The following is a 112,089-nucleotide window of genomic DNA, read 5'->3' as shown; positions in this document are numbered from 1 at the left end:
TTATTTTACAAGGCATTTGGTGTGCACACACATATAAGGTCCATATATTATCCTGGCGAATGGCCTTTGTTGTTTGTTTTTTTTTTTTTTTTTGCGATAAAGGTTTATTCGCTCTTTTGTTTGATTTTTATTCCAACAAAACATACGACACGTTTTTTGTGCTGCTCCTTCCATCCTCCTGTCTGGCAAAACGCGATGAATACTTTTAGTTCTCCTTTGGGATGGTTATCGCTGCAAAACCCGCGTCCTTGTATTCTTCTTCTTCATCATAGCCATCACAGCCCTGCATCATCCCAGCATCACCAGGTGCAGTGGAGCAAAACCTTTGCGTGTGCGTGAGAGAGAGTGAAGGGAGGGAGGGGCGTTGTCGCTGGGGGCAAATGAAAAGAGGAGAGAGAGAGAGAGGGAAACGGTGGGGCAAGGTGGCGGGATTTGTGCTACTGGAGCTTTTGCTTTGTCAGACATGCGCAAGAGCAGAAGCGTCGCCGCTGCGCTGCGTTTCCGCCTTGTCTGAGCGGCGCACGGAGGCGAAAGGGGAGGGGAAGCCGAGACGAAAAGCAGCCCAGACGCAGTGGGGCAGCAGCGACGAGTCCGAACGAAACACGCCGATATCTCCGCCTCGTTTTTTTTTAAACACGCCAAAGGAGAGACCGGTGCGATGCGCGGCACAAGCCTTCAAGCATGGAGACAGCGCTATGAGAGACGCACTAAAATGTGAGATTTACACAGGGAATTAGAAGAGAGCGTGTGCATGAGAGAGAGAAAGTGGCAACCCCCCCTTTATCCAGTGCGGGTGATCTCAATTCTGTGCGCTGCGGTCTGAAAATGAAGAAGTTCAACATCAGGAAGGTGCTGGACGGCTTGAAAGAGGTGTCCTCCTCCGCCCCGTCCGTCCAAGTGGGGCCACAGGAGAACCATCTGATCCAGGAAACCCTCCAGTCCGACCATTTCCAGCTCTGTAAGGTGGGCGAGACTGATGATTTTATTCTGAACTATAAGCTCCTCTTGTCGCTCCCCCCTCCTCACTATTTTGCACTGCACTTATCCGATCTCAGGACACAGCCTGTCAGCCGCTCGCAACAGATTGACAGAGGGACATTTTACCGTGACGTCCACCCCACATTGTAGCCTACACCTGCTGGTTGAAGTTTTTTTTTTTAACCAATCATTTGGTTTAATCTCGTTTTAAGAGAGGATATATAAGCGCTGTCCAAACCAATGCATATGCACCTTCAATGCGCATAACCTTCTTCTATGGCGAGTGCGCTCTGTTGCCGGGACAATAAGCATCCCAAGTTCATTTGATGATGCTACTTCTGTCGTATATTTTTTACCCTATTCTCACAGTAATCCTAGTCATTTTGTGTGTTATCTAGATGGTGCTATCCTCCGTGAAAACGGCATCGTTTTGTGTATGCGTTTGGCATGAACTGTCATAGCGAGGGGTTGGGCCAATCTCATTCCCTCTTGCATAATCAGCTTGGTTTGGATTAGCTTTGTGGTTGATGTTTGAGTCAGTGTGCGTATTTCCCCTTTACATTATCTTTTCCATGCAATGTCCCTCCAGCCTCCAGCCCAGGGGGGGAAGGGTTGGGGAGTTTCTCTTTCTCTCCCTTTCCCACACACACATAGACACACGACATACTTTACCCCAGATCATTGATCCATTGGGGATTGATGGCGGCTGAAGTGGATGTTTGAGAAAAAAAAAAAAAAAAGGTTATCGCTCTACTCCATGAATTGGCTCAAACAATGAATGGGGGTAATAATCCCCTCATGCAATTTACATGTAGTGCATTTGTAATCTGACCTCTTTATAATCTTAAAGCCAAATTTCCTTAAGTGTATCCTGATAGATCAGTGTTGCCCTATTATAAACGCCTTGCATTGATTTGACTTCATCTTACTGAATTGAGACAGAAGTGTTCATGCGTTCATGCCAATTAATGCATGGGTACGTAATTGCAAAAGTCCCTTTTTTTATTGCCGTTTTATCATTACTGCAATTTACAAGTGTCACACTACAGAATGGTGAAGCTTGAGACAGGGTTGTGTTCCCATTCAACGTAGAACAAACATATTTTGTGATTTTTCAGGGTAAATTGTAACATTTTGCCAGGATTGCTATGTCACAAATAATGCTTTGAAAATTCAGAGATACAATTATGACACATAGACCAAAGCCTTCAGGTCAGAGACACTATGAATGGACTTTGTGGTGATTTAGAAAACACAGCATCAAGCAGTTCTGCTTGCAAAATGAAAAAACATTTGCATGAAATTAGTCGCCTTGTAATGATTTTATATGTTAATTGTTTTCCCCATTTAAGACCCTTAAATTGTGCATTTACATGTTTTTCTGTCAGGGGATAGTTAAGTCATAATCCGAAGGCGATATGTAACATATTGGTGAATGTAACTGAATTGAGAATTCTTTCTTTTTATGGGTTTTTGGTGTGGATGAACAGTGTTTTGATAATGGACTCATCCCATGAAACAATTGCTCATATCTTATTTTTCATGTGGAATTATCTGTGCTCCAACACTGGCTGATAATCACGTTGAGACTGTTATTGTCTTTAAGTTGTGAAAAGTAATATATGAAAAGTTAATTTAAAGAATGCACTGCAGGACACTGTGGTCTAGTGACTGCAAAGGCCAGCAAGGGGATTTCAGATTTGATTTCCTCAACAGTTTAAATATGTCCATCAACTGGCAGACATCAAACTTAAGTGAACAAGACTTGAGCCTCCCTCTGGTACCTACAGTGTTTATCTGGATGTAACTTGCTGTAGTGCTTCTTTGTGAGGAAGGCAGGTGTCTCTGCTGCACTGAGTGCTTCTTATGTAACATGCTTTAAGCTGTCTGCCACTGAGCAAACAAATCTAATAGCACACAGCCAGCTCACTGATGCCACAAAGCAAGACTCACAAACACAAACATAGGTAGATTCTAGTAGAAAATGGTATTTATGAACTTCATGTAGCAGGGAGTAAGATAATAAGGCTGAGACCTTATGAAAAAGATACAAAAAGAGAAACAGCTCAAAATAGAGATGTTACAATAAGAGGTTCTTAATTAGTGAAGCTAAATATCAGCGGATCAAAGAGAACAGGGGAATATTTGTTCTGCTTGTTTTGGCCTTTTGGGAGTTTTGCTTCGTAATACCTCTCATATCCATCTGTGCCATTTTGTTTGTCAAAATGAGGTGTCTTGAATCCTTTTTTTTACACAAAATGCTCTAACTCTGAAATGAAAATACATATCTTCTCCTCTCACTGTGTATCCACCAGACCGTTCGTCATGGCTTCCCATACCAGCCATCATCCATGGCTTTTGATCCTGTGCAGAAGATATTGGCCATCGGCACCCAGAGTGGAGCTCTCAGACTGTATCCTTTCCAGTTGTCATTTAGCTGCTAATGTTTGCTGTGGCTTTCAGCGGCTTCTTTGGGTTCCTGCATCAGCGGAAGGCAGTGGCCAGTAAGTGAACAGCTACTGATTCCCATTGCTGTACAAGTTCAGTGTTTTTGACTTTCATCCTTCATCAAGAGTTGCCAGTACCTGCAAGGTCTGTGTGTTCAAAAAAGTAAATAAAGAGGCCACAATATGAATCTGCCTTAAAGTTTCAACCACTTCTTTTTTTTTTTTACACTGTGTAAAAATATGAGGTAATTATAAATCCTAATCAGTATATATCATCAAAACCTATTGCTTTCCAGCTGTTATATTTATCTACTTCAATTTGTCTGTAGAAGTGACTCAGGGAATTAGGTAGCATTGGCTTCCTTGCAGGATATGGAGGTTTGCACAAACGGAGACAACAGCTTGTGATGAAATGGCACTGCAGGGAGTCGTATAGCTTTAGAGAACGCCCGCGAGCTTTCCTGTGTCGGTCTGCCTTTACAGGTTCTCCATGTGTTCCCTTGCCTGTCCGACAACGTTTGCCAGCTCATTAGTGTGATGAAGAGCTGTCCGCTTCACTGTCCCGTGTACCCACCTGCTGGCTGCTATGACTCAGTCTTGTTCACCTGCTCTGGAAAGGTGAAGATATAGAGTCGCCCACACAGGGATTGGAGGCTGTGCGAAGAAACTGTGGAACTTTGCTTATCAGACTGAAGGCAGCGGGAAGCACGATTCCTTATGTAATTATGCGTTACTGTTTTAAGAAATGAGTGCATAAGCTTCATGACTTGTAGATTTGTTAGAAACCTTTGAATTTCTTTCTTTAGCTTCTTTCAGTGTTAATAGTCGATTTACCTGCCCCTAGGAGATTTATGTCAGTGGTGATGCAGGGAACTGCATGAGCTCAGTGAAGCTTATGTCTTGCTGGCTAGTGCACCTCCCATCTAAGCTCCAAAGCTGTATACGTGGCAATGGTTAAGTCTGTGAGCAATCAGCTCATAGATCAAAACACCCTTACGTATGTTTAATCACTTTGTGTCATGGTTCCTGCTAGCTGAACTTTTGAAAGTGAACATAGGATTTTGAGATTGAATGATCTGGGTCAGACGTAGTGTTATCAGAGATGGGGATGGTGACTTCTCCTGTCTGTTGTTTGGTGTCTTATCTTTTTGTCTGATAGCAACAATACCAACACTGTTGAATGGGCCATAATGGAGGTGTAATTTTTTTTTTTTTTCAGGATACTTTGTTACAGCTTGCTGGTTTGGATGGTTTGAAATGCTCTCTTGAAAGTATATATGAAGGTTCTACTGGATACTTTTGCAAAGATGTAAATTATTTCTATATTCTGTGAATGCTTGTGCATCTTGGTTTGCCTGGTTAGACTGTGGATATTTTGCTTCACTTCTCATTGAATAGTAAAGCAAATGACAGATGAAGGGCTTTGACATGGCATCATGGCAAAGAACTCACAATGACAGCATGAACATGAAGTGTGTATGGATACATGCAAGAGTCCGTGTGTGTAAATATTTGTATTTGTGTATGCAAATTCTTTAAGGAGATGACTGACTCCTTCAAACCATGAAGCATGTGACTTCTGTGAGATCCCCTAAATCTGTATCATGTTGGATCCTGCCCACTTACTCTGATCGTACCTCCTCTGTCCGGCTGGGAAGATGACAATGTCCCTATGGTATTGTCTGGAGGCAACAAACAGGAAACAGAGAAAGAGATTGGTGAATATACAAACAGAGAAGAGACTGACAGAGAGCTGAGGACACTGGAGAAAGAGAAATAGATAGAAGAAAGAGAGAGGGAAGTTATACCCTAATTGTGGAACTAATGGCTAGGGATAGTTGTTATTGATGTGTCTGTGCGAATGCTTTGAGACATATGTGCCCAAGTAAACACATGTATACACATACAAACAAAACAACTGCAGGAACTAAAAGTTTGTCTGTGGAAAAAAATGCTTTCATCCATCCATCTATCTTCTGCTTATCGTGCACTGGATGCGGGAGCCTATCCCAGCTGTCATCGGGCGAGAGGCGGGGTACATCCTGGACTGGTCTCCGGTCGATTGCAGGGCCACATATTTAGACAAACAATCATTCACCCGCTCATTATTTCGGGGCAATTTTCCCAATTTTTTTTCCCAATTAACCTGCATGTTTTTGGACTGTGGGAGGAAACCGGAGATTCCGGAGGAATCCCACGCTGACATGGGGAGAACATACAAACCCAACACAGGAAGGCCCCCTGGTTGGAATCATACCAGGGTCCTTCATGCTGTGAGGCGGAATTGCTAACCACTGTGCCGCCAAAAATGCTTTCTGTTAAGTTTAATTATAAGATATCATTGTTTACATTGACTGGCATTACATATACGATAAAATGCTTAGAATTTGTCCGCTCTTTTGCAACACAAGTGAGTCTGTAAACATACTAGCAGGATTTCTGACACCCCAATTGATTTTGTAGTGAAGTCTTGTCAAATATTCACCCCACAGAAGTCATAAAAACCCAAACTAAAGACATAGTCCCATATTCAGGTTGCAGATATCTGGGTGGAAACAAGGACGCTTGTGAAATTAAAAAAAAAATGCTTCTTTGATGGACATTTTGAAAGGGGAAATAGAAGATGGTTGGAAGATCTAACATTTAATACACTACTTTCAAATTGTTAATTCAAAAAACACAAAACTCTTAGCTAAAAGCATTATTCATTGGTCATTTAAAATACTTGTAACTAATTGTTATATTTAGTTTGAATATCACGAACAAAAAAATGTATATGCAAAACCTTTGAATGAATGGTTTTTGTACATTTTTATACAGGTTAGCAAAATAACACAGCACCCAAAGGAATTTATAATTAAAAAATAACATTTCTGAAATGAAAAGAATAATTCTTTTTTTTCAAATGAGTAACATTAGTCATTATTTTGCAAATCACAGAAAATGACCTGAATGAAAACTACAAATATTTGAGGTCGCAATAAAAATGTTGAATGAAACCTTCAACAATCCACTCACATGTCGGATTTTTCCGTGAACTTTTTTTTTGAGCTGAAGGGTTTTATGGTCTTCCCCTGTCCGCATCCTGTTATTCTGCTTTCAGTCTACACCAAGACTTTTTCTTACCTCTTAGAGACTCTGCTCTTTTTCTTGCATCTGTATTCTGTCATGATAGATCATGAAAGCTTTCTATTTTTGGACTGGATTATATTTAGTTTTGGTATAGTGGTTTTGTAAAACATTAGTGCTATTTTGTGATATGTTGATATCATGTGGGTGGAATTACAAAATCTTTTTTTTTTTTTCCAGGTAACATTATCATTTAGTGAAGGGATAAGAGACATTGAACTACAAATTTAAAACACTTTGTTTACTTTGCATTAGCTAATTGTTGTTGGCATTTGTTTGTAAATCTTCTGTGTGTTTTCCGGGGGTCGCCAGATGAATGTGTGTCTTAGTGTTGACTTAACTCTCTGGAGACATGCCTCTTTACTGCTGGTGGCTAGAAAAGATGGCAGCACTATAACTCATAGACTCCCTGCGAGCCACCAAGATGCAGATCGATAGATCAAATTGACACTCTGTGCTTCACCAGATTATCTCATTGGCAGGCGTAGGACATCATGGGACTCACACATACAAATTGGGGCAGATACACACTTGCACGCAGATTTGTTATTTCAGGAGGTATATGACAAAGGTGACAGACACGCAAGAATAATGTGAGCCTGCTTTGATATATGTGAGTGAGCACACACATGCAAATACTGTCTGTTTACTGACATATACAGAGGGGAATAAAGTTAGCATATACAGGCAAACACCAGTGTGCATGTTTGCAGAGACTTTGTTCACTCACTCACAAACGCAATGTAATTATTGTGGTTGTTGATTGCCGCAGAGCTTTTCTTTGTAGCATAGACTGACTTTTACCTTTCTTGGACATTGATCGTGTGATTCTCGGGGTAACTCTGGTACACTAAATGGCACAAATTCTGGGATTTGATTGAAACTATTACAACCTATATTAACCAATAGCTCAGCATCAAATTATTTAAAATACATTTTAAACTCAACTCTTGTTTCTGAACCTATTACCGGTATTTGTTTGTCTGTTCCTCATTTGATTTGTGCAATCTCTATCATTTCTGCCTTCTTTCCATTGGTATTGTTTTTAACGATGCCACTACATTTGTGACCAGGCATGAATATAGCTAATACTGGAAGGGAAGTTCAGTTTTGTAGCTTGCCATCAGTGACCCATACTGTGTATGGGTGAACTCCCTTATCCTGTATACTGTTTGGTGATAACTGAAATCATCAGGTGAAGAAACACATCCCTGTTTTCACAAGTGTCATCAAACAATATAGATTTGTTGGATATAGAGTAGGAGAGAGGAGGAATGCTGAAGCCAAGGCAGATGGGCAGTGAGCTGGCCACCCACTGCTGGCCCACCAACTGGAGGTTATTGTGGTTGAGGGCCGAAACACCCAGTGAAGGCTGTACACCACCTGATGACATCTGCTCTTGGCCAAAGGCTACAGCTACCTGCTAATGTAGCTGATGAAGGTGCCCACAGGTGTATTTACCAAAACAGATCATCAGTACCATGTCTGTGATATGCATTCTTTTTTTTTTTTTAAGAATGCATCGGGAGTCGTCGTGAGAAATGCAATTTCGGTCCTCTCCATGTGTACACATATGAAGTATTGACACCAAAGTTGACCTTGACTTTAACTTTATTCTATTTTCAGTGAATTAAAAGCAACAATGACTGTTGCCAATCCTAATAAAAGCCATCATACCATGGTAGGGTTAGAGCACTGATTTCACTCATTGTCATTTCAAGACTGCAGACAACTAAATTTGCAGTAAAGGTGGTGCTGTAAGCAAACCAGGCTTTCATTTTAGCAATGAAAAAAAGTTGTGTTGTCTCAAAAAAGGCCTAACAATACATATACATAAACCATAAATGAATAGATAAATAAATAAATAAAAGTAAATCGAATCAGTTCGTGACAATAAAGTTGGAAGACCTTAAGTGGATAGGGAATGCATTTTTAAAAATTAATAAAGAAATAAACTCAATACATATGTTTAGATTCAATACAGTGATGCTGTACTTTTTTCTTGTTTAATAAAAGGCTATCCATGTTCACATTTTTTTTGAGATAATATGGAAAACTATTACTGAGTCAGCCCCGCATCCATCAATTGTTTAGCTCGCTGTTGCGTGTGGGGTAGGAGAGGGGAGAGCAATCACAAAATCAGGAGGGTTTAGTAAGTGATCCAGGCTGACCCCCTTTTACATGTTGGAATAAGGATTGCAGAGAAGACAGATAACAGAACAGTTTGAAATTAATTTACCCGATCGCATCTCAGGATGGACCAAAGTGAATGTGTACTTGAATTTGTCTGCTTACGTCTAGCAGATGATATTTTAAAATGTTTAAAAGAGCTGTAGAGATATTGCAGTCAGATCAGTCAGATGCATATCTTTTTATGTTTAGCGGAACTAAAAGCCTACATCTCTGGATTCAAGCAGAGTCGTAAAGTTCTTTCAATCATACCCTTGTGCGAGAGGTTTCATTTTTTTTATGTGCTCAAAAAACTGTTCTGTCTTCTGTTCTTTTTTGGTACTGCAACAATGTAATTGCGTCATATCTCTGTCCAATATCCTGACAGTATGTCCTACTTAAGTCCTTTAGCTTTGACATGCATACTCTCAGTTTAGGAAGATTAAAGTTTTTCTGCCATGTTGCTTCTCTTCAATATTTTAATGCACCTTTAAGTCCAGCTTTTAAGCATCTTGCTTCCTCTTTCTAATCTCTAGTAGTCTCGTCTGGCCCGAAATGACAGATGCATGTTTTTGTTATGACTTTTGACTCTGAAGGGAAACTGTGCTGTTCTTGTTCACCTAATGGGGCTATTTTTAGTCTCACACACAAAGATGGACACGTACAGTGAGTGTGGTAACTAAAGAAGAAAGGAGACTATAAATTATTTCTGTTCTTTAGAAAGTATTTTTAGACTTAAAGGTAGAGAATGATCGGGCACAGGTTTGTACACATACACTCTACAGAGGGTGTACTTACACTACTGCTTGAATTTGTACTGTCAGTAGATAGATGAAGCTACATTGTTTTGACCAGGCAAATTGCATACTGTTTGCTGCTGAGGGACTGCTTGTCATAATGTTTTGATAACTTAATTAGGATTCCCTCATCCCTCTGAGGATGAAATAACTAGAACCACTTTCAAACCTATCATGATGCTGATCTTTATACCATCCTTAAATCATACCAGGGTATTCAAAAGTAAAAAAAGAGAAGAAAAAAAACAAACAAAAAAAACTGTGGAATGATAGGGTTGTGTTAGAAATCATTGTAGCAGTTATACAACTACAACTCCCTTCTTGCCGATGCCCCAACGGTGACCTCAGGCCACTGGAGCTTATTCAGAAAGTGGCAGCCCACCCGGTGTTCAACCGTCCCAAAATCTCCCACACAAGTCCCCTTCTTATGTTCCTTCACTGGCTCCCAGTCGCCGCCGCATCAAGTTCTAGTCCCTGGTGCTTGCCTACCGAGCAGTGAATGGAACAGCTCCGTCTTATCTCCAGGTTATGGTCAAGCCACATGTCCCTAACTGTCCCCTCCGATCTGCCACCTCTGGGCTACTGTTCACCCCATCACTTAGAGCCACTGGCTGCCGTTCAAACTGGTCTCAGCTCCTCAATGGTGGAACGAACTCCCGAATAAGGTCGGAACAGCCATCTACCCATCTTTTGCCATGAGCTGAAACATACCTCTTTACCAAGCACTACCCGACAACTCGCATTTAGCCCCCCCCCCAAAAAATCCCAAAAACAAACAAAAAAACAAAAACAAAAAACAGATGAACGATGACTTGAATGAATGTATGTACATGGTTCTGAGATGGCTATTTGGTTGAGTGGTCACTTCTGACTTCTGACCACTGGTACTTCAGATCTTCGGTGACTGAATTGCATTTCTTGTAAGTCGCTTTGGATAAAAGCGTCTGCCAAATGACTGTAATGTAAAAAAATGTGATACTTCAGTATTGAGTGCAAATATGAGTTCACATTGCACTTAAGTATAAAAAAAAATGAAAATAAAACACCTTTCGACAAAATTCATAAAATGGGCTTATATGTTGACTTGCAGCAGATTTTTTCTTTCTGGTGCCAGTCTGGAGTAAGAGATAGCCCAGATGCTGAATCATTCTCTGCTATGTGCAGGTAGCTTGTCTGGATGGCTAGTTTGGTTAATATGGAATTTTCAGTGCCAGGAAATCTGCGGCACTTTCAGATGGTTGGACTTTGTTTTCTATGTGTCTTATATGGAGCAGGGGTCTGCGATTACACTCAGGTTAAATGTGGATCACTACACTGGTTAACTGTTAATGATAGAGGTAAAACCCAGTACTTACTTAGTTTTTGTTTGTATTTGGTTTTTGTCTGTCATTGTACAGCCCCCTATTCGCCTTGCACTTCAATCAGTTGCGTGTTTTATTAGCACAGATTATGAAATTGTGCAGAAATGTAGTAAGTTATAGCTCCCAAGCTCTACAGGAAAATGAGCATGGCAGTTTCAATCTTGCTTTGAAAGTTGATTCATTTTTTTTCCCCCATTTTTTAAATAGATTGGCAAATGTAATCAATGGAAGCCCAGGTAATCAAATGCCACATCCATCAGAATTCATCAAATACACTTTCCATTCCAACATAAATATGCGGCTCATGATTTTCACATTATAAAATTATATTAAGAAAAACTGACACAATTTTCTAATCATGTAGCAGTAACTACATTACTGACAAAGATACTGTGTGGTACAGCAACATTGATTCGGAGCTTGGAAATTTGCTATCTAAATGTAGTTGAAGCTTTGTGATTTAGCTAAAAAATATTTGGTAACATTTGTTTACTTTGATTTTTGCATTACTGACCAGGCTTACAATATTGCCGTGAGGGTCGATCCCATTAAGAACTCGTGCAATTACATCAGCATCACATGTCCACTGTTCCCCTTTTTTTTTTTTTTTTTCGGAGACCTGCATGATAAAGAAAATAAGTCAAATTCTTTGGTGTAAGTAACAAAAGGATTATCTTATGTGTAAACTGGAGTTTTCAAAAAATGGGAGGGGGGTTGTAGAACTGATGTTAAGATTATTTGTGATTTGAACTGCAACTTATCTTGGAAATCAAATTTGTGGAAACATTTTCTGTACTCTTATGTCTTGCAGATGTGAAATAGGCTGTTAGTGGCTTATGATTTATGACAACTGCTTTCTCAGCATCGATGTCCACTTATGTGGACGAAATACCCTCTGCATTGATTTGTTCTTATAATAGTTTAGTTCAATATGCTCTATGCTGTAACAGGACTCTCATGTCGAAAGGATCTGAGCACTGTCTAGTCCCCTCACCGCAAAAGTCCTTTATCATCAAGGGTCAAGTTTCCTAATAGACATGTCTGTATACTCTGGACTTGTGTTGCAAAGCATTTATTAGAACTGTTGGCCGATTATTGATTTCAAATTGTGGTTGATTTGTAAGTATGAGGGTTCCATTATCAACCGATTGTCTTCATATCCCTTAAGATTAAATGTTAGTGTTCCATGTCAAAACACACTAACAGTGATTTATTCTTCAGAACTATATGTAAACTTCTATCTATAGATAAGGCTATATGGCCTAGACATCGTTAATTGTTTCTGTACTTTCAAATTGCCCTAAGCGTGTGCACACCGGTTTGGTCTTTGTAATAACATTAATATACCTATACCTAAGCCGTACTGTAAATTTAGTGTCAACGTAAAATGTCATCATCACCCTGCATCTCACCATACATCTGCAGAGATTAGGCTGCATGAGATCCATTTCATTACATTTTTGTGGTTGAATGAGAATGTGATGTCTTTCAATTACCTTCAGTTTTTGCTGTGTGTGTTCAGGGTTTGTTGAGAGGGGACATCTGTTCCATAAATACATGTTCATCCGCAGGTTTGAAAATGGATGCTATCTTCTCTCCTGCTGAGGGAGGATAGATCAAGAGGAAAACATTACATGATGACAAATCAAAGCATTTTTATATGCCGTGATCTAATTTATTCTCTATACTAGAATCCCATTTATGCAACTTATGGGCTTGAAACAAACACATTTGGATTCTTGTTTTTGCAAAACACTTATGTCTCATGCTGAAACGAAGTGGTTTTGTTTGACATTGCTGTTAAGGTGTGAAGGTGCAGCAGAGTTGAATCCAACTCATGTTGTCAGGTCAGCATGGTCTCTGTGGTGCGTGCAAAGGAACTGGCATACAAAATGCTGTGAAGCACAAAGATTTTTTTTCCCCCCACTTTACTTCCTGTCCTTCATGGTCGACCTTTCAGGTCTTCATTAGGCCACACTGTTAGAATAACTGAAATATTCCTTGCTCTTTCTATATATACTGTATATATATTCGCTTGCTACCAGTTTCTTTCACAGAATGGTGCTTTTTCATATTTTCTCATCCTTGTCACTTTTCCTTATATTGTTGCTTTTTGATTGTATGCCTTTTAAAGGGGATTTCATACAGTTTTTGTAGACTTCCAGTTCATAGTCAGAGGCACATTATTTCTTTGCAGCTGCTCATTTTCTTATACATGGTCATAGTACACAGTGCTCTCCATATTTTACTGCTTTAGAATATAGATGTTTTTTTCTAACCAAAAATCGAATTCGGAAGGTAATTGCATTGGGTTGCGAATGATGTATTTGAGTGTATGTATGTATCACATAGGACATAGTATGCATTTACAAAATGAAAATGCAATTGGGATTCTAGTAAAACATGCAGTTTGTTTGCCTGATTCAATATTTGGCCCACTATCAAGTTAATAAACTTTAATATCGAAGAAGTTACAGTATATTCAATAAATGTGATCTTTAGCCCTGAAAATAAAACCACAAAGACAGAGCTTAAACTGTGTTATATTTGGCAGTTCATCATTTTGATGTGTAATATCTGTTTGCCTTTTACCAGTGGAAAAAAGTAGAGTTCTTACTTAGTCAAGTAGAAGTCAACTTATTTTATCAGCCTTACCTCTGTATAGTCAACTGCCCAACTATGCAAGTGTAACCATGTAAATTTAATTTATTACTTCTTATTTATGAATATGATGTCTCCAGGCTGTTTCACCCAATGAGAGCAACAAGATTAGCTGCCTGTGGACAAAACAGTTGACGTGGTATTGATCGTAGAGAATTTGAATGCCACATGTATGCATGTGGATTGGCTCCCCTTTCAAATTCTATAATTCCAGTCTTGATTTGTCTTAAAGACCAGCCATTAGTTTTTATATAATAAAGAATGGGGTAAGTGTCAATGGTTCCCTTCATTGTCATTAACTTGTACATGCTAATACAATATCTATGCTTTTTCTTTTTTTTTTTTACATAATCTTCATCAATTTGTTATTGTATAACTAGTTAGTGAAAGGATTAATTACCCTGTGCCTTTGCACCATTACTTAGGAACTGAACCAGTCTCTGTGCTCATTATAATATTGTTGTTTTTTTTTCCTCCAGTCTCATTATTTTTTATGCTCCTCAATTGTTTTTAAAGTCTCTTCCGTACAGTGAAGTCAAGTTGTTTAGGATATTATTTTAAGTTGTATTATTTATCAGATTACAGATAATTTAGGAGAGAGCGTGACAAATGTCTAGTTTTCCAACTGTGGGCGCCCAATGGCTACCAGCCTTGTAGGGGTGGCTATGACCTTCACAAAGCCGCAAGACTGTCAGTCTGACTGATATTCAGTGGATACTTTCAGACACAGGGTTAAGAAGATAGAGCATTCCCAAATCTATGAGGTCTTTAGATATATCCTTTGACAGTATTTGTATGTCCTGGAGTAAGTATGTGCCACATTGATCAGTGATCTTTGCACTATTATTTCACGTTTTTGACAAACAAGTAGGCCATTGTTTACAGGTGAACAGTAAACGTTGTTCAACAATTGTTAGTCATGATGTTGTATTACACAACTTGAGTCTGACTGCTTTCATTTCATGCTGTTTTACCTTCTTTGCTAAAGGGTAATTTTGTATATTCTACTTACTCATCTACACATCAGGTTGGAGAAAATTAGTTTCACCGTCAGCTGTTGTTACAAACCTAGACAGCCCACATGGCCATGTGGGTAATGGTGCTTTCAGGCGTATTAAAGAGTTATGAAATATTTTACTTGTTACTGTGCTCTAGTTAAACACCCCAAGCAAAGATTAGGGCTGCCATACTTAGTAAACATACTACTTACTGCTGTATCATGATGATGAGCATTTTTCTTTTTCATTTCCATATTCCAGCTAAAAACTTAAAAAAATTAATTTTTCAGCAGAAAATGTGTTGACTTTAGAGTGTGCAAACAAAAAATAGAATTATAATTGAGACCATTTTATATTGTGAAGCATCCATCTTGATGCCCCTATGCTACTATATGTTGACATGGGGAATTAGCATTGAAGTGACTGACTACATTCAGTGAGAGCCAGTGTTTTTGGGACATTGTTGGCAATCATGTCACATAAAGTTAATGGCTGTAACTTTGTCTAATTGAATTGAAAAATACCAGGGACCAATCTTTTATATTGTGGGACTTTGTCTGGTATATTTGCAAGCAAAAAGAGGCATGGGCCAAATTTTAAATGGTTCTATTGAATTGATATGTGGATTTTTAATGGGGGAATAGACTTCCAGGTATAGCAGTATTGGATAATTCAGGGTACCATACTTAAGTCAGGGTTATGCATTTTTTGAGATCATGTTGATAGTTCAACTAGGCGCAATATCAATTTAGGGTTCTATTTTCATACATAAGATGCATGGCATTATAAGGCACATGATAAAACATATGGTATATAAAGCGAAACAAATCAGTCAGTTTAGTTAAACTTTATTCATCCCGCTTTGTTCCCTCAGAAACTCTGTTTGGTCTTCTTTTCTTAGCGCAGTTTATCTGCTTGCTTCCTCCACTTCTGTACCATTGATTCATTAATGTTGAATTCTTTCGCAGCTGCTCTATTCCCATGATCTACTGTGTGACTGATAGCCTTGAGTTTGCATTCCGCTTCATAAGCATGTCTCTTAGCAGTTGCCATTTTTTGGGATCCTAATACACACAAATGTACAGTAATATCATATTACGTAATGTAATATTATATCAGTACGTACTGGTATTATAAAAAAGTGACAGAGTTAAGTGTGCTATGCACTGTATTCTGATTGGTTTATCGTTGCCAGTGACAGTGGACACCTGAAGTTAGTGTGAGGGTGGAACAATGTTGTATTACAGCACTACATAATTAATTTTAATACAACGTCCCTGTGTCAGGTGGGAATGGTCCGATAATCAATCAAGCGGAGTGGCTTCTTCACTTACCAAAGTCGCACTAAAACATTTTGACAGATTTCTGAGTGCGGTGTGCCACATAACATTGGTTCAAGGTCAGTAAGCTCAACAAGAATTCATACATAAGGCGCACCAGAATATGAAAATGTAAGGATTTTAAGTGCACCTTAAAGTGCTTAAAATGTTGTACATGCTTTCCCTTTTCAATTTTTAACAGACAAACAGGATTTTTTGTAGGGTCGCAACAAAAAATATTATGTAAAGATCACATACATTTCTAAACCAATTCAAGTTAATATTTCTTACTATTATTACTAGTTGGTTCTTTGAACAGACAATTGGTACAATGAATTGTGCCATTATGCGAACTGGCTATTACATTCCTTGACAAAAAAAACGGAAATCAAATATTTACATGGAATCATGTATATTATAAAGTAATATAAGAGAATTTTGGATCAACCTAAAGTGCAATTGAACCTATTCTATGAATAGGCAAGAAGTCATGTTTTCAAATGAAAAAAATAAAAAAAATAGTCCCACCTCTGCTACTGAGGACAAGGAAGTGATTTTCGATGCAAAGTTGTCAAGGAACTTTTTTTTTCATGAAAAAAAATATTCAGGTTTTACTTTATGTCATCGCTGTTTTTCTGTTCGTGCTTTGTATTGAAGCCACATATTATGACTTTTTGTGTAAATATTATCCTCCCATTTGTGACTCTGACAGCCCTTCTGACAGCCAATGGTGTTTCTGGATTTCACCTGCAACTGCTTAAGAAAGCTGTAACTATCCACTTACTGAATTAAGTCTCACTGCTGCCCAAAGAGAAAGCATTTTGTACTGAATGTTGCCTGAGAATTGCCAATACCTTAGACACACTATTCAACTGAGGCAGTCTGCTTAAGACTTGGTACTGGCTTCCCCTGTCAATAAAGGCTATGCAAATCTTGCTGTGTGCCTTCCTCTCCCCTAATGGTGGCTGCAAAGATATTTAGCCCCCATGTTGTTTCACTGTAGCCTGCCCTTTAGTATGCTGTCATGCTGAGCGCCTGAAGGGAGATGCACATGTGCTGTATGATGTGATGAGTGAGGTTTTAAATGTCCTGCCACATGTTTGTCATGCCCACAGCCCGACTCTTTTAGCCTGTTGATATGTGTGATATATGTTAAAATGCTGAGAGTCTGTTTATTTGCTGTTTGTGGAGCACAACTGACTTTATGGCTGTTGGTGCTTTTCTGTCGGACTGACTCATAATTTGGATAATGTTGCAATGGAGCAAAGGGGTGGGCATTCAAGGTGGGCAAGTGGAGGACGGGGAAATGTTGAAAGTGACATCACAGGGCTTGAGGAGACATCGACAAAGGAGGGGTCTGTGACAAGTCATGGGCATCTTCGTTCAAAGAGAAAGTGTTTGATGGGAAATGTTTGATGTTTGAGCTGGCAGGCTCAGCAGTATGGAGGAATGTGTCTGTGTTTTAGAAATCTATACATATATTTTAAAACCTCCGAAATATCATCAAATTGCAAAGACAAACACTTAAGAATGTGCAGATATGGCCTTGGTTTGTCATTAAATGCGGCACAGCCACAATCCCTGACGCTTTCACAGCATGGGACGCAACAAGATTATTGGAGGGGTACAATCACTGCATACTTAGAAAGTTGCATCTAAGTTTAGAAAAGTGAAGGGGAGGAAGAGAAATTAGCTGGAAAAAAAGTGTGCTGTGGGTGTTTCTGCATATGGAGTAGAGCCAGGACTTGCAGTCATTCAGCTCTGTGACTCATAGGCCTGGTTTTGTGTAGGTGCAGTTTATAAAGATTGCTAAGGCAACAATTAACTCCAGACCTAATTGTAATAGAACCACCGAACTATGATCATGAGATGTCGCTTACCTGGAGTCAAACACTTACCCCTATAATGTATATCCTTTCTTTAAGAATTTTGCTATTTTGTTTAATAACAGAGACCGCCTTGTTGGAACTAATTTGTTTGATAAGCCAGAAGCCCCTGCCGTCTCTCAGACACCCGCAGAAGTAATTTATGATGAACAGGCTAAGCAAGGCGTGTCAGGGAATGTGCCACAAGGCCCCCATTAAGCCTTGATTGGGGTCTATTGGACTCTCAACTGCATGGTAGTGTGCATGCTTCATATTAGATGCAGGTATTGGAGTTGATGGCACAATGAGAGAACAACTAGGAGTATGTTAGCCTCCCCAAGAACACCTTCACACCTGAAAATGTTAGCACCCAGAGAGATAGCACTCTAGAAACGCTTTCACCAAAATGTATATCACGCACCATAAATTAGTAATTCACCATATCCAACTGGGAGGCCTGACTGTATGGTCAGTAAGAGTAGTGGTATTACACTACATTTGATAGCAGTCTTTGTTATCAGTTCCAGGTGTACCGATCAGCAGCTGGCCCTGGTGCTCATTTTTAGAAACTGTTGCTGCAGTATCATGAATTTTTAATGGCTAAAGCCATTGCAACAAACTGTGTTCTCTCTCTCTCTTTCCCTTTTCCATGTGTGTCTGTGTTTTTTTTCTTATAAGTATGGTTGACTTATATGTATATGGGTTGAAAATAATTAAGCAAATGTGGCAAAGAGTGAGTGCCAGTATTTGGAAGAAAATTGGTCAGTTATGTGTGTTCTTGTATGTTTGCAAAAATGTTCCGGTCACCACAATGTGTGGACATGCATGAGTGTCTTTCCATTTCCACTTTGTTTGCTAAAAGTGATAAGACACTGATTACATGTGGCAACTCTGGCCGGAGACACACTCCCCTGAATCATTGTAGATAGATCAGTTGGGCTCATATTATTTGGGAATGTTTCCGTGGCCCAATAGTATTTCAGTCAAATTAAATTGATGGTTTGCCACAGAAAGTGACTTGCCCAAAATAGATGTTGAAAATAAACCACACTTTGTATTCACATGTCTGCCCAGGATTTAAAAGATTTATAATTTTCACTTTGTATGCTTTTGTGTTAGACTTGTGTTTTCCGACGTGGCTCTTTCATCAAACTTAGACCAAATTCAAATACTTTCTTAAACAGTTTTGGACTACTTTGTCCAAATTGTCACAATGGAAATGTCTACAGTGTCACAGGAGTTGGTTATTTTTAGGGCTGCTAAATTCTGGAAATACAGAAAAGAGGTGTAGCCACTAAATATTAGTCCACTTAAATACTCTTACTTTTTAGTCATGTGTTTCCAGTTTGAGATACCAGCAGTACATGAAAGTTTATCTTGCATATGTACATCCAAAAGAGATCAGGCAAGGTGCAGATAGAGATACAATGGTAGAGATTGTACAAACGAGAGAGTTGAAGGGATGACTGAGAGGATAAGCAATGGAGAAACCAAGAGTCTTCATTTTTGCTTCTATTCTGCTCTTTTCTTTGGCTTCTGTAGCTCAGAGGTACTTTGCTTGAAATAAAGTGATGAAACAGAATTCATAATGCCCCATGCTCCTGTTCACTGCATGGTACTTTTGGACAAACATACATTAATGCACACACACAAAAGTATAGGCAGGGACAATCCTCTTGACTTATGTAACATTCTTTGTTTCGCCATGCAGTGATTCCAAACCCTTTTCCTGAAGGCTTGAATATTGGCGTCTGAAGTGATTATGTTGGTCTGTCTCTCTTCCACATTCTCTTAACTAATCCCTGCTGCAGCAGAAATAAATCAGCACAAAAACACACATTACAGTCTTTTTTTATATTGCACAGATGGACATATGAGTCATCAGGATGCTGGCGATTAATTAGGTGTGTTTGTCTGCATGGATTTTTATTTATTTATTTATTTTATAATTCTTTATTTTTGGCAGAATATAATTTCCTGATGACAGAAATTACTTAATCCAATCTAATGTATAATTATTCCATCCACCTCCAATCTGTGCTTCTGTCATCAGTAATATCCAGAATTACATTTTAATGGTCTGTAATGCTTGTTCATCGACTGGCATTGTTACTCCCTTGAGGCAATTTTTACCTGGAAGCAATGGATGATACAATAATTTTGGTCGACCATAACTTTGTAAATGTAATATATTTTTCAAAGGTTCAAAGGATGACTAGTGCTGTAGCCTATTGATGGAAAAATCTGAAAGGTTATTACCTGCTTTTTTTATGACATGCTTAATTTGCCTTTTTGACTGAAATCTACCGAGACTCCCTGGAAATATTTAGAGTGCAGCTGTTAATCAGTATAAGGGACTGAAACGTTGATGAAGGACATCTTTCCCACTGATTTGTCTAGCTGTTGCTGTCAAAGTGCAGGCATGTGTGTAGAGAGAGAAAAAGACAGAAAAATGCAGATTTGACGGTACATCTTTGCATATGTTTGTTGGGATATCTGCCCCACACTTTTACATTAATCTATGAGCAAAGGACAGAACACTTATTAATACTTCATTTGCGGCATGAGAGTTCTGGCAAGATGCCTGTACCAATGTGTTTTTGGCAAAGTGACAACCGTATAGTGTACCAGTGGTGTCTAATTAATGCTATACTAGACTGAACAGAATCCATGCCAGCAGGGAGTGCTGTAAACAGAACTTGGTCCATCAGTCTGAATACAGCTACTGCTTTAGATCTGTTATTTTGTCCAGTAGGTGTCAATTTTGTTTGTTTCAGAGTTTGACTCTTAGCCCAATTCTAAGTTCAGACATTGACACGCACCACTGTGGGTACATGCCCAATCTTTGTAATTATTTATCTGTTGTAGAGTTTAAGTATAATTAATAGATAGAGGTTGAGTCGGGGCTGAAGTTTCAGTTTCAATGGTCAAATAAGCTTACCCCTTTGAAGAACAAATGAAATGCCACTGAGGATAATTATTAAGGCCTGGATGTACCAGAAGATATTAATACTTTAAGTTCATGCATGTGATTTGGTCTGTAACTTATAATAAATGTTATGTTTGTGTCAACTGCGCTAATTTTGATAGTATTGCTATTTTTGGAGTACCCTCATTAGATGGGGCTATCAGCTGAAGGCCTTTTTTAAACAATGTTTGGTTTTAATTCCAAAAAAGACAGTTGACCAGCGAAACATTTGAACTATTTTACCAATAAAAGACCATAAAAAAGGGAGCATGGAACCATTTTTTGATTTTTAAGAAATATTTAGCTCATGGGACAAAATTACTCCTATAATGATGGTGAATTCCAAATATGCTGTACATTCACATTGTGTATTGTGTATTGAAATAAGTTAATTTAATTATTTCCTTTAGAATATTTGACAAATTCATATGCAATATTTAGGAATGTGTGGCTACTCTTTGAACTGGCTCATCCATGTCATCTTATCATGCCTCCTACAGCTCTACAAAATGGAGCCACAACCTAATTTAGTGTCAACTCCAGAAAAATAAAAGAATTGATGCCTTCGGTATTATTTATTTATTTATTTTTATTTATTTATTTTTTTTATACATGCTTCTTTGGATGGTTAGGACTCTAAGATCAGTTATATGAATTTGTTACAAATGAAAAAACAACATTGAAAGAAGTCAAAATGAGTCTATGGGGAGAGGAGGAGACCAAGTACTTGTTTATAATTTGTTACAATGAAAAATAGTCAGATTAGGTACTTTTAATGACCCTGCTTCTATTGACACAGACAACAATATTATAGAAGCAATGAAGTAATTTTTTTTTTCCTCACATTCAGAGAAAGGGGCCCATTACAACAATATAGGGTCTTATTGATGCCCAACTAAAAACAAAGTGTACGGTCCCACCAAGGTGATAACAGTGCAGTGCATGGATAGGCTGTTCAAATGTCTTTAGTGTGATTGCAATGCGAAGTCAAAAGAATCAGATTTTATATTTTTTGATGGTTCAACTGGCTAAATAATTCTGAGTAAGAATGATGACAAGTGACAGTTAAAACTAACTATACAAATCAAATTCAACCAGCCCAATTCTTTCAAAGATTTTTCAGAAGTGAGTTAATTACCTTTACATTCACCAATTTTATGCAGCCTCTATGCATGACATTCATGAACTCACAGCAGTGGTACCTCACTGGTACCTGTTCTACCTGAAACTGGTGCCTTGAGCTGCATTTGTTGGCTCGATATGAAACATAATAGAGGGCAACAGTGGCTAATCTGTTGTTGTCCTACCTTTGAAAAGATCTGTTTGATACTCGTGCCAGAGGGGACATGTGTGTGCATTGTGGAGCCAAGAAGGGTGGGAGGGACCAGGAGAATACAAACATTCTCACACGCACACGTTCACTGTATTTGATAAAAGCTACCTCATATGAATGATTTCATTGTCTTTAGAGCTTTTGAAGGAGAAAGTCACATACTCCAACAATATGAATATGTTAGAGGTCAGCTGTTGTCAATGATGTCACATTCCAATGAAACCGTCGTCTCCCGTCTTTATTTACATGCGCCAAAATTAACCCAAATAAATAGTTAATGGGGAACCATTTTAATTTTCTGAAGTTTAAAGTCCAATGTGGAGTTGTACTCACAACTTTATTACACTATGCATGCTGACACTTTAATTCTTGCTTTGAATCTATTCACAAACCAGTTTTCAACCACTTGCAACTTGAAGATATTGTTACTTCCTGTTCTGTTTAGTGCCACAGCCTGTTAGGATATGATTTAATATAGACTTGTGTAATCCTTTAACAACCTTTGCATTGCTATCACAACTGACTTTAGTTAATCTGCTGCCTTTCACTGTTATATAAAGGAGTATTCGACTGTTTAACAGCATGGTTTTTGCTGACACACACCTGCTGTGATGCAGGGGTGTCCCATGTCCAGTCAAAGATTTTCTAAATTTTATATGGAAAATTGACTATGTGTATTGACCATCCTCTGTCTTTAGTTTATCCAGCTACACCCTTTCTCTTTCCCTTGTCTCATCCATTTAGTTCTATCTTTTTGTATACATCTAATTTCCTTTCCTACACTATGCATACATTTGCAGAAGGGTATAGCCACAAGCCATTCTGCTGAGTCAGCATATGTTCCCCTATAGTTCATTCCTTTACTCCCTCCCATTTTCTGTCTATTCTACTCTGACTCTTTCTGTACTCCCAGCCTGCCTTCTTTATTACGCTTTAAATTCCTCTATCCAGTAAATTATAAAACCTCTTTTCTCACTTTTGTTCTTTCACTTGCCTTACCCCAAACCCAACCCCTCATTTCACCACCTTTTGAAATGTCTTTGCAGTATCTGTACGGTCACAGAGTTATCCAAGATTTGATGGCATCATAGTTTATTAACACCCTACTACTGGGCAGTACTGGCAATGTTCCAGGAATCAGCAAATCCACTCTATCCCTGTAGCACGGGGTGTGGGGGATGGGGCAGGGATTACACAATTTTTACTGTACATTATCTCTAAGGCCATCTTTATGCCACTGGCTTCAGCCTACATTAAAACATGGAAAATATACTACAATAGGGAAGAGAGCTGGGATTTCACTATAGACGATCACATTACCCTGCAGGTTTTAGCACTGTGTTTCACTGTAATCTTTAGTGGTCAATAAGAATGTAAAATTATTGTTATAATGTCTTGCATGAATGCAAATTGTAAAATAAAATCAGTATTTCGCAGTGACTCTTAGGGACAGATTTTTAAAAGGTTGTTCTAAGAAACATCAGTGACATAGTAATGAGGTCTTGATCAGTTTTTACTGGATGTCTAATAAAACCTATATTTTGGTTAGTGTTATCATGCTTTATGATAAACATTTCATTGTAAGATATTAACAAAGACTTTTTCTATTTTTATAGTCCATTTAAGAGTGCTTCTTAAAACAAATAAATAAAATGAAATAAATAAAAAATAAAAACAGACACACATATCTAGTGTTTTATATTAGAAGGCATAGCAATCACTTTATGAGGCTCACAATTTTTTTTTTTATAACATTGCTTAGCCTTTGCCTCATGTAATTGTTGCTTTACCAAGACATTGTTAGGCATGATTATAATCTGTTAACAATTCATAGTTAAATGTTGGTCACTCACTGCTATAATCAAAAACATAAAGATTACTCTCCAGGAAATTGGACCATAATGGGTGATGAATGTATGAGTGCTTACAGTGTGCATTGCAGTGCTTTCTGAGGTGAGAGTGTGGGAGCTGAGGCAACTACAAATGCTCAGTGGCCCCTTCACAGTTTAATTGTTTGTCTGTAGGATAAATCAAATGGCTCAAGGGAGAGTATTTATACAATGTCTGTGTTACTCAAATGAATCATCCCATTGTGTCTAGCAGTTGTCTGTGCCTGTGGAGAGGTTTTAGTTTTGCAAATCTGCTCCTGTTTCATTACAGTTGCAAAGCAATGCTATATATATATGTATATATATATATATGTGTGTGTGTGTGTGTGTGTGTGTGTGTGTGTCATTTTGTATTTATTTATGTATATATATATATATATATATATATATAAATTTATATTTATGTGTGTGTGTGTGTGTGTGTGACATTGTGTATCTATTTATCTATATATATTTATTTATATTTATGTGTGTGTGTGTGTATGTGTGTGCATACACACACACACATACATATATATATATATGGATGTATGTATGTATATATAATATACTAATAGGAGTACAGTTTACTATTTCATGGCTGTTGACACCTAAAAACCCTTCCCAAGGTGAAAGAAATGAATACAAAATAGCTCCAATCAGTCAAATGGGTCATTTTACAACTGCAACGGGTATTGTCTAATGCTCAGAGGTTGAATGCCAGTTTCTTGAGAGCATTTGGGCTTGCAGGGTAAAACACTATCTTGGTAGGATACCATATTCATTGTTCCTGTTGTTGCTAAGAGACAGCTGCAACCATTTTTAAAGCTCAAGTTACAATTTTTTCATGTGACACACAGATGTGCTATGAAGGAAAACAAACAAATAAACAATAAAAAGGTAAACTAAGCCTAAACCTTGCCATCAGGGACCATGGGTAGAGCCATATTTTGAATCAAGCAAACCCTATTTCAGCATTATAAATAGACATCCCATGTTGGCACAGATCATGCTTCTATCCAATTGCTAAAAAACACAAAATTGGAAAAAAAAAAGTTAACGTGGCCAATCATTTATCAGTCGTTATATGAAAGGCATTTGGAGCTTACAAAATGGATCTGAAAAAATGCTTATTAAAAATGCAATGAAAAGCTTATCAATTGACTGACTTAAGAAAGGAAGTAAGTGCCTAGTTATAGTGGAGTGCTGGCCCCGATGCATGGCTGCATCTCAGCCTGACGGGATGAATTTGCGGCTCTCTCAGCAACCTTTAAATTTGATGTAAACAGCTGCAAGCAACCTGAGAGAGGGAAAGGGATTGGTGACATGGGAATATTGAGGAAGGTTGAGGTCCAGGTGGGGCTGGTATATTATGTATGATTTGTAGGACGTCACCTGCAGATAAGAGCTGAGTAATATGTGGAAAAGAAGCTGAGCTGAGTGTTTTGATGAAAGGGTCTTTACTAGATGTTGCTCCCCTCAGCTTTTCTCAGCTGTAATGCCTTTGTTTATTGCTGTCAGGCAATTCTTATTCTATTCCTTTTTTAGATTTTTTTTCCTGCGTTTGGTTCTCTTCTGCTCCTTGTTTCCTGCCTCCCAGCATTCATCACCTCATTCCTGTCCCAAGTCTAGTGCAGCATAGGCTATTACCCTTGGCCCCGCCTACCTTCCTGGCAGGGTGATATATGAGTGGTTCGCTTTGACGTCACTTCAGGCCCCACTCAATGCTCCGAGGCTTGCTCTTTCTGGTGTTCTCTTTCAGCATCTTTCCCTGATTCCTTCTCTATTCTTCCATGAACTCCATTTCTCTCTTCTCTTTCTCTGTCTCCTTGTCTGTAATATTGCTGCTGTTTCACTATATTTTAACTTTCGTTTTTCATGTCCTGCCTCAAGTTAAATCACAATGTTGTCTCTGTTTTTTGTCTGCATCCTGGCTTGTGCATTTTTCCTCTGAAGCTTTCCTTTATTATGTAAAGCTGCATCCTTTTAGTGATTTTTTTTTTTTTTTTTTTTCTGCTGGTCCTACACACAGTCATACAAGGCGTGGCATGTTTGAGGTAAGTGCACAAGCAGAAAACCAACTTTTCTCTCGTGCGCAGACATCAGTTCTATTCAATTACAAATATCAAGATTAACTCTATTCTTGGGCTACATGATTTCATAAATCCCTCAGTCTGTTTCCTCCAGCACCTAGCCAATTCTCTTGATGACAACTGCGCTTTGCCAGACGCACAGTGACTCACCTTTATTTGTCAGGAAAAGTTGCCTGTGGCTTGACAAAAATAAATACTAGAGAAGGCATATGAAAGTGAATTATTAGTCCACTTTGGTTTGGTCTTGGGAAAATTTCATTGGACAAGACTTGAAGATGACCTACTTTCTCCTTTCGCTCGGTGTCCTCCGCTCTCTTTCTTTCTGCTTATTTTGCTTCTACTGCTGTCCACTTTTAGCATCAGTATGGAGTATTAGTTAGGGTGTAGAACAAAATTGAAACCTTGCTTTGTTAAAATGAAATCTGAAGAATGCTTGTCATACTGTGACACACCTCCTATTAAACTTGTAAAAATAATGGAAAACTGAATCTTGCATCCATTAGGGCAAGACGTTTTATTTCTCTTGTTTTAGGATTCAAGAACAGAGGAACAGAGGTATTTTTTCTGAGGAAATGATCATTTAGGTCTTTTCTTTAGTGGGGTTATGGAGAAATTGTGGTGTGGAAAGGAAGGATTGCAGAGATGAAGACACGTTCCAACTTTATTCCTTAAACACCAACACATAACTGACTGAACTTTTATGGACTACAATCCCCCTTGGCCAAAACCACAACCCCAGCCCCTAGTCCAGTGGGGTGAGAGGCCACACCCCCTAGTGTTGCCCCCCCCCAACACCCAGAAGAAACTTCTGAAAACATACTAGTCTCTCATGGGGGGCTTGACTAGCCTGCCATAACGACTGCCTTGTCCCTTGGTCGAAGCAGCAAGAGGCACCCGTAGCTGGACCTGTAGAGACACTTTGAAAAAACATTGACGGGAATTCTGGAAAGGGAGCACAACTTCAACTTGTGCTGGTGTCAGCCGATCCAGCGTGACTAACTCCCTATGCCCGCCCATATTCAGTACAAAACTTGTAGCGCCCATTTCAAGAACCCGGGAAAGCCCGTTGTATGGGGGTTGATGAGGCCAATGGTGAGTGTCCTGTCTCACAAACACAAAGCTGACCTGAGCTTTGCAAACACAAAAGACTGTGGACAACAGTGGTGGATGGGGCCTGGAACCTGAGAGCTGCTGAACATGAGAGGATCTACGACCGGATGGGGCAGTGGAGCAGATCCCTCTGGAAAAAATTCCCCTGGGACTCGCAGCGGCTGTCCAAGAAACAGCTCGACGACCAATGCGCCTTAACTTGCCTGTGAATCTTAGTGCGCTGGTATGCTACACATATAGCTGCCCACCCTTTGATGTCCTTATAGATGCCAGGCCAGACAAACTTTGAACACACCAACTTCACCAATGTAAGAGAGAGTGAACCGAGTCCAACACACAACAACGCCATGCCACTGGAACCACTGGGCGGCGGCAGTCGGGGGAGATGTCACAGAGAGGACAAGGCTACCTTCCTGCAGAACCACATCCTCCAGTTTAAGGCCAGTGCACATTGATCGCAGGCCGATGACATCTGGGTGGACTGGTCGGTAGCCATAGCCGAGAAGTCGCAGGCCGATGACAGGCCGATGACATCTGGGTGGACTGGTCGGTAGCCATAGCCGAGAAGTCCACCCTGATGTGTAGAGGGCACATGAGTACCAGTGACAAGCAATCAGCAGCAGGTTTGGACTTTCCAGCCACATCCTGAATGTCCTTTGTGAACTCTGAAATGGCTGCAAGGTGGGACTGCTGGTGGGCGGACCACGGCTCAGTTACTTTGGACACGGCAAAGGTCAGTGGCTTGTGATCTTCATAAGCTGTAAAGGAGTGGCCTACCAGCAGTAACCGGCAATGATATGTCACCAGACGCCAACAACTCCCGGTCTCCTGTGTTGCTCAACAACTCCTGTGTTGCTCACCTTCTTGAGTCACAAAGCCCCGTAAAGTGGCTGATGGAGGTGGGCAGTGGGAGGAAGGAGACGGTTGTAGAAGTTCACCATGTCCTGCAATGTCTTGACCGAGGCTGGGCGAGGAAAGTCCACTACTATTTTCACTTTCAAAGGCAATGGGACTTGCCTCGAGGCAAAATGTGATGATCCAAGAAGTCAATTAGCAGCACTCAGAACTGACACTTAACTGGGTTGACTATAAGGCCGTGTTCATCCAACTGACAGAAAACCTGTGTCAGGTGCTCCAGGTGCTCATCAGCCAACGGGCTGGCCATCAGTATGTTTTCAAAGTAGACCAACACAAAAGCAAGGTCACTCAGCACTGAGTCCATGAGCTTCTGGAAGGTTTGAGTGGCTCCATTCAAGCCGAAAGACATGCGCAGGAACTCAAAAAGCCCAAATGGAGTGATCAGCATGGTCTCTGGCATGTCCTCCGCACGTACAGGCACCTGGTGATAACCGCACACCAGGTCCTCCACATTGGAGAAGATGGTGGAGCCTGACAGCCATACAGAGAAGTCCTCAATGTAGGGGATGGGGTAGCCATCGCTCACAATGACATTGTTCAACCAGTGAAAGACGCTTTATAGACGCCATGACCCCTTGGCCTTGGGCACCATGTGGAGCGGGGAGGTCAACAGGCTGTTTGACCGCCTCACAATCCCCAGATGCTCCATGGTGGCAAACTCCCCTTTAGCTGTGGTTCGCCAAAGAGGAGTTCAAGGCACTGAGCCCACGCGAAACCAGGACGTCCCAGCGTGGGGATGAAATGTTCCACACTGTGTTTAGTAGAAACGGAAGAAAATGTGGGTGTTGTTAGCACCGGAAAATTTGCCAGCAAACGTTGGTACACATCCCTCGCTGCTAAAATATTAGCATGCGTTTGTAGTCCAACTCCCCCTGTCTCACATGAACAGGTGGCAAAAGTCGTCAATTAAACGTTTGTTCGCGACATCCACAAGTAGGCTGATGATGAGTTTCATGGACTGCAATCCCCCTCAATTTAAACCACGCCCCAGCCCCCAGTCCCGTGGCGTGAGAGGCCACGCCCCTTAGTGTCTGCTACAAAATCGTCAATCAATTTGATTGGACAAATGCGTACTACTTGTTTTGTTTTTCATTCCATAGAAACGTCATACAAAACTGCTGGTGAAAAAGAGTATGTAATAATTATGTGTGCATTAAAGGATCAATTCAAAGTATACAAATGCAATTAAATATGGCAATATAAAGGGATTCATTCCACTTTACCTGGCTTGGTGTAAGGATTTTTACAAGCTTGACTCTGTTCACAGTAGATACTGTGAAATGCCAATTTGCTTTTTCTCTGTAATATTCTGAAATATTTTTAAACCCTGATGGACTGTGTCAAAAGCTATTGATGCGGAAAAACAGCCCACATATATTTTCAAAAGACTGTCTTTCCCTCACTGCTGGCATGAAATCAAGGACAAACTGCCTACAGAAAAAAATATTTTATGGAAAATGCATTTTGACAGTTGTAAACAACTATTCAGGACTGGTGTATAAAGACACAATTGGAAATTCAATAACAGCCAGGTATGAAGACAATCAGACACTACATTCAAATTGAATGCAGAGAAAAGATTTAGTTGCTTTTGATGGTGAGAAGAAAATAGCTTATAATAAAATCTACACAATTACGTTCCCTGTTTTTCAACCATCTGTACCATAGCTCAGTGTTGAGAAATTTAAGGACACACTATTCTCTTGTCTCTTCCTGTCTTTTTATTGTGTGTTTGTATGTGTTCACTATATGTTGTTATTTGTTTTTTTTTGGCTTAGGGATTTAGAGCAAAGCAAAAGCAAAGTATCATGATCAAGGTCTCCCAATTGACCATTCTGATGTTCGTAAAGAAACATCTACGTTAATTTCAAGACTATTTTAGGCTGATAATGTGAATCTAGTTTTCACTGTCCTTGAAACCCACTTTCTGTCTACCAGCAGCTAAGCAAAGTGCTCCAATCTGTTCCTCTGCTCGCACATAATTTGCCTGCCATTTGGTTTTGGCCAGGTAACGTATAGTGGGAATTTTGCTGAGAGTGGCTTCCAAGTGTATCTGAAAATGAAACCAATGGGAGTTGTGAGATTGAACAAGAAACCCAAGGTTGCAGGCTATGAAATCAAAGCAATTTTGTAAAAAAAAAAACACTTTCTTATTTTGCTGAGGTGTGGGTAACTACAGAGTAGAGCAATAATTATATTTAGCTTCAATATATGCGATGCCCCCTGCATGCTTAAATAAGTGAACTATCAGCTCACCTGGTGAGGAAAGAACAGGACCAAATAAGTAAACTGAGAAATGAAACCATAAAAATCTTGATGTATTTGTGGCTTTTAGCTGTGGTGAAATAAACTGTTGGTGTGTGGGATTTATTGGAATACTTAAAATACATCAGAGTGATTGTACTGGATGCATCACTAGTTAATGCCTCACATGATTTCCCACAGATGGGATGATATTTCTACAATTTTTAGGTGCAAACTATTGCTGAGTATTGCAGATATTGTCATTTCAAACATGTAGTCATGGATCTTCGGCTTGACGGTGCCCCTCCCTCTCCCTGCCATTCTCTATATTTCTCTATGCTGCATGAAAAATACTCATAATATTTGAGATCAATCTGTATTGATATGTGAATGCTTGACAAACTGTTGCTGATTGCATGGATAAGACACCACTGGTATACAGTAATGATGAACTACAGTCATCCCCAGGGCTTTGGTCCTTATGTTGATTGAATGAATTTTAATAATGCTTCTTTGCAATTTCCTTCTTTCCTTCATTCTCTACCCAAACATATCTTCCAGCCTGTTTTTCTCTTTATCTTTATCACTATGGCTGATCTCTATTTGCATTCTGAACTCCTCTCTATTCAACAACATCATTGTTTTCCTCCCCACTCTGTTTTAATCAATTATCTCTTGCCATTAGCTACTCTCATCTACTGGTTCTTAAAATTTCTTTCTGCAAGTGATGTATTCGGTAGCCTGTTCTACTTTTTTCCCTAGCAGGTAACAAGGTGAATGGGCTGCTCACTTGTAGTGATATTTTGGTAATGAGCAGTCATTTAAATTTCACTTGAGAAATGTCTTGTTCACTACAGGTTTCCTCAACAAAGTTGAATCACTTTCTGAGAGGTGACTTTTGCCAGTTCTTCTCATGTTTCTCTCATCCTTTAAACCGAGAATGTAGTGTTCATCACAGTTTCCTCATTTTTTGTGGAAATTTTGTATGTATTGTGTCTGTTTAATAAAGAAGAACAAAAGAAAGATAAAGAAAGAACACAAACTGTTTACATTTACAGTTTTCTTTTGGTTCCTAACATATACACACTAACCCTAGCATACACGTATATTTCAGTAAGAATAAATTTAAAGTCATGTAGACTTGGGAGAGAATAGAGTTGTTATTATGTTGTGCCAGCATTGACCATCAAATGCAACATCACAGAATAATAGTTCAGAATCTGTTAAAGTCTTGTACCATGAAAAGCCTAAGACAAGAAAAAAAAAAAAAACCAACAACCTCAAGACCATGATCTTGGCTACAGTTTCTGAACCTGCAACAAAGCATTGGTGGTTTGCTGCTAAACTCATTTTTTTGGAACATTCCTTGACAAAAAATATTTCAGGTTTGGTCGCCCAGGTGTGGAATGTTACTGCCAGCATGAGAGTGGAGCAGCGGTCATTCAGCTACAGTTTCTCATCAATGAGGTAGGTAGCAAGAAACATGAGAACCACTAACATTATCATATTGTGCAAATACTCCTTTGACATGTTTTACTATCTAGTAGGACAAGTAACTATGTGTAATGAACAAACATAATTTATAATCAAGCAGCAAGTATTCCATGTTTGACAGTCACAGGTTTGTCGGGCTAAATGTAATTTAAAATGACACAGGCACCGTTAAATATGTTTCACCCTTTGCAATGCACTGCAAGTAGTAGAGCAGGTATTAAAATATTGACATTGATGGTTTGAAAACAAGTGATCTTTCAAAATAGGGTCATTAAAAAGAAAACAAGCTGTTTGATTGTACCTATAGAGAAGAGTCTTCAAGATTCACAGGACTCTCATAGTGTATACGCATTCAGCAATTGCTTAAGAGACTCAACCAGCAGTTGGAGAAAGACGGGTGAAAAGATGGTATTGGCAGCTTTTCCATCAGAGCATAAGGCACTTCCTTAAGCTGTTGATCACTTGCAGATTTTGGTCTTTTAGGTAAAATACACTCTCATGAATGCATCGGTGAAGGCTCTCAGTCATCTAGGTCATAAGTCTTGTTACCAAATCTTGTCTTAGCACCTGGATTTGTAAATTTTTTTGAAGACACTCATCTGAGAGACTTCCTCAGTTTTCAAAAGATCTAAAACTCTGAATTAGAACTGGAGAGGCCTCGAAGATGAGAGATGAGAGGTAAAACCTCTTCAAAAACCTGAACAAGATTTGACAGCAACCACCCCAGGAATGTTACTGGATGAAGGTCTAACACTTGAAAAATAAAGCTAATTAGTGCTCCATTCATTGAACTTGACGTATTGAACTCAGTTGTCTGATTTTTGTGAGAAGACATTGCATTGGAAGTATTTTGCATAGCTTCTATTGCTTTACATCTATTGTCTTTTGAAATCATAACAAATGTCAGATGTGAGTCAACCCTCAATTCACCCAACCCTTATTAAGCAGTTGCTCATCTAAAACGACGACTTCTGTCCATATGTCATGTTAAATCACTCAAGGCTGCAAACCCACAGGCCACAGCAATGATAAAGCCTCTTATCAGTTATCGTTTGACAAGCCACAACTGTTAAAAAAACCTCAAAAGCCAGTCTGGTTTATTGATGTACTGTTGCATGAGGTTCATTTTGAGTCTCTTCACACTAGTGATGGAAATGTTTGGTTCAGTTTGATTTTTCTCAGGTGTGTGTGTGTGCGTGTGTGTGCACTGTATATGTGCCGGCATCTTTGTTGTTCTGTGACTGAGGAGATCAAACAAACTTGTAGGGATGTGGAAATTATTTTTAGCACTGAAGTTCTGACACATACTTATGTCATCTTATGAAGCTACATGATCTTGGAAAAGCTGCCTGATTTAAAATTGTCTTTGCTCTCAGGAAAGGGAACAATGTATGTCACAGTTACATTAATTTAGTGCACATTTTCTTCTGTTAATCTTTTTTTTTTTTACTTTCCCCTACTTCATTGACAGGGAGCACTTGTGAGTGCATTGGCTGATGACAGTATTCACCTGTGGAACCTTAGGCAGAAGAGACCAGCCATCCTTCACTCCCTCAAATTCAGCAGAGAGAGGTATGATCTGTACAGTGGAAATTATGAGACAGACCTTCTGCTCAGTGAATGGCACTGCCATTCTATTTGCCTTTTCTCAGTTTCTACTCTATTTTCTCAATTGGGTCCTCTCACTTGCTATGGTGCAATATGAACTGTAGCTTTCCAAGCGGGGGGGCAGTGTCACAGTTTGCTGCCTGTGTGAGCTGTTATTTTTCACTCACTCTTGCGCTGTATGCAAACAGTGGACTTGTCATTTTGCACCAGCAATGTTGTGCACAGGGCACAGTAGATGACAGTGAGTCTCATGATCCCTCTCTCACTGTTAGACCCTCACTAAACACACATTATTTGGGTCATTTACTCTGCCTTAGGGGCTCTGCCATCGCTGGTGCACAGGTGTGAGCCAACCCAAACACCTAAAGGTACACAACGGAGGGTTGAGGCATACACACAAACAGACACACATACATAAACATACCCACAACACACTGAGTTCATTGAGCGCTGAAGGGATGGATCTACCAATGTTGGGGAGGGCAAAGCAAACAGTGGTTTGGCCAAAAAAAGATGTTTCATACTGTTTGTCAATTTTTGTCAGATATACTAAACCTGTGGTTAATTAAGTACTCAGCACATACGACGTTTTTTTTTCAGTATTGGCATGCTTGAGCTCAGGACTCGGGTTTAGAGTCTGACTCAACACAACTTTGACATTAAGTAGCTTTGGAACTCCAGGTCCAGGAAGAGAGCCCTTGTCATTCAGATGTGCATTCGAATTTGTTAGTATAGTTTGCTTTTTTGTATTTGTTATTTTATTATTAATAGGCAACAGTTCTCGATACCTATATTAAAACATCTTCACATGTTTTGAAACAAACTGTTAACCGAAGGAAGCTCACATCACTAGTATTAGATTACTAGAAGATGAAAATGTGGCCCATCCATATTTCATTAATTAATCTCCTCTGTCCAATATAATCTCAGATGCAGTAATTATCAATAATCCCTAAGACGACAAAGATCTGTTGCTCTGAAAAGTGATGAATGGGTTAAATGTCAGTGCCAATGATCTGACACAGCGTTGATATGATGGACAGGTGGCCAGCAGCAGCTTTTAGGGCGGGTTGTGTTCTAGAGGAAGCGCTTGACCGCCTCTGACATTTAGTGAGCACCGCCATCCAACAGTGCAACCACCCCAGGACTCTGTGGAAGAGAGGGGAGGAGATACTGCATCACAAGAGATGTCATGTTGAAAGAGAAGCTGCAAAGTCACTTGAGACATTTGACGTTGGAGGAAAGAAGCAAGTTAAACTGAAGTAAGTGGAGCAAATGGAAAGACTTGTGAAAAGAAGTACTTAGGAATTTGAGCAGTGGAGAAAAAAAGGTGGAGGGGGGGTTGGAGTGCAAGGTAAGAAGAACGGATGCAACATGCTTGAAAAGTTCAGGAACACAGTGACTTGACTCGTTTCATATCTTCTGACCATTTAATATTTAAGAGTATGGAAGCTGTTTTTCAACTCTTATCTGCACATAATATCTGTTTCATTTTCTTAACATAGAGAAAGTTGCACTAACACCAGCTTTACCAGTGAGATGTTCAAATTAAATTACTTGAGCCTTAGACATCTTCTTTATTGTGCCTTACAACAATTCCACACAGGGCCTTTGGCTTCTCAAGAATAATAATCCCACTGCATAGTGGCTATGCCGTATACTTTTTTAATGAAGTTTACACACACACACACACACACACACTCAGACATTGAGTACATCTGCTCTGAATATGGACAATGAGGGATGGCGTGGCACAAGGGTTTAGAGCATTCGTCTGAGGAACCGAACATTCATCGTTTGATTCCCGTGATCCTCCTAGCCTGTAAGACACTGAAGTCCTTACTGCTCCTCTGGTGCTGCTAAGTGGTTGCCACTGCTCATGGTTCTTCCATGATGGGTTAAATGCAGTGATGACACTTCACTGATGTTGCGCTGGATGTATAACTGAATGTGACAAATAAAGGGATTTCTGTCTACTGTCTTATTCTGATGTTACACTTGGTCCGTAAATGTGAACATCTACTTTGTAACATGATCACTACTGTGATATCAGAATAATATAATATTGTTTGACTATTAAGACAAGTGTCCTGTATAACTTCTAGTCCCATAAAAGCAGCTCTAAAAGTTGAGCTTTTTTTGAACTCTTATTTTATTCCTGTCTCTTTTAGTGCATTTAGTGGGGTGCACACATTATCCTCTCGGAACTCCCTGGTTTTAAAGGCTAAACGTGGTGATTCTTATTTTTATAAATGGTGGATATTGAACCAAGATTTTTTAAATGTAATGGGGAGTTAAGCTCTCTTGCACAAATAACTTTTAAGTATTAATTAGCAGCTATTGTACGTGACTTTTAATGCAAACAAACAACTACTGTAAATATCCTTTTTCTCCTTATGCTTTTTCCACTGTCTTTCAATCTGACAATTCTCAGAGGTTAACGTATAGAGCACAAGCAAACAATCCTTTTCGCTTACTTATAAATGTTTGTCATGTGGAACTGACACCAGATTTGCCAAAAAAATTACAACTCAAGTAATCACTTCCAGCCATTCGTTGTCTACCGCTTATCCTACACATCAGGTCGCAGAGAATAATGGAACCTATCCCAGCCGTAATTCAACAAGAGGTGGGATACACACTGGACCAGACAGTCACAACCATTCACCCTCTTATAAGGGCAATTTATTCCAATTAACCTTCTGCATGCTTTTGGTCTGTGGGAGGAAACCCACGCAGGCAGCATGCAGACACAAACGTACAAAGGCTCCCTGTGGGAATCAAACCATGGTCCTTCATGATATAAGGCAGAAGTGCGAACCACTGTGCCACCTGCTTAAATTAAAGAAAACAAACAAAAACAACAAATAACAAAAACATGAAAATGTGTACCATTAAACATAATGTTGAAAAAAATGTAGCAGATATGATGAAGTTCATGCATTTTGCAGGCCAGTCCTCAATAAATTGGCTTTTAGTTGTTTTCAAAGGTACGCTCTACAGAAAGACCTTGGGCACTCAGTATTTATGAAAAGTGAGCATTTTAATCCTTAGGAAGGCCGATAAGAAAGAGGAATATATAGATTTAAATAGGTTGATATGAAAAAAGTTTGCAAGTTTAGTGTGACATGTAGCGCTACATATCCCCCAGCTTCAAAAATCTTCCCTCAGACAGTGCTGACTGACTAACTCTGACAGATACCTCTTCTGGAGGCAAACAAATCTCATGATTTAAAAAATATACAGCTACTCAGAAAGTTGGAGCATTTTTTCCCTAAATTGGTGTAACTGCATTTAATGTTGCAGTACTATTGGTACATTCCCCCTAAATTGTAAGCAAAACATTTCATCCTTTCTTCCCTTGTGCCTATTTTTTGTGATCAAAATTTGACTAGATGTGTGAAAGCATTGCCGACCACCCCCCTCCCCCCCAGCATTGGCATCCATTCATATGAGATCACTGGCATCCAAATGGGAGGAGAGAAGGGAGGAGATGAGTTGAGACACAGTGGGCCTCAGCCAGGGACCAGTGAGTCAGTCTGTGGGTTGGAGTGTGGGGATGGAGAGAGCACAAAAGAAATCCTGCAGAGTCATTCTGGCGTAGGATGCTCCCTTCACCTCCTGGCCCTACAGGAATGTGCTGCAGATGCAGATTCAATCATCAATGCAGGGGGATATGATTGGAGATAATAGGGGTCAGGGTCACAATTCATGTGTCGACACACTTCAAAGAACGTCTTAGAAAAACAACTCCTGAAGCTCTTGTTGTGATTTGGTTTTGTGGTTAAATCTGTTGCTTGAAGCTTAACAAACAAGGTTTATTTTTTTCTGTCTTTTAAAAGAAACTGGCATATTTGGACATCCGTTTATGGCATTTCTTATGCAAGTGACCGTTTAATTTAAAAATTTATTTCTCCTTGTATGAGATTGCTGTTGGACTTTTTTTTTTTTTTTGAGGAGGTAGAAGCAGCACATATTTATATTCAGGATTCCAAGTATGTATTGTCATGTACACAGTATGAAAACAGCATTCGCTTTATAAGGAAATTCTTTCTTTGCTGTTCTTAAAGCCAAACACTGTGATCTAGGTATAAAATGAATACATGATAATATGCAGTAGAAGCTATTTTAAAAGGCAGTATGTGAAAGATAAAATAAAAATATACTATGCAGAAATGTAAACCATGCAGATAGAACAGTAAACCAATCTAACTATTGTGCAATGATCAGCATGAATCTGTAAATTAAACCCATGCAAATGGAAAAGGTGTAAATTGAAAGTGTACAAATTAAAAATGTAAACAGTCAAGTACAGCTGATTTTTCAGATGTAGTCCATGATTGTAAATGCCTGTCAGCTTTAGTAGTATGATGGCAGTGCAAAAGGAACTGTTCTTTAGTCTTTTGTTTCATTTTTCTGTACTTCCAGCCTGTGGATAGAAGTGTGAGTAGTCGGTACTGTAGGTGCATGCGGTACTTGAGGATGGAAGAAGCTCTCTCAGGGACTCTACTGTGTTAAATGCTCTGTGGAGAGTGCATTAGAGTCCTGGTGATCTTCTCTTTAGTCTTCGCCACTCGCAGTCCATAGCAATAGAGCTTCTGTACAACACAGTGATGCAGCTGGTCAAGATTCTCTCAACAATGCAGCTGTAGAAGTTGCGGAGTATCTGAAGTGAGAACCAAACTTCCTTAGCCTCCTCAGAAGGTACAGCCACTGTTGAGCCTTCTGAGCCAACTGTTTGGTGTTACGTTACCAGGTCATCCTGATGTGGACGCCCAGGTATTTAAAGTTATTCACCCACTTTACTTCAAGGTCAAAGTGATGAACAGTGGCTAATGAGGTCCTTTCTATTTCCCCATGTGCACAATCATTCCCTTCATCTTGTCAAAATTGAGGGTGAGGCTGTTCTCACACGATGACACTAGACCGTTTCGCTCCCGCTGGTGATGCATCCTGTCACTATGGTGTGGTCCACAAACAGAACCAGTCACAGAGGGTGGGGTGCAGTCTAAGTGTGGGTATTTTGTGTCTGAGTTTGTGGGGGGGTGATCATGATTAAGGTGGCACTGTAGTCTACAAAGAGCATCCTGATCCTCTTCCAGCTGGGAAAGAGGATAATGAAGGGCAGTAGCTATAGTTCCTGAGACCTGTTGGGTTGGTAGGCAAACTGCAGGGGGTCCTGAGTGTCAGCTATGCTGCTCTGAATTTGGGCCAGCACTTCTCTCAATATGCTGTCATTGGTTGTTCTATTGTTATTCTCTATAAACCCGAGGGAAATATTGAAATCTTGGCCAGCCGAATACTGACAACCTGGTTCTGTGCTGTATCTGTTGGTTGTTTCAGGACAAGTAACAAACGGGAGCAGTATCCTGTCTTTCTAGATAGCCACCATAAGTATATTTTTACGTTGATTATTTTGAATGTTCTCACAATGTTTGTCGGACACGTGTGTGTGTGTGTGTGTGTGTGTGTGTGTGTGTGTGTGTGTGTGTGTGTGTATGTGTGTGTTTGTGTGTGTGTGTGACATTGTACTGTGAGGCAAAAAGACAGGCATATTGTACATATGCAGTGTACAGTGGAGTGTTGCATAGGCAAATGGTAGCAGGCAGATTACAATGGAAGAGTTATATTGGAGGTATAATAAATGGGAGTGTCTCAGAACAATGTACTTAACCTACAAAACTTACATTAAGAAAAAGTGCACAACAGAAGATCTAACCAAGACTTGAAGGAACAGAAATAATGAAACAACTTTGGACATATGGAGTAGCACCAGGCAGATGAAAGAATGAACAGGGAGTATTAAAAGGCTAACTGACAGACAAGACACAGGTTTTCGAATTTCAAATGGCCTAACCAAACGGAATTTTAAGAAAAAATGAGGGGAAGTGATGTAAAAAATATCCAGCCACAGTTTGTCATTATGAGCACCTGTATGTTTTTTTTTTTTTTTTTGAAGAATAAATACTTTTAATGTATCCTTCATTACCTAATCGCTGCATACATGTCTGCTACCCAACTTCAGCTTTTTCCTCTCACAGCAGTTTACCAAAGAACCTTTCCGGACTAAGCCAACTTCCGTCTTAGATTTAGACAAACTTAGCCTGGTTAAGCCAGTTATTTCTATTAAAAGTTCAGTTAGAAGTTGAGAACTATGCAGCTGAGCAGCTGCGATGCATTTGAGAGCCAGTTCTGAGAAAGCCCCTCTCTTTCACTGTGTCAGATAACCAGGCAACATTGTATAATCAGTTTTTATTATTCACAAGTTTAGATGTTGGACACTAAATCAAAAAACACGAAATGACCAATGTCCCCCAAATCAGCCCTTAAAAGGCAGTACGTACACATTTATGAGTAACTTCCTTTACAGTGACATTGAAACTACTTACATAGCAAAGGCAAATTGAATACATTTTTCTACCTTCGTTCAGACTTGTTGTCTGTGATATTTATAACTTTCTATTATTGCACCATTGAATTTATGCAATTTAAATCTTCTACATGTGTGAAACATATGGCAGTATTGACAATAAAGGTGACTTTGACTTTGACACACAGGTCAGTGTTATTGTTAAGGGCAGTTGACCGGGAGTCACATTTCTCTCCATGTGTGGTGATAATACTGTTTAATAGCAACATGAGAAAGTCACGCTGTACAGACTGATACCTTATAAAGACTCTACTTAATTACTTTTCAGTGAGCCATGTACTGTACTATAGTTCTGGCGCTAGTCAACAGTGTCTGGGTAGTGTTTGGTAAGCAACTATCTTCTCTGAGGAAATCAGTTTGGCAATGAGGCTTGTAAGCTGGAAAGTGCCGTCCTCTGTAAGTCGTGAGCACTTGATGTTGTTCACCATGAATTCACCTTGAGAAACATCCCTGCACAACAAAGTATAAACAGAATGACATGCATACTTGTAAAAACAATCTCATGCAAGTTTGCGGTAGAAAAAAAAGACTATCAAACATATATTTACACTAAATCAATGTTAAATGTCATTCATTGATAGCAACTAAAGAGAATATAGAGCACCAACATAAATAGGGACACAAACAGACATTTATGCATAATTTACAAATAATCACCTTGAACACAGCCACACACTCCAACCCTCAAATGTCTTGATGAGGCACATCTGTCAGCACAGATGGAACAGGACATTAAATCCAGTAGTCCGTTTGCCTATGGATCTAAGAACACTAAAACATGTCATGAAAAGACAAGTTCTTCGTCCATCTTGCTCTGTAAAGCCCATCTGTATTAATATGTATGTGTCAACTGTTTAAGCAGGTTAGTATATATATTTCCACTGCTGACTCCAATAATGCATGTACCCTGAAATGAAAAACATTTTGTGGATTATCTTTATTTCATTTAAATAAAACTATTTTGCACTTTATAATTTTAACAAAATTGCATGTGGAACCTGTAGCGAAACAACTTCTTTTAGTTATCTTAAGGGAACTATGTACTCAGCTTGACAAAGATTCAAGATTTGAATAAAAGGAGAATCACAAAAAAAGCTACCATGACACATTGATACATTGGGGGATATATCTGAACCTCATTTTTAGTGTTCCTCTGGGCTATATTTACCATGGAAGATGTCTATGAAGCTTCAATATGTCACTGCTGTTTGAGCTTGGCAAAGCAAAACATTTATAGTTGATCATGTGCCTGGAATCACTCATAATACCCCAGGGTAATAGCTGTTAAGTGTACCCTAGCCCCAGTACACTGACAATTATTTATTTTTTTGATTTGATATTTTTAGGTATTTTGCAAGGAAAGGCAAACAATCTAGGTTTTTTTTTGTCTTTTGTTTTGGAAGATTTTCTTAGCCACTTTGAACAACAATTGCTTTTAAGTTGATTTCTGTGTGAGCGTGCGTGCGTGTGCGTGTGCGTGTGTGTGCGTGCGTGTGTGTGAGTGTGTGTGTGTCATATTATACTGCTCACATGCCCATAGCGTCACAGAGGCTGAAAGGGTACCTCAGCTCACATTAGGTGAGAGGTCAGGCTCACCCTGAACTGGTTGCCAGCAAACCACAGAATGGCCAATTAAGGTCTTTCATAAACAGTATGATTTGGTCTGTGGGCAGAAACAGGAGAGAATACGGACTGAATGATGATAGAATATCCATATCTGTATCAAGCGATGTGATCTTAAAATATTCATTCATGATGTATTTGTATGTCTCACATATTTGTCATCACTGCATACTTGACTAAAGTCAGTACTGATCTCCTCTTTAAAATTCTTTTAAAGTACCACATATTTAAAAGTATTTTGCTTCATTCTTGTTGTTTGTTTTCACTGGATCTTCAACCAAAGCCCTATGTCATAACTGGTCTATGGGAAAGCAGTCAATCTAAACGATGGATGTCAGATTAAGCCAATTATTGGTCCGAGTATTGTATATGTGTGTTGCTCTTAGCAATAGCATGTGTTGGAGTGGTTACACAACTCTGTGCACCAGTGTTATAAATGAGCTGCTACTTTCATTTCTGTGAAACAGGGAGAAAGCAACTGAGCTTGGGAAAATGAGAATTATACTTTAATCCAGAAGACAGGAAGGAGAGTACTTGGTGTATCATCTGGAAGGAAAGTAGATAAGGAGACTTGGTGATGGAATGAGGAAGAGCAGGATAATATACAGAGAAAGCGGTTAGTAAAGAAGAAATGGGACACTGAGGGGACTGAAGAGAACAGAGAGGAGTACAGGGAGATACAGCATAAGGTAAAGAGAGGTAGCAAATGCAAAACAAAGGGCATATGATGACTTGTATGCTCGGTTGGACACTAAAGAGAGAGAGAATGTACTGTAGACAGGTTGGCGAAATGGAGAGATAGAGATGGAAAGGAAGTACAGCAGGTCCGGGTGAGGATCGAGATTGAAATGTATTTACTGATGCTTGAAGAGTGAGGGGAAGATGGAAAGAGTGCTTTGAAGAGCTGATGAATGAAGAAAATGAATGAGAGGCAAGGGTTTAAGAGGTGACTATTGTAGACCACAAAGTAGCAGATATTAGTAAAAGTGAAGTGAGGAAGGCATTAAAGAGGATGAAGAGAAGAGAGGGGGGTTAGTCCTACTGATATACTTGTGGAGGTATGGAGAGGCATTTTTAGAGAGTGAGAAGATGCCTGAGGAGTGGAGAAGAAGTGTGATGGTGCCCAAGAATAAGGGGAGAACGAAACGAAAGAGAGATAAATTTGATGAGCTATACAATGAAGTTATGGGAAGTATGAGGAAGTCTGGAGTAGCAGAGAAGTATGTTAGACTGGTGCAGGACAAGTATACTAGCTGTGAGACAGTGTTGAGGAGTGCTGTAAGGTCAACAGAGAAGTTCAAGGCGGAGGTGGGACTCCATCAGGGATCAGCTCTGAGCCCCCTCCTGTTTGCAGTGGTGATGGACATGCTGACAGATGAGGTTAGACGGGAATCTCCATGGACCATGAAGTTTGCAGATAACATTGTGATCTGTAGTGAGAAAAGAGAACAGGTTGAGGAAAATCTAGAGAGGTAGAGGTATGCTCTGGGAAGTAGAGGAATGAAGGGTAGTTGCAGCAAGACAGAGTATGTGTGTGAATTAGAGGAACCCAGGAGTGTTAGGGGTACTATGCGATAGAAGACTATCAGCCAGAATGAAAGGAAAGGTGTACAAGACAGTGGTGAGACCAACGACTATATGGTCTAGAAACAGTAGCAATGACAAAAAGACAGGGGGCAGTGCTAGAGGTCGCAGAGATGAAGATGCTAAGGTTCTTTGGGAGTGACGAGGATGGATAGGATCAGAAATGAGTCTCTCAGAGTAACAGCACATGTTAGGTGTTTTTGAGAGAAGGTCAGAGAAGCCAGACTGAGGTGGTTCAGTCATTTACAGAGGAGAGATAGTGAATATATTGGTAAATGGAGCTGACATGCAGGAGGTCTAGAGGGAGACCAAAGAGAAGATTTATGGACATAGGAAGAGAGAATATGAAGGTAGATGGTGTGAGAGAGGAGCATACAGAGAATAGGGTTCAATGGAGACGGTTGATTCACTCTGGCGACTCCTGAAGGGAAAAGCCGAAGGGAGAAGACCAGGAAGAAGAATATTCTTTAGACTATAGGTTGAAGATGGATAAAGAACAAAATGATGAAAAAAAAGACAAGATAAATGTATAGCTGTAGTTAAGGAGGATAGGTTTATAACCTCTCATTAAACTTAGGTCCGGTGGATGGATTGAAGTAGAAGTTGGGGTGATGGTGAAAACAGAAGAATTACAAGTGTTTCTTTGCTCCATTGTCCTCGATGTCCAGAGTGCTGGTTGGATGAAGAAGAGTTCAGCAATCTCTGATGAATGTTTTTATGAGCCTCTGTCTATGAGCTCAAGTCTCTTTTCTGTCCCTAGTAACCCTTTCATCACATTTTTTGCTCTTTTTCTTACTTACTTACTTATTTCTCTATTTTCTTTCACAGAATAACTTTCTGTCACCTGCCCTTCCAGAGTAAATGGTTGTACATTGGCACAGAAAGAGGGAACATCCACATTGTCAACGTGGAGTCCTTTATGCTCTCAGGCTACGTCATCATGTGGAACAAAGCCATCGAACTGTAAGTGTTACATCCCACATGTCACCCACATGCACTAACCTGAAAAGACACGACTATTGCCCACATATTCTTAAAATACTGCACATTTTTCCATTCTTCTGTGAATGTTTTGCACCATACAGAGGGGGTTCGTATCCAAAGTGAATCTGTCAATCAATATTTGCAGGAATTAAATTCCTACTGTCAGCACTGCATCATAGGATCCCGGGTTATTGACGCACCTTGCAGCACTTGCGTGTGGAAAAAGTGTGTGTGTTATCAGCATTTTGCCTTTCAAAAGGTTATTGTGGTTTAACTGTAATGAGATATGAAGGAGTGATTAGTCAGTCTATCATTTCCAGGCACAGTATTGGAGTCCAGGTACTGAGTCCTCTTTCTCATTGCTGCTTCAGTGGCTGTCCCAGGTTGACAGGCTCCATTTTCATACCCTGCTGTAGGGACTTAAATTATTCACTTGAGCGTTTGGCTCCACACGTTTTCTGCATGCATCTTCTCTGCATGTGTGTGTTGGGAGATGAGGGAAGCTGTGTCGGAAGAGGGGTGGAACAGGTGTCTGCCAAGATCAGTGTATGGTGCACGTAGACGTCTCGTCGACAGGGCTGCAGGGGAGAGTAGGCGAGAGTGAATGGTGGGAGAGAGGGAAAGGAGAGGAGGGGGAAATGTATGACAGAGGAGACAAGAACTGAATGGATGAGACAGAGCTTTTGCCTGGGGGACAGAACATATAGAGGAAGAATAACAGAAGAGTGGATGGTGTAATGACCAAGGGATAAATGACAGTAACAGAGGGCATGTACAAGATGAAGAATGTATGCAAATAACTAAGAAGAGAGAGAGCGATTGAAAAAGGTTTCCGCTTGGAAAAGAAAAGGGTCAAACACAGAAGGAAACAAGTGAGAAAGGCAAGACTAGATGTGAATGATAAGATTGAGACGTAGATGTGCTTCTTGACTCAAGGTCAGTCAATAACTTTTTGTTTTCATTAGTTTAACTCTTTCTTTACAGTCCACTCTCCCCCTGCTCTACTCCATAGCTGTAAGTGGGGTCATAAATGTCAAAAGCGAATCAGTCATTCTGAGCAATTGGAAAAATTGGAAACCGCTACTTAAAAATAGCCAATAAGATAAATGTAGTGGATAATCAGATGATAGGGTGCATGGTAGCACTATATATTGCAATTCAAATATATAGAAATATCCAACACCAGCCTGAAACATGTTGCAAAACCCAATAAAATCCCAAGGGAAACAAGAGGCCACAGTGTGTTTCATGTTGTCTGACATACCCTTTCACATATAGGAAATTCGTATAGGAGATTCAAGTTGTAGATAATGAAAGAATTTTGCAACTTTTTGTCGCTGCTCACTAGTACAGTGTTTGGTGTCAAGAAAAGCCCCTTCAAATAGAAAGCAGTATCATTATGATTATTATTATTATTATTATGATGATGACAAAATACATGGAAATTAACAAGACTGCTTTGTTTTCACATTGTATCTGTCTGTACTGCATCTGTATGTATCATTTTCTGTTTTAATGTGAAATACCTTAAAAGAGGTCTTTAGAAAATGCAAAATAATATGCCCTTCTGTTGTCCATGAATCATGTTACTTTTTTTACATCTTCAAAGTAATCAAAGCAATGTTAACACATTCCTTTTCCAGCTTTTCTGCAGGAAAAGCGTATCAATAAGGAAATGCATATAAATCGTTAGATATGTTCTTCACATTATAGATAATATTCAAAAATAATAATTCTGCAATTACTACCACTACTACTACTAATAACAATAATCAAAATAATTCTAATAATTGATGATGATGATAAAAAAGTGGTATACATTTTTGCATGAGTACAGAATTGAGTCAAGTCGTTATGACTTCATGACTTTTTTTAGACATTTAGCAACTCTGTTAGAACTTTAAAGATAAGTAAGCAGTTGCAGAACTTTTGACATGCTGTTTCTGCCCAAACTGTAGCTCTGTATGATTGGTTTGGGGAAATTAGGTTTCCATATCTCTCGTTTCTGGCTTCAATCACTCACATAGACATTCTGTGGGATACTTTGTCTCAGAGATAGCAGGGGCTCCTGGAATCAATTCACTGATTCATTGACGTTGCTCTCAGTTTGCATATCTGTTTGAGCATATGAATATGTGTCTGTCATTTTTCTTTGATGGAAATCAGAAAGGTGTGTGAGTAATTCTCTTGTTCATTCTCTGTGCATCTCACTGCTAGCTGCAGGTGTTTGTGGTATTGCGGTCTGGATAAAAAGCTTCCTCACCTATTGATGCCTTTTGATGAAGTCATTAGATGAAGGAAGTGGTTTATCTAGATCAACTGCAGGCAGAGTCCTAATGATTAATTTGGTGGCAGATCACTAATTTAAACAAGTTGCAATGGTATGTCGGGGTTTTGGTTATTTGCTTTTATTTATTCATTAAGGTCCCCTCATAGTTTTTAGGATCATGGCAAGAATGTGATTTTTTTTTTTTTTTGTTGTTGTTGAGTGTAAGCATCCATAAATATTGTGCATTTATAAATGTAATCATTCTGACATTTACTGTCGGTAACGATATCGTTAGTGTCTTGCAAACATGTATTCATGATTCGCGATGAACACTGGTATTAGGCTAATGTTTACTGTTTTTTTTTTTTTTTGTTTTCTGCATTTTCATCCATCTTTGATTTAGAAAAGCCTGGCCTGACACCTACTTATACACAAACAAGCTGTCTATTTGTTGTATTGAAACATAACCTTCTAAATATTTACAGTACAATTTGCTGACTCGTTTTTCAGCTAAATTAATCATAGGTTATGTCACATCTTTCAATGTCACAGGTGAAGTTGTTTGACGTGTCTAGATAATATAGTCCAGGGGTGTCAAATATACGGCCCGCGGGCCGGAACCGGCCCACAAGGGGATTCGACCAGGTCCGCAGGATAATTTGAAAGTGAAAAAATGCATAAAAGACAATGATTTTTTTTTTTAATTAAGTGCAATCCGAGAATTTTCCGCTAGGAGGCGCACTATTTTGGTCAGAGTAGACGACAGTCTGCATCACTGAGACTGACCAATCAGCAGACGTCATCAATGCACCACCTGCTGCTTGTTATGACGTTGTTTCTACCCTGTTCTCTACCTCCCCGCTACGCCCTCATTAGCCAAAATGTCGTTATCAAAATAGAGAAAAGTAGTTAAAGAGTGTAGAATTTTCAAAGAAAAATTGACTACGTCAACCTTTGTGCTTAGCGTGTTTGCAACAAGTTTCGGTATTTTAGGAATGTAATATACGGCGCCGCTACGAGACTCATCAGAGCGAAAAATATGACAGCTTGCAAAGACAACTGAGAAGAGACAAGATCAACGAATTGCTGGCGGGTCTGAGGAAACAGCGGTCCACTTTCACCGATAGCCGAGAAATCAGTGAAGCAGCGGTAAAAGCCAGCTAGCTAATTGCTAGCGAATATGTGCAATTTAAAGTTAAGTCACCAGCTTCTCTACAAACTTGTATGATGGAATTCTATTGTTCATGCAACTCCATACATTTTCAGTATGTATTGTATGAGTATGCATGTTTCATGGATGAAGTTTACACATTTACAGGTCAGGTGAATACTCCAATCCTTACACATTTAATAGCACCCTTTTTAGTTTGGAGGGTGTAGGCAGGGATTCAATTTAGATTTTATATGCACATGTGTAAATGGTTTAAAAATCCCTTTCTTTATAAGTCTCATTTAATCTTAAAATACATTACTATATTTTTCAATACCAATTACTTGTTAAAGTTTTGTGCCTGTGTACGATCAGTGGGATCTCATGATCACATGATTGCAATTCATACATGTGAATGAAATAAGTAAATTGCACTTTTGTCTAAGGAAATATGAGGTGTTTCATGAAATGTTTTGTAAAGGGATTGGTCATTAAATTCCAAGATTTTCTAATGTCCTTGTACTTCGTTACACCAAAACAGAGGAAAGATATGATATTTTGGTTATTTATTGTTGAATATGCTATTATTTTAATGGTCCGGCCCACTTGACATCTACCTAGGCCGTATGTGGCTCACGATGAGAAATGAGTTTGACACCCCTGATATAGTCGTTATGTCATAATCTGTATCATTAGGCTCTCAGAGGTGTTTCATGCTTTTAGCTTATTTTCATTGTTTCCCCACATAGATTTGTTTAACATGCATAATTGAAATGTATTATTTGTTACAGTGTCCACTACACCTCTCCTCCTTTGTGATGGTTGCAATATGCTGGGATTTATGTTCTAGAGTCATACTGTGGACAGAGCTATTTGGAAACAAGCTGCATTAGCTAAGCCACTGGCCCCTGTCCAGGCCAGCGCGTTTTTTATGACTCACACCTCCGCTCCGACTTTTGACACATAGTGCATAATCAACTGCATTTCACTAATTCTAAACCGACGCTCAAGACTTTGCCGTTATTGCAAGGCCAAATGGGATGTTGTGTCAGTTGTATACAAGGTAAATATTTTTGTGTGTATTTGATTTGATTTGATTAGATGGTCACCGAGTACAGAACAGCAGAAGTGGAACAGGAGTGGCCAAATGTTAATTGTTTACTATGACACATAGTTCACATAAACATATTGGCCTGCGGTCTTTCCTGTTCTGACCTGTTTCATTTTCTACCACTCACCCACATAGAAGCCTCAGGCCAAATTCATGTTTTGAATTTTTCATCGTCTTACGTATGTTCCTGCATACACTGTTTATGCATGTGAGTGGCCTTTAGCTAGATTTGGTCACTTGTACCAAAACATTCAGCTACTTCGTAGCTGTCAACAATGCTCAGTCTCCACCCTCCGGGTGGAGGTCCAGGTGTGACCTTTCAACACGCAATAGTCTTAGAGGTATACATTACAGGTCATTTGCTGATCCAAAAAAATGTTAGGTCCAGTTACAAATTTAATGTGACTCAATACCAAAATACCAAGGGGTCCTTTTGCCCCCATAGTGATTTTGAATGGATGTGAAAGCACTCAGGAGGTGCTTACTTTGGTGTACTGCAGTCTATGATCCTGAATACTCTTTGCTTAGTTGAAATTCTGCTTCATGTTCAAAGATCTAAATTCTGCTTAATATTCAAATACGTTTTTTGTATTCCACTGAAATCTTAATTGATTATTTTGAAGATAATTTGGATGTTCAAGGTAATTATATTCAGCATGTTTCATATAGATCACTGAATATGGATGTTCTTAGGCCATCTATGCTATATCAAATTTGTCTACATCTGATTAAGTCATTGAATTAAACTATCTCTCATGGATAGTCTTGGTAGCAGTCTTGTATGAAATATTACATGTTTCATAATTATGTAATTAAGGTGATGAATAGGAAAAAATAGTTTTAAATATTGACCTTGTATCATCTGTAGAATTAAGAACCCTGACAATGGTTTGACAGAAAGGCATTGTACACAATACTCACTGCAGCCTGTTGAACAGCCACTGTCACACACAATAGATAATGATACCTCACACCAAGTGTAAGTAATCACTAGCTGGTTTCTTATGGTCAGGGCTGGGAGACATCACAGCAGATGAAATGCATTTAATTGCGAGGGAATGTCAATCTTCTGACATTATATCATAAAGTGGTGCAGGAGGTAGAGCAGTCGTTTTGGAACGGCACTTTCCTGTTTCAATCCCGGCTCCTCCTAGTGTGTTGAAGTGTTGTTGAGCAAGACACTGAGCCCCTAACTGCTCCCCTGGCGCTGATGGGCAGCAGCCTACTGTTCATCCATGATGGGTTAATTGCAGAGAATGAATTCTCCGAGAGGGATTAATAAAGGATAATTTATTATTATTAAATTATAATAATGTTAATTTTATTATTATTATTATTATAAATATATATGATAATATATCAACATCATGTCAAATTTTGTTCAAATATACACATTAAAACTGCAATATAACCATATAGATTAAATATACAGTAACAGAATACTTCTGTGGTGATATACAATGTATATAATCAGTATAATCCTCAGCTAGTTTGTGGACATCATCTTTTCTTGCTCATGTGTGAATTGAGAAATTTGAACATGGCTATATATGAATAAGCATGGCTTTGCTATGGTGAAAAGTAAGATGATCACCATGAAGTGATGTGGCTCCTTATCTGAAAAAAAGTTTTTACAATTCAGAACTGTAAGTTTCATGCTTCTATGAAAAAATCTTACCACAGATTTAGTACAAATGACTTGGCTTAAGGGACAATTCTGATTTAATTGACAGTTTAAGCTCAAATGTATTATCTCACAACTGACTCACTGCTTTCAGGCATACCCGGATCTAGTTATACAATCCAAAAAAAGCTGATCCAATACTTTTGTTCTAGTCACTAACTGTTTCACTGTTGACAAAGCCCAAAGACATTTTTCAACATGATGCACTCATGTGCTTGTTTTAATTCACACATGCGGTAGTTTCCCATTATCTTTTAATGTAGTGAAGGCATTACTGGCTGGGGGGAATTCATGATTTGCACAAGCAGTTGGTAAAGCAGTAGAACACAATAACATATGCAAAAGGGCAAAGATTTCCATATACCAAATGAGTCTTAGGTATCCCGTTTGAAATTTGGTTTAGCTATAGAAGTCATTGGTAGGAGCTTGTAATGAGTATGTCCCTCTACCTTTGAGAAATGAGAATATTGATATGCTTATACCAACACCAAGTAGGAATAAACACGTTAGTGTGCAAAAGATGTAAGCACTCATCCATATCTCAGCAATATGACATAAAAATGTGCCTATAAAAAAGCTTTGTCAAACATAGTTGTCCCTTTGACCTTTTTGCTCTGTATGTAAAACACATACATACAGAGTCATTAGCAGTGCCATGGCAGAATCAGGGGTTTCAAGAGTGTATTGAAGTTAAGCAGGCATTGTATGTTTGTGTAGGAGGGTTTGACTTAGAGTAAGATACATTTTGGGAGCCTGTCTACACCTCACCCATTCTGCCTCTGTTGCCATGGTGATTCATTTATCTCCAGACCCGAATGTGTGTTTGTGGACTTTGTAAATGTATTTCTTTGTGATATTATAACTGTTTGTTTACATGTTCTAACAGCACAAATTCATCATGTGTTTTCACAGGGAAACAGAGATCTTAATGTATAAAGTCTCAAAGCAAGAGTAAATAAATCATGTGGGACAGAAGGGCAAGTTTTATTTTGTGATTCAGCAAAAAGGTCATGGTCTTTTAAGGATGTAGGTGTTACAGAAAGAGTGGGTGTTAAGATGTGTCTTAATTGTGTGTGCACACATGCTGCTGTGGATAGCCGTTAGCTGGGAGACAGACAGTGAACAGGGGATTAGATAAATCAACAGCTCCAGCTGCAGCAGAGCTTAGGTAATACGGCTCCAACATTAACAGACTAAATATAGAGACAAATGAGTGACTGACTGACTAACTCGCTGCCCACTAACTGCAACCTTCTCATAAACAGATATTTCTGAAGATGCTTTCCAGCTTCTACTGTTTTGGTTGAACTCATAGTCCCATGCAGAAATTAGTGCTATGCAATGATTATTTTCATATGCGTTCATCATGTACTTCTAATAGAGCATTTTAAGCTTACAATCATTGTTAAGTTTCATTACAGTGCCCTGTCCTTCAGAGTCAGATTGTAAGTGTACTTAAATACCCCGCAGTTCTCATCCAAAACAAAGATTTTGCCCTGTCTCCTTTTGCATTACTTCCATTTGGTTGCAGCTCCTTCCTTCTCCTCTGCTTGTCAGGCATTTCGGCCATTCTTCACTGGTATTCGGGTTATGTCTCAGGCTTTAACAGTCACCCCTTTGCAGTTGTGACCTTGCCTGGCACTCCTCACCACACATCATATCTTTAAGGCAGTGCAGACTAGGTGAAATCTGCTCCCACATGGCACAGGGAGAGGAGATTTGACATAAGGCTGTCTGGAGGGTAAAGCACAAACAGGAGACGGGGGTGGGGAATTTTTTGCTGGCCTCTTTCGCTGATATGCTAATGTTAACACAGACCATGCACGCACATACACTTCGCCATTGGGGACTGCGCTGACAGCGACATCCATCACAACTCTCTGTGAACTTATGTCTTTGAACAGCCATTAAAATCTTAAAATGATTGGCAGTTTTCTCCTCCTAACTTTGCCTCGTTCACTGCGTCAAAGAAACTCCCTCTCAGCTCTTAGCCTCTCATGTGCTTACGAGACAGCACTTTTTATGTCAACTATACATCTGTGGCCTTCTATCCAGAGCTGCAGCATTGTATAAAGGTGGATGCTCTGCATGTATTTATTTATCTATTTTCAATTCTTCTTTCTGTCTCTCATAAGGTCCTCCAAGGCTCACCCTGGACCTGTAGTCCACATAAGTGACAACCCCATGGATGAGGGAAAGGTAGGACATCAACAATGTGTACACAAGTCACCAAAAAAATACACCAATCGCATTTCCATTTTAAAGATGAGCTGTGCAATATATATAATTCCATTGAACATTGCAATCTACAATATCATGGATATGCATCATAAGTTTTAATAACTTTCACACTGAATAATTAGTAATAAAAATAATATGTCTTTAACATGCAGGATGTTTATGACAAATATCAACTGAAATATATCATATTTGATTTTTCTACACAAGTATAAGGTAACTCCAGAGCCTTGGGATCTCACACAAACACAAACAATCTAATATGACTTCTGGGAAAACTAAAAATAAACAAAAAAATAAACAAAAAAAAAAATTATGGATGAGGACTGACTTTACCAGCCAGCCCCACTTGTATGTATTATACATTCTATAGAAAACAAAGGACATAAGGGGAAGTTTAAGATGATTTTTGGTTATGAATTTGGCCTCATATTGAGTCCTCATGTTGTTCATTTGACCAGACATGTTGAAAACATCCAGTTGGCGACAGCCAGCTCTCTCCTTTTGGATTCTGTTGTTCCTTGCTATCTATTTCATTACTTAATGATGCCAAGTCTTAAACATCGAGCATATTTAATATTTACAATAAAAAATTAGGCAGGCTATGATGCAGCTAGTAATACTACAATTATGGCTGTAAATCCCTTACATTATGTATTAGTTAGACAAAAAATCTGCTCAGAACAACTTGAAATTAGGAGCACGCTTTTAATTGTTTTGGGGCTGAAATAGGACCCTAAATCACCCTGATTATCCTTTAGTGTGGATTAATCATTGGGAGCCCTTCTGATATATTATTATAAAAATGAGCATTATAGCATAAGGAGATTACTTTTCCCACAGTGCCAAGCCTTGATATCTGTCACTCTTTACCCTCCCTCAGTCAATCCTGCATTGTTGTTGGTGTTTTTTTACAGATACTGATGAAACCCTGAGATAAGATCAAGGAATTCGCATTGGACAGATTGAAATTTGACATTGCAACATTTTCAGGGCTCTTGGAAAGGATTCTGCTCTCTGAAAAATTGTCACATAGCAAATGTTTCTCTGTCAGAAGAGCATTATGAGGTAAACATTAGAAATACAACGTCCCTGTTATAAATCTATATTAGGTTTAACATACTTTTGGCAAACAATACTGGTCAGTGGTTTCTTTAATATGGATGACATTATCTCAATTTCAGTGTTATATCACAGGTTGGCCTTGGAGTGGGTATTTCAAAGCTTTTAAGAACCAGGATTTGATGCTGGACATACACTATGGAGTATGTTTTACTGTAACAGCTGTAGACAATCAAGTGATTCAATCACCACAGTGGGGATACAGTTGACAGTCTAGCACTTATTGGCGAATGTAATAGAAAGCATTTCTTTTGCGAGAACATCATATATTACGTTTGACCTTTGTCACAATTAAGAAACTAGTTTGACACAGCCACTTTTAATGGGGGCATGGGATTTGACTCAGCTGTTTGAATAATTGAAATTAGATTTTTATTGTTCTGAATGAAGAATATAATTTTCATCAGGAATTTACACTATAGATATACATTTGGACTGAAACCTGCTGCATGTGTATTATTAAACTTTATCTTACTCATCCTCACACGGCACCATAACAGCCATTTTGGCTAATTGCATTTTGATGCCGTAAGCCCATTTTTTTTTTGTTTTCCTATTCAGTTATTATTCAGCATATTGCAATGTAAACAGTAGTATAGTTCAGAAGCTCCTTATATACCCCATGTCATCACATGTGAACCGAAATGGACATGTTTCTTACTAAGCCGATATAGATGCCTAGCTTCCCATTATCAAGCACATGAATGTCAAATGTATTATCCTGTCACAATATCTCTTTCATCATATGCCCGTCATCTGTCCTACCTATCTCTCACACTGCTCCATGCTCCTTTTCTACAGCTTATAATTGGATTTGAGTCTGGGATCGTGGTCCTGTGGGATCTGAAATCAAAGAAGGCAGACTATCGCTATGCTTATGATGAGGTAGGCAAATCTTCCCCATTTTTCTCTATTCTGTAACAGCTTTCAGTCATTCCTTCTTTTCTTGATCTACACAGCATTTTTTAATACAGAAACTGGAAATGAAGTCACATATTCATGAACAAATGAAATTTATAGCTGTGGGTGAAAATGTGTAGTTGTGACTCTTAGGAGAATGAATGAATGAATGAATGAATAATTTTTTGATCCCCCAAGGGAAAATGAATGTGTTACAGCAGCAGTTGAGCTGCTGCAACAGGCTGCTGTATCAGAGTTTACCGGTACTACAGTTGACAAGTCTTGTGAGTTGTGTGTTTGCACATCACACATACTGATTTTGTTGATAGCCAGAGAAGTCTGAATTCTAACACTTCTCTCATCAAAGTAATAAAACTAATGATTATACAAAAACACTGCTGACTGGGAACAAACCTGACATTTTCATTCTAATTTCATCTTTAAAGGGTAGAAGGTGGCAGATCTGCCTTCATGGGATGGAGCGAGTCATAATTTACTGTTTAATGAAGTTTAAGCTGAACATTTGTTGGCTTGCCGACCCAGTTACAGGCAACTGTATGTGGACCATTGGATCTGCTTTATTCAGCTAAAATGCACATCTAAATAATTCCATAGTGTCAGGTGCTTGGTCACAGTATAAATGTCTGACTCAGTTCTCGAAATGAAAACATAAGAAATTATGGGACTTCGGCCTTCTCCTGTCACAGCTAATAAGAGATCTGTTCAATTTATGAAATGGATTTGAATGTTGCTGCAAGGTTTTATATCCACACAGTAGAACACATTTTGTGAAAGGTGGGTTTTCTAAAAGCACTCAGTCAAATTGTGTTTGTTTGATGTCCACACAGGTATGTCTTTTGAATTGGTTATGTTTCTGATAACATTCCTTCCAATCTGTTTCACTTTTTACATCTCTCTATCCGATTGCTTTGCATGAAAAATATAATTGACGACATTTGTTTCCTCTGGGGCAGGTCGGCGGCTCATAGCAAGATCCCTGGTTTGATTCTGACAGGGTATTCTGTTTTTCTCCCAAAGTCCAAAAATGTTTATTATGTCAATCGGAGACCCAAAATTGCCCAAATATGTGGATAGTTGTGTGTCTCGATATGTGTCCCTGCCATTGACTGGATGTACCCTACCTCACAACCAGCTGGGAAAAGCTGGGATAGGCTCCAGTCACCCCATGATAGTGAGTGCTGGATAACGGGTATAGATAATGAATTAACAAATGTTTTCCTCTTCTATTACAAAAAATTAGTCCCAACTCTTTCATTCCATTGTGTATGACAGTGTTGTCTTCTAAATGATAAAACTAGATACAACTGATGCACGCAGAAAGATGGAAATTTAACATACCATAGTGTCAGCTTGACTCTGAAGCAGAACTAAACAACCTAAGATAATGGGGCAATAATAATATTCTGCCAGTCAGTTCATTGCAGCTCTCTGTACAAACTAGAAGAACTGATGTCATTGAGGACTACCTCAAAATGAAATACAGAGGAGAATTTTTTGTTTAGTATGTACCTTGCTCATGCTCTCACTCTCTGCCTTTGCGACTCCTCTCAGATAAACTAATATCCTCCCGCTGCTCGTAGGGCATTACAATCTCTAGTATTGAATCCCCCAAAGGAGCTCATCTCTTGTCTCCAAACGCCTGTAGTTACATCTCTCCAGAGACTGAAGGTTGAGTGGATGACAGCTCAGGAGAGAGTGTGGGGGCTGGGTGGAGGCTTCCGTTTTTCATTTCGCTCACTATTGACTTGAATATAAAGTGAAAACAGACGCAATTCACATCCATCTTTTCTTTTGAAATGTCTTGAGGATATTACTCTGGCTAAAGTGGCGCCAGACCAACCTGCAAGGGTACAAGGTACGACCATTGTTTTGTATCACAAGTAGGATATTGCGATTGTTGTACCATAACTGTGGTAATAATTTCCAGGAAAAGGGTGACTCCAAGGCATTAAAATAAACTGAAGTGCAGTAGGGTTTTAGAAAAAATGTGGAGTTTTAGAGAAAACAAAAAGTCTTGTTTTTGATACCAAACCGCTTTTGATTCAACAAATAAAACTGACCTATGTGAAAGTAAGCTTTATAGCAGAACTGTTATTTCTGACTATAATAGAGCGTGCTGGATTTGCTGAAACAAGTGACCTGTAAGTGCTGATGAAATCTATTGCAATGTCAGCAGAAATGGTTCCCAGACACATAGAGTTAAGACAAAGAGCGGAGTGCTTAAACTGCACTCGACCAAAAGTCTTCTGGTCATTCATAGAATATTAGTTGATTAGCTATATGAATATCAAATCAGAGGTAGCGAGAAAGGCTTCTGTCTCAATTTCTTCTCTCCACAGAGCTCGCTTCAAGATGAATAAATTGAATAGTTCATTTTATGTTATATATACATATATATCGTAATATATACGATGTACATATATATGTATATATGTATACAAACATATACATACTCATATATATGTACACACACATATATATGTATATGTGTATGTATATATGTATATGTGTATGTATATGTATGTATATGTATACATATATACATATATACATTCACATGTATCATACACACACACACATATATATATAAATTCTGTAGTTCTGTGGGTTGAGAGGTCACACCCCTTAATGTGTGCCACAGTATTGCCCAATTTTAATATTACAGTAAGATTTTTTTATTTTAGAAGTATATTGTTCCATGGTTTCATTGTTACAGGCTGTATTGTGGTAACTATTGATGTTTGGTAATCGTATTGATCATTTCTTTTTTTGTGACTGCAAAAAAGTTTAAAAATTAAGTTCATTTACATGTAAAACAACAAAGGTAAATGATGCAGAAAAGTATACTACTTAAAAAGAAAAAAAAAATGTCCACATGAATATGAATTTCAGTAAGAATTATGATGAAAATCAGTCATGATTTAAAAAGACAACAGTGCCACACCAGTTAATGTACTTAACTTCCAAGTTGTCCAAATAGATATAACATTTGGGGCTTCAGGGGAATTCTTGGGTTTAAGATATCATTGAGGCCATAGGTCCAGACAGACATTGCAATCAGAAAGTTCCCATGTTAATCTATTTGGAAGACAGGTCTGTTGACTCAGTCTAATTTTTTCATGTGCATTAAATCCCTTCCATCTGGTTGTCAAAGAAGATTAAAAGCAAACATTAGAAATTATTAGCTAACTCTGTCTGACACAAGCCTGACTTCATTAGATCGTATTCTCTTTCCCCCTAAGACCTTTTGAAGACACAGAAAGACAGAGAAACAAGTATAATATTCATAGCTGATGGGTCATTTGGCAAGTCTGGTGCAGCATCCATTAGTGGATGGAATATAATTTTATATATGGTGGTCGGTCTTAGTGTGGAGAAGACTCCTCACAATGCTAAGGTTGCTGCAGTTTATTTTCAGAGGTTAACAGAAGCTACATCAAGACAACCCATGATTTCTCTGGAGATTCTCCGAGTGACAAATGTATAAACTGTCAATAATTAGCTGATCAGTTTCATTATGCTACTTAAATGAATAATTCTTTACTCAATATTAATTATTGATTGTTGTAAATGTACTGATATATGACATGAGACTATGTGATTTTAGACTACTCATTATCTATAGCACATAATAGCAGCTATCTTGATAAAACGGGAAATTACAATAATTTGTTGCCCCTATGGTGAGGATTCATTACAAAAAATATATATGAAAAAGTCTTCCCGGTAATTGGGAATCAGCTGATTAAAAAGCCTCAGTTTCTTTCAGGTCTTCTATAACAAATGCCACACCAAGATAAAAACATTTTATTTTTCATAAAAAAAAAAAAAAAAAAAAAAAAAAAATGGCTTCATGGAAATGGAAGTTGACATGCTTGTCCCCAAATGCTTGTTTTCTAGATTAAGCCTCTTTCGGCTGACTCTGTAGCATGCATGCGTGTGTGTGTGTGTGTGTGTGTGTGTCTGTTTGTGTGTGTGTGTACGCGTGTCCCAGTGTGACACTATGCTGAGAGAAGCTTTTCTAATTAGGTCTATGATGTGCAAGTATATGTCACAGGTCTGTCTACTCTCTATAGCAGATTTCAGTGTGTGTGTATGTGTGTCTGTGTGTGTTCACTTGCACCTACTTGTATGGGACTCTTCTATCATCCTCCAAAGACCAATATATGAACAATTTTAATGCAATAAATTGTGAAATTGGTCTTTTTTAATTTGTATTGTTTGGTATGATTAATATCATGTACTTCAATTACCCTACTTAGTTTCCAATTAAGTACATTGCATTGTTCCCAGCTCCCTGAACAATGCACAGTGGATTTCAGCATCTCTGTCATCTGCTCATCTGTTGGATGAATGAGGTAATAGGGCCATAGAATATATGAAAGGTTTGAAATTCTTTGTAATTTAAGTAGCTGTTACCTCATTTAGAGAAATATACATTTTTTGTCTTTTATCTGACACTAGAAAGTCAATGAAAGTGGCATATTACAAGAATTTTAAGGTGTCCTTCATCCCTATTATTAGAAAGCGAAAGTTATGTAGTATGAGTTAGAGGGTTTTACAATTCACTCTACACTTCTGTAGTGAAAAGGTGAACGGAGTTGCTCATACAATCAGTTGACACTAATTTCGCCAGGAATGTGGCTGATCCGGACTGCTGCTCCCTCGTACTATAGTAAATCACTATTACCATGTAAAGTAACAATGGAGTAGAACTGTGGGTTGTTCAGCCCCTTTAACAAACTTCTGGAACTTCTTTCCATGGAAGCTTAATTTATAAAATGTGAATACATTTTATATTTTGACTCAAATATACATGATAACGTCCCTCCAATGATCCATGATACAGTACATGTGATTTTGACAGAATCTAACATTTGTTCACAATGAATCCAGGGGATTTGTGGTAACTACATCCCCACCACCTGGCACTGGTCACTGGTGAATCACTTCTGGCAACAAATGTGTGACAAACTACTTGTCCCTCTGGGCTGCTGCATACCCCTGCCATCACTTCGCCCACAAGGACACATTTTCTGTGTATGCTTAAATAAGACAGGAAAATGATTACTCATCATGTCTTAAGTTAACTCCAAGAATGTGTATCACTAAAAAAAATAAAAAAATCTTAAAAATTGGAAGAGGGGAAGTCATGCCATGTTTCAGAGGAAAGACAAGTCATTGAAACGTTAATAAAATGATAATGCGTCACTGCAACAGTACGTCTTTTTCATAGGAGCCTGTGGGAAATATGACTACGATTTAGGAAAATAAAACCGTTAAACTACTTAACACTGCAACTCTAAAAAAAAAAAAAAATAAAAAAAAAATAAAAATAAAAATATATATATATATATATATAGAGATAGATATCAATGTTTCCTTATTTTTCAATTAAGACAGCTATATATCTCCATTTCTGGCCAATCGATGAAATATGACCAATAAAACACATTCCAAAATACTTTTTTGGCCCTTTTTATGATGACTCAGAGTGAGTCACCAAGGGGTCCAATAAATGGAATAATCTCATTTTCTGTTTTCAGAACCTGACAAGGAGCACTGGTTATGATTAACGAAACACTGAAAGCAAAATTATTAACTGTGATTAAAACTAACGGAGATTGATTTAACCAGATGTGTGTTCACATTGACTAAGGTCATCATTCATCTGATATGACTGATGTGGGACAAATTGCATCATTTGCAGCGGAAGGTGCAGGCCTGTTGAAATGTTAATTCCATCAAATTAGTTTCTCTAAACAGGCTAGCAGAAATCCTATATTTCAGAAAAGGCATGGAATAATACTAACCTTAATTTCAGAGAATATCAAGACTTGTGAATTTTTGTTTTGCTGTGAATCAGTGAGGTTGTGTGGAATGTAGTATCAAGCACTCTGGCAAATTATAACAGCAAGAACAACATCAACAACAATAATAATGATGATAATAATGATATATTCAAACAAAAACAACTTGTATACGATTGAAAAAATCCAAAAGGTAAACCTTGTTTAATTCCTTTTGAGCCCATTGTGTCACATTTTTGTTGAAGCTCCTCTTGGTAAGTTGATGTCAAAAAGTAGGTTTCACTGGGTTAAGATATTTATTTTTAAGGACATCTAATAGCAATTATATGCAACAGATATTTGGGGGATTTTATTTTCTATCTTGTTTGTGCATATGAGTGGTTCCTGCATTGTGCAGAACTGTTACTAGTTTGATGTTCTTTTATTGGAAATGAAAAGAGTAAATGCTGTCAAGTATTGCAATCAACATTTAATGACATTGTAAGTGAAGCATAACCAAGATGAATGAAAGATACTTTTGTTGTGTTTTATCAGTGACTACATTTGGAGCACACACTTGGGCAAAGGGTCAGTTGAACAAGAATAACTGAATCCAGAATTGTAAATATATATGGCTGAAATAAAATAAAAAAAATAATGTTTATAAATGTCATGCATATACCAATATTTACATGACCTTGTAAATATATCAGGATTAATATTCTTTCAACATTCAGAAAAAATGGAATATAAAAATGCCTCAATGCATGAACTTGATGCCATATAAAGTGCTCTTTCATCCTATGGTCAGCATCTGTTCAGTGGTGCGTTATTTAATGCAACTATGTTTGACAAACAAATGTATTCTAAGGCCAAGGAAAACCTTAAATCTATGGCACACAAAAAATGATTTCAAATGTTTCTCCTTGCTGAACCACTGACAAAACCCCTCCCTTCTCTGATCTTGACTGTTTCATAGGCAATCCACTCAGTTGCCTGGCATCATGAGGGCAAGCAGTTCATTTGCAGTCACTCAGATGGGACGCTGACCATATGGAATATCAGAGGCCAGGGCAAACCCTTACAGACAATCACCCCACATGGTAAGTAGGTGGAGATGACCAAACAAGAAGTTACTTTAGATCTCATACCGAGAATATTTGAGCAGGGCCCTTCTAAGTGATATGCTTTGCTCTCTTTCACAATATTGTTTTGAACAGCACCTTATAGTTTTCATATCAAATATTTCAGTAATTGTTTCTGTGCCCAATGGGAGACTTTGACATAGTTTTTATCGTAGCAACTAATATTAGCACATAAATTAAAGCCGGGGCCTGATAAGAAATAGATCTTTACAAAAGTTGAAACGGCAATACCTTTAGCTATTCTTTTTTTTAGTCTCCGAGTAATTGGTCATATATTTGTAAACAAACATTGCTTATCATTCCATTACATGCCTTTCAAATGCTCCTGTTACTCCCACTCAAATATGCAACTATTACATAGCCTTCCTGTAGACTGTTATCCCAAAACAAAAGAACTGTAATGGAATCAGTTGGTATTCTTGTATTTTTTCAATGTTTGTAATGTTTAAAAAACAAACATCTTCAATTAATGTTTTTGTGTTTTCTATGCTCAACTGCTATGTTTTGGAAAGTACAGTAAATACTTGCCGGTAGCGGTACTTCTTAACCCTTTTCTGCAAATGTTGCTTTTGATAAATTTTATTCATGTTCCTTATCTCTGTGGCCATTTTGATATTTTCGGGTGGAACTGTCAGAAACAAGCAAATCACTATTTTTCAGGGGATAGAAGTAGACTTTCCTTTCCACTGAGGATTCATAATCCAAAACAGTTGTCAACCACTGACCTTATATATTTCTGTAGGATTTAAATGCACTAACTGTAGCCTTTTTATGAATCTGCTTAAAAAGTTAGTGAGTGGTAAATTTGGTTTCAGGTAATGGAACTCTATCCATTTTTTATTTCTTGCTTCTTTTTTTGCTTTTTTTTCATTTGAGAATTCCTTGAACATTCACTACAAATGCCTTCAACTACAATTGTGTGCTGTGACAGTCCCACTCCTTACATGCTCTGTCGTCATCTACCCGCTTCTCACTCAGACCAATATTGTCAATTCAATTATACTGTGTCTGTTTGCTTTAATTTGTATACGCATAAACATAAAGTGCATGTGTTATGTTTATTTCCTGCAGACATATTTTAATCAATATCCCTCTTACTTTTCCCCGCATACCCACTCGCCCCATAGAGCACTCTGACTGTCAGTCTCCATGAACAGCATGGAAGAAGTACAGTGGGTGAATGTGACAAATGGACAGGAAAAAGCCAGTCAGAAGGAGGAACAAAGAACTGAATTAAATGAAACAAAGAAGTTCTTACCAGTTCCTGAACTGGGTTTTTGTGTGTGCGTGTGTGTGTGTGTGGGATTGTAAAGGATTTCGCCACACACGCTTTTTAATTACTTGTTTCTCCCCAATGCTGCTTGCATAATTAGTTTGGTATTTAATAGGCGATTATACAAATTCCTTTGACAGGTTATAGGAAGGCGTAAGTCCTCCTTTAACTGTCTTTATGGATATGCGTTGTTAGACAATTTTAAAAAGTACTTATTTATTACTCAGACAAATAAGCTGACTGGAGCACTTAAATAAAAATAATTTTCGATATATTCAGGCAAATAGTGTGCACTCTGTTACACAATATGTACAGGTTGGTATGCATATGATGAATGTGTCCATTTACTTTAGATAGGCCACCCTTGAGGCTTGCATAGATGGTAAATCATCCAGCATTGTCACACCTTCTTTGCATTTGCCTGCATCTTCCTTCTCTGATGAATGATGCTGGAGAGACCTTTAACTGTAGCTCCTAGGGAAAATAACAAAACACAAAAGATGGGGCAGTGTAAAGGCGGAAAGGGGTTGAAGAAGGGGCAAACTGGCAAACTAACCTTCTGTTTGCTCTATTTTAGGAAAACAGCCCAAGGATGGAAAGAAGCCAGAGCCTTGTAAACCCATACTCAAAGTGGAGTACAAAACCACGAGAATTGGGTAAAGTCTCCTTTCCTCTCCATTGCATATATATGTATATATATATATATATATATATATGCCGTGTATGTATATGTGTGTGTGTGTGTGTGTGTGTGTGTGTGTATGACTACGGATGAGTACAGAGTGAGTATGTGTGTGTGTGTGTGTGCATGGCATTGCTTGATGCATACATTTAAAGCATAGACACATTCAAGGTCACTGCAAAGTTTAAAATTGTATTGCCTAGATTTAGAGACTTGGAGGTATTGAAGTTGCCGGCCCAGAAAAAGCAGCTATCTCAGTTTCAACACTTTTCCTCTCTCTCCCACTGGATTTCCATCAGATTCTTGCATAGATTCATGATTAAGGGGCACACTGTACATTTTAATATCCAGGACTTTTACCCAACGTCCTTCTTACTTCTTATTTCGTGTCTCTGTTTACCCATCAGAAGACTTACACACACCGTTCCTTTTCGACGATGGTACTCTATGTATGAAGTATTCAATCAAACAAAGCATTACAGTGGTGGGAGTTGGAGATTGTCTGTGTAAAATTATGAAACAATCTAATAACTGGGAACTGTGATTGAACTGTTTATTAATGTATGCTCTTGGTGATTTTTTTTTTTTTTTAAATTCTGGTATTGTCTGTGACAATTGAAAAATGTACAGATAAACCGTCTGGGACCTTTTATGTCCATCCTTACTTGTTTTTTTATGTGTGTGTTTTTACTTTAGGGACCCTTTTATAATATTGTCTGGTGGTCTGTCCTATGACACAGTGGGCCGACGGCCTTGTCTAACAGTAATGCATGGAAAGAGTACAGCTGTGTTGGAGATGGATTACCCCATAGTAGATTTCCTCACTCTTTGTGAGACACCATATCCTAATGGTGAGTTTGAATTTGAATTCTGCTGCTACAATGCACATGGTTATTGTTTTTGCAAGTGTTATGTTTATATGATAATTGCAATCACCGGCTCACATCTGAGAATATATTAAAGTCACACCCAATCACAATAACCTCTTTTTTTCCAAGTAATGTTGGTTTTCAACCCCCGCGTGTTAATGTACTGCTGTAATAAGTCTGAAATTTCCCAAGGGGAGGGAGCCTGTTCTCCTTTCTTTGTCCAACACGCATATAACAGTTTAATTTTCTCTGTGTACACAATAGCCTTCTTCTAAATTAAATCACTATCGTATTTGGTAAACTATGGAGTCAGCAGCCAAAGCAAGTCAGACCGAGACTGGATTGTATGTAATCCAGCATGTAAAGCCTGGTGTGTCATTATCTGGCTACAGGAAGGTTTACCGAGTCATGTCATAGTGGTGACTTCAAAATGTCACACAGAACCAGCTGATTTCATCTGGTCAAGAACCTTATTGGTTGTCTGGATTATGCAGTTCAAGAGTATGTATGTATGTGTGTGTTTGTGTAGAAATAATGACAATTTACGGTTTGCCTCTTCTGCCCATGCAATTTTCATCCATTATCTGTTCCACCTGAAAAAATGTATACTAAAAATTGGAATTAAATATCCATTTCTAGCCGGATATGAGCACTTTGTAAATTATCCTTGCAGAGATAGCATGAGAACCTCAGTAAAGACAAGACTTGTCAAAGTATATCAGTCTTGGTCTAACACAACATACTGTTGTCTAAAAGCTACATCACGGTACTCATGTAGGATTTATACTTTTTTTGATTGGTCTCAGCAAATGGTGTTGTTTCATACAGTGAGGCCTAAATGACTGTTATATCTGGAAAAATACTCGGAAAAAGCTTAATCGGCCCTTGTGAATAATATCTCTTAGTTGATCTCTGTGAAAATGTTGGTGTTTGACCTTATTCACAACATCAGTAAAAAAGAATTGGTAAGCTTAGACTAGTGATAAAATCATAATTGACTAATAAATGCGTGACCAGTTCAGCTAAGCAACTGTGTGACTTTTGTGCTCAAAGATGAGCTAAAAATGATGTATGTTTGGACAGGTCAACTTGACTTTATTAAATCATTGTGTAGATTTTCAGGAACCTTATGCTGTGGTGGTACTTCTAGAAAAGGATTTAGTGGTGATCGACCTTGCACAAAATGGGTGAGCAGCTCTTCATGTAATGGCTCTAATCACTGTCTTTACTCTCATGCGGGCTAATACTGACCTCTTATCGTTCATTTTCTCAACCATATTATGATATCCACTTATATCATGCTATAAACTTATCCAGAGATTATATTTGGAATATATGGCATATGAATTTGGCAGCCAGCTTGTATCAAGCATAAAACACGACTTGTACAGTAACTTGACAGATGTGACCTCACCTGTGCTCTCTTGTTAACAGTTACCCCATCTTTGAAAACCCCTATCCTCTTACTATCCATGAATCCCCTGTGACCTGCTGCGAGTACTTTGCCGACTGTCCTGTGGACCTCATACCTGCACTTTACTCTGTTGGCTCACGACAGAAAAGACAGGGCTACAGCAAAAGGGTATTACGCTTATTATCTTGAAACACTACAGCTCATTGTTTGCGCTTTATTGCTTTATCTTCTTTCATGGCTTTTTGGTTTTTCATTAAAAATCATCACAACTAAACAGAGAGGAAAAGGGAAAAATGGCTGTTTTTTGTTTTTTTTACTAACTGAAACATTAAAGATGCAACACACATTTTACATACATATTTTATAGAAAATGACTCCGCAGTGATGATAAAATACATTTGTATTACAAATTGTCTACCAACTAAAATATATTTAATAAACTGCATTTGCATTCTTATAAATGCTATAATGTGAATACCATAAAAATTCAAGTTCAATTCGGCCTTTTGCTGATGTACCAAATAACTAATAAATTACTCTTTTGAAAATTAATCGAGCTTTTCTTAAAACCTATTTTGACATGATACTTAGTTAAGTCATTCATCATGTATTTTTCTTTATACAAGAAAGCAGTAAAAGGTTTAAAACGCTGCACGTATCAACTCCTCCAAATAAGATAAGATAAGATAAACTTTATTTATCCCCATAGGGGAAATTCTTTTGTCACAGCAACCTAACAGTTATAGTATCAATAAATATGAATATAAATATAGAGAGACAATAAGAAAATAGCAAAATACATCAAACAAATAAATAGACAGCAGAGAGACGAACTTGAGCTCTGAATACAATGAATGTATTCAGCATAGACTGAATGTACGCAGAACTCTGAATACTAACTCTGAAGAAACCTGCCTTAAAAAGATTAATGAATGATAACAGTTGATAACAAAATGAATAACAATAATGCCTTGAAGGAACAGCGAGCTAACATGTTACCTATAAGAGCAAAAATGCAAAATTACCCATGTAAATGTTGTAAGCCAAACAAAATATTATGCCAACGGAACTGCACAAGGCTATGGATTCAAATTTCACATTCCCCGTTTTACAGTGTCAGTGCGAACATTCCAGTCAATTTCAGTCAAGTTATTATTCAGTAGGACCAAATAGTTATTTCACTCTCAAAAAAGATTTAGCTTTCTTGAATATGAATGCATCTTGCATCCTGGGCTCATTTGCGTCACTGTTACTCAAAAATGTTTCTCAATGTTGCTGTGAGGCTAAATAGACTATATGGCAATGCCATATTACCTCATCACTGCCTGCTCCCTCTGGACACCTACTCTCTCCTCTCATTCATTTAGCGTATCCTTATGTCATCTAAGACAGACCTCCCCCACCGGCCGTTGCGTATTCCTATGTTCTTTTCCCTGTTGCCTTGTTCATGCTTTCTGTCTGAAATGTCAGCATGTACTGACCCAAACCAGCCACCTTGCTGCTGCAGTAGCTTTTTCTTTTTTTTGACAAGCAAAAGCTTGGATGACCCGCGGGAGGGCTCTTTATTTAAAGATCACTATGAGTCATCCTGATGACCTTTGTATGTGTCAACGTGTTCATAACCGAACCCTTCACTAACGCACACACAAGCACACTCAGGTGTAAATGCACACTCATTTAGGCACATGAAATAAGTTACTTAACCCCTTACTTATTCATTTTCAATATTACAAGCCTAAAATGAAAAAATAAATTATATGAAGTTGCCTGATCGTCGAAATAAAAAGATGATAGTAAATGTTGAGATAACAAACACAAACAAGATTAATTTTGGCTAAATTCAATGGGAGCCAGTTGCTCTGCCCTGTAATACACAGAGACAAACCCTTGTATTGGTTACCAGCTATTAACTTTTTATTACTTACTACACATCAGTTTATGGGGCAAAATTTTGGATAAAGGTACTAGTAGAGCTGTCTTATTATATATGGTATGATAAGTTATAGGACCACAATAATAAATCTGTATCCAAAGCTTTCAATATAGATGAGTTATGGTGAAAATGACACTTATCACCTGTCAGACCTTGTTGGTAGTGGTAAAACTAGGGAGAGAATATGGGTCGATTTAAGATATATTTGTTGACAAAGCTCAGTGTTTCTCTTGGCATAACTGTTTTTCCTCCTGTACTCCCTCATTTACTCTAATATGATATGTGTGTCTGTTTTCTATGGAGGAATGGCCTATCAGTGGTGGAAACTGGGGTCAAGGCACACAAAGCTACTCCGAGATCATCATCACAGGGTATGACATTACGGATTCTGTAACCATTGTGATCTTGATGCAGCTCATCTACTTTCACTTCTTCACCACTTATGTATGCCTTCTCAAGGGCTTCTCTTAAAATATTACCTGTGGGGCCTAAGATATCTTAATTGTGTGCATGTTTCTAACAGAGACACATCCGGATGCCAAATTGTATGCCAAATTCCCATTAGTCCAGTTATTACTCTCATTCCTTAGAGGTTCAACTGTCTGCAAAATATTTTGCTTAGCCCTAACATCCAATTAAAGGCATTCAGAAGTTACCATACACACATTGTTCGATATCCTGTTCGATTGTCGCAAATTATCAAGAAGTTATCATGCCCTCACTATTCGATGTCCTGTTCACTGGTAGCAAATCCACATGAAACTTGACGAAAATGATGTAGTTGATGCTTTTGATTCATATATTTCTGTTATTTCAGGTGATTAACATTAGTTGACATTGGTCTGTTAAATGTAATTGCTTTGATAACTCTATATGTCTAAGCAAACATAAAAACATAATTGATTGGTTTGTATTTTATTCACATTTTAGATAAGGCATTGTGATCAGGGAACATGGCCAGACATCATCTCATTGTCCTGTCTTAATGATGAAATTTTGAATGCAGCTATTCTGGGAGCTAAGGTATACTCCAAAGCTGTCCAAAAAATTGAATAGGCCTCCAATTACAAACCTTTTTTTCATTTTAAACAGAAAGGAGCCATGTTAAAAAGAGAATTAAAATGTATAAGGTATGATTGTTTCCTGGTTACATATCTTTGTGAAATATCTTGTTTCATAATTTTGTTTTGATAAGCTTGTTTGTTGAAGCTGTATTTTTTTCAGTCTCCAGAAAGTGTAATGTCTTTTTCAAACGTATCTCATTTTTATTATTATAAATTACAAATTTCTTTCCTTCAGACATGCTGATGGAACTGTGAAGTTCTGGGATGCTTCTGCAAGTGAGTTCATTTATATGCGCACGTGACTCAAAATAAAATTTAAAACTATGTTTGAACACTCTATCATCAGTGCTTAGCCCAGAGGGCTAGTGTTTTTCTGGGTGCATCCACTCCATTAATTTTATAAAAAGTTATTTAAATGATTCATAGGCTTGTTTTGCATCTATTCCATTTATACACAAGACAGGGTTTAGTCTGATACCATTTAAATGCCAAAAATCAACTAGGTTTAGAAATGGATGGTTCTTCTCTTGCTAATGAATCCACAACCACACCTCAGTAGTGAACCCTTTATGAAACAGAAAAATACTTTTGTTTGGAATTTCGACTCAAAAAATTATATGAATGAATGCCCAAAAATGACAACTGTTTTGATCTTTACATTTGGCATGATACACAGGTTTAAGATGTAAAGGAGAAATGTATAATAAGAAACTAGATATTTTGAAATTAATCTGGGGGTATGAATCATAATGATAACAATAATAATAATAATAATACTTTTAGTTGAAACACAGCTCCTAACCATTCCTTCATATATTATAAGTGAGAGCAAATTGTTTTTTTTAGCTGCACTTGATGGCATCTGCAAATTTTATACTTATAAACTTTGCTTGTTTGAACAACATCTACAGTCAAAAACTTCTAAAAATCCCTGTGCACTTGCTCCTCTGTGCCACAAACCGACAAGTGCAGTCGCCTTCACCACTTGTTCGCCATAACCGTGCAATTACTGCTTGGATAGTCAGACTCTTTCTTCAGGAAATACCATATTGGACTTGCTCTGTCACTGCAGAGTCTGTAAAATCAGCTTTAAGGTGTTTTTTTGTTTTTGTTTTTGATCACATATCTTAGTATGTTGTTAATTAATTGTTTCCCAAGGAGATCAATATCAGTATTACTGAAAATACAAAATTGTTTCTAGATTGACATATCTGTGTTTGTTCGATATCTCTGAAGTGAAACTGACCACAGTCTGTTTTTTCCTTTTTTTCTAGTAATGCTCCAGGTGCTCTACAAACTCAAAACAGGCAAGGTGTTTGACAGAAACCGGTCCAAGGAGGACAAGGGCAGCACAGAGGTGTCAGATGAAGACCCGTTTGCCATTCAAATCATGGCCTGGTGCCCTGAGAGTCGGATGCTGTGTGTGGCCGGGGTGTCAGCCAACGTTATCATCTACCGCTTCAGCAAGCTGGAAGTAACAACTGAGGTGGTGCAGGTAGGTAACAGGTTACATTTATAATGTTTTATCACTTTTTCATCTGTGAATTACATATACAAACATATAAAAAGGGAAATATATTTATATTTTTTACTGATCTCAAAATGCACTTGTTTTAATATGTTGTGGCATACACGAATATGCTTTCAAAGTTATGCCAAGTCAATAGCAGAATGGTTGCCATGCCAACAGACAGAGCAGGAAAGAAGCTGGGCCATCATTTTAATCTGCCTTGATGGTGACTTACGGGGGTGTGGTATGACTCAGTATATTGAGAAATGTGTTTGCACACAGCTCTATTCTACACGTAAGAAGTATTATGTATGTGCAGTTCCTGTTCCTTTCGCTGAAGAAGTGGCTTGTTACATTCAAGCACAAGCAGTGACTCTTTAAAACTGGCAAAATTAGTCGTGCTGAGCAGCCATTCTGTGGAGTTGTTGGACAGGATTTCACAGGGTCACTTGTCAATCAGAGTATGTGGGCGGCAATGAGATGTGTTTTTCCTTGCAGGTCTGCTAATGATTTTTATTTATTTTTTCTGGCTTCCTCTATGAATCACATAACGGCCCCTATTTTAGAAATGTCCAATTATTATCTTCCTTCAAAAGAAAGTGAGTTCTTAAAACAAAATCGTTAAATTTTAAATGAACTAAAACTAATGCTCAAATATATCCCATTATCCCACATCACAGTACTTCCAGAGGAATATGGATGAAAACCAGATTTTTTTTATGGCTACAATCAGCTATTTTTATATTTTGTACCCGAGCTCAGCGACTGCAAAGGTTGAGTCATGTGTCACTCCCAGTGTGTGATAAGGATTTGGATCATGACATGATAGTCAGTGGAAGCAAGCTGTAATTAGGAACACAGCTATGCTTTACACAAGGTCAGACATCTAACTCTAATCTTATAGAAATGAAGGTGAAGGGGGAGAGGGATATAATATAGAGATGAGCACTGTTTTATGCAATATGCCAGCTTGGCTTATGAGACTGACAAAATGCAAAATCAAGGAACTTCTAGCCTTTAGAAACATAATTTCTGTGGGCCCTTTTTCACTGTTTCTATATTTTTTTTTTGCAATTGTTAAGGCAATGGTAACTTGAAGTATATTTCAAGTGCATTCTAATAAGGAGTGACTATGAATTCCTGTTGACATTTTTCACTGCTGCATGTTTCTTATGATCTTGTTCTGTTTCTTATCTTATTATTGTAGGAAATGCTTTTGTGGCTTCACAATTTAGTAATCTGTTTTTACACCTAAAATAGTTGCTTTTTTTTTTTTTTTTTTTCTTCTTCAAATTTGTTTGTGCACAATTCTAATGTAGTTACTAGAAGTGCGAATGCAGTATGAGCTGAATGATATGGAGTCTCCAGACGGAGGTGGTGGAGGAGTGGAACAGACATCGGCACACCCCACCCCTGGCGCCTCCCCCCAGACCAGTGGGCCACCGTCACACCCCTCTACCAGTAGTAACAACTCAGACGGAGGCAACATGCCCTGCCTCAAGTATGAAACACACAAAAACACTTCAACTCCCTCAAGCATCAGGATTGCTTGAGCAGATACCCATAGACACTCATCCGCACAAGAGCTTTTGCCTTTCGCCTCAAGCACTCTTGCAAAGACTTAGTGCGGGCCTGAAGCATACTCAGCCACAGCTTTCCTATCATCCCCTTGTTGCCACTTTCAGCAGCCAAAAATGCTTCAAAATTTCAGTTGCCCTACTTGTCATTTTGATTTTGTAAACATTTATTTTGGCTTTGCTCACACTGTTTTTCATTCCCTCCTTTGTTTATCGTGGGAACTCTTTTCACCTCTATTCCCCTCTACTGTTTCCTCTCCAGAGTGCGCAGTACTCCTCTGAAGCAGTCTCCTGGGTACCAGGTAGATTTGGTGGTCCAGTTAGTATGGGTGAGCGGAGAGCAGCCTCAGCAGATTACAAGTTTGGCACTCAATTCCTCTTATGGCCTGTAAGTACAGACACGATGAAAAATGGATAAAAGTCTTTATTCTGCTAGTCTTTTGGTTCAGGGAAAGTAACAATTATTTGAATATCTACGTGTTTCATATTAAGTGGAAAATTAAAGAAACTATGTGTAAGTAACCATTCTGCAGGCCAGCCTGTCATATCAAGATGTGAGCTCTGCTGGCATTACTTGAACACAATGAGAGTTAACCCTTGTGTGGTGTTTGGGTCTATGGGCACACACACACATACACACACACACACACACACACACACACACACACACACACACACACACACACTCACACACAAAAAAGTGAAAAAGGGTCCCACGGACCCGAACACAGCACAAGGGTTAAGATGATCAACATGATTTAATATCATATCTCCTCTTCCTTTTAATATCTGTTCCTTAATCCTCATCCTTGTGTAACTTGTGTGTTTCTCTTGACTTTGTCGCTTTTCCTCAGAGTGGTGTTTGGCAACAGTAACGGTCTGGCAGTTGTGGACTACATTCAGAAGACAGTTGTGCTCAACCTGGGGACGGTTGAGCTGTACAGCTCCAATGACCCTTACCAGAGACAACCTCGTTCACCGAGAAAGACGCGGCAGGCCTCTGGAGGTATTCAGAGGTTCCGAATTCCCATGATAACATCGAAGGGAGACAATTTTTTTAAAAAGCTCAGAATCATGTCAGAGCCTTTGAATTGAACCCATAGTTAAGAGTTTTAAGATAAGAAATTGGACAACAACCAAGTATACCAAAACATTGAAGGGAGACCATTTTTAAAAGCTCAGAATCATGTCAGAGCCTTTGGAATTAACTCATTATTAGAGTTTTAAGATAAGTAAATGGACAACAACCAACAGTACCAAAACCATACATCAGCACTACGTTAGTAGCACCACTTAAGTAGATAGAAGAGTAGACTCTACACTCCCAGGCGTTAACAGACTGTCAGGTCTAAGGGATACCTTCTGACTTGTTTTCTTTTGTTGACACAACTAAACATCTGTCATTCTGTTTTCACCGCAAATGATCTTCTGCCAAGATTATTATAAATAGTATGATGATAGCATTCTTATCCTCACATTAACTCAATAATTCATATAATGATAATTATAACTGTAATTCTCTTTACCCGCCCATAAAAAATTCAACAATTCATAGTGGAAGTTGTTGCAAGGATAGAAATGTGGCAACAAAGGAGTGTCAAAGAAATGACAGCTCTTGAAGAAACTGACAGATGCCTAGAGCTAATCACCTGAAAAGGTTCAATGTCATCCAGCTCATTTTTTTTTTTTGTTAAATCTTTTTGTGGGACGTGGACTTAACTTCTCTCCTTAAACATGTTTACCTCTCATCTGAGAGGCTGTTTCAATTCTAATAGGCTATGGGGAATTTCCAGTATAAAACTGCTGAGGATGGGAATGGGCACTGATTGAAGCTGAATGGGGTTTATTGTGCCAGTGTGGCAGCATAATCCGTGGAGCAAATTCATTAAATCATATATAAATGCTATAAGCAGCAACCTGGTTGAAAACTGCATTGATAGAAAAAAGAAAAAAAAAGAGCCTTAGATGTCTGGTCACAAAAAGGGTTTTTAATTTTTTATATCGTTTGTTTGTTTTCCCATTTACACTTTGAAGTATTACCAGTTTTAATCTGAAATATGGTATGACAAAACTTGAACATAAACATTGTTTGTAAAGTTGTATTCTTCTAGTGTAGAAACATTAATTAAAGTCGCTTTTTACCTCCTGTATAACTAATTTTTGTTGACATACTCCATTTGAGGCATGGAATTCTTTATGCAAATACTATCTATTGGTTATTATAAGATCAATGAAATGAAACTGCTTCGTTTATGTCACTAAATTACTCCAGAATTGTCCAAAGTATAAACCTTTGGGTTTTAGCCAGGTATATGTTTTGAGGTCAGTTAAGGACTTTTGGAACTAGATGTATTGGTGCAGCTGGAGGTCAGTTAATAGAACCAGATTTAACAAGTAATGTCACAACACAGTGTATCAATGTTTAAACTTATCCAAGCATGAAATACAGTTAATTTATATTTTCTAATAGAAAGAACTAAATCATATAAAATTAGATGATTGAATAGTTACCCAAGCTAAGAAAAACTTTGCCATAACCAATATTAATTCATTTATCTTTGACTTTCATTTTTTCTCTCATTAGTCTCTCCTTTTCTCAGACACCAGCTGTCTCAGCACAGTACACATTGCCAATGCAGTTTTCACTGCTATAATACAATATAGTTGCACACTTTCTGCAAGGACACATTGACACCATGTGTTAGGTGATGAAATTGCACCTTCATTGATGATGCTGCAGTGACATTTTAGTGATCTGATAGATAAAGTGTGCTGTTGTCCAGGGATTTGTGAGTGTTTATGCACAAGTGTGCTATGTAACTATGCATGCACATGGAATAAATGACACACAGGCTCATGCCAATACTCACATATACACAAACAATTGCACATGTAAATACACACAGAGCATCTGGTGTCACTGGATGGTAAGCAGTGGGCTGGCACCTGTCAGATACTGGCGTGAGTGAGCAGCAATCAGGCGTCCAGCTGTGCTTCCCTGCCAACAGGGACTGCTGTGCTGCCTGCTTGTCTTTTTGCCTTGCAGGACAATGTCTCTCTCCCGCACTCTCTGTCTGTCTGTCTGTCTGTCTGTCTGTCTGTCTGTCTGTCTGTCTGTCTGTCTGTCTTTCTCTCTCACATACACACACACACACCCTCACATAGTCATGTGCACATGTACATTAAAAAAAAATTGCAGTCTATTTTGATGGCTTTTTGACTTGTTGACTTATTTGACTTGATTTGTCGTTTAATTCAACCGTTGACAGTGATCTGTTGACCAACCAAAATCTGTTATCATCCCTTATAGCTTGATAGCCAGGGTCCCTATAAAGTGATCATGTATGGTGGAAGGAAGAAAGCAAATTCATATCAGATAATGACCATGCAGCAGTTACTTTTTGATTTGCTTCACACGTTTAATTCAACTGTTGACAGTGATCTGTTGACCAACCAAAATCTGTTAACATCCCTTATAGCCTGATAGCCAGGGTCACTATAAAGTGATCATGTATGGTGGAAGGAAGAAAGCAAATTCATATCAGATAATGACCATGCAGCGGTTACTTTTTGATTTGCTTCACTTTGATTTTAATGATTTGAACTGTGTGATCTGCAGGTTTATGTGACATCAATGAAGGCTCAGCAACATCAGAGGACCGCTGCAAGTCTCCTACTTCAGGTAACATGTTCCTCAATGTATTTCTTGTAAATATTATTTGCTATTCAGACATAAAACTGAGAACTGATCAGGTCAAAAATAGAGTTTATACCATAAAATTGAATACAAGATGAGAATGAGTTAGGGAAGGGGATTAACATTGGAAAAACTGCTGCGTCTTGTATTATTAAAAATTGTTGCTCATTTCACTAGGAATGCAATGAAGGATTTTTTTCCAGCAATAAATTGTGTGGCTGTCAGTTAAATTCCAAACAGTCTTTAGAAAATCACAGTGTGAGCTGAATACCAAAGATTTAAGGGTGGATTATGCATATTACGTATGTGTGCGCGCTTTTATAGTTCCCAGAGTATTATGCCAGGAATAAATTTGTTTTAATCTCTCTCAGTAACCAGGAAACCTGGGTAACACAGTAACAATATCATATCTATTTGATACTAACTGACAACAAATAATCATAGAAGAGAGGATAAAAGCCAGAACAAATACTGTATTCTGATTGAGAAACCAATTAAAAAAATGATAATTCTATGTTTGCCATGGTAAAGAAAGAGTTTGAAGCTGTGTATTTTCACATAAAAATACTGTATACAGTATATTTACACACACACGGTTGTTTACCAAACTACAAAGAAAGCTATAAAAAACATTGTGTCATGGGTCTGTATTGATTTGGGGATTTCACTTGGTTTAAAATTTACTACATTTAGCAGCAATGACTAAGGGCAAATTAAACAAAAAATATTATGTGTTGCAATATTTTATTCTTGCTTGATTTTTGTAACACTCACTTTTAAACTATCCCTCGCCTTTATCACAGACATTCAGATTTTTGGTGATTGCACCAAAAGCCAAATTAGCTTGCTGTTTCATTTTTCTCCTTCTTAATCTGCAGTACATTTGAATGTGCTAGACAAGAGAATAGCTCAGATCCATCTCAGCAGGGGTAATTGCCATTAGCACACTGAAAATAAGGTCTCTTTATAAAAAGGTCAGACAAAAAACAAATCTCTGAGTCTCGAGTCGTACCATCCAGGTGTGACGACTGTCCCAACCCCCATGTCTGGTGCCAGCAGACTGCGGCTTCATACATCTGTCTGCTCTGCATTATTCATAGGACAGAGAGTGATAAGGTGCCTTCCAAAGAAAAAGTACAAACCACAGGTTTAAGTGCTATTTTTTACTGTTTTGGTAAGATCTAAGACCTGCTCTTGTATAGATACCACCATTAAAAAGATCAATATATTTTTTAAAGATGGTAACATTTTTAATGGTTGGAGTTAAGTTCGATTTTTATTGCAATATATCATATTTACATTGCAATAATGCTAAAAGCTTCATAAAACTGAGACTTTCAGCATTAGTTTTAATCTACGTCTACTATGTACTGTATTATTGTTTTCTAGGTTGGTTGTTTCTTTGTTTATTTTGCTAGTTAGGTATAAAAACATACTTCACAACAATAAATTGTTGCTTTGTTTTTGCTCACAGTTATACCTTTAGATTGGATTTCTTTCTTTTTTGGGGGGCATGTAATGTGAAGCCACCCAGTGTACTTCAAGTCAACTTTCCTAATTATAGTGAATACGTTTCAAGTGCTATTTGCAAGTGCACTTAACAATAAATGATAGTCTATGTTAGTGCCACATAGATGATTGTAATACTCTGATGCTTCCTGGCACTAAACTTCTAAGCAGATTATCTGAAAACCTAAACGTTATATATTATATCAGTTTTAATGCTGTGAATAACAAATGCAATATATTCACTGCATGTGAATATATTGTCATGCTTATTATTTATATATTATATGTGTTTTTACTTTTTCTAGATGTTAGCATATATGTAGAGCACTATACCATTCACAAATTATTACTTCACAATTCTCAGCATTAGGGGCAGTATTTTCACTGGCAGCCTCTATGCACTGCCAGCCAAAAATTGTCTCTAACTTTACATTTACTGTACTTTACTTCCCCAATTATACTCCCAAAAGTGCTGATGTCAAACAGCAATCTACAGCAATTCTACAATGGAGGTGGTAGAGGAGGTAAGATTGGCCAGAAATGTTTATAAGAGAGTTATGTAGGCAGGTCCAGATTGCCCCCCATGTCCTTGTGTTCTGCATCATATTCACCTTAGAAGGAAGAAATAGGCCGATCAATATATGACAAAGTCTGGGTTAGCATCTGTTCCACTACCTTTTGGCTACTAGTGTATAACATAACAAGACTGCTATTGTTTTTGCTGAAATCCAGTGGTGCCTATTTGTTACTTCTATACTCAGTTAAAGAGTACACAAGTAACTAGATGCACAACTTCAGAAAAAAAAAAAAAGGTCATGGAGTAGAGGTTAACCTGGAACCTGGGTGGGACTAGTTGACTAGTTTATATAGATACATGATGCACCTCCAATGAATTAGTCTCACAATGCATGCTACATGTCTGTAGCACGAGTGTCATATTGTACATGTGCCTGCGTGTCGTTTCTGTCCTGGCCTTCTCTGCAGTAAACGGTTATCTGATTGGCGTTCTTTTTCCATTGTGTAGTATGATGACATCTGTATGACAGTATAACATCTGTCCAGCTGTACGTCTGTCTTTGTGGGCGTGTTCGCGTGTTCAATGCGTCAGCATATTTTGTTTTTTTAGGCACATTTGAACAGGGTCTTGATTATAAGGTCTAAGGTGTCCAAAATGAATGATGGTTTCAAATGATGTGGTGTTCATTGCTGATGATGTGATCATGTAAGAGATATTGATCTTGATACCTACAGTAAGATGAGACAATAGATGCCTCCCTACTCGGTGCGCAGTAGGGAATGCAGCATCACATTTATTTACTGCACCCTATGAAGGATGGGTGTGGTATCAACAAGAAAACACTTTTGCCGTTGTTTGAAATTCTTATTTGCCTTAGCTGTAAGTCTAAACTCAATTTGTGTGTACCATATCAATCAATTTCTCAATACCAACCAAATGTGAATCCCCCCACCTGTATTCAATGTTGCTAATTTCATGCAAAGGTTTCTTGCATCCTACTGCATTAACTGAGAAGTCAAAACACATTTTTTTGTCATCTCTCTGTAAGCATTGTAGAATATTTCTGACACTTCTTGGTATATTGACTCAATAATGTGCAGCCTGGGTTTGACTAACATTACAATCATTCTCCTTTTGTGTAATAAGTACTAGGGTTGACCTGGTTTCCAACACTATTTATGTTTTAGTCTTTGTGCGATTTCTAGCCCATGTCAACTTGATCCAGTATGCATAATAGCACGATATACAAGAGAATCAGTTAATCAAAACAAGACAGAGCATAAAAAACACTTAAATCAAAATAGATTGCACAAGAAAAAGTACCAGATCCAGATGGCCACAATGTCAGTCTGGAAAAGTCCTGAAAAATACAGCTGTCCAGCAAATATCCCAACTTTAGAATGTCAAGGACTTTAGTGAGTTGCTATCAGATGTGCTCTTATTTTTTTTTTTGTTCCCTTGTAAAAGTAAAAAAAAAAAAAAAAAATCCTGCATTTTTATGTCTTTGTTCATTTATTATCAAAAATCCCCAAAATTCACCAAATTTCATATCAAATTTTTCCTCAATTGAGACTATTAAATTTAAGCGTGAATAAATACAGGCTCTTTTAGCTTATTTTGGAAATTGTTTTTTATCGGTTTACACAGTGGCGCAGTGGTTAGTGCTTCAGCCTCACAGTAAGAAGGACCCTGACTTGGTTCCAACAAGGGGACCTTTCTGAGTTTGCATGTTCTCCTCTCTTCTGCGAGTGTTTCCTCCGGGTTCTCTGGTTTCCTCCAACATTCCAAAAACAGGTTAATTGGAAGAAAATTGCCCCAAATAAGTGAGTGAATATGGCTGTCTGTGAGGCCCTGGGATTGACTGGTGACAGGACTGTCATGGTTAGTGGCAGAAGATAGATGTTATCGGTTAACTTATCAGTTTGTTGTTGTTGTTAATAATAATAATAATGATAATGATGATAATAATAATAATACATGTTGAGTATAAGTATTATGTCAGACATGCATTATTTATTCCATTATTATATTTCAATAATATCACTATTAAAATCAAACTGTTAGGTTAGTGTAATCATTAACCCAGGTCTAGAAGGTGAGCAACAAAATAAAAAGTGGTGTGGTAAGTTAATCATCCAGGGAGTTGTTCATAAGCGTTCACTCACCCAATGTTGGACAAATGTTGCCACAGTTTAGGTAAGTATGCCTCACTCATTTGTGAATTAGAAAATACGACATCTGTGTAAGATATACTTTGAGTTTACCGTCAGCGGCCCCAGACAGCTGTCAGTACCTCCTAAACATCTTTATCACTGTCTTTTTCCATCTCCTGTTCAGTAGTTGCTGTTTCCTGTTACTTCCATGTTTTTGGTGCATGCTCCTGTGGCATGAGGGTCTGGAATGACTGTGCAGTTATTTTACTAGTCCTCTCTAAGAGGGCATTGTGAAGTAGAGGTGACCTCCTCTGTCTGTTGCAGCATGCCTCAGATATCCAGGGTTGTTTTTGAGTCTTTACACCTGGTTTTCTTCTTTGTAAAGTATTTTTGCTCTCCATGTTGATGAAACAAACCCCAAGCACTTTTTGGTAGGAAAATCGTTGCTTTTGTGCCCTCTATCTTTGTGCATAATATTTCCCTTTGCTAGTTCTCGAGCTTTGCATGGCATCGTGTGTTAGATTAGACGTGTGTTTGTAAAGAGGGATGTTCTCTTTTTTCCAGCAAAGATGTCACGGAAATTAAGCTTGCCTACTGAGCTAAAGCCAGACTTGGGTAAGCCTTGACTTTGTGCCTACAAACAATTTGTTTGAAATGTAGTAATTCTAAGTGGACATTAGTCCATCAGTTCCGACTCTTCTGGTTATTAGTCTCAAAATTGGCAAGCTATGCAGATGTTTTCCTAAGTTTGCATGAAACAAAGGTAGCACTGATCTATCCTACTTAAAATTAATTCATCTGACTAAGATATTTGGCATTAAACTGGCTGTGAAATTTTCTTCAGTGCTTTGACTCCCACTCTTTGGCCTTTGTGGGGGCTCTACTAGAGGTCAGTGGTGCTGACTTATATTATGCATAATCCATCTCACTGTAAGCTTTCTTTAACCTCTGCAGCTTTCTCTTTCTCTACTGTGATCCCGCCTTTTGTTTCTTTGTATAAATTCAGTTTATTTTCTCAAAATAAATAGAGATGAATTGCTTTGTGTTCCAAAGTTCCTAAGTACCCTTTTTGCACCTTGGATTTATCTGAAAGGGTCAAATTAATATGTGCCAATTCCATATGCTAGTCCGGGGGATTTCTTTTTTGTTTTTTCATTTAATTGTTTGTTTTGTAAACTTCAGATATTCAATTTTGTATGTATCCTGAGTGCCTATTTTTTGTAAATAAAGTGTTTACAAATAAAGATATTTGGACAATGTTCATTAGTTAAAGGAATATGCTATTTGTCCTTTGGTGTGTCTGTCATATCATCGTTTAAAGTCCAATTGCGTTAAGTTGTAACAAAAAAGATGTTGATGCAATTCTGCTGTGGTAGCTAATGTATGAAATTGTCGTACATACAGAGGAATAGAATTTACGCACCAAAATGTCCCTTAATTGAGCGCCTCCTATGTTTGTCGAATTTCCTTAGCAAGGACTGAAATTCAAAGCGAAACAGTTCTTCATTTTGTATGTTTTCTTCATTTTGTAAGACCCTGTGAGCAGCTATTGCCTTGTGTCCTCATTGCATTGCAGGTGCTTTACCTCTCTGTGTTTTTTCTTACTGTCTTCCTGTCTGTATGCCCGCCACGGGGTGCCAACCCATTAGACCACCGGGACAACTCTTTCAGCCGCTCCCGCTCCTCCAGCGTCACCAGCATTGACAAGGAAGCTAAAGAAGCCATCCTTTCATTCCACTTCTGTGAGACATTCGCCCGGAAGGGAGACAGCACTTTCTCACCCTGCCTGTATGTGGGCACCTCCCTGGGCACTGTGCTAGCTTTAACCCTCACACTGCCACCCGCTGGGGAGCAACGGCAACTGCAGCCAGTTATCGTTACACCTTCAGGTTAGCACTGTTACCACAAAGGACACCATTTAGTGGGAATACTTCTCAGAATAAAAGTGATTTTATCATAATGTATGTTTTCAGGTTCATTACATTAAGCTGTATAACTGCTTATATGGTTTCAACAAAGCAACTACAATGATATGAAAAATTGTTTTTTCTGCTCTCTCTCAGGCATGTTGATACGACTAAAGGGGAGCATCTTGCAGCTGGCCTCTTTGGATTCCACAGGTTCCCTTGTGCCCCCTGCATTTGAGCCCTGGTATGAACCCAACGTCACAGCAGATGGTGAAGAAAGAGAGAAAGTCCGCAAGCGCCGGCCCGTCTCAGTTTCTCCTTCGACCTCCCAGGACCTCAGTGAGAGCCAGTATGCTGTGGTGTGTTCAGAGAAACAGGCCAAAGTCATTTCCCTGCCATCCCAGAACTGCATCTATAAACACAGTATCACAGAGACTTCCTTCATCCTGCGTGCAGATGTGGTACAGATGGGCCAAGGCGTGTGCCTGGCATGTTTCTGTGCTAATGGCCACATCATGACCCTCAGGTGAGAAACAGTTATTGACTGTAAGTAGTAAACTTTAAGGAAAGTGGTAAAAAATGTAAATGTAGGGAAAAAAAATTCAAGTTGTCTGTATTTTCTTTCGTTAGTGCTGCTTTGATTGGCTAAGGGTAATTAACTGAAGTTCAAATATATATTTTTACTGATGACAAGGACATTGGCCCTCTTGCATGGAAAGGCTGTGGTCTGAAAGCTTAGCTGTGCAGTGGATCAAGAGTGACATGGAAATTGTGAAATTCTACTTGAAAAAAGTTAAAGACATCCTGAGTTCACAGAAGGACAAGAGTCAAGCTCCTTCTCATAATGGGGGACATAACTAATGGAATCCTCTGTAATCAGTTTTAACCGATCACAAGCAGTGTCTGTCATTTTGGAATGAACTGCAATATTTTCTCACGGTTTCAATGGTTGTTAGATTAGAATACAAGTACAGATTGTATGTGTGATGTAACTGATGTTATGCAACAACGGAATTGGAAACCTTCAATCAGAGAAAACCAAGAGCGCACATCTTTATGCAAATCTGTCCACCAGCAACCCTGCTTCTTAGTTTATCTCATATAGATTAATTATTTTTAATTAAAGCATCCTGAACTCCATTATATACCTCTGTTATATTAAAGCAGACACATGACTTCTCCGATGTGACACTTTTGACAGAAAGGTGTGCATCAGTGTACTGGTTAATAATCCTTCGTGTGTGTGTGTGTGTGTGTGTGTGTGTGTGTGTGTGTGTGTGTGTGTGTGTGTGTGTGTGTGAACGTGCGTGCGGAATGCATATATATATATATATATATATATAAAATCTTTTCATGTCCCTTTTAATTAATCATCTTTCCAGCTAGACATGCAGGTAGAATAGTCTGTATGTGCAAGAATAGTTGATCTTCTTAGTAAAAGACTGCAGGTACTAGATTGTCACTCTGCAACCCCTACTGTCCATATTTATCATATTTAACAGAGAACTAAGATTGATGAGCAGTTGAAGTTATATAGTATATCAAGCAAGAATGAGAAAGAAATCCTCTTTAAAATCTTCAGTTACTGTTCTTTTCTGAAATTGTGTGTCGTTATCAAAAAGATGGCAGTACCCATGTGTTTATATTAAAAAAGAAAATCATTTGGAAGAATTAAATTTACTTAATTTACATCTTTGACCATTATTCAACTAAATATAGTATGAGACTCAGTTTGGTGTGCTTTTATATTTGGTAGAGTCGAGAATTTTTTATCACAAAAAAATGTACAAATGTATTTCAAAACTGTAAAGTGTCAATTGAAATAGTCTTCATAGTTTTGATTGAAACATTTATCAAATGTCCTCAGTTGATCTTCCTCACACATATTCATAGTTGGACCAAGTTCATGTTATTGCTAAACTGTCATCAATACCAACATTTAATCAATTTTAATAAATGAAAGAAGGTTTGAAACTGAAAACACAAGCATATGTATACAGATAAAATCAAGGTGTGTGTGTGTGTGTGTGTGTGTGTGTGTGTGTGTGTGTGTGCGTGTGTAATTGGTGTAAAAAAGTGTGACAGTGTTAAAGTTATTTAGGCTGTCACTCCTCCATATTCCTCTTACAGTCATGATTCAAAAGGGAAATGATCAAGTATCTTAGATGTGTGCCACATGGAGAATTACAGTTTGGAAACAATTCCCTGATATTAAATAATTCAAACAATTTCTGTGCTCCCTATCTAGTTTGCCGGGACTGAGACCACTTATGGATGTAAACTACCTGCCTTTGACAGACACGCGGATAGCCAGGACATTCTGTTTCACTAACTTGGGCCAGGCCATGTACCTCTGCTCACCCACTGAAATCCAGAGGATCACTTATAGCCAGGACACCTGTGAAAACCTCCAGGTCAGTTTATACTGCAATTTTATCTAAAGGGTTTAATGAGCTTGATCTAGAAGTCCGGTTCTTGAAATTATCAACGCATTTTATTTTGTGATGAGAACACAATTTGTGTTCGTCCTCAACTGTTGCATTTCTCTCCCACAGCTGTAATTATAAGAGTTATGTATTTATTTCAGGAGATGTTAGGGGAATTATTCACACCTGTGGAAACACCAGAGGCACCTAACAGGGGGTTCTTCAAGGGTCTCTTTGGGGGCGGAGCACAGTCACTGGACAGAGAGGAGCTGTGTATGTCAAACCCATGAAAATTGTTTTCCTACATCAACATCAGTGTTTATTTACTTCTAGAGTTGTATTTTGCCATAAATGCATGACTTTCTTTTCCTTTCTTAGTTGGTGAGGTAGCAGCTGGAAGAGCATCCCGGAGTCTGGCCCAGCACATCCCAGGCCCAGGTGGTATTGAGGGAATGAAGGGGGCAGCCTCTGGTGTGGTGGGAGAGCTGGCTCGTGCTCGAATAGCACTGGATGAAAGAGGTCAAAAGCTTGGCGAGTTAGAAGAGAGGACAGCTGCCATGATGGCCAGCGCAGATTCCTTCTCTAAACATGCCCATGAGGTAAAAGAAACTATTAATGTGTCATGACATCTGTGAGGAGAATATTATTTTGTCATCTTGTGAAATCACCCGCAATAAAAACGTGCCCCATAAATGAAAGCGAACTTGGTAAAATTGCATGACGTGTGTGCATTACAATTACTATAAATGATCAGCCTTGCTAAGCCGTTGCAGCTACATCAATTAATTAGCTGTTTTTATCCAATAGAGGGCAGTATCTAACTATGGAAAGTAAAATGAAAGATAATAACTGGACTATTCAAGAACAACAAAACAGAAGTAAAATTGCCAGTCGTGCAAATAATAAACTATTTATGTTACGGTAAAAGGTAAAAGTATTTGGTATAACACCTGAATAGAAACAAAAGGTAAGTGATTTAAAGCTTTAAATGAATGGGGAGTTTCTTATAAGTCACAGATGGCCTGTTTATAACAATATTAGTTATTTCTAAACCTACTGTCAGTTTTTTTTTCTTTTTCAGCAGAGATAACATCACCAGGCATAATAATCACATTTATAATTACAAATTCAAGGAGAAAATAAAATAAAATAAATCACAACCTTTTAAATTAAAATAATTTCCGCATCCCAAATTACACATTCCTCATCAAACTAAACCCATTTACTTACTTTGAAGCTTTAATCACATTTCTTTTTATTTTCCTGTGCTCAATCCTTCCAGATGATGCTGAAATGCAAAGACAAGAAGTGGTACCAGTTTTAATCAGTGATGGGAAGGAACAGAGCGCTGTGGACACCACTGTCACCTTCCATTCTCTCATTTGGACTCATACTGACCTCCCGACCTTTCCTCTGTTCAAATATCCATCCCTCCAGGCCTTCTTCACTGAGATACTCGGGATTTTCCTCCCTAGCACAATGTTGAATACTGTTCTTACCTCGGTCTTAGGGTGGAACTGAGGGATACACAAAGAAGAAGGACAACCTCAGAGGGAAAAGATAAATGGTGTCTCTTTTATGTTGTTGTGTCTTTGTTTATCTTCATTAAGGCTCTTCTCTGAGGTCCTACACACCTGGGGATTCTTCATTCTCATTTGCCAAACCATCTTTGACTGTCTTTGCCCCACTGGGGCCAATATTTAATAGACAGATGCAACTGAAAAAAAGACAAATGGCTATTGAAAAGACGAAACAATACAAATATTCTTAAAATGTAAAAAGTAGGAAAAGAATCTAAATATGTTATATATACATAAATCTAATAAATGTGCAACGCTGTATTCACTTCAGAGTGACAAGTACAAAAGAGAGGCACAATGCAGCAACGGTGAAGATGCAGGTGTCAAATAATGAAGGAGTCAGAGAACCCACTGGAGGTGCTGCACTGGGGACACTTTGTCTATGCAGCAAGTAAGATAAAAAGCAACTTATTCTAATGTACACTGGAAATTTTGTCAACTCACTCCACCTCTCGACTCTCCTCCGTATCGTACAGACTCTCATATCCTTACCAACAGTGTGCGTGTATGTCTGTGTGTTAATTTCTATTTTCTTGCCATTCCTATTATGTGTTAATTGTTCGTTTTATTGCTCTGCCTGTATTACTGGAAAATATCATATTTTTATATTGTTGTGAAAGTGAAAATGATATTTGGTTTGCTTAAAAAATATTTTTTTGTGGCTTATGGTCTTTACTACCCATTGTTATTTCTCCTAAAGAAAAGGGCTGGAAATTTAAAAGGAGGGCAAGGATATCAAAGGCATATTATTTACAAATTCACTGGCATGTCGGCATCAGATCTTTAATGCTGAAATCTCAAAGGAAGTGTGTACGAATCACGACATTTTGTTGTTTACCTGAGGATTTCATTTGACTTAACTGATGTTACCTGCCATTCTCACCCTTTTGCCTCTGTAGTTTGACCCAGTATGCGTGTGCGCCTGTACAAACGCTGACAAGATCAGTGTAAAATCCCCCTGATAGTCTCGCCAGAGTTGTTGTATCTCCATGTTTTTCGAAACAAACTCTGGAGTGCATATCATTATGGAAATTGTGTACACACGAGTAGAAATTATGTCTGCTCACATATTCAGGACAATACAAATATGTATGTTTATTCCATTAATGGCACATTCAAAGCATTTTATTTACTTTTTGCTGACAGTTGTCTGTATAAGAGCATTTTCAGTGTGACTCTTGTGTTATGAATTTATTGAGGTGCAAGAGACCATTGTGTTTGGTGTCGGAATCATTCACCATTATGACTCATTTGTATTTCCGTATTTGCAGTAAAGCTCAAACGTGGTGCATATCTCTGTCTATCAGGCTTTTACCTTTATTTGTATATAAGTAAATAGTTTGACAATCTATGACATCTGGAAAGTAATTGTTTCGGTTACTCAAGTAACATAAGAGGAGAGAGGCCATATTATTTCTGACGCCAAAGAGTTGCTTTAGCTTTTCCACTGCATTCATATTTGGCTCATCAATCCATTAGTCTCAATAGCAGAGAATATAATGAGCAGACCCAGAATTTTGAATGAGTGCACCTATCAGGCTAGAAAGTGTCCATTTAGAAAGCAGGGACTGAGAAATGGATTAAATGGGAATGGAACTTAGCCATCAGTAGTACTAATGTATCACAATCCGTCAAAAAAAAAACTCAAAAAAGTTGGACGTTAGATGTGTTATGTGGCCTGTTGTTGGTTGATAAGGCTGTTTCCTCAAAACATAACTATTCCGTGACAGCTGCAATACAACAATATTAGTGGTATTCATCTGTTTGAATGAGTGAAAATGTGTGTGAATGTGTATGTCTCTATTTGTTTGTGCTTAAAGGTGTCTACATGTGAATTAAGTGATATCATTTATTAGATTTTCGTTTTTCAATGTTTGATTATTGATGTCTGTTTTCTTGTGTCACCGGTCTGCAGTCTTTGTCCAGTTGAGTGTTACACCAACTAAAGCCACCTTTGATGACAACAAAGAAAATAGTAGGATAAAGTGCATCAATGGATGACCTCTGAATTGTGGTTAAGTTCAACTGACGCATGTTATGTATTTGTACACATGCTTCAGCTTCTTTTTTTGTGCTATTTCAGTCTTTGCCTTCGTCCTCCAAATTATCTTTGTCCTTCAGTGAGTCTTCCAGTGACTCTTATTTGCCTCGTGACCACAATTCTGGCCTTCTTTGTGTTAAGTATTCAGTGGGTAGCTTTTTCTCATCCCATGGGAAAGACTAGGGGAACAGCCATGTTCAAGACAAATTGCTGGTTTTAGCTTGAGGTCATCCCTGAAATCCTTTCCAGCATATTAGCCCCTGACCCGATTGTTACTGCTACTCTTTTTTTTTTATCCAAAAAAACATTTATTTTTCATCACTGTTGTTTTTTTTTCTTGTTTATATAGTACAGTATGCAGTATTCTTACCTGAGATAAGTCACACAAACAAGAGGGAGTCCCTTCTATCTGCCATATGCCATCTTCTGTCTTTGATTCAACAGTTATTAGTGGGTTGCAGTATTTTTCTCATTGTAGCCAATTTTCTTGTACAGTTTTATGCAACTTTCACATGGATGTTTATGACTTTATCTGCTGCCACAAAAATTTAGAAATTATGTAGATAGAGATTACTGTGCAATGGAAAATAAAATTGGAAAATGTAATTTTGTTGTAAAATTTCTTCATGAAATCTTCCAGCTGAATTTCCATCAGAGAAAAAATTAATAATACAGTGGTTTAATTTTTTTGTCGTGACCACAAGAGATAAAGAGGAATTAATAACTATATGCACTATTTTTTGTTTAGGTTGAAATCATATGTCGAGAAATGTTGTTTAAACCTGCAATTTCTGCAATTTTACACAAGATGGTAGCAAACACACATGGTTTTTCTATGAAGTAGCTCACTCGAGGTTAATATAACGTCTTTGCCCCATATGTTATATTTAGTGAATGTGTGTCTCTTGGATGCAATGTTGAAAAATCAGTGTCTGAATTATAAGTCATTGATCTCAGCTTGAACATTATGCAAGATATGTTCAAAAGTTTTAGGAGATGGCAGAATCCAACTGGATTGAAAACATGACTATCGGAACTCAGTTGTCCTGTTCTTCATATTTATGTCATATATGGTATATAGATTGTGGAAAATTATACAGAATCACTTTACTGAAATCTAAGAATATCATTCATTTTTATATTTGTTTCAGCGGACAGTTTGAGATGTCAGTAATTGAACATTTCATCGAGTTAATTCCTGTTGTGGGCGTTACAGTGGTGCGGCAGTCAGCACTTCAGCCTCGCCGCACGAAGGATCCTGTTTCGATTCTGATAAGGGATCTTTTCGTGTAAAATTTGCATGTTCTCCTCGTGTCTGTGTGGGTTTCCTCCCACAGTCCAAAAGCATGCAGCAGGTTAAATGAAAAAAATTGGGAAAATTGCCCCTTATGAGGATAAACTGTTGATGATGGATGGATGAATTCCTGTTGCCTTGTTGACAATTTGCTTGATTGAAATGATGCATTGAATATGTATAGGGCAGCAGATTTACTCTTTTTATTGCATATTAACAAGGAAAAATTAAATAAATCAGACAAAGTTGTACATAGCTAACCATAAACTAAGTATAGTATATAAAAAACAATGGTCAGCATTTGTAGTCTGGATGCAGAGTGAAATAATGTCTTGGATATAAATATCACACTCACATGATATTGGAGACACATATCTTTGTACTCTCCATTCTTCTTACAAATATGACATTATCATAACACAATCATTTACTTACTATAAAAAACAGTTTTCAGTTGTTTGTTTGAAGGGATGATACAGTTGATACACACATGGGTGTTGCTCTTGAAGGTCCTTTATTTTGAACAGTTGTGCTTGGGCACCTATTGACTGTAAATGCTCATGAGTATACCATGCCAATGCCAATTTATTTATGCTTAATGTGAATGTAATGCACAACATTACAAACAGACCTTTTGACCCTGAGATGCAACAGATTCATATACGACTATATACTATGCTATATTACTGTGAACACTTTTATGCAACTATAAATTTACCCCATGCTGAACTCACGGTGGCTTATCTCAAATATGCACTGATAAGAAAAATGGTAGAAACCAGGAGACCGCTTCTTGTTCAGCTAATTAGTTCCTGTAGAAGAAAGATTTACTGACAGCACATGGTCACTTAAATGCCTCCTGATCTCGCACCTGTTGACTTTTAGGGGAAATTTATTCTCAACTAATAATTGAAGACATGTCGGGAGACCTAGCAGTATATTTGATTTCATATTAATTGCAGCTGGAAATGAATTCCATTTGGCTTCTGCAACAATGAATCAATTATAAACTAGCACTCCATCCACATGATGATTAAAAAAACTTATTGCTTTATATTGGGGGGAGGAATAATGCAGAACCCATTAAATGTTCTCATTGCTGCAGTCATCCAAGAAATGTAAATAAGGAGAGATATGTTGGTCGTAAAACCTGATGTTCTTTGTATGGACAAACGAGACAAGAAAGAAATAGGAACAGATTAACAGGGAGATTTAATTTGAATATCTTCTCATCAGATTAATAGAGGCTTTTGCATCTTGTTTTGCTGTATCAACTGTTGGCCTTATTTGATGAAGTGATTATGCATATTTTTTGGAAAATACTTGTTTTTTGGTAAAAAAAAATAAACTGTCAGTTATGAATGGTGGAATGGCAAGCTATAAATATAAAGGGGATGGGGAAGGCATCATGTGGACTAGAAGCCATGCAGGGAAGGTCAATGGGTGGAAATGTTTGTTGATTGATACTGTTTGAACTGCAGACCTTGTTAGCATAAGTAAGAACACGCATGCAATGGTATTAGGCAATAAAAAAATGTGAACAGTAATCACGAAATGACACACCAGTCACCATGACTGTTGCCATGGTGACTGGTAACATGAATGGCCTCAGCCAAGGTCTACACAGCTTGAATTAGCGTGACACCTGAGGGAGGCTGTAGAATGAATTGACAGTAGATATTTCAGCTTGATCAAAGTTGTTCTGTTTTATGTATTTTTGTAGAAATGTCTTTATCTTTTGGAAATATATTCTGGAAACTAAAGACATTAATATCAGAGTATTCATACAAGAAACAGCTGTGGATTTTCTTATTTAGTAATCTTACATTTATTGAATAGCATAAATTTACATTTAAAAAAAAGGAATTCAAACAAATGTCTTACAAATTTTGAGATGGTTATTTAGCCTTTTTGTTGGGTCCACTAAGTGCATTCAGGAAATAATGGCATAGCTGAATAAACAGACCTTCCCACATATTTCTGCTCACTTGGACTAAGGAATACTGAACGTGTTAAAATACCCTCTATTCTGTGCAACTTCATGATCCACTTGAGTTGGTGGGTCAGGTTGTGGTCACTGATATTTAAGGCTTTGTGCTGCATCTGGACCACAGTCTTGTCTGAGCCAAATATTCCCCATCGTTTAGCCCTGCAGAAATGTTTGCGCTGAATTTATACAACTGTGTTACTGTGGTTGTCAAGAGGAATGTTTGCCCTGGCAGCTCACAGGACGAGCAGCATGGCCTTAAATGCGCTCTGTATTCATTTTTTTTTCTGCTTAGTTTCAGGTGATGATTTGGATATCAGCTCATCTTTTTTGTCATTGACGGTCCTACTTTCATATTTACTGTATATTTGACAATTAGGTCTAAATGCACAGTGTAATTTTCCATGATGAATGTGATGTATAATATGCATGAAAATAGTTGTACAGATTCAGGGTCTGTTGATACTTGGGATTAATAATATCAGCACAAGTTAAACACAACATTTCAGGGGCGTACGTTTGTTTTATTCTTTTTGTCTAACCATAGTCCAAAGTTTTGTTCGAGCATCATATGGAACTCGATGAGTTTTCTAACTTTTTCGCCATTAAAATGCAATGGCTACCAGTAGGACTGATCATCACATTTACAAGAATGACTTTCTTGCATTCTGCAGTTGCATGCTAACCAGCAAATGATTTTAAATGTCTTGTTTAACATAATGGAACCAAGCAAGATGCAATGGTATTTTTTTTTGCAAGAGTGGCTATCTTCTTGTAAGGTTGAAAAAAAACAACAGTGACAGTAAACATTCTTAGAATCATATTGCAGTCTGTAACCACTCTGTCAAGCTGCCCAGCTATCTAGTGGTAAGTTTCACGCCAGTCAACACAGATGAAAAAATCATGACGCAGCATCTATGTTTTTTTTGTTTGTTTTTGTCACAACCAGCAAACATATAGCTTTGTTTGTTTTTGTCACAACCAGTAAACATATAGTTACTGTGCTGTGTATAATTCATACGTCACTCAAGTGAATTGCTAGTATTGTTATTTCACTCAAGATGAAGACATTTCTGAAATAAATTGTAGGAGCCTTGCTCGTCTGTTCATCAAAATTGCTATTCAAAACTGTGATACACTTTACCATAAAACTATTCTCCAAATATAGTAGTACATGACATTTACAGTCATCGAATAAATACTAATACTTCATTACTGAAGTAGTCTGAAACACTTCATTATGCCATTAAACCTCCTATAGCCATGTGGCATTCTGGGCCATAATAAAAGTCTGCAGAATTAGATAAAAATTATGTCCACAGACTCTTATATGGTATCTTCTGAGTGTGCTTAAAAATTGATTACTGCACCAAGATTTAATCAAAGGAGAAAGGTATCAGAGCATAAAGAAAACATTTAAAGTAACAAGTCAATTTGCCTGTCTCTAAAGGGAATTAGACAGTCTTTTGCCCTTTATAAGAAAATAAAGACCCTTTGGAAAATTACCATTATTCACACATGAAATGACTTTCGTATAAAAACGATGTAACAATGTACCCGTTATTTATCTCTGGCTGTTGTGATTAATTTCTGTATTTGGGATTCTCAGGTGTCTTATTCGGCAGTGGTGTGGAGGAACAAACACCTAAGACTCATGTCAAATATTTGATCAGTATCCCTGAGAGAGAAAGAGATCCTTAATCCCAAAGTGCAGTCCAAGAGCTGCTGTGTAAGTAATAACTACCCTTGATTCTTATCTAGATGACGGAGTTGCCCTCTGCCGCTCATCTGTTGAATTCCTATAATTTCCCCACAGGGAACAATGCAAAGTTTAAAAGCCTGCTTTGTTAGGACGGCAGTAGCATTTATCATTACAGATGACTGAACCTTACAAAATGTAAATTGCCTTCTATACTCAACATTTTTCATTTACTGTACTGTAGTACACTGCTTTGTGACAGAGGTACATTTGAATGACTCAGGTCAACGATTATGCCAAAAATGTAAATGAATATGGCAGAAAATTAGAATCAAAATAATACTAAAAATAGACATTACTCTTCTATCTTATTTGCCCTTCTATCAAAATTTCCTTAGTGCCAATCTCCAACTGGGAGGAAACCCTTTCATTGTCCTATTTGTATGCCCAAGGACGGCCTGTTCCAAATCCGGATGGTAACCTGCGGTTTGGGCGAAACTGTGGTCTTTGAGGTCAAGAAGAGCTGCAATTAGAGCAAGCTTTGGTTTTCTTTAGGAGCATTGTGTAAGCAATAATTTAGCTCTGTATGACTTGTTGCCGAGCTGTGTCATGGTGAAACACTTGTCTTTATAGAGGTGGAACAAGAGAAAAACAGTTGTCTGTGGGATTTACTTGGCAAATTGCTTGACACGGATCTGTGGAAGTCAAAATGGCAGTGACTTTTTTTCAAAAGACAGATAGAGAATTGATAGACTGACATGAAACATTACTAACCTCAAAAATTTTACAGCCCTGAACGCTTTTTGCACCAGTTATTTGAAGTGTTTTTTTTTCTTTCTCTTGAAAATTATTGCGTGTTTCACTTGACAAATGTGGTGGTTTAGGTGGCTGACTTCGTATGTTCCATTGTGAAGGACTGGTTAGAGTATCGACTTTAGTCTGAGATCTGCAGGATAATCATTGGAGGGAGAGTTAAACTGTGATTGAGGAGTGAAATAATGATTTTCTTACACTGGGGTGTAAGCTTAGCCATTTTCTTGTCTTCAGGATGCATTCAAGAGTAACATAAAGCAGAAGAAGAGCAGAACTATGTGAGATGAGCCAGTGTTGGTCAGTGACTTTTCCATGCCAGTCCCTGATGAGAGACTACATGAGCAGCCATGCAAGTATGGAAGGAATAGAAGAATCCTACGAAGAGATGATTGAGCTGAAATAATAATTGAGGTTTAAACCAGCATTATGTGCTGCAATTTTGGAAATAAGAATATTTTTGTTGGTCATTGCACATATTTTCTTTAGTTTTATGTGTTAAATTCCACTATCTTTCAACCATGGGAATATAGAAACCAAAATTACTACATTCAGTCCTGTATTTAGCAAGAGTGCTGCCTTTGCTACCTGACAGAATGCTCTTTGATACCGTGGAAAATTGTATATGGCAAAAGGGGTCATTTTTGTCTTTATGTCTGACATTGAGGAGATAAATGATAAATAGAGGTAAATGTTTTAGTTCAAGATTTTTATTTGTACCTATTTTTCTACTTTCCATAGGCCATTGGTCATGGTAGAAATTACTGCAACAACTGTCCTTTGCCTAAAAGCAAAATATAAATTCCTAATAAACTAATAGTGTTAAATGCTCTCATACCCTGGTTTTCTTCAGTTGATAGCATGAGGATTTATCAGAGATGATATTACAACCTATGTACATACACCTACGCCCATCTCTTGGGTTGGTTTGTCAGACCCAAAATCAACAAAACTGATGTATAGCTACTTTCTGATATGACCTAAATCTTCAAGTGGTGAACTCAGAATTCTTTGTAATTGTGCCATTGTTAAAATGACATGAAAAAACAGTTCTCCCTTTCCCCTTGTAAATGGGTAAATAAATAAAACATTAAGTAACACAAAATATAGAAAATATCAGGATTGTCTTTATCAAGAGAAAATCATAATTAAATTCAATTTAAGTTAATTTCTCCTGGATTCAGATCTTGTGTAATCAAACATATCCCCCCACCCCAAAGTTTCTTTCTAAATATCTGGTCTTTATTTTATGTCCTCAACAAATTTCAGTTGGGTATGCAGGGCCTAATTATCGTGTTAGCCAAGTTAATTGCCCCATGTTTGCCAGCAAAAGCACTTTGAGCACCCAAAGAAACCAAATCTCAGCTGCGCAGCATAATTCTTTATCTTAACAGGGGAGAAGGTTTAAAGAATGATAGAAGTCCATAAATAAACTTACCACTAATTTCCCAGTTTATGAAGGCTTCCTCATTAAACTTTCCCGTGTGTAATTTCCGATCATGTAAAATTATTCTTTAATACACTGTTTCATGAAACAAGGTGCCCTTGTAAACAACAACAAGCAGCAATCTGTAACTCTTCCATTTTGGACTTGTGTGTCTTTGGCAGTAGATATCACCCCTCTGGAATTTTCACCGATCCAGGCGATTCATTTTGGAATTTTCAAATGACTGGATGGCAGCTGCCGGTGTTTCCTAGGCAACTGTATGATTGTGAAAGGGTATTTGAATGGTTGCTGTCAGAAAGGAAAATTGAAAGCTGCTGCAGGGATACATTTTACCCTCTGAGAGTTCACTTAAAATGTGGGTCAGTCATAAGCCTTTATTAAGTCTTCACCCTTGTGGGGCATATTAATTTGCATCTCCCCTGACTTGTCTTTTCTCTTCAGAGTGGTAGTCTGCTTGTGGATATTCTGTAAAGATGATATGTGGCGGTACGAAATGGGGGCTAAATGCAGGGTGCCTCTAATGCTTTCAGGGAAATCTTGGTAGATATTATCTTGCATTTTCCTTTGAACCCCTTTTCTTTACTTTAATAACATGTGGAGGGTTATTTGTCATGAAAACATTATTTATATCATGACATCATTGGTATTTGAAGACCTATGAGGCCAAATATAATTTAGACAGCCACAATACAATTCCATGCATGACTGTTGTTCCTGTGATCAGATTGAGGGCTCCAACTTCATCAGTTTCCTATTTGTTTATTTATTTATTCATTGATTAGTCAAAACTTGCTTGGTAGTTAACACATTAGGTCAATAGTTAGATCGATAAATATATGAATCGGTACTGAAAAACACTGTCTCCAATGGTTGTTGACCAGACGGATAGTTATATTGATAATGGTTGTTATATTATTGATGAGAATATAAGTAGAGGTTTTCTTATCATTTACTTCAGTAATCTACCGAATGTCACATTGTGGGAGATTTATTGTCTCCCTCAACTGAAACTTAACTTTAGTCTGATCCTTTGAGATAATATACACAGTCATGGTCTACAGGTAAGGATTTTCTTTCTTTTTGTACTGAGCAGGCCAAAGTCCTGCACCACACAAAGAGCAATTCCACTCCCAACTAAAGCTTTGTAGACTATGGACACAGAAATCCTGAAAGAATCACCACTTTTGGTAATGAATAGCTATCTGTTACTCCAAATCGAGTCTCCAGAGAAGTAGATGGTATGAATGAGAGGTTTGTGTGTACGCCATCATACACCCTTCACACAAAGTAAAACTTCTTCCCTAGTGTATATGGAGTGGTTAAGAGACTATCTGCTTACCTCAGCACTGGCCCGGAGAGAAAGCAGGGATTGGCTGCATTGAGTGGGATCCACAATCTATTCATGGAAAGGGCTGGATAGGATTTCAAGCTCTAAAGAGGCTCTCTTAATGTTTTCTGAAGTGGAGCTTTCATCATCAATGGAGTCACCAAAAGTATAAAAAGGGGGCTTTATACTAATATAATAATTAATTTATTGACTGCGGGAGGCCTTTATTGAACCCACACACCCAGGTGTAATCCCACATGTTTAGACAGGCAAGTTTTAAAGTTTATTCAACAGAAACATTAACTGAAAAGATGTCTTCTCTCAAGACCTCTAGCCTCGCAATGAACAAATACTTCCGTTCACATGTTTGCCAAACCCTTATAACAACCCTAAATGACTGTAACAGAGTTTCAAGCATTACAAAACCGTCTTTCACCCCCAACAAACCACCGATGGATTAAAATTTAAGTCATCAGTGCTTGGAATCTCTTAGACAAAAGAGGCGTAAACATGAGTAAACATCATCAGTAGTTACAACCTAAGAAAACTATTAGGGCTTATAATGGCTTTGCTGTGTCTGTCGCCTCACTTTTCCTTCCATTCTAAATTAGAACCCTCTAAGCCAGAGTTTTATACCACAATAGCACTACATTATCTTCATGAATTGAAATTCAGATAATACATAGATTGAAAACAATCTTTGGTAGCTGAATGAATCTCATAATACACACGTACTTTTATGATGTTAATGATAATTTGGAAAACTGTTAGGTTGCCTTGGAAATGCCCCAGATTTTACTTTGCTATATCTTTATTTATATCTTTCTTTGTTTATATTTGCAGTTGTTTGATCAGGTTTGGTGTGCAATGTGTTCTTAAGTAAGCACAAGTAAGGTATGGTCAGTCAAAATTGCATTTTATTGTAGGAGCTTTGCCTTGAAGTCATTAAACAAGAGCATAACATTCGAATTATGTACTGTGGTCATTAGTACATTTGATTCAAGATAGATATTGTTGGGTGGTTATAATGTTTTGTTCAGTTCCACCTGTATGTTTGACTGTTTTACAATTTAGCTTTATGAACATTGAGAATAAGTGTTGAATTTGACTTGATATCCATGTCTTAAGACAATACTTTAAATTGAGAGGGATGACTTCTGAGAATATATCTTTTAAAATATTAATACTTGAACTTAATATTCTTCGGAATACAATTTACATATTCATGCATTTAAGACTGTATGCACAAGCTGTTTAAATGGCAGACAAGAGGAGCAGGACTGTACACAAAGACATATGATGAGCGCGTGAATTCTAGATGCATATGTATTGGCCTCCATGGCACATTAGTAAGAATTTACAATCCCTGTTAAATATTAAAACATCTCTGCAGTCTGACAGACTAAAAAAGATTAATCAAATTTTGAACACTATAAGTTTGATTTAATTTGCATGCCAGAATTCTGTAACTCAGAGCATGAACCAATTATTTTTATTCTGCTTAAAAACAGGAGTATGGTAATATTATGGGTGAGCTATTCCTATTTACTTTAAATCTATTTCATGCTGTGCAGAGCATGCACTCCAGTGAAGCACATGAGACAAAGCAAGAGGGAATATTCATGGCTTCGAAGTAGGTTTCCGGACTATTCCAAGCCTTCTTTGTAAGACAGACATCACAAAACCTTCATTAAGTCTCTGACTCTGTATTAGGTGTTTTCCCCGGTTTTGTCATTTATAGAAGTTCTTAAATTAGCTCATTTGGTTTAGAAAAAAATACATTTTTATTTCATTTTTCATTTAATTTTTATACAGTTGATTTTTGCAATCATAGTATGCAGTGTGATGCTATGTTATTCCTTTTTCTAATTTATAAATTTGTTTTGTTAATCTTGAAAAGGTTATATTTTCCATGCTTTATTCATCTCCTGCAATCATATGCCAATAAAACCAAACATGCAAGGTATCATCCTGAAAAGACTGCAGATCATGTGGATCAGCTTGTTAATTCCTTTCAAATTGTTTATACCTTTACAAATAAAATAATATTTTGTATAGGGAGATAGAAGTGTTGTCACAATTATAATAAATTGATTTCATTCAGCACCAAGTGCATATGGGTTCCTCAATTTTAATTAATTAAATCAAACTTTCAGTGTCAACATACAAAAAACCTGCAAGTATTGAACAAATAGAAACAGCACCGACTTGAGAAGACTGTAATTCAGTGCAGAACTACTTGAGAAAAACTGTGCCATACCCAATCACAAGACGATAACATGAATGTGAGTCAACTGAGTTAAAGATCTGGGCTGAGATAAGGTTAAATAGACAGACAGACAAACAGACAGATAAGAGTACATAAGAATACAATACAAAGACAGATGTGACACGAGTACAGTTGAATGGCTGTCAGGGTGGTGAAGTCAACCACAGGAACAGGACTCTTGGGCTGGAAAGCAAAAAGCATTAGACATCAAAATAGAACAGTAAATACTAATCTAATATTAAAAGTCCCAAGTGTTACCTTGAAACCAGGCATAAGACACATAAGCAGGTAGTTGATAAAGGGACTGCATGTTCAACTGATGCCTGGTTAGAGTTTGATGCTTACAAAGGAATTTTTTTGATCATAGGCTATAATTTATTCTAAATAGCCCTGTATTTGAAAATCCAACACTTAAGATACTTGAAATAACTTCTATGGGTATGTTGGACTAACAGTGATGTGTCATATACACACACACACACACACTTGAGTGCAATAATCACATGTGTTTTATCTACTTGTTCATTTATAAGTTGTTGACCTGCATTTGTATCGTATTTTTATTTGTATTCATCACCATTTAATGTCAATGTCTACGCTTCCACAGCTTCACAACAACAACAACCGTTCTTTCTGGTGACCAACCACATGGCCACGGATTGGCCAATCAGAAGTATGTATGAAAACCAGCAAGACAGATTCAATAAATTATTTAAATGGTTTTTCTTACCCTGCTATGAATATTTCAACAGGAAAATAAATAAACATTAGATAACATGGTTGTGAGAACAGTAAACTGCACAAATATGGCTTTTCAACATCATCACCATCAAGGGTGATAGGGTGGATATAGTGGACTCCTACAAGCACCTTGGGGACCACATTAACAATAAACCGGACTGATCACATAACACGGATGCTCTCTATAGGAAGGGTCAGAGCAGGATCTTCTTCCTGAGGAGACTAAGGTCGTCTGGTGTCTGTAGTGGACTTCTCAAGACCTTTTACCAGTCTACGGTAGCCAGGGTGCTCTTCTTCGCTATAGTCTACTGCTGTTGAGGTCAGTAGGCTCAACAAGCTGGTGAGGAATGCCCGCTCAGTGGTGGGACTGAACTTGGACAATCTTGAATTGGTGGCAAGGGGGAGGATGAAGGACAAACTGGGAGCTATCCTTGACAATCCTTCCCACCACCTGCATGATAAGTTGTGGTTGATGGGCAGCTCGTTCAGTCAACGGCTCCAACCCCGGCGCAGAATCGACTGCTTCAGACGCTCCTTTGTGCTCATGGCCGTCAGACTGTATAACAGCAGTCTGGACAGCACACAACTCTCACCGGCTGGAGGTGCATCTGTGCTAACACTACCTCACTCATTCACATAGTGAGACAGTCATTCTGTTATCTATTTTTACCTTTGTCGTTGTCATCCATCCATCCATAGATCCATCGTCTGCCAATTATCCTGCACTCAGGGTCACGGGGGATGCTGGAGCCTATCCCAGCTGTCATTGGGCGAGAGGCGGGGTAATTGTCTCTTTTATTTATATTTATATTCATATTTATTGTTATTGTTGTTCTGCTATGATGAAGTAATTTTCCCTATGGGGTATCAATAAAGTAGTAGTAGTAATAAAGTTATTATCTTAGTATCTTATCTTATTTCAATGGACATTTTTTGCCACATGTTTGATTGACTGAGAAAACCCAAAAGTAGAAGTGTCAAAGTACCCCTAAAGCTGTGGCAGGGCTTCCAAGGATTGAAAATGGACTGATAAACAAATGACATGATAGGGGGTTAGAGAAGCTATCTATAGTTTACTTGTGCTTCATGAAAATTAAATTCTAATGAGTAACACACCTCATGTAGTTTAATGGAAATTGATGAAAGTTTGGAAATAAAAGAAAATATTTGACTTTGTGTTGAGGCTTTTAAAAAGTGATAACAAACCAACATTGTCAAATGAACTGTCAAATGACTAATCAAACTGCTTCGGTGCAGCTTTTGCCATTTCTGGTGAAAAAAATGACAAAGAAAATTGTCCTCTGGTTAAATTAAGAATTAATAGTGTTTCATGTCCTTATATTCGCTCATGCACATACACACATGGACACACAAGTGGTTGTCATATTTGTACTGAATGCCTGACAGGCTCACACATCTCTCCGCAGGAAAAAAATGCAGAAATGGATCAAACAGTGACAGAAAGTCCTTTTTAAAGAAAATATCTTCTGCTGAAAAGTATTTGGTTAGTCATTGATGAGCACTCTGACACTTGTCATATCCTAAGACCTTCCTAGAAAATGGTAGGTGGATAGTAACGTTCATTTTGATTTTCATGGTAAAAATAAAGCTTTAGAGCTTTTCATATTTTTTTTCTCCTCCAATTTGGTCGACAGAGTGTCCAAAGCAATATATGTCAGTCATAATACAAAACTCATGGGGTAATTCAGGTCATCTAAATCCAACCACTCATGGTCTTACATTTCAATTGTGACAGCATATTTTAGCTGTCAAATTTTGGCTGCCAGACTGCTCTCAAACTGGTCGTTCAGCTATGTACTTCCTCCTAAGACATCCATCGTTTGCTGTTCATACAGCATTTTGTAAGCCCATGATCCAGTTCAGCTTTGGTATAAACCTTCTCTTTGGGGAGAAACAAGAAAAAGGTCCTAAATTCTCTCTGCTTGCTACTGTGCTGAGCTTGATGTTTCCATGTGGGAAGCAACAAGGTCAGACCCTGGTTGCCAAAATTTATGCTTTGTGTCTTCCACTTTTTACATAATCTATTCCACATGGCCAACTGAAAATTTGAATTCTCCTATTTTGTATTTTGTCTTTTTTTACCTAAAAAAAGGATCTTTCATAAATGTGTTCCAGATTACTGTTTATTTGGTCGGTATGACTCCCCCATTATCTAAATTATCTGCTTGGTCAGTATTGTTTTTCCTTTTAACTTCCTTTAGAATAGCCGGTAGAAATGTTATTTTAATTGAAAACTGCTGCCCAGAATTTCTTTTCTTATCTTTAGATGTCATATCATGCCCAATCTTGGTGTATGTTGTGTGTATAAACAGACCAGAGGCTTGTCAGCTTTTTCCTGCTGTCAGCAGGCAGCATTGTGCCCGATGCTGATGTTTGCAGCCGCTGGATTCTGCCAATTCTGTCACGGCTCTTGGCGGATTCACTTGGACTCTGAGTAACATACGTATCTATACACTGACACAGACCTCTCCAAACTGGCATCACACAATGGGTTGGGGTGTCAATCCTTTCCTGTCTTCAACTAAGCACAAAAGCAGGTTTTGTGTCTCGCTGTGATAGAGAAAACTGGAGCATGCTTCTCATTGATAACACTATGTGGTGTAATGGAATCATTCATGGTGGATTTGGTTCGCACGTATTTCACAGGGTGTTATTATTGTCACATTGCGATGTCTTGTAATAATCCCATTAAGTGCAAATCAGATACATTTTAGCCCAGACTGTGATATTGTCCTTGACATAATGTATATTTGCTGTTTTCCAAAGCAGAGGTCGAGGCATTATGCATCCATGGCAGTCACACTGGTGATTCCATTCAAGAGCCGGTGTCCATGGAAACAACTAGTCCTGAAACGTAGAGTATACAGTCTAATTTTTCAGTCCGCATTGTATGTACTCACCTCTTACACTGTTGACACATAGAAGCCAGAAACAATACGCAGCGCATTAAATCCTTATAAACCCCTGCTTTATTCATGTTAAATTAATGTGGCGCTTCAGATAGAGCTCTCCGGTAAAATAATTTTATCTTCCTTCTTTTTAAGAACACTGAACTAAAACTGATTTTTTTACGAACGATATAATATGCATTATGTGAAAAATCTGATTAAGTAGAAACATGAATGTTGGCAAAACTCAGTGATTTCCCTGCTCCCCTACCTCTATTATGAAAGATTTAAAACAGAGAAAGAGATTTTTGTTAAACTAAATTTGAATATACAAATATACCATTTTATATCACTCATCTTTTGTTACACTGTTTAATTTCTTTTTCATTTATATTAGGTCTGAAATTCACATGTAACTGAATTTAGTTTTTCTCTCCCACACAGTCAGGAGTATTCATCTAAGAGTTATTTTTAGCACTATCTAACATCTTTATTCTATAGGTGGAGATGATAAATCAATTAGTGAAGAGCACATTAATTTAGTCCTTCTGTAGAAGAGTCAAACGGTAAAATGAACAGACCAAATATTATTGGTAGTTTCTATGTTACCATGTGATTTTTTTTCCATCATGCGCCACCACCAAATTTGTAAGGTCATATGCAATTCTGTGTTAACTGTTGAGCATGTTTGTCTGAAATTAGGTGTGATTAGGAAAACTCCTGAGGTTAAATTTTCCCTCATCCTTTATATGTTTTGAACAATTTTTCGAATCGCTGGTTCTAATGAGTGTTTTTTGTGACGTAACGCAGTCAGATTTATATCTTGAAACTGATTCAATCCTTCATTGTACCACCTGAAAGTGGATACAAATGCGTATATCGTCTTTTGAATCTGTGTTGTGAACTACTCTCGACATTGTTTTGTCTCCCCCCCCTCCTTTCTTTTTTTAAAAATAATCTTTTTCTCTGCCAGTGGTCTTGTCTCCACAAGGAGTTTAAGCGTGAATTTCTCAGCCTCATAGACAGTAATTGCCACAGTCTACTGTTTGTTTTCACTCTACTGACGCGGCACATCACTCATCTGTCTCGGTATCTTCGATTTTATCAGGACGAGGGGCTTTCAGGAGCAGGATTATAAAGAACCACCCTACAGCAGTACGACTATTTTAATCATCGCTGTCTTTTAGCATGATGAATGTGACAGTATTATTACTAGATTTATTAGTGATTGTAGGGATTTGACATCTGTGTACACACCTCACCATCAGCATGGGGACAGTGTCTTATACTGTCAGGTTATTACAGGATTTATTGTTCTCAAGTTTAACCATTGTGGAAATCAGTGATTTTGTGTATAGAGAAGATGCAAGAAAAAAACATGCATAAACATGATGAGACAATGAAAACAAGTGATTTGGGGAGGATATACCCAGCTCTTACCAGGCCTTCATCCTTTGACACTCTAAGTGGACATGTGGACCAAAAATATATACTATCTACATACTCACCATATGGAAAAAAAACTATATACATTTCAGTATACAGGACTGTCTCAGAAAATTAGATTATTGTGATAAAGTTCTTTATCTTCTGTAATGCAATTTCAAAAACGAAAATGTCATACATTCTGGATTCATTACAAATCAACTGAAATATTGCAAGCCTTTTATTATTTTCATATTGCTGATTATGGCTTACATCTTAAGAAAACTCAAAAATCCTATCTCAAAATATTAGAATATCATGAAAAAGTAATTTTTGTTTTTTTAATTGCAGAAGATAAAGAACTTTATCACAAAATTCAGTTTTTTCTGAGACAGTCCTGTATATTGTACATTTTTCAATCAAAGTAGATACCTAGGAAAAGGCATATCCTTTACACACACACGGCTTAATATCTTAAAGAGTAAAATATTATTTTATGTACGTTTAGATTAAAGGTATAGTCCAGGTTGCTTTTACTTTCCTATTTACCTTAAGATATAAAGGGGAAGCGGGAGGGGACTGTTGCTGTACTGTACACTTGCGGGAGCATCAAAATGGACCCTAGGTGAGTGCCCACTATCTCTTGGTTGAATCACTTTGTTAATCTACTCTAAAATGATTTGCCACTCTGATTAGCGTCACTGCTTTTGCCACAGACCTCATGCTAATCATTGCAATTAGGTAACAGCAGAGCATCTTAATTTATGCAGCTGGAGCCATCATGAAACCTCATAAAGTACAATGAAGGTGATTGTCAGTTAGAGCCATCGTATCAGACAGATGGATAACACATGACCAAGATCTTTCCCTCTAATTCATGGCCTGATTTGCATGATCCATTTAGGAAGCATTTATGAGAATGGGAAATGGCTGTTGTCAGTGATGAGGAGGCAAGTGGGATGGATTGTTAGTTGTAGATTAATTTCTCTTGCAGCTTGTTTATACCTGCAATGATGTGTGCAGAAGGATTCTCAGTGTGAGCCGGCACCGATTTCAATAATTAAGTGAAATAAGGGGAAATGCAATTTAGGTCATGTTGTTTTGTAAATGGCTGCATGTGGTTTTGTGAGGTTTATATTCACCCTTGTCTGAGAATAGTATTTAATTACAAGCCGCTCGTGTTATTAGGTTGTAGAGACCCCTTTTGAGGCTAATGAATAGACTAAAACACAAACAAAGTGAAAGACTGTGTGTACGACAAGTATAGGTTTTTCAAAACACATGTGTGACTAATTAGAAGTCAACCAAAGGTTAATCAAGTATAGAATATTTTCATTATGAAGGGTTACTGAATGATGGTCTTAACACACATTATGAACTCCAAGTTGAAAAGCTTCTCATTGTAGCTTTATTACTGTAGGAATGTCACACCACTAAAATAATACATTAGTTGTATATCATTTGGAAAAGAAAAGAAACATTCTTGCTGTTTGAATTCTCTGTGTTTGGAAACATGTTTTTACATAGAAGAAAACAAGGCTTGTTACTAAAATGAGAATAACTGACCCATTTTATAGGATGGTCAGTTTCATGTAAGCTTTGGTTTATTTTGTTGAATGCTGCCTTTTTTGTTCCATTTTAAGCAGTTTCAAGCAAAACACTGAACCTTAAATACTTTTGTTTCATGGATTTGCAGTAGTGTTATTTTAGACTGTGCACATTCACGCATACTAATAAGGAAACTGAATATAAGTCTTGACTTATTAACCCTCTCAATCTCGCATTGATAACAGCAGTACTTTCTTCTTTGAGTGGATGAATTACAATATTATAACCAAATTATTAATACATCCATGGTTTAGTGATGAATATGTTGAAGTTACTTTCAGTACTTTTGTTTGTAGCAATCATCATGATGGACACTTTGTAGTCTCAGTAAAAATGAATGGATAAACCTGAATACACAAAAAGAGGAATTCTAATGTTATCAAATCTTTATTTATAAAACAACTTTTTTTTTTTTTTCTTCTCTGCATTATTTGACTGATGAAGCATTATACCTCATACCCAAAATGTGTACAGAAATTGCACTCAAAAAATGAAGATGAAGATTGGTTGAGTGTTGACTTCTTTGTTTGGTATTCCTCTGTGACCAGTCTGAATCGAAGCGTGATTTATTCCTCAGGGCATTTTGCAACCAGTGAGGGAAACTTGACTTTGGTCTGTCCTAAACAAACCAGAACCGCAATAAACCCTTGCCTGAATATCTAGTCTCAATCTGGTAATGATTAAGCTTTGGCCTTGGCTGAAAATACCCATCTGATTTGTCTGGTAGCCTGATAGACTACATTCATGAAAAGAGTAAAAGGCTTTAATTATTCATTATTTGGTAAACGTGTATTTGGAATAAGTGACTATAACTTTATTCTCTCCATGACTTACAAAAAACAACCTGCAAACACCTAATATTTGAATTTTGTAACCAACAGAATGCCTTCATGCCCAAATCAATGACTTTGCAGTAAGCATGGGTATGTTTGCTCTTGCTTTGATTAGCACTGATGGATAACTGATAGCATTGTGGATTATTTTGGTCTGACATGATGCCTGCACACAAAAACTGTGGTTTATAACTTTGCAGACAAACAAAACTACTAGTCTCCTTAAAGAATACAATACACATATTTGCCATAATATCTTGCGCATCATATTGACGCACAAACTTGTTTATTTTCTCAGCAAATGTATCTGCCAAGGATTGCACATACAATATTTTTACTTCCCTTCATTTCAACAAATAGGCATTCTGACTGCCTATTGCCTACTAAAGGTCACATTTGCTAATGTTTACTGCATTTCCCTTTAAATTTAGTGGAGACAGGTCTATATAATCTGCCCCCTCTCTGTCATTCAAAAGTTTAATAAATATTAAATGTATATGCATAATTTTACAACAACTTTTCCCCATTTCTTTGCTTTGTAATCAGGGAGAAGTTTCTCAACCAGTATGAATTACCTAGGTTTTTGGCTGCTTAAGCTGTTAGTCTCTGTTCCTCTGGAACTGGGGCTGTGAAACCAGAATAGCAGTAAGTCATTTGAGTGTTGTAAGTGCAGCTGCGAACTCAGTAACCTGTATAAAAATACAACTAAGACCATGCCAGATGTAATTTCACAGAAATCTCCCTGGGATCTTGCTAGCAATGTGTTAAGCCTGAGATTTTGTTTTCTGCTATAACGCTATTATTAATGCATAATATGTGTCGTTGCAGTTTTTGGCCCATTTTGTTGCAGTTAGACTCGGAGTGATCAAATCAGACATGTTAATGCTACACACTGGACCAACTACATTTCAAATGGTTTGGCTCTTTTAATTAGTGGAGCAAAATGAGTGATGTGCAAAGTAGAGATTGCAAACTGGTTTCAGAGATTATATTTGTCGTGAAGAATTTTGTCTTTGTTATTTCAATTGTTTTCAAGCGATAACATTAAATGCATTGATGTGAAGTTGTAAATCGAGCAGCGTGTTTCAAACAGTGGCTAACCAAGAAAAAAATTAACCACGTGGTCTATTAAATCTGTCTGCAAAGTAGGATTCAAATAAATGTTTGCTATTTTGCCTTGTTTTCCATATTGTCAGGCAGAAACAACATATTGCAATAATTCTAGCTGGACAATGGGGTGAATGAAAAATACACAATTAAAAAATGCCAGCAGTCTAATCCCCTTTCGTTTGCTTTTCCCTGTATTATGGTTGGAGGGTTTGTGTCTGGCTTAAGGCACATAAAATATGCAATTCTGTTTTCCTGGATGGCTCAATGCATTATTGCCTGGAGGGAAATATAATCTCCATTGTTAAAAACGTCTTTTGCTTGAAGCACAATAAGGACAGTTTACCTGTGATGTTCTGTCCTGACTAAGCCTTGTCTCGGCAGACGTAAACTCAGCTATACACACAGCTAAGCTCTCCATTGACCGATCTCCAGGGACCAGACTGACTGGGGTTTTCGGTAGGTCAGTTAAGATAAAGGGTGAGACTGCAGGCAAATAGGAAGATTGGAACAAATAAAAATGCTGTGTTTTTAAATAACATTATTTTACTAGGTGTGAATTAACTAAACAAACATATCTAATTTAGAGTATTGTGTCAAATAATTTTATTTATTAATTAATAATGATAATAATATTTGCACAAAACAAAAATGCAGCAATTGTGCCCATTAGCAGCATACATTTGGAAATTTTGATGAATTATGTTTCAAGGTGCTACCAATGATAGACTTAAAAAATGTACATTTCTGTACAACATAACAAGAGATAAAGTGGAGAGCTGGGAATAGAGAGGTTGTGACATGACTGTCGTCAAATCACACCGACTAAAAAGCTTGTCCACTAATTTCTGGCTTCCGCCCTGAGGTGGTGATTGTACAGTCAAATATGATACAGGCACTCTTATAGATTTTGTTCCTATTAGAATTAAGAATCAATTTCATCTAAGAGCACCTGTCAGTTTAACAGATACACAGAAATGGCCATGTAAAGTCTAAAAAGACATCAAATCTAAATGACATATCTGAATAACCCAATAGGGTCCATCTGTGGAAGAACTGTTCAGACATGGCCTCACCCACAAGAGCAAGGGTTAGACAACATAATTAGACAAACACACACACCACAAACTAAGGCACTGAAAATAGCCTGGGAATTTGTGCTCAAATGAGGAGTGAATAGCAAAATACGAGGTATCTGGTGACTTGGGATCATGAACCTCAAGATAATCTTATGACAGTTGCACATTGGAAGTGTAATCATAAAAACATTTCAGAATTAAGTGCACCTAAATAGTGACTTTAATAAAATCTGCTGCTGTTGACATGATGGTGCAAGTGACTGCTTGATTGAAAAATAGTGCAAGAATTTGATTAAATACATCAATTTAAGTAAGTTAGTTGAGTGTTTTGGAGGTACATTAGAGTTATGGTTTATTAGAGTTTTTGAATTATCTGCTCAATTATTCTTGTCAGATGCTCCAAATAAGACCATAGCGATTTATAGTCCTATGAACTTCTTTTTTCTGCACGTTAACAAACTGGGACCATGCATACAGGAGAGGTTCTCTACATTCATTTTTGACTGCACCTCAAAGTCTTCTTTGACCAATTGACAGTGGTTTAAACTTTTACTCGAGAGGCAGCATATAGCAGAATACAGATATGTCAATGACACAGACATAAACAGGTGTGCGAAATGATTCATCATGCATCTCATGCATACATGTTCAACGAGATATGGATAAATTATTCAGTACAATATGATACCTCCATATCTCAGTATGATACAGTGTAATTGGATTTTCCAGGAGATCTGACAACACAGCAATGTGAATCTTTGAACAAATATAGACAAGCATTTTTGCAGCATAAAAAAATGAAATCTTAAAGGAATCCCACTTATTCTGTTGTACTTCAAGGTTTAGTAAATCAAACTTACTAAAGGACTGACGAGGACATTATAGTGCGTTCCTATTTTATCTGGGATCTAATTTATTAAGTAATAAGACTGCAAATTAAAAACCAATGTGAGGTCTTAGGAGGTCAATTTCTTCACTATATCAACCTTTGAGGAAATTAAGAGAGACATGGGAGGGTGCAGGAGCAACAGCAGTCTTTTTAATGAAAAATTAGATCTTAAATAAAAATATGCAAAGTATCAAGTTGATTTTTTTAAATGACCACGTTCCCTGTTTATTCATACAGACCATATGAAACACATTAATCACCTTGAAAATTCATACACTCACAACCTGACTACATGCTGGCCATCACGCAGGCTGATCGAACAGGCATCATTCCGGAACACAGGAGTGGGTGTGTTCCTAAAATAACTTGATAAACATGTATACCACGCAGATTATTTTCTGTAAGACAGCTAAGAGATGTACAAATCTGTAGATACAGAGACATGACACTAACTGTCAAAACTTCTCAATATGTACAGCTGATTTATGCATATATGCTTAAAACAGCTGTATACATTTGGTGTAAATATTGTGGTATTTTAGTATTCTTGAACACGCACACAAATGTCAACTTGCACAAAGATGCACAGAGTGCTGCTTACACCAATACTGATGTGAGAAGAGCATGTAGGTGATGATTTTAGCACATTTGATTCTATTATTGAGCTATTCTAGCACACCCATTACAGTATAGTTATATAACAAGGCTTTATGCATTTTTTTTTCCCCCTCATGCTTTTTTTCAAATTTAGGTGCTACCTCCATACTGCATGTGTTACTTATGAAGCCTGTGAGTGATTAACATGAAATGCAAAATAATTTAGATCCTCCAGGCTCTCTGTAAATATTCCTTAAAACATCATTCAATTTGAAAAGATTCATTTTTTTTCCATTTTAATGCATAGCTTATGAAAATCAGGAATATCAAATGATGGTCTGAATATGGGTGACATGTTCCAAAAAACATGCGGTTAATTGGAAATTATTGGGGTATGAATGAATGAATGAATGAGTGAATGGATGGTTGTTTGTCTATATATGTGGCCCCAGTCCAGGGGCCTGGCGACCAGTCCAGGATGTACTCCGCTTCTCGTCCAATGAAATCTGGAATAGGCTCCAGCATCCCCCATGACCCTGAGTGCAGGATAAGTGGAAGAAGATGGATGGATGGTCTTAATATCCATGAGGTGCCCATCAACAGTACTTACTATTTTAAAGTCTCTAAGTTCTTTCTCTTTCGGATCTGGACCTCGTCCAAACACTGCAGAGGTTCAAAATGTCTGGATACTGTTAAGACCAGGGGTGTCAAACTTACTGCCCACGGGAGGGACCACGCTCGCACACGGGTTTAATCCAGCCCCGAAAATGATTTTGCAAGGCAGAAAAAAAGCTGCAATTTTTTGATGAAAGAAACTGTTGTTATTAGGCCATGATTTGATGATGCCCATTTGAGAAAATATTCTCCCCTCTGTGGCCCCCAAGCAGCGCCAGGAAATTACTTTAAAAGAATTGATTGGTTTGTGGTCTGATCATTGCAAAAGGTTTTTCTTTCTCTCTCTTTTTAATAAACCTTTCGTTATTTGTTATGTTCATTGAAGAGATGCCAAGAGATACTTAGCCTTTGAAGGTTATGGGGTAACAAGATAAACTGTGATAAGACAGCTGTCCCATGTCACCTTGACAGGACAGAGGGTGTCAGAAAAAATTCAACACTTTGCAAATGTTCCTGTGAAAAGAGCCTGAAGGACCACAGTAGACTTGTGAAAACACTGATAGAATTCATAATCATGAATGATGGTCTAAATTTTGGATTTTTGGCGTGAAGGGCAGACAATTTTCTGGATCCTGAGCTTGTTTCTGTACATAAGACTTTTCTGCCTTCTGCTTTGACCTTAAAAGGGAGAGTCTGGTTGATATTTATCATTCATTTTTATCTATACAATCTACAATTTTCAAATACTGCTGGCTCACGAAGGCAGATGCCTCAGAGAACTATGGAACCTGGCAAAGGCTGGCTAGTTATGGTAATGGTGATCTTTTGAATAAATAAATCTTTCTATAGTCCACCCCATGTGGACATAAGGACAAGACAGCAGTCCAGCAAGATATCCCGTAGGAAGAAAGCAGCGATGGGCATTGGTGCTTCATAAATCCAGAAATTCAAAGTGACAGCAGATAGCGGGGAGACTTATCCCCCTTTCACGGTACATATATAGACACGAATGGTTTCTGTTACATTGCCATTCCTAAGCTGCATTGCGTGGTGCAAGGAACATATGTTGCCACACAGCTCCAGAAATAAATTCTAACAAAGTACTGAACACGTCACCTGCCCTCATCTTATTTTCATTTACGTTGACCAATGTGCTGCTTAGTGGCATGCCATAGCTCTAAAGCTGTTTATGGAAAACAATGAAATGGTTGTTTTATCCATCCATCCATCCATCTTCCCCCGGAGACGGGTCGCAGGGACAGCAGCCAGACCAGTGTGGACCAGAGCTCCCTCTCACCCGCCACATGGTCCAGCTCCTCTGGGGGGACCCCAAGGCATTCCCAGGCCAGCCTGGAGACATAGTCTTTCCAGCGTGTCCCGGGTCTTCCCCATGGTCTCCTCCCAGATGGACATGCCCAGAATACCTCCCCCGGGAGGCGTCTAGGAGGCATCCTGACCACATGCCCGAGCCACCTTATCAGACTCCTCTCTATGCGGAGGAGCAGCAGCTCTACTCTGAGCTCCTCCCAGATGACAGTTGGAGTCCACCAGCGGGTTCGAGGATTGCCGCCCCAACAGGCGCCAGCCGCCTGACGGTTGCAGCTCTAGCCTGCCACCTTGACAAAGGAAGCATGAAACATGTCCCATTCATACTGAATGTCCCCCAATTCCCTTGGGACATGTTTGTAGTTCTACAGGAGGTGGGAGTTGAAACTCATTCTGACAGGGGACTCTGCTAGACATTCCCAGCAGACCCTCACATTACGTTTGGGTCTGCCAGGTCTGACCGGCATCCTCCCCCACCATTGGAATCACCTCACCACCAGGTGGTGATCAGTTGACAGCTCCTCCCCTCTCTTCACCCAAGTGTCCAAAACATGCAGCCGCAAGT

General features: G+C 38.1%; 1 protein-coding gene across 3 annotated transcripts; it reads left to right on the top strand.

Moving 5' to 3' along the window:
• Positions 1-500: 500 nt before the first annotated feature.
• On the top strand, positions 501-88,168 carry stxbp5a (syntaxin binding protein 5a (tomosyn)). 3 transcript variants are annotated; one of them, XM_086166940.1, is made up of 27 exons: positions 501-963; positions 3,294-3,391; positions 31,644-31,725; positions 33,224-33,324; positions 43,826-43,960; positions 52,331-52,394; positions 54,357-54,440; positions 61,245-61,368; positions 63,261-63,339; positions 64,062-64,216; positions 65,349-65,421; positions 65,669-65,816; positions 67,885-67,952; positions 68,881-68,921; positions 69,920-70,140; positions 71,475-71,656; positions 71,995-72,120; positions 72,587-72,738; positions 75,352-75,414; positions 77,409-77,462; positions 80,173-80,223; positions 81,216-81,497; positions 81,672-82,041; positions 83,764-83,929; positions 84,103-84,214; positions 84,320-84,540; positions 85,224-88,168. In XM_086166940.1, exons 1-27 carry the CDS (start codon positions 826-828, stop codon positions 85,263-85,265), a joined length of 3,432 nt encoding a protein of 1,143 aa, XP_086023066.1. In that variant the 5' UTR covers positions 501-825; the 3' UTR covers positions 85,266-88,168. The 3 variants fall into 3 exon arrangements, with proteins under 3 accessions (XP_086023066.1, XP_086023067.1, XP_086023069.1); XM_086166941.1 differs by lacking the exon at positions 77,409-77,462; XM_086166943.1 differs by lacking the exons at positions 77,409-77,462; positions 80,173-80,223 and having other exon boundaries at positions 81,258-81,497.
• The last annotated feature ends 23,921 nt before the right edge of the window (positions 88,169-112,089 follow it).

The sequence above is a fragment of the Fistularia commersonii genome, chromosome 20 (assembly GCF_037954325.1).
Source record: "Fistularia commersonii isolate RoL2024-O1a breed Wild chromosome 20, RoL_Fcom_v1.0, whole genome shotgun sequence".
In the NCBI taxonomy this organism is placed as follows: domain Eukaryota; kingdom Metazoa; phylum Chordata; class Actinopteri; order Syngnathiformes; family Fistulariidae; genus Fistularia; species Fistularia commersonii.
This window is presented reverse-complemented; position numbering and strand designations above follow the sequence as displayed.

Excerpts from the sequence above, each read along its gene's own strand:
- stxbp5a (XM_086166940.1), top strand. The coding sequence starts at position 826 with ATGAAGAAGTTCAACATCAGGAAGGTGCTGGACGGCTTGAAAGAGGTG. Across the intron at positions 964-3,293 it reads ACCATTTCCAGCTCTGTAAG|ACCGTTCGTCATGGCTTCCC; the intron begins GTGGGCGAGACT and ends TGTATCCACCAG. Across the intron at positions 67,953-68,880 it reads TCCGAGATCATCATCACAGG|ACATGCTGATGGAACTGTGA; the intron begins GTATGACATTAC and ends TCTTTCCTTCAG.